Genomic DNA, 142116 nt, shown 5'->3' on the forward strand with positions numbered 1-142116 from the left:
TCCAACCCAGATGTGGCCCATGTTTAACCTCTCCTGGCCCCATCGCTGACTCTGGTGGCCATTTATATGCGGGGACCCATGGACAAAGTTTTCTGGCTCCCAGTTAGGCTGCCCATATGGGCCCATGTAGGCATGCTACAGCAGGGACACCCAAATTTGCATTGCCTGCAACATCTTGTCTTGTTCTCCTCTTCCTCTTCACCATGGGGAAGTAAAACTGCAGCATTCTCAATATGTTCTAAACGCCCAGTGGGAACCTTGTTCCAAAAAAAGAGATCACTCAGGCAGCTGTCAGCATCAGTAGCAGCTGTAACCTTACCCTTAACAAACAGAGCTGCCTTCTCGTTCAGGCAGCCGGCGTATCCAGCAGCTGCTTTGAGCATTTGCCAGTGAAAACACATGCTCCTGAAGACTGGAAACGCCACAACTATCAGGCGCCTCTTTGTCTTCGAGCTGATGGTGCTTACAGGGATGCCGAGCTCACCGAAACTCACTCCAGATCCTTGTGTCTTGTCATCAGTACAACAAGTGCAGTGTGGGACTCATACTGGCTCTTCTTCTGAAAGACCCACTCCTCATGTTCACAGAGTGCTCGGGCTTGATTCCCCTGAGGTCACAAGGTCAATTAAAATGAATGAGCCAATAATCTAATGCTATCATCTTGCTTTGAGGGAGGTACAGCAGCGAGCACTGAGAAAGTCTTGCTCTGGCCAGGACGAGATGTTTTCTTCCTGTCTCTCGAAGCTCACGGCTTCGTCGCCACCCTTGAGGGAAGTGTTTGTGTTGGCCGAGGCCAGCCAACGGTAGCCTTGCGGTCGACTGCCGAAGGGATGCACACGGAGGGGTTGGGGCAAATGGGGATTGCGAGCATTAAGAAGGCCAGGGGTGGGAAAGGGTGGGGTTTTTTTTTTCTTTTTTTAAGTGGAAAACCAGGAGCAAAGCTGAATTCCTTCGCTTCCTCTAGCCACTCCTACCGTTTGTCAGAACAAGGCTTTAGTGTTCTCTGCCTGTCTGAAGACTCTGTCTGAAGGTCCTGTTTTTAAGCATCTTTCTGTAGTTCCTTTACATCTTGGCACTCATAGGAAGAGTTTGACAAGCCTGAAGGAGATGTATCCTGCTCAGATGATCTCCAGATTGGACTGCAAACATCGTAAAGTAGGTTGTGATAAATGAGCCTAAGGTAAAGGAAGGGGAAATCTGAATCTGACACATGGAAAGATTTCTTCAGATAGACAGATGTTACCGATGACCAAATGGCTTTAGCGTGAAGCCTTGGAAGCATTAGGCATCAAACGGGACACCATGAGGTTCTGTTCAAAACAATTAAAAAAAGGCCTGTTTATCTCTTGGTGGTTTCCTCTACTTTTCTGAGTTAGACAAGCCTGAAGGAGATTTATTCTGTTCAGATGATCTCCAGATTGGAGTATAAAACATTGCAAGGTTGGGTCATGATCTATGAGTCTGAGGTAAGGGAAGGGGAAATCTAACTTTGATACCTGGAAAGATTTGTTCGAAACTGGTTAGGTGGTTGCTATGGTATTCCAAGTGGTTGCCAGGTGGTTGCTATAGTGTTTAGGTGTTGGTATGGCATTTCTAACTAGTTGCTTTGGTGTTTCTAACAGATATGCTATGGTTTCCCATGTGTTTCCTATAATGTTATAATAGGTAGTTGCTATGGCATTGATCAGTGGTTGCTATGGAATCCCAGGTGGTTCCTATAATGTTGCTAAATTGTAGTTGCTAGATGGTTGCTGTGGTATTCCAGGTGGTTGCAATGGCTTTGAAAGCACCTTGAAAGATAGGTGCTATAGTGTTGATAGGTGGTTATTACAGGATCCTAGGTGGTTGCTAGGGTGTTGCTAAGGTAAGGGAATGGGAAATATGAATCTGACGCATGGAAAGATTTGTTTAGAAACTGGTTTGGCTAGGTGGTTGCTATGGTATTCCAAGTGGTTGCCAGGTGGTTGCTATAGTGTTTAGGTGTTGGTATGGCATTGCCAACTAGTTGCTTTGGTGTTTCTAACAGATATACTGTGTGTGTCCTATAATGTTGCATAGTAGTTGCTCTGGCATTGATCCATGGTTGCTATGGAATCCCAGGTGGTTCCTATAATTTTGCTAAATAGTAGTTGCTAAATGGTTGCTGTGGGATTCCAGGTGGTTGTAATGGGTTTGCTATGTGCTTGAAAGATGTGTCAATAGGTGGTTATTATAGGATCCTAGGTGGTCGCTAGGGTGTTGCTTAGGTAAGGGAACAGGAAATATGAATCTGACGCATGGAAAGATTTGTTTAGAAACTGGTTTTGCTAGGTGGTTGCTGTGGTGTTCCAGTTGGTTGGTATTCCAATTGTTGGTATGGTGTTACTAACTAGTTGCTATGGTGTTTCTAACAGATTGTTATAGTTTCCCACGTAGTTCCTAAAATGTTGCTTAGTAGTTGCTAGATGGTTGCTGTGGTATTCTAGGTAGTTGCTATGGCATTGATCAGTGGTTGCTATGTTGTCCCAGGTAGTTCCTGTAATAATGTTGCTAAATAGTAAAAAAGTAAATACTTGTTGCTGTGGTATTCCAAGTGGTTTCTATGGTATCCCTGGTGGTTGCAATGGTTTTGCAAAGTGCTTGCAAGATATGTGCTTTAGGGTTGATGGGTGGTTATTGTAGTATCCTATGTGGTTGCTAGGGTGTTGTTCCGATGATCTCCAGATTGGAATGCAAACATCTTAAAGTGTGTAGTGATGAATGAGCCCAAGGTAAAGAATGGGCAAAGATTTGTTCAGATAGACAGATGTTCCCGATGACCCCTGTAGCCATCTGTCCTGCTGGTGCTGTGTCTATCCAGATGTGAATCGAAAGCAGCTTTGGATCCTCCTGTCCCATCAAAGGTGAAAAGGAGGCGTTGAGATGTGGAGAGCATATGGATTATAAAGACTGCACCAGAGCAAAGGCTCATGACGTGCAGCGCGAGGTTTACCCTGGTGTTTTTTTTCGGACAGGCCCTGCCCTGCAGAGTCTGCAAAAAGAAGTTCCAAAAAGAGATGGCGGGTGCAGATACATTTTGTGGTAATTCTGACCATAAGAAAGTGACATTCTGACTCAGTTCAATGGTACTCCAGCATACAAACAGGAAGAGAATAGAGAGTAAATTAATCATGCAGCTCTTACCACTTGTGGCCGCAGAATTTCACAATGACGAATGCTGTGAATTCACGTGAGAGGTTGTGGGCAGTGTGAGGCGATGTTGTGAAGTCATGCTAAGTCATTCGCGACTGCGTTTCGCATAAATTCACAGCACCTCCATAAGACCATTTACTTTCAAGAACTGGCACCAAAGTACCTCAGCAGTTGCTTACTGCACGCAAAGCCCAGCCAATGAGCAGTGTGTGTTTTTTAGCCGCGTGCCATCGACTGTTTATTTTTCCACGGACGGACTCAGATATTTTGCATAGACAAGCATCTGTGGAAAATAACACCATTGTCTCAACCTTGGTGCCAGAGAACGAGTTCCGTCATCTTGTCTGCTACAGTCAAATGACTGTAAATGAACGTTTGTTTATTGTGTGTATGATGTTATCAGCTGTGTTCGGTACCTGCCATTACGAAACCTGAATGCAGTGATTAAAGAGGCTCGCTTTCCCTGGATTTGGATGTGGATTAGATCGAGTAAGAGAGAGAGAGCGAAAGGAAGTAACCTTGGTCTCCCGCACCTACCGTTTCCAAAAGGCCAGTATAGCCGATCCAGCTGAACCCCTAGATGGACGTAACTGCAACAGAATAAAGGTGGTAGCAGCAGAAATAGTCTATTTCCTGCAGGAAGCACAGAGTGGGTGCGCAGTCTAAGTGGTCCACTTCCAGGCAGTTGCTAAGCTGTTGGTATGTGGTCACTAGGGTTACTTGGTGGTTGCTCTGGTATCCTTTGTGGGTGCTACAATATTAATCATTGGTTGATACCATAATACTTGCTAGGGGGTTAATAACGTCATACTAAGTGGTTGATGAAACATGGCTAGGTCGTTGCTATGGTTTAGCCAATTGATTTGCTAGGTAGTTGCTACGGTGTTTCTAAATGATTGCTATGATATCTCATGATTTTACTAAAGGGCTGCGAAGTAGTCGCTAAATATGTGCTATAGTCTTGATGGTTGGTCGCTCGGGCATTGCTAAGTGGTTGCTATGGTATTTCAGGTGGCTGCTATATTGTTGCTAGGTGGTTGTCATGGTTGCTATTGTAGATGGTTGCATATTATAATAAAGCCTGCTGCTATGGTGGTGCTGAGTGGTTGTTTAAGTTTTGCCAAATAATCGCTAAGTGGTTGCTGTGGTATTTCAAGTGGTTGCTATATTGTAAAAGTGGTTGTCATTGCTGCTACTGTAATGCAGCTTGCTGCTATGGTGGTGCTCAGTGGTAGCTATGGTGTTTCCAAATGATGGCTATGGTATCTCATGTTATTACTAAAGGGCTGTGAAGTACTTGCTAGATAGGTGCTATAGTGTTGATGGGTGGTTGCTAGGGTATTGCTAAGTGGTTGCTATGGCATCTCAGGTGGTTGCTATATTGTTGCTAGGTGGTTGTCATGGTTGCTATTGTAGATGGTTGCTACTGTAATGCAGCTTGCTGCTATGGTGGTGCTGAGTGGTTACTATGGTTTTGCCAAGTGGTCGCTGGGGCATTGTTAAGTGGTTGCTATGGCATCTCAGGTGGTTGCTATATTGTTGCTAGGTGGTTGTCAATGTTGCTATTGTAGATGGTTGCTACTGTAATGCAGCTTGCTGCTATGGTGGTGCTGAGTGGTTACTATGGTTTTGCCAAGAGGTCGCTGGGGCATTGTTAAGTGGTTGCTATGGTATTTCAGGTGGTTGCTAAATATGTTGCTAGATGGTTGTCATTGTTGCTACTGTAATGCAACTTGTTGCTATGGTGGTGCTGAGTGGTTGCTATGGTGTTTCTAAGTGATGGCTATGGTATCTCATTTTATTACCAAAGGGCTGCGAAGTACTTGCTGCATACAGTGCTACAGTGTTGATGGGTGGTTGGTAGGGCCAAGCCGCGCTGCCTGCAGAGCACCTGCACTTTCTGGACTACTGTTGGGGATTTTCTGAGAGCTCACAAATGCACAGTCAGCAAGGAACTGGATGCTGCTGGGCAAGAGTGAAATGTCTAGGGTCAGATAGAGTGCACTGTGATGTATTGTGGGTTTCAGAATCACTCCCACGCATACACAATCGCTCTCTCTCTCTCTCACTTTCTTACCAGCCTCCCACATAAACTCTTAATGTGAATTGTTCTTATTGTGTCCACAGATGCTTCCTCAGTCCCACCGTGCCTCAGCCTTGTTTAGAGGCTCCTTTGAAAACTTCAGACACAAGCTATGTTACAAAGCCTAGGCTGCAGCCGAGGGTAGGCAATCCCAACTGAGAACCAGAAAGTTTTGTCCACGGGTTTCACTTTGGCCCCACATATGGATGCCCACCAGGGTCAGTGATGGGACCCGCAGGGGTTAAACACAGGCCCCATCTGGGTTGTACACTGCATACTGGGCCTGGACCGGACCCATGTGGCCCAACTGGGTCCCAGTAAAATGCATGTACAACCCCCTTGGAGCCCATACCCACCTGGAACCCACCTTGGAACCCAGGTTCCACCCATCTGAGCCCCACATGGACCCATGTCGCATGTTGGCTGGGGAGGAGGGACCACAGCTGGACTCATTTTAATGGATCCAAAGCAGCCCAGGCTAAACGTGCCTTCGTTAAGCCCAACAGCTTTGGCCTACAGCCCTGCTTCCCTCTCAATTCCGGATGCAACCACCGCTATCTGTCTTCACAATGAGCGCTATTGTTTAGGCTGTGCTTTCAGAAATTAGGGTCAACGCCCAGGGGATTTGAAATCAAATATTGAAATTAAATATCTGTGCAGCGCTAAACCTGCTGCCCTCGCTCTCTCTCGCTCCCTCTCTTTCGGTGATATCTGTCTTCGCTGCATGTTCATGCTAGGAAATATCAACGAATTCTGATCTTCTAGTGTGAGTATCCATCTCATGAGGTAATTTGATCACAGCTCACAGCAAATCTAGTTGTACTCGCCTACAAGCTGGTTACTTTGGCTTTTGTTTGGTTTGACATCCTTTAACGGTGGCCATAAAGGGCCATTTCCACCAGTCTTAGGTGTGTCCAAGCTTGTATTATTGTGACAGTTGTGAAAGCTGACGTTGTGGCGTCTATTTGACTGGTTTCCAGAATACCTCAGGCTTGTTTAGACGTTCCTTTGAGAACTTCGGTGAGAGAACTGTCCATTTATCCTGGTACTGCCTCTACTCTCTACTTTTTTGCTTCAGTTTATTTGACTATTCTAATTATTGCGACCCCTGTGACCTTTTTTTATTTATTTCTTCTACAATATTGTTTTATTCTAGCTATGTATTTTTATCTTGTAAAGGTGTCGACCAGGGGAGTATGGGTTCCCCTTTTGAGACTTTGTTCCTCTCTGGGTTTCTTTCTCTCAATCTGAGGGAGTTTTCCTAGCCACTGTTGCTCTTGGCTTCCTCAAAAGAGACTCGGACCAGGATCTCAGTACAGATGCTTTGTGACAACTTTTGAAATCACTATATAAGCAAATCTGAATTGAATTGAACGAATGCACCACCCCTCCGAAAAGGGTGGAGGGTTGGGTGGTGGGGTTGAAATGTTTTTGTAGTTGGACAATATCTAAAAATGACCCTTTTTTTAGTAGTATAAGATGAGATCATGCATTTTTTTCAAATGCTACTTTTTGCATGCTTATTTATGGTTTCAACCGCTCTGTTTTTCACCACATGCTGTTAGAGTTTGAAAGCCGGCCCATTTGGCTTGGTTGTGGTTGTGAGACAGTCACTATCCAGCACCTGGGTTAACCAAAAACAGCCTAAAAGCCTCCCCAGAACTGTGAAAACAACCCAACAAAATGATTCAACAGGCTCAATCCAGCATTTTTTATGGGGGGACATTTTGGCCTATTTTCCATTCAATGTAATCACGTAGCTAACAATGTAATTAAGTATGTAATTACCTTTTTAAATGGCATTACAAAACATCACAAATACCCCAGTCATCTAAGAGCTAAAGCCCCAAACCATGGAGATGCTCATAACACCTTACTTCTCTTCCCTGTAATGGAAACTGGCTGCCGCAGGTTGAGTGACGCATCGGGCAAAGGGTCAAGCAGGCATCTCTTAAAAAGTGAAGTTGGCATAAGAGGCTTTTCTGATTCATCTCACATGTTCTGTCGCTGACTTTCGCCCCCCTTTGCCCGAGCCTAATAAAATCGGGGGCTTCTGAGATCAGATTAAAACAGAACATGAATAGGGAATAGAAACTTCGGCCTTTGAGACAGGCCCAGGTCTTTGCAGCAACAGCATATTGACCCCCCCCAAGAATTCACATAAAGCCAAATATAAAGCACACCCAGACGGCCTGAGGAGCAGATGGTGTCTAGGTTACGCAAAGCCAATGCACAAAGAACGTGTAGCGCCACTATGCTTGGGTCTATCCTTAGAGCCCAGACTGCTGTGCTTGGCAAATTGGGAAACCAAAAAAACACAAAAGAGGAAGATAGACTTTCCCTAAATTCACTTTCAGTGTGCGTCCAGTTCTCGGCCACCTATTCGGCAAGGCAAATCTGCTTCCGTCACAATAGCCTTATCAAGTGACTTTGAACATATCTCGGGACAAACCTACCAAGGTTTGGACTGACTGGACCAGCCTTCAGACTTGGAATCTACCTCGAGGTCAGAGCACATAGAGCAGGTAGGTGCATGCCAGCTGCCGGTTTGGTCATATTTTTCCAGGACAACAAGCCAAAAATGAAGAACTGAGGACGTTTCTCCTCTGGTAAAGACCAAACGCATTTAAGTAGCGTAGTAAAGTATTCAAATTAGAGGTCAAGATTTATAGGTGCAGGTCAATGACACAAATCCCGAGTCCCTTTCCTGGGAAATGCAAATTAATAAGAAAATGCAACATATTTACCGGTAATCCAGTACTTATGCATGCAAACAATGTTCTGACACGCTTTGATGGAGGTTCAAGACTGGGTTTCAATAGGATTCGGTGCTTTCTACCAACAACCCGCACTGCTGTTGTTGAGACACGGGGTATGGGGTAATCTAACCTAATCTAATCTAATGGGGTAATCTAACCTAATCTAATCTAATGGGGTAATCTAACCTAATCTAATCTAATGGGGTAATCTAACCCTGCACTGCCGAGTCTCTTCTAATTGTCTTAGCCCATTGGCTGGGTTGTTCTTGTGATACAGTCTATAACCCAGCTAATAAGTTATAATTAATAATAAGCTTTAATGTTATAGGTAATGCAGTCTATAACCCAACTACTGAGCTATAAGTAATCCATCATCTTGGTTGTTATGGGTAATACAGTCTATAACCCAGCTACTGAGCTATAATTAGCCCATCATCTTGGTTGTTATGGGTAATACAGTCTATAACCCAGCTACTGAGCTATAATTAGCCCATCATCTTGGTTGTTATGGGTAATACAGTCTATAACCCAGCTATTGGGCTATAATTAATCCATCATCTTGGTTGCTATGGGTAATACAGTCTATAACCCAGCTACATAGCTATAATTAGCCCATCATATGAGTTGCTATGGGTAATACAGTCTATAACCCAGCTACATAGCTATAATTAGCCCATCATATGAGTTGCTATGGGTAATACAGTCTATAACCCAGCTATTGGGCTATAATTAACCCATAATCTTGGTTGTTATGGGTAATACAGTCCATAACCCAGCTACGGAGCTATAATTAGCCCATCATATGAGTTTCTATGGGTATTACAGTCTATAACTTAGCTATTGGGCTAAAATTAACCCATAATCTTGGTTGTTATGGGTAATACAGTCCATAACCCAGCTACGGAGCTATAATAAGCCCATCATATGAGTTTCTATGGGTATTACAGTCTATAACTTAGCTATTGGGCTAAAATTAACCCATCATATGGGTTGTTATGGGTAATACAGTCTATAACCCAGCTACTGAGCTATAATTAATCCATCATATGGGTAAACTTGAACTGTACTTATTTGATAACACGTCTCTCCATTGGTTTCTATTTATCTAGAGCCACCATCTATCTCATGGAGCTCACAACAGCCCTGTCAGCATTCCCGGTCCACTTCACCAACCAGACCAATGGAACCAACGGATCATGTTCCCGTGACAATGTGCTGAAGACAACTGTCTTCCCTATCCTGTATTCCCTCCTCTTCCTGCTAGGACTGTCTCTCAACATCCTGGCAGTGTGGGTGTTCTTCAGCATTCCCAGTCGCTCCCACTTCATTATCTACCTGAAGAACATCGTGGTGGCAGATGTCCTCATGACCCTCACCTTCCCCTTTAAGATCCTGTCGGACTCCAACCTGGCCTCCGTCGGCATCCGCGTCTTCGTCTGCCGGGTGTCTTCTGTGCTCTTCTACCTCACCATGTACATCAGCATCCTCTTCTTCGGCCTGATCAGCGCCGACCGCTGCAGGAAGACCCTCTGGCCCTTCGTGGGCACCAGCCATAAACGGCTGACCCGCAGGAAGCTCCTCTCAGGTGCCATCTGGGCAACCCTGCTGGTGCTTTCGCTGCCCAACGTGATCCTGACCAGCAAGCCTCCAGCCTCCAAAGACTTCAAATGCAGTGACCTGAAGACTCCGCTGGGGCTGATGTGGCACGAAGTGGTCAACCATATCTGCCAGGTCATCTTCTGGGGCAACCTGATCGTAGTCATAGTGTGTTACGCTCTTATTACCAAAGAGCTTTACAGCTCTTTCACACGAACCCGAAGTGGACCAGCGCAGGGGTATGCGGCCGGAACGAGCACCTCCCAGAGAAAGAAGAAGGTACGAGTGAACGTCTTCCTCGTCCTGGCGGTGTTCTTCATATGCTTCGTGCCCTTCCACTTCGCTCGGGTGCCCTACACCATGAGCCAGACAAGGGGGCGTCTTTTCAACTGCCAGCAGCAGTTGATCTTCTTCCAAGTGAAGGAAAGCACACTGTGGCTGTCCTCCCTTAACTCGCTGCTGGATCCGCTGATCTACTTCTTCCTCTGCAAGTCGTTCAGGGATTCCCTGTTCAACATCCTGCAGCTCTCACCTGGCAGATGCAGGGCACTGCAGGAAAGCATGGACACCACCGCTGGCAGCAGCCCAATGGGAAACACTGCCTGAATGACTGGTTGTAAATAATGCAACAGTCAATAGGATGTGGGAAGGATACGGATACAATCCAGTAGAGAGTCTTGTGGCTAGCAGGAAGGTAAGTAAGCAGGTAGATAGATAGACGTACGTCATTGTTTCTGGAGGAAACTGAAGTCTACCCATTTAACTGCTTAATGAAGATGTTTCATGAAGTAAATGACATTGCATTGGTCAGAAACCCCTAAATTTAAGTAACCGTCAAATGGTACAATTGACAAGTGTAGGGACTAGCATTGTCTTGGTTGCAATTGCACCTGTCAAGGGGTGAGATATACTGTACATACAAGGCAGCAAGTGACAAGACAGTAGTGGTTCTTAACGGTGATGGACAAAATGGCTAGACGACTGGGTCAGAACATCTCCAAAACTTTAGGCCGGTCTTGTGGGGTGTTCCCGATATGCTGTGGTCAGTACCTACCAAATGTGCTCCAAGGAAGGACGACCCAAGACTCCTGGTTGGTGAGGCGACCCCACCTCACACCTCATAAGACGTGAAGAAACTGCTGCAAGTCCTCGAAAGATCAGAGCTGTTTGAATACACAATGTTAGTTGAGTGTATATACAATGCTTTTTAAAAAAATATCATATCCAATGCCCATATGTGATTTATGGTATGAATGTAGGACACCTCGAAATAAAGTGTTTCTTAATTTCTTCAAGTAAAGTGAAGTGAAATAACGAATAAACGAGATGTAGGACTATGAAGAACCCTGCAAAAGGTTAAAGGACCTCCACATAACCTTAAAGGTTCTTCACCAAGGTCTTGCCCAGAAACGTTCGCCCAAGCCAAAGCACAGGCAAATAAAGCTAATCCACCTCCACCCATGTTCAGTTGCAGCAATTCCCATTGGTTTAGCTGCTGATAGCATGCAGCTTTGAGGAAACCTCTGGAATAAGGTCATGGAAATCTACCAATAAAAGCATCACCAAGCTCCTGAAAAGCCTCACGTCCCACGAAGCTCTACTGAGACCACGACTAAGTGGAAGGCATATGGCAGGAGGCCAGTCTTCTTTCTACTCCAAGAATATTTGACTGTTCTCTACATTTGCTCTCACATAGAGCATGCCAAAGAGTCCCTTGGCGGTTCTGGAGCATGTGGAAAAGGCTTTCACGGTTTTTCGAAACCCTGTGGACCTTCAGAATTGCGGAAAATGCTCAATTTATGGGAGAATATATATTCAGCATACTCGACTAACATTAGCACTATACAGTAATGTTTGTAAACCCATGTCTGACAGTATCACTTGTATCTGATCATGGTGTTGAAATATTAATCTTGGCATAGTTGCATAATAAGAGTTTAGTGCTAGGAATGGACATACTGTGCCAGTGCCGGGTTGGGGGTGGGGGGGCGGTCTCACACTCTACAAGCAAGGAAGCTAAAGCTGGGAAAGCGATGCTAAGCTAACTTGGCTTCAGTCTTCTCAGTGTGCTCAGGGGACACTGAAAGGACATCGACAGGACATCCTTTTAGACTCGGGGAACAATTCCAAAAATATTTACAGTGTTTTGGTTACAGTGCTAAAAGCAACACAAACTATGCTACATGGCTCCTGTGTAAACCAGCCAATCAGAGCAGAGCCACTACAAAAGGAGAAGCAGCATGTTTAGTTGTGAGCCAAATAACAAGGTGGTAAATAGGATTGTAAAACTGTATCTGAGCATTTTTCACCCCAACTAAAGTCACATCCTTATAATTTATACATTAAATATCATCTTTAATGCTCAATAAATGCAAAATTTGAATGCAACTTTAATAAAAGACAGAAAAAAAGGTAATTTTGAAAAAAATCTGAGTTTTAAATTGCAATTTTACTTCAGTTCAATAGTTTAAAGAGGTTTAATAGTAAAAACAAAGGATACCACCTGAACCATCTATGTATACAGAAATGTTTAATATGCCTTATGAGAGAGTGTTAAATAAAAACACGAAGGCGCACAGCCTTGTTAACAAGAGCCTTTCAATTTCCTGAAATATGCAAAGCACTATTTTGCATTGTGCATAAAGGGCCTAAAAACAAATGTCATTCCAGAGAACCTTTGTAAATAAAAAAATAAAAATACATGACTTCTCAGACCTCTCTGAAGTTGATGTTTGGACGTTCTTCTGTTTGCACTTCTACTATTTTAGGACATCACACCCCAGCCAGCATGCTCATGGGGAATGTGAACTAGGTGGGTTCCAAGTGAACATGGGCTCTGAGTGGGTTTGTACATGTGTTGTTTCTGTGTCCCAGTTGGACTTACCGAATGGGCCCCATTGTTACAGCCCACCCTAATTTCACATGGGTTCCATCTAGGCCCCAATGTGCAGTATACACCCCAGATGGGGCCCATACCTAACCCCTCCTGATCCCATCACTGACCCGGGTGGGCATCCATATGTGGGGCCAACGTGGATCCTGAGGACAACACTTTCTGATTCTCAGGCTACTCACACAGGCCCCGCATTCATAGACTAGAGTATCTGTGAGCAGAAATTGCAAGAATGTGTTGGTAGTTAATTATATAATGAGACATAAACAATCTTACGTAGCTGAATGCACTCATTAGAAGTCCCCAGACTGGGAGGCTTGTGACAGTGGACGGCTGAAGCCCTTGCTGGGGTTTGAACTTATGATCTCTTCACATTTGAGTAAGTGTTGAGAGAGTCTGATGTAAATGGCTTCACAGCTCCAGAGTGGTGTAACTGTCTAACAGCTTGTCAAGAGACGGGATGTTTCCTAATGTAGACAGAGTTGACTGGTGTAAAAATGCCAAAAATGAACATTGTGATGCAAACCTTTTATGACATCACACATTTCCTTTAATGTTACAGGTTAACTTTCCTGGAACCTTCTAAAAACACTGCTGAGCGCCCCTCTAACGCTCTCTGCTAGCTGAGAAGACTGTGTTGAAGGAGCTTCGGCCACCCCCTACTAAACTGAAATATGAAAGGAAGCTTACATCAACACAACAATGACCCGTAGCACACAAGCCGAATCACGCAAGCGTGGTATGGCGAAAGAACAAAAAAAGACGGGTAAGCGTTTTCCAGTGGCCTTGAGAGCAGCCTAGCAACCGGCCTAGCGACCGTGCTTTCACAACTCAACAGAGCATCACTGAGGAACGGTAAACTGCGCCATCTAGTTCTGGATTCGAATGGTTTCGCTGTAAAATCCAATCCAAGCCGTTGTTTTCGGATAATAAGGGGATGTGAGATCACTTCCATTCATTCGTTTATTCATTCATTCACTCTGCCATTATTAGAAAATGACAGATATGGTTTTATGATCCTTCATGTGTAATCCCCAGTGACCTAAACCCTTCGTGTTTATACGAAACTGAGAATTGAAAATTCACTTTTCTACTACTTCTCCTTTTTCTCAGGGTTGCTTCATTCTGCTGCAGCTAGCGGAAAGGGCTGTACAACAGTGGCGTGATGCAGAGAGAGAGAGAGAGAGAGAGAGAGAAAGAAGGGGGTAGAATGACTCACACTATGTCCAAATATATAGTATATATATTTAGTCCCTGTAGAGGAGTACTGCTAATAGAATAGGACTCTCTGGAGCAGATCAACATCAACCTATTGGGACCATGCTCCATCTAATGCTTTTGGGGATTGTTGAGGTGGGTGGTGATCATCCAACATCCTGACCTCACTAACGCCCTTGTCGCTGAATACACAGTACTGCAATAGTTATTACAGTAATAATCACAGTAATAATCACAGCACTGTAACATATTGCAGTAATAATCAAAGCAATAATAGCTATTACAGTAATAATCACAGCACAAACAGCTATTACAGTAATAATCATAGCACTGTAGCCATTATTACAGCAATAATCACAGCACTATTAGCTATTATGGTAATAATCACACCACTGTAACTGTTATTACAGTAATAATTACAGCACTAATAGCTATTATGGTAATAATCAAACCACTGTAACAGCTATTACAGTAAAAATCACAGCACTGTAACGGTTCTTACAGTAATAATCACATCACTAACAGCTATTACAGTAATAATCACAGCACTGTAATGGTTCTTACAGTAATAATCACATCACTAACAGCTATTACAGTAATAATCACAGCACTGTAATGGTTCTTACAGTAATAATCACATCACTAACAGCTATTACAGTAATAATCACAGCACTAACAGCTATTACAGTAATAATCACAGCCCTGTAGCCATTATTACAGGAACTGTTTCTACATTTGTATTAAAAACATTGCTGCATTAATTTAAAGACTAAATTACAAACATTAAACACATCACAAATTCTTTATGGTATTCTGTTCAATATATTACACATTGTTTTTATATGTAGGTACTAAATAAAAAAGCAGGTGAGAAGCTTCACCAAATGGAGCTAGCTGGCTACAGACAGGGGCTCACACACACACATGTATCCAGTAATGTTACTCCTACACCAAACTGAATTCTGTCGAATGTTCATGTATAAATAGTTTATTGCTAGCAAAGGAGGGAGCGTCTCTGTAGTGCTCCTCTCTCAGCGGGCCTACAGTGAAGCTCGCCTCACGGAGCAATGCGGCACCACAGAATGGCGGCAGGGAGAGTCGAGTTCAGCTCCCTTAAGACTCTCTACTCGTACAAACACGTATCTATTAAGGAAACAGAGCTTGCAACACCACGTTTCACACCTTGGTTCACACATTTCACAAAGATACGAGCTGAAAGAGCTTGGCTAATAAAGTAAGCAAGCTTGGAAGGCGAGGTGACAGACCACTAGCCTATATGTTTATCTCCAAGACGGCGTTCAGCGACTTGCGTGACGATAAAAAAATAGCAACCGAGCTGAAAATCAGGGAAATTAACCATTCTTGTTCAAAATCCTGCTCAAAATGACCTTTCTGCGAATTCACCCACCACTGAATTTCGACCATGTGATCTACAGTATTATGCAGTATCAGGCTTCATTATATAGCCGTAATGCTGTGAAACATACAGATATTTGCTACAGTCTAGTGGAAAACCTTCTTCGTCTCTAGACAGTAGAGACAGTTACTCATTGATTTCAGAAGAAACAATCAATGAGCAGGTGTCCCAATACTTTTGTCCTGCAGATTTACTAAAAGCATAAAGGACGTTAGACCTAAACACCATGGAAAATGGAGATGTGCACTCTTATAAATAAAGGCGATGCCATAGAAGAACTTCTTGGTACCAGAAGTGGCTGTTCTATGGCATCGCTTAAAGAGCCCTGTGTAACACCTTCATTTCTAAGAGTGCACATCTCCTCCATCTGACATAAGGAGATGTTCACAGAGACGGCGATGATCCAGTATATACACTTTAAGAAATGGTAATATGACCAAGTTTGTTTGCTTCTTTCGTTTTGCTTAGTTTTCCAAAGCTAATGTAGCCAGAGGTGACAAGTATCGAAGTACAAAAACTCCTTAAATTCTTAAATTTTAAAAAACAGCCTCGTCACTCCTATTTCATTTGTTTTTATTCCGGCTCGTCATCCTTCAAAAAAAGCCCTCTTCAGATAAATCCACCATCCGGAAAGTGTGAGTCTTATTGTGATTGGACGAGAAGTATAAACAGACTCCATTCTGACTCCCTTTTGGTTTATAGGCCATCCATCACACCTGCACACGTCTCATCACTCTCCAGCGAGCTCACAGCAGACTGTGTCTGTAGTCTAGTATGAAGACTGTGTCCGTGGCAGAGACTCAAGAGACCTGCAGTGAACCGTCCCGACTGAGCCCCACATTTACACTCCAATAAAGCTGATTGATCACACGCCTCTGAAGTCTGACTTTCTGCAGCTTTACAAAACGTCTAGACAACGACTCCTCATATTCTCCTCCATGAAGCTCATGTTAATGCTCAGTAGAGCACAGAGACGCTCCTTTAATAGAGCTGATATTACTGAAATGCTTCATTTTCAATGGGCAGATCTGCAGCTGAAACAGGAGCCTAGTGCAGCCCAACATTTTTAACATCAACATTTTAATAGATCATTCTCCTCATTATAGCTTTTAGAGAAATGGGTTTTGGGGAGGAGGGGGGGGGGTAGTGCACTATAGACCCCTGTGGCGCGGCCTAAGCTTTCGGCCTTTGTTTTCCTTCCATTACTTTTACTTTTCTACTTGAAGTCATTCTGAAACCAGTACTAGTTACACTTTTACTGGAGCAAAAAGCTTCAGTTGATACTTCAGCTTCTATAGAAGTCTGTTAAACCCTAGCATCTCCACCAGCTGGCATTTTGCGAACCTCCATTTCTTTCGTTTCCACAACCCACCACTCCGCATCTCTTTCCTGTTTTTCAGCCTAGTCTCTCAGTCCTGAGAGGAAGGCCAGCCTTCTCAGCAAACAGCAGCCACCCACAACCTCAGCCCAACTCTGGTTTCTGGGTAGATAGCGGGTGTCGCATCTCATGACTAGACTTTAGCAATTCTGCCTAGCCTGCAGACTAGCCAAAGACATAGCATCTCGTACAAAGACACACATGATGGCAACATTTATGCTGACCAAGCTGAAAGACCAACTATAAAACACTGTAAGGCCAAATGTTGGTGGGATGAGTTGAGGATGAGGTGGGGTGGTGATCATCATCCAACATCCTGATCTCACTAACAGCGCTCCTGTCGCTGAATGCAATCAAATCCTCACAGCGATGCTCCTCTCAAATCTAATAGAAAGTTTCTTCTTTAGACAGTAGAGACAGTTACTCCAACAAAAGCAGGTGACAATTTTCGAATTCCCTTGATTTGGTAAGAAACAGTGAATGAATAAGCAGATGTCCCAATACTTTTGTCCATGTGTGTGTATATAAATCCTTAACTCATCAATTTTAGATATCTGAATGCAATTATTACAAGGGGTGTCCACAAATATTTAGACGCATAGTGTAGCTGTACATGTATGTGCATTTACAGAACAGATGTGTCAGATCCTATCTGACGATCTAAAGTTAGCTCTAAAGATCTAAAGTGAGCTCAGAGGGTGGATTAGACTTTATTTCTGCTGAAATATGGAATAAATCTCATAATTGATCTCATAACTAATCTCATAACTTAAATGACTGATCATCCATTTATGTTTTTAGAAAGCTGTTGAAGCTTCAAGAGTTTATTTTGAGTTTATTGTCATCTGCAGCAGAAACAAGCAGTTCCTCCACTTACCGACAATCTTATAAATATCATATAAAGAGATATAAAGAGAAAGAATAATATAACAGAGAAACAGAATGAGTATAATTAAATTATATATATTATGTATAATTTAATAATATATATTTTATGTAAAATTATGTATATATACTAAAAAAAAGCTACGAAAAAAAACAACAAAATTTCCTCGAGACAGTTTAACAACAATTTTTTTAACAATGAATAGTTTTTTAATTTATTAGTTCTCCTGCCCAAAAATTCAAGGACATGCTATTAGCATTTTGAATTGTGATCAATCAGAATAAATTGTAGGATATTGTTGTGATTAACAAGATTAAAATTGTTAATAGATTGGCATTATATACATACATTATATTATATATATATATATATGTATTATATTATTATATATATATATATATATATTATTACATATATGTTTATGTGTGTGTGTATATATATATATATATATATATATATATATATATATATATAGTACAATCATGACTAATATCAGAATAAATACCAACACCAATGGAGAAACTGCAACACAGGAGGCTTTTTTTCCTCCTCTCTGAGTGAGTATTAACCACTGAGGACTTTACAGGAAGTGAGGTTCAGATGCACTGATAAAAAAAAACATTGCAGCAGCAGTTAAAACTGCCGGAGTGTCGTGTGGTACGGGTGCATCCTCAAAGGTATGTGGAATATACATATTTCTATATAAATATATGCATATATATTAGATTTTATATATTATATGAAGTAGGTCTATTTAGCAAAATAATAAGATATAACTGATATTTGCTACATTTGGCAAATACATTGTAGTGAATTTACTGTACTTTAGACGAATCATTTTAAATATTTAAGTAAAATATTTAACACATTTTTGCCATTATGTTGACTGCATGGCATAATAGTGATATAGTAGCTGTACTGGGAACAGACCACTAAAGATGACACTGGTTCGAAGGCGGCTTGGCTGCATTTGGTCTTGCTTTTGTTAAAATAGCCACCGACCCACAAAAAGAAGGTGCTAACGTAGCACAAAGTGCCAGGCTTTCATTGACGCCTCTATTTTGATGCTTTTATTGATTCACTCTTAAGTTTTCTTTTTCTAAAAAGAGGAAATGAGAACAGGGGAAGAGAAGTGAGTTCTGTAAGAAAGGGATTGATCCTCAAAGCCGTCGGCTTCAGTTCCAATCAATGAAAGCATCAGTTTACTGTGACTTTCTGCGACTTTCAGGACACTTAATGGGGTGGTTCAGTGTCGAAATCAGATTGAGAGTTTCACACTTAACCCCAAAATAGCTGATCAGCCATGAAACGCTGGCTGTACAACTTTTGCTTCTTCAGTTTTAAACTGGAGCTGTGAGGCTAACAGTGCTAACAAACACTAGCAGTCAATATTCTCCCAAATCTTTTCAAATAGCCCGCTCAAGTTGAGTGGTCCAGCGAGCGGACTAAGGCGCTGCCAAAATGACCCAAGAATACGTGGTTCAAGTCGCTGCCATCAGCAGCCGGAGCCTGAGAGAGCACAACCGGCCTTGCTCTATCCGAATGGATAGCTGTCTCACTCTCTCCCCGCATCCCTTCAGTGTGATGCTGGCTTGGCTGATGCATCAGAGGACCTGGGGAACTCTGCATGTTGGTTTGCAGCAGTTTGAAAAAAAGGCAATAGCTGCCTTTATAGCTGGTTCTAACGAGCAGCTGGACGATTGGTTCTCTAAAATTGTGTAAAAAAATATTTCTCATAAAAATGATCAAAGTCTAGAACAGCATGGCCCCTGCGAAGCGCCAGGTAATCTGCCGGTGGCCCGAACAGGGAAGGTAAGGATCATCAGGAGATGATTGGCCACTACTAGGCGGTTCAGGTACACCATGAAGGTGTTTTTGGCCTTAAAGTGTTGAGCAATGGTGGAATAGTTGGTGTGACGCAACAGATAACACCACTACCTGCCACTGAGCTACCACACCATGTTAGAGACTGGGGTTCAATTCCTGGGCTGGTTGGCTATCATGTGCTACACTAATGGGCAAGACCGTGGGCAAGACTCCAAACACTACATTGGCCCACCTCTGTAATACGAGGAATCTTGTAAGTCGCTATGGATACGAGTGTCAGCTAAATGCCATAAATGTAAAAAAAAGTTTAAAAAAATATATAATATTAATTTCATTAGGATTTGTGGGGGGGACATATTTAGCCTAGCATGAATGCTAAACTAAAGTAGCACCATTAGAGCAGCAAACTAGGCTTGACTGATGGACTGTAATTGGGGTGGGTGGACGAGGGATGTTATTTTTTTAACATGAAGCAACTGACTCTCCCAAACTTTGTTGCAGACATGATGAATGAGTCTCGAAATGCAACATCGGCCCTTAACTGTGGCATCGATGAGAGAGCCAGGGCCACGGCCATGTCCATTCTCTACTTCCTGCTCTTCCCACCCGCCCTTCTGCTCAACGTGCTGGTGGCTTGGATCTCCATACACTTGAAGGCCAAAACCACCTTCATGGTGTACCTGAAGCACCTGGTAGCAGCCGATCTCCTGATGACCCTTACCTTCCCGGTCCGGGCCGCCAGCGAATTACCCGGCGCCTCGCAAGGGCTGCTGGCCTTCGCCTGTCGCTTCTCCCACGTCTTCTTCTACCTGGCCATGAACATGAGTATCATCCTGATGGGTCTCATCAGCCTGGATCGCTTCTTCAAGATCGTGCAGCCCGGTGGGATAGTCCTGTGCCACAAACTGTGTTTCAGCAAAGTCTTGGCGGCCTCCAGCTGGCTGCTGGTGATCGGCTTCAACACCCTGCCGGTGATCCTCACGACGAACCAGGACCCCAGAAACAGCAGCCACCGCGAGATCTGCATGGCCATGAAAAGTGAAATAGGACTCTTGTGGCATGAAGTGGTCATCATGTTTGCAAAGGTCATATTCTGGGTCGTGTGCATCGTGGTCATGCTGTGCTACATCTGCATCACCAAGAAGGTGGTGGAATCGTATCGGAGGTCACGCAGCAACAACGATCAGACCAATCGCAAGGCAAAGTTACGAGTTTTTCTTATCCTCCTGGTCTTCCTGATCTGCTACGTGCCCTACCATGTTGTACGGATACCTTACACCCTGCACCAGATTAAGAAAAACGACACCTGCGTCAGGCCCATGCTGAAGGTCGTCAAGGACGTGGCCCTGTGGCTCTCCGCGACCAACGTGTGCTTGGACCCCCTCATCTATTTTTTCCTCTGCAAGGCTTTCCGGCAAAGGTTTTTGGAGATATCGGAGCTAAAAAGGGTTTTTAAGTCCTTTGGGAAGAACGCAGAGGCATGCCAGTCCTCAGACACTTCGCTGTAACCTTATAGACTATACGGACAAAAGTATTGGGACACCTACTCATTCACTGTTTCTTCCATTATCAAGAGTATTTAAAAGAAAATAAGAGTTTATCCTGCTTTTGTCGGAGTAACTGTCTCCATACTCTCCAGCTGTCTGCTAGATTTTGGAGCAGCATTGCCATGAGCATTTGATTGCATTCAGCAACAAGGTCAGGATGTTCAGCGGATGAATCCCAAAAGTCGTGGATGGAGCACCAGCCATCATTCCAGAGAACATATGTAGTTCCACTGCTCCACAGCTCAATGCTTGAAAGCTTTGGACCCCTCTACCACCCCACGCCTGGCATTAGGCAGCATGGTGCCAATAGGTTCAGGCTTATCTGCTTATCTACCAGGGACTCCTGATCTTTTTCTCCACAGGGACTAGACAAGCTGTATGTTTGTGGGTGGAACTGCAAACCGTCAGAATAGGTGTCCACAAACATTAGAGGAACTAGGGGATCTCCAAGCTCATCTTCTCGCAAGCTTCTTAACCACATGGCAGTTGCAACAACACAAAATGGACAAGTCTGGGTTTACTGCAGAGGCAGATGACTGAAATAGTGGACTCTGCAGCTTTTGTAAATACCCGCTGTAAACATGCAATAGCTGACCGCGAAGGAGGAAGACATCTTCGAGTGGAAGCCACATAACAAAACCACATTGGCAGCTTGTGAAGCGTTTCTTCATCTTCTGCGTTTCTCGTGCCACGAAAGACAGAAAACGGCCCCGTCCGTCTCAGCGTCTCGCGAACGCCGGACATCGGGGTCGGTTTCTTAGTGGTCGTAGATTTTCAGTGTCTCTGTTAACTTAAAAAAACTGACCACTCCTGTTCTGTGAAAAGCCACAGTAGATAAATACTGTTCTCACTTTCAAGCAAAACCTTGTATCTCCATTTTTGCATTTTTTTTTTTTCAGATTTTCATTTTGACATACCATTGTAACATGTCCCTCAGGGAAGGGGCGTGGCGGCTTGGCACAGTGACAACACAGAATGACTCACGAGCGACCTTTATTTGGACACACGCCATCCACCAACACACACACACACAAGGCACTCAAAGGAACATCGCTAAAGGCCAGAGTGAAGCTCTACCAGTCTCTAATGTGACATACCTGACAAGTCCTCATGCTTGCTCACCGATGTTTAAGGGCTGAATCGGCCCTTTTAGGCACCATCTGGGGCTCCATCCTTCCCTGATCGGCCCCAGGTGAGCACCATCAGGCCTGGGTGTGTGTAGTCCCATGGTGGCTGGCCCACGGATCTCCCACCTTCTCACTGTCACAGTAGGAATCTTCTGAGTTGTCCCATTATATCGGCCCCTTAATGTCCATCTACTAATGTCAAACTACTGCCGAATGCATTGTGCAGAAAGCTGAGCCACCTTTGACATGTATTAAAATCATGTAAATTCTCTTCTGGTCGATCTTACTTGCTGCATATTTACCGTGTCTTGTTTTGTAGAAATGCACCCTTCATTTCTGAGAAATCTACTGGTGTGTCCTTCTGCATGCATCTTCACCAATAGCTTCCTCATGCAGCATAAAACTGGTGGTGGAATGTTCTGATGTGAGATGTTCTGATGTGAGATGTTCTGATGTGAGATGTTCTGGACTGGAGTTTGCAGTAAAATGTTTGGTCATTTTCATTTAAATAAACATTTTTAACAACATTTCAGAGAAAGTTGGAATAGCCTACTGAGGGTGTCTCAGATATGCATGACCCAGTACTGAAGTCCCTTCGTATACCAGTGCTAGCAAGGCCTCTCCTCCCGAAATCTTCTACATCTTCATACCTAATGGTCCTTTAGGTGTTCTCCAGACTTGCAAACACATGGATCTAAGCTGCACATCATCTGAGAACGTCTATGGGGTCATAGGGTTGTCAAGGGGGGTGGTGCAGGCTATTTGTCAGCTTCCAGAGAGTTCCTGTTTAGGATCAGGACCTCAGCGAAATTTAACGAACTTGGGTGAATATGGATCTGGGATCTGGAATGGAAGCTGAAGACCCCCATTCGTTATTCCTGTGGCCTTACAGGTGGGGCGTTTCTAGAATACGTGTTCTACTGGTGCAGTGCTAACTGATGCCTAGGCTAGCTTAACTAATGCTTTTACATCCCAGCTGGTGGACTGGTGATCCTGTGGTCCATGTTTGCTCAATGCCAGGGCCGCAAGGTTGCAAGGTTGCTTAGAAGGGCCCCCTATGCTCCCTCAATGCGGCCTTGTCTGAAGACCACATCGATACAAGCTCAGAAGCGGCAAACCAAATTTCCATGAAATTAAAAGAAGGACCAATCAGGGTGAAGAGGTGTGTCTACAGCTGTCTGACAATGGCTGAGAGCTGAGAGCAATGTCCACAGGACAAGGACCACAAAGCATGGGGCTCCATTTGGGACTAGCTGGGCTTGTTAGATAGGACGTTCCAGGCACAGCGTTTGAGTAGTGGTGGGACAGTGGTGCCCTCTGGAGGTGGAAAGTAGAACTGCATGCTTGACTTGCCAGCAGTATTAAGGTGGTACTCAAGAAAAAAGTACCAACTGGAAGGAATAAGGGAAAACCCACTACTGCCCAGTGTTGTATTTAGAAAGAAATATCCAGACGTCACCACTTTCTTTGCTCTGAATAGATATTCTTCAAATTAGGAGTGACTGATGCTGCATGAGCCACAAGAGGTTATTAATAAACTCTATAATAACACAACAGGGTCTAGCTGGCTTCAGCCGGAGCTCTATCTTCCTCAGCATGGAGATCTTTATCAGACAGTTTCACATAAACACCATCAGATGCTTCAACAGATTGTTGAGTTCACAGTCAAATTCTTTAGACAGGCAAATTACACTGCTGTTCAAAAGTTTGGAATACCTGTTTTTAATATTATTAAGGCAGTTTGTTGAAGGAACATATCAACGCTGCACAATGAAAACCACGCATCTCCATTTTTGTCCGTTTTTAGTTTTCTCCATGGTTTGAACCCTGTAGCTGCTTCTGTACACTGTGTAAATAATTCTGGATGAATGGGCCTACCACCTGCCGTTGAGCAACCGCACCATGTTGGAGACTGGGGTTAGATTCCCGGTCTGGGTGACTATGCTGCGCTACACCAATAAGAGTCCTTGGGCAAGTTAAGGATGCTTTTGCCTTCTTCTATAAAGTCACCAATTTGAAGATGCATGTTTTTCATTGGACAGTGACGATATATATACCCATATGTACAAAATGACCCTGATATGATGCTGATACTCCCCATACGGGCCCCTCACTAGGACTCCCCCTGTCGCTTGCTCCCGAGCAATGCTCCTGAGCAATGCTCCCGACAGCATGACAACCAGCCCATGCCTCCTCTGATATAGGAGAAGTCAGGCCAGGGAAGCTCCCCAGATCCCCGGCTCTGACACATCAGCCAACAGACGCCTGTGCTGGCCAGCATCACAATGGGAGTGATGAGGGGGGAGAGAGAGAGCGCCGTCTACCCACCAAAGGAGAGAGCACGGTCCATTGTGCTCACTCAGGCTCCGGCTGTCGATGGCGAATGCAGCATGAGCCGGGATTGGCACTCACTGTTCTCGGGTCATAGGGTCAGGGCCTTAGTTGGGGGTGAATCCTCGAGGTAGATTGTTAAATTTTTATAGGTGTAACAGAAGTAGCAAAACCCACATCGCTGTTACATACACTGCATCATCTCCAACACTGCTGGTCAACTGGGACCAACTGGGACATAACATGGGAGCACAAGGGGGGGGGGGTGAGCTTCAGGTCATTGGCTGCAGTGTTTCTGCCTCAGCATACCATTCAGTCTGATGAATGGCCTTATGGCCTTTTGTGGCAGTGTGTATGTGTGTGTGTATGTACATTTCTTGGCAGGGTTCCTCCAGTCACAGGAACACAAAGGTCTACTGTAGGGGAAATGTGTGTGTTTTCTCTCTACTGATCTAATCAGGCCAAGTAAAAAATATAATGCGACAGGCTCTCATACAGCAGTTTCCTGTGTCTATTAAAGCCAATGTGCAAATTCCATCATGCTGGGGCCTTTTGCTTCTAGTCTACTTTTTGCCATGGTAGCATATTTGAACTTAAATCAATAGCTGAGGCTGCTGCCCTTCCCATAATGCACCAGTAACTCAACCAAACACACTTCATTTAGGACTTGATTGCATTCAGCGACAAGAGCCGACCGAGTTAGTGCAGTCGGGATGTTGGGTGATCACCACCCCACCTCATCCCTAACTCCACCACTCATTCCAAAAGTATTGCATAAGGGTGCTGCCAGGGGATTTTGGGCCCCACAACTCTAATAATTTGGCCAATTAATAAATTTGTAGAGCCCCTGTAAGCCCCTGTAAACAATACCTCCCTCATACAGTGCCCTCCATCATTCCAGAGAACACAGTTCTTCCACTGCTCCACAGCTCAAAGCTGGGGGGCTTTATACCCCTCTAGCCCACACCTGGCATTAGGCAGCATGGTGTCAGTAGGCTTATGACGCATATCTGCTCCAGAGAGTCCTATTCTACTGGTCATACTTCTCTACAGAGCCTAGACAAGCTGTGTTTCAGCAATGGGTGCAACTTAAAGTAGCTGAATGCATTCATTAGACAGGGTGTCCATATATATTTGGACATATATAGGGTCGAATTAAATGATAATTCTATTGAATGATGATTCAGTTTTCCAGTGAAAAGATCTCCGTTCACTGGCTGACCACTTCCTCCAAGCATCACTGGCATGCAGCATGTGCAGGTAGGCAATATGTAGGCCATGCTTAGCAACGCACTGTCAAAACACAAATGGCACACGGGCACCGAGCAGCAGTGGACTTCCCTGCATTTCTATTTAATCGGATGTTAAAAACAGAGCATTTGATCAGCATATTTAGCTAAAGCTCTTGCTAGCCGGACACATGGCAGCAGCAAAGTTGCATGTGAATGTTCTGCAGCTGACCTCAAGCAATGGTGCGACTCATAGATTAAAAAATGTGATGTGAAACACATTCGTGCAACCGCACATTTAGACGCCACACCACAAACCACATGCTAGCTAGTTAGCTCGCTTTCTCTCCCTCGCTCTCGCTGTTTTTCTGTCCCTCAATCTGTATATCTCTCTGTCTATCTCCAGGTCTCTCATTAGCTGTTTCTCTGTCTATCTCGTCTTCTTGCTCCCACACGTCTGTTCAGTGGAAGTCAAGAAATAGTTAAATTAGTAAAAAATACACTATGTTGACAAAAGTATTGGGACACCTACATAACCTACTGTTCTGGCATCCTGTATTAAACCCATAGGCATTAATATGGAGCCAGCCCCCCTTTAAGGCTTTTCTGCACTATAATCTGAGCTCAGCGCTCGGCCCTGACCCCGCTCGGTAACTTTACGTGGTCTGACAGACACTCTGTGGCTGAGCTGCTCTCTGTGGTTCCTCCTAAACCCTCCCACTGTTTAATAATAATAATACCACTCACAGCTGATGGAGGAAGATATACTAGGGTTTGTATATACTTTGTTACTGGGACCCAGTCAGGCTTCCCAAATGGGCCTCATCATTACAGCCCACCCTAATCTCATATGGGTCCCATCTAGGCCTCATGTGCAGTGTACAACCCAGATAGGGGCCCATGCTTAGCCATGCATCACCCTGGACCCTGGTGATCATCCATATGTGGTGGGGCCATTGTGGAACCCATGGACAAAACTTTCTGATTCCCAGTTGGGATACCCATACAGGCCCCACATGGACATGTCATATGGGCTGCCAACCCGTAGGATCAGTGTTATGCTCAGGAACAAGGAGCAAGACTCTGAAGACAGGGTCCAGAGAAACGGCAACCCCCATGTATATATAAGTAAGTGTAAACACTGCAAGTGGGCCGAGAGCCAGTGAGCAGGTTTCTAAAATATGAACACAATAGAAACCAAAGGCATCTAAATGAGCCAAACGCAGAGTTGTGCACGGGCACAGGTTCACTCCTGCCTGCAAAATCTAGTACCAACCAGGCGCACTTGCTCCACCAAAGTCATTCCATCCAGATCTGTCTACTTCATCACGGGTGAGTCTCCGTGCAGACCTGCCCACTTTCCTGTGCTTTCCTGTACTTCTTCTGCCTAATTGAGGCTTCAGTGCAGCGGTGCCGTGTCCCAAACTACACACTTCCACACTACTACGTAGTGTTTCAACCATTGCCACCATTAAAACTGCACTCATTAGTGTAGCTGCCCCAGTAATGAGGTGTGTGGTTTGGGACGCAGCCACAGTAACGCTACATTTTACAGCTGTAACATTAACAACCTGTTCTGTGAATAAATTAGCGCATGTATGTAACCAAACATGTGGTTTAATACCGAGATCAAGACGATGTCATTTAATAAGCCAGGTTTAAGGATCCAGCGGTTCAGTTTATTGACTAGTTATTGAGTGGATCACACAGCACCCGCGGACACACACCGGCCTTATGCAGACCTCTACTTTCAGCCTTCTGTCATACGTCCATCAAACGTCACCATTTACCCTTAATTTGGGTTTGACTGCAAACATGCCAGTAGGAACACAAAGCAAACCAGGACTAACATCTAACAATGTATGATCTTCTTGCTTGGTCTGGACCAAAAGAACCGAGCTACAAGTATAAACACTCCCTTAAACCTATCCCAAAGGTACTGGATGGAGATCAATCACGGCCTGTTACAGTTAACCCCGCCTATGGGCTACATCTCATGCCTTGCTACTTACTACCGAACTGTTCACACACACTTAGGTCCTGAAAAAGATGTCTGGTGTGCTTGCATAAAAAAAGGTGTATAAATAGTGTGTGTGAAATTCATTGGGGTAAAAATGCTGAGATGCAGTTGTACAAGCCTGTTTACCACCCTGTTATTTAGCTCAGGATAAAACACACAGATTGTCCTTTAAGGTGGGTTTGAGAAAAATGATGGGCTCTGCTAGTTGGTAATTTGGTTGGTTTATGTCATGGTGACAGCCCTCAGCCGCATAGCATAGCATAGCTTAGCCTAGCCTAGCCTAGCTAAGCATTGGGTTTTAGCACTGGAAGAAGAACTGGAAGAAGTCTGGTCATGGCTAGCTGGCCGGCATGCTAGCTTCATCAGCTTCCCTGTGATGCACGACTCGCCTCCAAGTGATGCTTCACCCAGTTGGCTAGCGTTAGCCTCTTGCCTCATTTAGCCTTGCTTCCATTCAAATTCTCCTGAAGTAATCATTGTGTTTAGCCTCTAGACAGTTCGTGGGCGGGGTGTCTGTAAATGTTGATGCTGTAATTATAGCAAGTCAAGACTGTGATGTAAGAGTTTAGGGGTTTTGGAATTGGCCTGTTTTCCAGCTCTGTTTTCCAGCTCTTCTGGAGGTTCTTTTGAAGGAGGAACAGCAGTGTTTGAGGCTCACAGTTTGTCACTTCCATTTACCAAACTTACTAAACACTCTCCTCATTCTACTACAGATAAATATAAAGAGAAATGCAATTTTCCTTTTTAGTGAACCTTTATGCTCCTGAAATATGTGCATATAATTAGCCTATTTCACAAAAAAAAGAAAAAAAAAACAGAAAAGCTAGACTGTGGCTAATGTTCTCTTACGAGTCACTGTGGAAAAAAAGGCTTCCTGTTGCCCCCTGGCCTTGCTTCCAGGAGATAAAGGGACAGTTCCTGAAGAGCTGCCTTCAGCTTGTGCAGCGCAGCATCACTTTACGCGCTATTGAGACGGATGCAAATGAGTAAATAAACTTTGGCGCAAGGCAGAACGGACTCCCTCCCCAAACAAAAGGCAGGAAGCTGGACAGGACGAGAATATTCAGCCTGCCACTGGCACGGGAGACTTATTGTGACAAGAAAGGAAGTCTTTGAGAGGCCACCAGTAGTGAAAACAAGTGTGCATGTGTGTGTATGTGTGTGTTTGTTTTCATACATTTTCAAGACAAAATTTTCAAGAAATTCAGCAAAAAAAAAAAAATCAAAAACAAGGCCAAGATTAAGCACCCTCAGAATGTCTCATAGATGATAAATGTCCTAATATGGTCATTGTTTTCATCATAATTTTCATAATTTTAATTTACAGCATTTGTCAGAATACAAGCTTATTTACAAAATAAACAAAAAAATTGATGGGTAATTATTGTTGGTTATAATATTAGTAGTTTTTCCTTGTTTATAATACATAGGAGATATGTTGCATCAGCTCTGTTAACCATATAGGAGCACTTTGTAGTTCTATAATTACAGACAGACTCCTGTCCACCTGTTTCTGGACTCTGAAGAGGTGGTGCACCGTTCTACTGTGCAGCGACTCCTGCACACATATGACCTTAATGGGAGTCATCAGAAGGACACCTTTCCTGTGACCTCACCACAAAACTCAGTGTCAACGTCTCATTTTGGAAACATTTTTGGAAGTTCAGATAGCAGGTATGTTTGCAGGAAAAGGGGTCAGTGGGGGATTGCATAAAATACCAGCAAATTCTGGAAGCAAACATCAAACATCTCACCATCTGTAAAAGAATAAAAACTAAAATAAAATAAATCTGAAGGTGAAAAGAGGAGGAGCTTGCACAGCAGGTTCATGCTCCTAAACACCCCTAAACTCCTCCACAATGGACTTCCTCAAGAGATGCAAGCTGAAGATTTTGCCACGGTCCCTACAATCCCCTGACCTACACAATATCAAAAATAGATTTTCGATCTCATGTAGATTTTGTTAATGGACCACAAAAGAGCAGTGCAGGAAGACGGAAATCCACTAAACAAGAACTGAAACACTCTTCTCTTAGCTGCTGCAAAAAAAGGTGTTTGAGAGCTGTGATCCTCGCCAAACGAGGGGTTGCAAAGTTCTGGACATTCAGAGTGTCCAAACTTTTGCTTGGGACCTCATATATATCTATTGTGCTACAACTATGGCATGGCCCAGGGAAAGGGGGGTGGCGGCGCGACGGGCAAATCCTGAGCCATGCTGCTTTGCCATCAGCGGCCGGAGTCTGATAGAGCACAATTGGCCATGCTCTCTCCAGGTGGGTAGATGGTGCTCTCTCCCATCAGTCTAAAGGTGATGTTGGCTTTCCTCCAAGGCAAAAAAAGAGGCAGTGGCCTCATGGATTTCACATGGATTGGAGGAGACATGTGTTAAGTCCTTACCCTTCAAGTGTTGGGAGCGCTGCTTGTGCTAGGGGGAGCTACGAACGGGTGGGTAAACTGGCAGAACCAAATGAATTAATCATTAATAAATAAATAAATAAATAATACACAATGATGTAATACATATAATACATATACTGATGAGTCCAAGTCCTTACTTTGTAGAAAAACAAGTGTCTGTGTGTGTGTGTGTGTGTGTGTGTGTGTGTGTGTTTGTGTTTGTGTATAAGGGAGAGAGAGAGTGAAAGAAAGAGAGAGAGAGATTATGTGTGTGTGTGTGTGTGTGTGTGTGCACATTTCCAGGCCACAACCATACAGCAATAGTCATTTAACTGATGGGAGGTGTTGGGGTATTTACTGAGCCTCATGCCTCATGCGGTGGACGGCAGCTTGAGCTGAGCAGAAGCTGAAGAGGAGTTTTCACTTCTTCAAAAAGCAGCTGGTGAGTTTATGACCTCGCGGTTCAATTACTAATGCATTTGTAATATTAATCATCATATCCTACATGGGTTATATGATTTAGGGTATTATAGTGTGCAGTTATTCCTGGGATAAGCGTCATTCCCATAACTGCTTCTTGTCACCAGTGCGGACTGGAATTTCATGGGACGGAAGACTCCGTGTGTTCTCTTTAGCAGCAATGCTCCTTTGTGGGCTTGACAGTAAACTGCGATTGTCATGTTGTCCCAATATCTGTCTTTTATCTCTTTGATCTCTTTTTTCTCTGAAGATAACCTCTCTCTCTCTCTGAAGATAATTCTCTCTTTTATCTCTGAAGATAAAAGACAGCTGTGACATTTGGAGCTTTTTGTTGTGCCTAAATGTGCAATCTCTTAGATGTCAGAAGGTCATCGCTACTGTTATTACGCCTCCTTCTATGTATATATGTCCAAATGTTTGTGGACATGCATTCTAATGAGTGCACATTCAGCTACTTGCACGCAGCTGACACAGATGTGCAACCACACAGACAGCTCATTTAGTACTGCCAATAGAATAGGACTGTGGGGTACAAAGACCCCCAGCATTAAGCAGGGGAGCAGTGGAAGTGCATGTGTTATCTGGAATGATGGATGGTGGTGCTCCATTCAATACTTTTGAGAGCTGAATAGTGCTCTTGTGGCTGAATGCAATCAAATCCACCCAGCAATGCTGTAGCAAAATCTAATAGAAAGCCTTTTTCCATGGATAGTAGAGACAGTTACACAAACAAAAGCAGGATCTACTGTTTTTTTGATACTCTTGATTTCAGAAGTCAGTATGAGCAGGTGTCCCAATACTTTTTACTTTTGTCCATATGGTATATGGTCATATTTAACTAAGCATGTGCCTTTTGGACCATAAAAGTCATTGAAGTGCTCATCTATGCCACCTTTTACATATTAAAAAGGCCTGCTGTTCAAAGTCTGAGGTTTACTGTCGTCGTTAAAGCTCCTGACCCACTTTTACTGACGTCTCCTTTCAGTTTTCTAGTCGCACTTCCAGTACGGGCTGCCTTTACACCTGTGAATGAAACCAGCAGCTGCGTTTTGCACTGCAGAGTGCGGAGGCCCGATGCACACGGCAGACTATCTGGTGCATTGCATAAGAGCGATCCTTAAAGTATGATAAGACTGGAGTTAGACGGCAGTGCCTGAATCCAGAGTAGAACCTTTTCTGGAAGTGCTGTTGGAGTAACTGTCTCTACTGTCCAGGGAAGAAGGCTTTCTACTAGATTTTGAAGGAGCATTGCTGTGAGGATTTGATTGCATTCAGCCACAAGAGCATAAGGGCACCACCCATCATTGCAGAGATCACAGTTCTTCCACTGCTCCACAGCTCAATGCTGGGGTGATTTATACCCCTCTACTAGCCCATAGTGGCAATAGGCTCATGATATTTATCTGCTCCAGAGAGTCCTATTCTATTGGCAGTACTTCTCTACAGAACTAGACACTCTTCAGTGGCCTAATGCGCTACCCCAAAGGCCCAAGGCTTGAGAGTTTGAACCCCGAGCCATGCTGCTTTGCCATTAGCAGCCAGAGTCCTAGAGAGCACAACCAGCCACCATCCCAGAGAACACAGTTCTCCCACTGCTCTACAGCTCAATAGTATTGGGGGGGTTTATCCCCCTATAGCCCACACCTGGCATTAGGACTTGGACTTTTGGACTTGTGGGAAATGTGAGGGGTGGGGTTAGTTCTGCATTCCCCTCAGCGTATTTCCCCACTGTAGCTCAGCACAACTGCTTATGCTTATGATCAAGCGTAATCCACCACTTCCCTAATTCTGAAGCCGATTTCACAGCTGTTTTCATATTCCGCAGCCAAAGCCGGGCGCCAGGATGAATGCGAGTCAGCAGAACGCCTCCCTGAGCTGTCAGTCGAACACCAGTGTCACTTCCGTCCTCTTCCCCTGCCTCTACACTGTCCTCTTCCTGGCCGCCATCGTGCTCAACTGCCTGGCCGCCTGGATCTTCTTCCAGATCCGCAGCAGCTCCACCTTCGTGGTGTACCTGAAGAATGTGGTGGTGGCTGACCTGCTGATGACCCTGACCGTGCCGGTGAAGGTGCTGGTGGACCTTTTGGATTCATACTTGACCATCTTTTAGATGTTTTCCCTATTTAGAGATGCTACCATGGTTGTAGTCGAATGTATTTAATGAGCATGGGTAATTAACTGCGTAGGTCCGGATGTATGTATCCGGAGGTTTGTGCAGCCCAGGTCAAATTAGAGTATATATTTTGAGCATTAAACAGTATATATTTATATATTCTGCAGCAAGCTCTATGAATTTTACCCTATTTGATGCTAATATCGCCCCTCTGTGGAGGATCTTTAGCCTACTACTCGTGCTTCAGAAATGAGTTGTAAATTAGAAAGTAGTGAATGACTATGCTTTTCTTGGCTGTTCTTGACTGCTATTACAGTAAAATCCCACTCTTTAGACGCCGTGCCGTTAATAACTGTGTAATTACGTGTAATAACACATGCTATGACACTGTAACAGTGTCTTCTACTGTACTAGTGACCTATTCCTTAGTACAAATGGGTTGCAGTGGTTAGTAAAACAATGTAGTAATACTAATCCCCAGTTCATGCCTAAAATTACCCTAACTGGGCGAGTCAACCGGCTGGGTGACCTGCGTATTGGCCTTAGAATGGATCTTCTGAAAAACGGTAACAGTGCTACATGAGGACAAATAACTGCGTAATTACATGTAATAACACATGCTACGACACTGTAGCAGTGTCCTCTACTATGCTAGTGACCTATTTATTAGTAAAAATGGGTTGCATTGGTTAGTATACAGATGTAGCAACTTTAGCTTGACTAAAGTGTATCTCAATAGCTGTAACAGCTACGTTTGTGGTTGTGCAAGAGTCAAAACTGCAGCTGTTACAGATGTGTAATTGCAGCAGCTGTACTACTGTATTGTTTATGTACCCGTTGAAAAAAATAGCTGTAGTTACATTGTAATTACTTAGATATTAATATGTAACTGCACGGTTATTATGGTCACTTAATCTAAAGTGGCCCAAATCTTATAGTGTTTATATAAAAACCATGCTAAATATTGTCCCACAACTGTGAGAAGAATTTTCACACCCACTTACTGGAAGATAAAGATAAAGAAGTAAAAATATACCAACTGTGAGTTCAACGCTAAGTTGCTGCCTTTTAGTTCCTCATTTAAAGCAACACTATGTAGCATTTTTACTTTAAAATAGCAGCTTCGCAATCATGTCGAAGCTCCACTGACTGTACCAGGAAGAGTGGCGCTGCTGCCATGCTACGCTGGGTTTGGCATGCCACGGACTGCGGAATGTAACGGTGGAGAAATGTTGGGCAGGACAACGCTCACGAGGACTGCGTAATGCTGCCTAACCCGAGTCATTTTAGTGTCGTCTCAGTCCACATGCTTCTTTACCTTCTTCATTTTTGATGACGGTTCTGAATTTCTCAGCTCGTCCAGAAAAACATGTCCTTTCAGTGGTGGCTCAAAGCAGGATTGTCACTTCTGGACTGTAGGGGGAGCCCAGGAGCAAGAAAAGTCTATTTTCCATACTGTTGCTTTAAAGCATTATTGTCTGGTTGACTATGTCACATTAGAAGCTGTGGCTATTGGCCCAAACCCAGCTTAAAACCTGATATTCATTATATGAGATACACAGTTTATTAGACATCTAGATCTCAACAATAATAATATATACTAAATTAAACAAATAGTAAATATTTAATTAATTAATTAATTAATAATATAAATACATAAATAATTCTGTCCCCTGGTGGATTATCTGTGCACTGCATGCACCAGAAAAATACATCCTAAAATTTTAAATCATATATATTAATTGCTTAAATAAGTCACATTATTTAATGCACCGGGCTTCATGAAAGGGTTCGTTTGAGCATTTTTTTCCCCTGTGAAGGTGCTGGGGGATGCAGGCGTCGGCTCGACCACCCTTCGTGTCTTCTACTGCCGCTACTCCGGCGTGCTCTTCTACACCACCATGTACATCAGCATCCTGCTGCTGGGCCTCATCAGCCTGGACCGCTACCTGAAGATTGTGCGGCCTTTCGGCAAGTGCGGCCTGCAGCGAGTGGGCGTGGGTCAGGTCGTGTGCGCTGTGGTCTGGGCCGTCATGGTGTCCCTGGCCCTGCCTAACGTGATCCTGAGCAGCAAGGAGCCGTCGGCATCCCGCAGCGGGAGGCTGAAGTGCAGCAGCTTGAAGAGCGAGCTGGGCCTGCGCTGGCATGAGGGCTTCAACTACTTCTGTCAGGTGGTGTTCTGGGGCACACTGGGCCTTATGGTGGTCTGCTACACCTTCATCAGCCAGAGGGTGTACAAGTCATACCGCGCCTCAAAGAGCAGCTCCGGCACGGCCAGCAAACGCACCAAGTCCAAGGTACTGTCAAGCTATGCAGAAAGTTGACGCAAGCAAGCAAAAATGGTTGAATTTCATGTTCCACAAATAACAGAAATGTGACAAAAGTGTATGTCTATATGTCGAGAAGCGTACGTGACCACCCGGTGTGAGTTGCCCAGTTAGGGTTAACAGAACTGGACACTAACATTAGTTCAACATGAGATCACCAGTTTCCTTGCTACACTGAATTGTATGTGTTTAACCTTTCGATTGGCAGCTATAGCTAACCTCTAAGTTGGCAGCTATGGCTAGCTATAGCTAAAGCTATTTAGATATGTAAATAGCTAAAAACATACTTTAACATGCATATCAGGCTGTAATTCAAGAGATGGACATGCGGACATGTGTGCATGTTTTATTTATTACTGCATTACCATGACTAATCCCCAGTTCATGCCTAGAATTACCCTAACTGGGCAAGTCAACCGGCTGGTTGACCTGCATATTGGCCTTTTAGAACGGATCTTCTGAAAAAAACAAACAAAAAAACGAAAATGGTGCTACATGAGGACAATTTTATTTGCAAAGGAGCTCAGTGCAGATTGGAGTTGGATGATTGTAGATTAACACAAGTCAGGAATGTCTCTTGGAGCCCCTTCTAAACAACTGCTGATTCCAGAATTGTCAGTTCAAATAACTGTAGACAAGTAATAGTTATTGGGAGGTGGAGCCACTTTGCAATGCTCTGGAAAAAGACCCAAACTGTCATCCTTAGCTGAGAGGAAATTGATTTGGAGAGTCAGGGACAACTCAAGAACCACCAAAGCAAGGCTTGCCATGAACTGGAAGCTGCTGGTACACCATTGTCCCTATCTAGCTTCGCCATGGACTGCCATTCAAGAAGGAACCCACTGTTCCTTCAAGCTTCACTGAATTCTGCTGAATTCGCTAGACCTTTAATGAAAGGTTTCAATCTTGCAGTATCTTTAAACTGGAAAGCTCTTCCTCACACAAAGCTTTATTTTAATAAAGCTAAGATTCGTGGGAGGAGATTGTGTTACATTCTGCAAAGGAGGCTGCTGGACTGTTTCCTAATCAGGAGGGCCAGAGATGGTGATCTCGCACCCAGAAAGGAAGCTTTTTCCCATTCAACAATTAATGTCCTCAAGGAATTCCAGAAAGGTTCTTGAACAGAGGTTTCAACGGAAGGTGCAGCTGTGTGCCATTAGCTTAACAATGGTAGGAAAAGCTATGTTTATTTTAAGAAACCAAATACAATCATACCCTGGAGAAAAAGAAGGGTACATACGACTAAGATTGCCTCCCAGTATGTCCATAGGTCCTCCACTGGCCTTGGTGACGGCCTCACGCATTCTTCACTGCTGTCCACAGACCTCCTATGGTGGTTGAATTGTTTTGTTTAGTGTCTCCACACAATTCCCAGCAGTCCCATGAAACATTCACCATGGTGTTTAAATCTGGTGATTGTGCCATCCATGACCTCTATTGAACTTCCTCACTCTTCAGCCCATCCCAGCACTTGATGAACGATGTGGCATCTTCTATTGTTTTTTGATGTGAAGGTTTCTTCTGGTTATCCACCAAAACAGGAGAGTTAGGGCTGCCAGTGTCTATAAATACTGCATTCATGATAAAATGGGAACTGGGGAGGAACAACTATGACGACTATGTTGTGATTCACACAAGGGATGGACATGTGGACATGTGTCCATGTTTTATTTATTACTGTAATAAAATGACTAGTTCTGTAATACTAACCCCAGTTCATGCCTAGAATTACCCTAACTGGGCGAGTCAACCGGCTGGTTGACTTGAGGATTGGCTTCCAGAATGGGTCTTCTGGGGGGGAAAAAATGAAATGGTGCTAATAATTGTACTAATTATTATTATTATTATTATTGTTGTTGTTGTTGTTTACTACTAATTGTATTAAAGTAATAGTTATTGGGAGGTGGAGGGACTTTGCAATGCTCTGGAAAAAAAAACCCGAACAGCCATCCTTAGCTGAGAGAAAATTGGCCTGGTATGTGGGCCCAATCCTTAACTTCTCAACCCCAAATGACATTAGACACATCTTAGTTTAATAGAAATACTGAATAAATCATAGTGGATACTGAATAAATCATAGTAGACCTGAATAGTTACAAGTGGATACATAATAATTCATAACAGTTACTAAATAATTAATATTGGATACTGAGTAATGTACTGTAAGTACAGGATAATTGACAATATTTAATGATAGTTAATTATTAGTTCATAAATTGTTGATGAATCACAAAAGTAAGTCTAGGGTAAACAGAACCCAGAGGCGACGGGGTCGAAGAAACCAAGCATTTCACCTTACGAAACAAACCACAAGGTTCTATAATTTCATTATTACGTGAATTTTCATGTTCATAATTGACAAAGTTGAGTGTATCTACAAACCTGCTTGAGATCTCTGTGCAGATTGCGGATTCAAACGCTGCCCTTCTCTTCTTCTCAGGTGTTTGTGGTGGTCGGGGTCTTTTTTGTGTGCTTTGCGCCCTTCCACTTGGCCAGAGTGCCCTACACCCTCACTCAGACGCGAGGCTCATCCGCCCACTGTTGGGCTCAGAACCAGCTCTACTTTGCCAAGGAGATCACACTCTGGCTGTCGGCCACCAACATTTGCCTGGACCCTCTCATCTACGTCTTCCTGTGCCGCGTCTTCCGCAGGAAGCTCACTGCCACCCTCACCCGCAAGCCCTTGGCTAATGGAGGGCTGGATTCAGCCACGGAGACGTCTACCAAGCCCGAGATGTCTCAAGTGGTCCATTTTAACAAATCCATCGAGCTCAGCTGCCATTAGAGTCACTTTCAACTGGAGCTGCATTAGAATAATCAGCCTGGTTCATCTTCTCTGACATTGTGGTTACTGGGAACCTTTATTATGCTGATTCAAATACAAGAGAAGGAGTCGAACCTCGCCTGAACTTCAAGGGCCAGGCTACTAAAGCTTGAGGTTGCTCAGGGGCTTGTGGACAGATGCTACATTTCGGCAGTACTGATGTGTTTTCTGTAAGGATTATAATAAGACATGTGTATGAGCAACTGAAATAGGGCCTACAACGGAGCCTTGAGGAACCCCAGAGGTGCTCAGAGAAGGTTTGATTAGTTGGGTAGGAGCTGTTGTAAAGTTCGTACTGTGTTTTGTTTTTCAGCATTTTTTCCTACTGGCATAAAAACGTTAACATAAAATGTTTATAGAATAATAATTCTATAAATAATATTTTTAGAAATATTTCTACTGCTGTGAGAAGACTGCAAGGAAAAGCTAATCATTTTTGTGCTCAGCACAATCACATTCAATTAACTATCTAAATATAAATGTCTAATATTGACAAATGAGCGTCAAGTCAGCGTACTGTTATCTTTGGATTTCCATGTTGTATATTTATTAAATTATGAACAATATGTCTTATAATGAACTTAATTCTGAAACATTTCAAAGAACTTTTCTTGTATATTTAGCGCTCAAATTAAAAAGGGTAGAAAAGGGAGGGAACGTGCAAATTGTATTTATTCTTTCTGTTTTATATATATATATATATATATATATATATATATATATATATATATATATATATATATGGCCATACATACACACATATATGACAACAGAGCTGTCATTACAGGCATATGTTTAAAAATATACATATGTATCATTATACATATCATCTTTTGTCTCTACTGTAAGGATTTCCCAACTTCCCAATTCATCAAAGTACTAGATGAAGCATCACCATCCATCATTCCAGAGAACACAGTTCTTCTTCCACTGCTCCACAGCTCAATGCTGGGGGGCTTTATACCCCTCTACTAGCCCACGCCTGGCATTAGGCAGCATGGTGCCAATAGGTTATTTTTTATTTATCTGCTCCAAAGAGTCCTATTCTATTGGCAGTACTTCTCTACAGGGACTAGACAAGCTGTGTGTATGTGTGTATTTGCCAATCTGAGTCGGCAATGGGTGCAAGTAAAATATGCTGAATGCATTTATTAGATAGGGTGTCCACAAACATTTCGTAAACATTTTGTAAACATAGTGTATCTGATCTATACGAAAGCCGTATATCAGATTTCCATATTACTAAGCAGTGAGGAAGCAGTGATAGAAATATTGAAACTGCGAGCTTAAGAGCTAGCCTAGCTAGCTTCTTTTCTTGGTATGTACATCCAAGCCAAGAGCCGGGGGGAAAGGTAGTGGGCCCTAAAGACCGCCACCCAGATCACATAAACCATGAAGTGCCTTTCGCAAGAAAAACAGTAGTCGTAATACGTTTGCTGGGCAGACACCATTAGTGGTAACAGATATTGAACTCCTTTGTTAATGCCTGCCATCCCGCTAGCTCTCATTTTACTTTCAGTGTCCATTTCCCCATCTGAGCTGTCCTCATCCTTCCACTCCCAGTTTTCGCTTTTATTCATGGCCATTTTCGCCTCTGTCAGACTCTCGCTCCCCCTAATCTTGATGGCTTCCTTGTGGTCACAGCAGTTTGAAGTGGAAGCTACTGGTTGACTCAGAGGAAAACAAATTTAGTGTTGAGGCAGCCTGGTTTCCTCAACATACAGCTGTGTGTTCTGCAGACAAGCCACAGATGGTGGCTCACAGGAGCTGTATAACATAGCATAGCTTAGCTTAGCACTGTAACAAGAGCGTAGCAATTACTGTCCCATTGACTCATAGCGATGTGTAGTGTTGTTGCTGTCCTCTCTGGGTCCTCTCAGCATGGTGTGCAGTTAGCTAGCTGAAGAGACTGCAGCCAGACGGCCGGGTACGCTTTTAGCCTAGCACCCGCTCGCTTTACCAGCTTCCCGGCAAAGCTCACTATGGCATTTCCACAGCTCCACCACTTCCACAGCTTTCCATCACGAACGGGAGCTGAACACACATCAGAAAGGAACGCACTGGCTTATTCTTTGACCTGTAGGCCAAACACGAGGAAGCCAGACAAGCTAACCGGCTGCAGTCTCTTCAGCATGCTAACAGTGAGAGGACAGCAGCACTATCTGAAAGAATGGAATATCTGGAATAAGTACAAAGTGGTCAGGTGGTCAGACTCTGATTTGGCACAGGAGGTCTTCTGAGGACTCCTTGTTTGACCTATAGACCCCACGGGCCACATCCTCAAATGCCCTTCGTGCTAACACAGCCCTGCCTACGTCAGGGATTCTAGATCAGGATCCTCCACCTGATTTCACTGCCGTTGTCGTTGACTTCTCTGCGATAAACTGTCATAAATGGCCCTAAATAAAATAGGGCCTACAATTGAGCCTTGAGGAACCCCAGAGGTGCTCAGAGAAGGTTTGATTAGTTGGGTAGGAGCTGTTGTAAAGGTCGTACTGTGTTTTGTTTTTCTGCATTTTCCTACTTGCATAAAACTTTAACATAAAATGTTTATAGAATAATAATTCTATAAATAGTTATTAGTATATTTATTCAATTATGAACGGCACATCGTGTTAACACAGCCCTACCTACGTCAGGGATTCTATATCAGGATCCTCCACCTGATTTCACTGCCGTTGTCGTTGACTTCTCTGCTATTTTTTATTTTATTTTAATAATACAGGCATGCACCTGGGCAGGTACTACCCTACAAATGTATGCAACATGCCCCAGAGGAAGAATTGACAAGTTCCAACTGTTGCAACAGAGAAATGTGATGCTTAGTGTGATGTAACTCAGGCAGGGTTTCGTCAACAAAAGGATTGCAAAAGCCTCTGAGTGGGCGACTTGCTGGCATGCATGTAAACTTTCCATTCATATAGAAATGTGGGGCAGTGTGGCTTTGTCTTGTTTGTGGTGACGAATACACATGACAGGAAAACACCGAACGCTTCAGATCAGGACTAAAATAGCCTGTTATGTATTTCCCGACTTTCCATAACCCGCTGCTGCACAGGCAAATTTGTTGAAAGAGGTTGAGTCATAATAAAACAGCCCCATTATTAATTATTTTTTTATGATGAGAAAATGTCATAATTACCTCCACTTACCTAACTTCATCTGACTTGTTGCTAGGGTCATATTTCAGGGACTTTTTTTTTCTGACCAAAGTGCACTATATGTCCAAATGTTTGTGGACACCCCTTCTAATGCAAGTGCACACCGACACACACACAGCTTATCTAGTACATTGCCATTGGTGAGGGTAAGGGTAACGTGCCATAGTCTTGTGTATTAATGGACATAATCTGCTATGGAGACTCCTGGCAGCATATGCTACAGTATCCACCATGGCTTGGCTATGTCAGTGTTCTGTAGCTGGGTTATTATAGGCCTCTAGGCCCTTGTCAAAAAAAATGGCCTCCATGTATGCCCTCTGTCTTAGTAATGGGCCAGCAGTGGATCCTGTCAGTTGTTCTTCGCATGCCAGCCAGTATCTCGCCACCAAAATGTTGACGCCTGCAGGAAAGTGAATGCTCACGTCTGCACAGTCATGCTGTTTTCATTTCCCTTCTCCTAATCTTGCCCTAGCTTGTGTTTTTTCCATGCCTGACTCCGGACTTTTTTTGTGTGCGTGTTGTAGTTTTGGTAGTTCTATGGATGTAAATGTGCGAGCAGACTGCTGGGAACTGCTTAACCTGTCAGGAACCGATGCTCCAAAAGCAGAAGATATCTGCAGATGAAGGGTTTCGCTTGTTGCTTGTTGGTTTTCGACCAAGTTTACATTCTCCATACGAATAAATACATTACATGAGTTGCTGGAATTTTTTTTTCAGTCAGAAGGACACTCTGTACACATGCCTTTCTGGACAAGCTGGGAGATGCATGTGGACTGAGGCGGTAGAGTCATATTTCAGTGACTTTATTTATTCTGACCAAAGTACACCATGTGTCCAAATGTTTGTGGACACCCCTTCTAATGAATACATTCTGCTACTTTAAGTTGCACACACACACACACACACAGCTTGTCTAGTCCCTGTAAAGAAGCACTGCCAATAGAATAGGACTCTCTGGAGATGACCATAAACCTATTGGCATCATGTTAATTCCAGGCGTGGGCTAATAGAGAGGTATAAAGCCCCCCCAGCACTGAGCTGTGGAGCAGTGGAAGAACTGTGTTCTCTGATATGATGGTGATGGAGCTCCATCCAGTACTTACATTGGGAAAAGTTGGGGAGTTGGGGATGATGAGGTGAGGTGGTGATCATCATCATCCAACATCCAGGGCTCACTAACAATGCTCCTGTCTGCTGAATGCAGTCAAATCCTCACAGCAATGTGCAGTGCCTCTTCAAAATCTAGTAGAAAGCCTTCTTCCCTGGACAGTAGAGAAAGTTACTCCAACAAAAGCAGGAATTTAATACCCTTGCTTTTGGGAAACAGTGAAACAATAAATGAGCAGGCGTCCCAATACTTTTGTCATTTCGTCTATCCACACAATTTGGCGAAATATGGTGTGTGAGATGATAGCAGTTAGTTGTGTGTGTTATTTCTAGGTATGACTACAATATGAGAGTCTACTCCTGCCCTGACCTGCCTCAGATGTGAACAACCTTTTTGTTTTTTTTATGATCCTGTGATGTCAGAGACGGATTCAATGGAAGTGGCATTTAATTCCCAGCGTTCTGTAAGTGGCCGAGGTGGTGAAGCGTACATTCCCCTCAGCCAGCAACACCACCAACACAAGACCCTGCTTGACATGTTTCACCACCACACTGATGCCAAATGTGTGTAGGTGTTTGTGACGTAGAAAGAGGGTTTTGTGGTTTGTCTGCCAGACTGAAACTTATCGCCATTATCACATAACTTCTGAACCTGCATGTATTTCCACTCCTGGTTCCCCTCATTCCCAGATACCTGGAACTGCTGGTGGAGACCTGTTTGACTTACAGATCATTTGTTTTTGGGGGGGCAATTTATTGGAAACACCGCCCTTGTAGCTCCACCTTGCTTGTAACTTCCATCAGCGGTCAGTTTCAGACCCCAGAGCCACCTCTGGTGGTGCTATTAATATATCAGTGATACTGATAGGCTGATGTATTGAAACACTGTGTGCTTGCACACACACACACACACACACACACACAGTACTATGCGCTGCCATATCAGTGTAATTGCAGGGCCGCCTTTGGGCCTTCCAAAAATAAAGTCTTTGGGCAAATCCCAGCGCAAAGCTCAAGACAAGCCAAGGTAATGCTTGTAAGGCAGCTTTATGCAAGAATTGGCATTTCTTGCAGCTGAGCTCCCCCTACAGTCAGGAGGTGGAATTCACGCTTTGAGACACCCCTAAAGGACACTCTGTACACATGCATTTCTGGACAATCTGAGAGATATACAACCGTCACTGATAGGTAAAGAAGCATGGGGACTGAGGTAGATCTTAGGCAGTATAGAGGACTCATTCCTATATGTCCAAATGTTTGTGGACACCTTTTCTAAGGAACGCATTCAGCTACTCTAAGTTGCACTGATTGTTGACACAGATGTACAAATGCACACACACACACACACACACACACACACACACACACACAGCTTGTCTAGTCGTTGTAGAGAATACTAACAATAGAATAGGACTCTCTGGAGCAGATTAACCGAATGAATCTATGCTGCTTAATGCCAGATGTGGGCCAGAGGGGTATAAAGCCCCCCAGCATTGAGCTGTGGAGCTGTGGAAGTACTGTGTTCTCTGTAATGATGGTGGAGGAGTGCCATCCAGTACTTTTGGGATAAGTTGGGGCATTGGGGATGATGAGGTGGGGTGGTGATCAACATCCAACATCCTGACTTCGCTAATTCATTCTTGTCACTGAATGCAATCAAATCCTCACAGCAATGCTCTTTCAAAATCTAGTAGAAAGTCTTCTTCTCTGGACAGTAGAGTCAGTTACTCCAACAAAAGCAGGATCAACTCTTTTTAATAGCATTGATTTCAGAAGAAGCAATGAACGAGCAGGCGTCCAGATACTTTTGTCATATTACACTTGCTGTCATAACGCGAAGCTGGCCGTTGTTCACTACATTATATCCTAATTTCATGATGTACGGACCAATAGAAATGCTCCAGAAATTCCACGGCCTACTCTTCATCATAACGGTGCATTGATGAGGCTCCTTTTGGGTGGACGGGACGGCCTTCTATTGCGATGCTGGGGCTAGCCAAATGCTCCAAGCACATTCAGCCATCCAATAGCATTAGTTAGCAGCCTAGGTAATTGGTAGGACTAGGAAATGATTACATTCCTAAAAAAAGTGGAAGAAGGAAGTCCAAGTACAAAGCAAGGGTTTCCAATAAAGTGGCCAGTGGATGTATATTTCCTGTATGTGTGTTGCTGAATGTGTTCTGCGTATGTACTCTGCTTTTGAGACTGGCAAAGAACCATAATATGAAAATAAGCGAGATGTTAACCACCACACCCTGATTGGAATTTGAACAGATCCTGTTGGCTGTGTGTTTAGGAGCTCATAGTCTGATAAGAAAGTTGACAAATGTGGCACGCCTCCAAACACTGTCACGTTCACAGATTGCAGTCCAGACCTTTTCTGACTTTACTGCTATTTACGTCTCTGTGGTCTGAGAGCTGAACCTAGAAGAGCTCCAAAATAAGGTGAGTGAATCACGTGATGCTTCTAATACAGAGAGCTGAGCTTCTTGACAGGCCAGGGTATGTGTATGGCGTGTTGGTCGTCTATGAGGGTATATGGCTTGTTGGTCGTCTGTGAGGGTATATGACTTGTTGGTCGTCTGTGAGGGTATATGACATGTTGGTCATCTGTGAGGGTATATGACTTGTTGGTCATCTGTGAGGGTATATGACATATACACGTCATATACCTGTGTTGGTCGTCTATGAGGGTATATGGCGTGTTGGTCATCTATGAAGGTATATGGCGTGTTGGTCGTCTGTAAGGGTGTATGACTTGTTGGTCGTCTGTGAGGGTATATGACTTGTTGGTCATCTGTGAGGGTATATGACATACACGTCATATACCTGTGTTGGTCGTCTGTGAGTGTATATATTGTGTTGGTCGTCTATGAGGGTATATGGCGTGTTGGTCGTCTATGAAGGTATATGGCGTGTTGGTCGTCTGTAAGGGTGTATGACTTGGTCATCTGTGAGGGTATATGACATATACACGTCATATACCTGTGTTGGTCGTCTATGAGGGTATATAATGTGTTGGTCATCTATGAGGGTATATGACATGACATGGTTGAGAAGTATAAACACACACCATTCTGACTCCCTATTGGTTTATGAGCCATCCATCACACCTGCACACGTCCCGTCACTCTCCAGCGCTGATATTACTGAAATGCTTCATTTTCAATGGGCAGATCTGCAGCTGAAACAGGAGCCTAGTGCAGCCCAACATTTTTAACATCAACATTTTAATAGATCATTCTCCTCATTATGGCTTTTAGAGAAATGGGTTTTTGGGGAGGGGGGGGGTAGTGCACTATAGACCCCTGTGGCGCGGCCTAAGCTTTCAGTCTTTGTTTTCCTTCCATTACTTTTACTTTTCTGCTTGAAGTCGTTCTGAAACCAGTACTTTTACACTTTTACTGGAGTAAAAAGCTTCAGTTGATACTTCAGCTTCTATAGAAGTGTTATAAACCCTCGTATCTCCACTTCTACTGAATGAATGTCAATACTTTAAGGACGAACGTGAAGCTGGTAAATGCTTAAATCTTATGATTCCACGAGTACCGCCTAATGGGCCGTCCGAGGCTGTAAGCAGATCCGTTTGGCTCGACAGTGGGCCTGTCTTCCACTACAAAACATTTACTAGGAAATCCAGGACCTGTCTGCACAAGCTCGCACACTCACACACACACACACACGCTCAGCTGCGGCCAATATAAAATTCGTCATAAGCTTCACAAACTTCTTTGGAAAAGCAAGCAGCTCAGGTTTCCACTCACACTCGTACTTCCACCCAGACCACAGAACACGCATGCCAGCAGTTCTACACAGAGATCCAGGTGAGCCAGCTTCAGTCTCTCTAATGCTGTTATTATAGACTGCTGTCATCAAGATCAGGACATTGTTTCCTTGTAACCTGGTGTGCATTTTTAATTTCTCTTAGGACCTGACAAGTAGAAAACCTAAACTTAGTCTTCGGAAGCCGTTTTTGCACAAAACAATGTTCTCATATGAGGTCAAAGGGTCAAAGTCATGGTGCAGAGAAGCAGAAATGGAATGTCCCCATATGAGGACGCTGGGTCTCAAGAGGTTTAATAACCGTGTCTGTATTTAGCAGCTCGTTGAGGGTGAGGAGTGTTTAGCAGCCCAGTCTTGAATCTAATGCTCTTCTTCTTCACCGACACCGATTTTGCCTTTAAATTCCGTAATTAATCGACAAAAGGAGAGAAACACATCTTCGCTGTTTCACGGTTCTAGGTTTCTAGGCGTATTTTGGGAAGAACCGCCAGGCCAGTCGAGTACAGTCTAGTTAAAAGGCAAATAGCGATGTTAGGGACTTTTTGACAGCGGTTATAGAAGCTGTAGGTCGAGCTCGCTCGTAGAAAAGCGAGCATGCTGAGACAGGCTGTCGTTTGGTTGCAGCCTGAGAGATTCTGTCAAAAGCAATCTTTTACTCATGACAGCGTAACCACACGCGGTACACTGTGTATCGAGCTATGCTCTCTTCACAGTTCTGTAGGAAATCTAGTTTAGCGGCAGGTTTCAACCTAAACAGATTTTATTCTTCATTCTTTGTCAGTTTTTATTTAGATTTTATTTTAGATTTTACTTTATTTAAGTCATTTTGGAGCATTTCTATTGGTCCGTTCCTCATGAACTTCTACCGCAAGGTAAAAAGAGCAACTGCCAAAAAAAACCCTGAAACATAATAATATAAAATAATAATTTAATATAGAAAATATTGAATATAATAAATAATATAAACTAATATAATAATACTTTTATTTTCTGCTTTGCTAGTGAATCTCAAAAAAAGAACAGCACATTCCTTGAGGGTACAAACAAATTTCTAGATATTTTCTTTTTTCATTATATATATATATATATATATATATATATATATATATATATATATATATATATATATATTTGTACTACTTACATCATTACCTCATTATTAAATGAATGACTAGTAATTTACATCCTCCCTCTGTACAATAACCACAGTTGATAAAAGAAATGTAATTAACCAATTAATCTTTGTTTACTAGTAATAAAGGTCCCTTGATCCTTCCACGAGGGATGGATGGCTGATGGCAGACAAAACAAAAAAAATTAGCAATCGTGAAACTTTCAGAATTTTATATCAACATTTCATTGTTGTAATTTCAGCTGAAATCCAGAATCTTCAATTGAATATTTCATTTGGACAGTTTACCTTTTTGAATGATATTATGAACGGCCAAGTTTTTTTTATGATATTCTAATTTTATGAGATGCACTAGTATACACTGAAAAATGTACCATGAATATATGTGTTCTTATATACGTGTAAATATTTTAAATATTTTGAAATTGTCTCAATTTTTGGCATTTTTAAAAATTCTTTGACTTAACATGAATCTGATCCAGTTGTTCTTTACATAGTAAATGTTCCTAAATGATGTTTAACTCAACTTAGTTTAGACAAAAATGTAAAATTCTAACTCCTAACACTGTCTTTACTTCTGAATATCTTCTGTTTGCAGGTAAAATGACTTGTAAATATACATATAAATATACAATATAAAATGGCTCAAAGTTATAAGTTCTTCCAACAAACTGAAGCAGAGAAGAAGGCAGATATCTTAGACACGGAGTCTAGACTTTAGAAAAGTCTCCTGCTAAGACCATGATATCTGCAGTGTGACTGACTGTATAACAAAAGCGTGTTTACATAGAAATGCTGGAGTGCTTCCACTGTACTGCACATGATCCTTACAGTGACCTTCACTGAACGCTGTTCCTGCGAACAGAGGCATATCCCGAGCTACAAAACACGTCTGTTTGAGAAATGCTGAAATTCTGTAAACATAACCATCTGGAATCCAGTCTGGATCTTTGAACACATTCCCTAAAATGGCTCAAATCTGAATTCATGTAAACAAGCAAGCCTGCAAAACAGCAGCGATGAGACATTCAGGACCAGGCCGATTTCAAAATGAGGCAAGAAAAAAAAGGAGTAACTAACAAAACATTACAATAATAAACAGAAACTCTGAGATATCCAACATAAAATGCCACCAAAACACAAAAATGCACAAGCATTTTGACCAGAAGACCCAGCGTACGGCTCAAATGTAGCAATACAGCAAACATCTAACATCAAGATGCTTTCCTGAAACTGATGAGAACCAGTAGCACCGCATTTTACATCACAGGCTCAGTGACCTTTATTACCTACAAAGAAAACAACCGACGTGGTTCAGCTGTTCTCATAAGTCTCATACATTCTCCTAATAATAAAGATGCTTCAGATGTAGGGTGGCTATTGTTTGGTTTTCAAAAAAGAGCAATCAGGGACACGCGGGCGTCCGGTGTGGTTAGGATGTTGTGGCTGGAGGGCTTCAAGCAGGCCTTTGCTGTAGGACCATTGCAGTGTGTGTGTGTGTGTGAATTAGGGCAGGTAGGAGTTATGCAAGATGCAAGTACATGTAGACCAATAGTGGTGATGAGAAGGTGGGACTTAAGCAGTTTGACCAATGGTTGATGTAGATGTAGGTACATGTGGACCAATAGTGGTGATGAGAAGGTGGGACTTAAGCAGTTTGACCAATGGTTGATGTAGATGTAGGTACATGTGGACCAATAGTGGTGATGAGAAGGTGGGACTTAAGCAGTTTGACCAATGGTTGATGTAGATGTAGGTACATGTGGACCAATAGTGGTAATGAGAAGGCGGGACTTAAGCAGTTTGACCAATGGTTGATGTAGATACAGGTACATGTAGACCAATAGTGGTGATGAGAAGGTGGGACTCAAGCAGTTTGACCAATGGTTGATGTAGATGTAGGTACATGAAGACCAATAGTGATGGTAAGAAGGCGAGACTCAAGCAGTTTGACCAATGGTTGGCGGCTGTAGAAGCAAACGCTGACATGAAATCAAAGAAAATCCTGGACTTCTCTACAATGACTAGACAAGCTGTGTATGCTGTGCATTTTCACATCTGTGTCAGCAATGGGTGATTACTTAAAGTAGATGAATGCATTCATTAGAAGAGGTGTCTACAAACATTTGGACATATGGTGTATGTTAGTAGAATTGGTGACAGTTTATGCTACAGGATAATTCACAGTCATGATGATAAACTTTTTCTAGCAGCTGATGGTAACACTGACACTGTATGTGATAGTATTGGACATCTGTAGTGTGAGTGATACCACATAGGATAGGAGATTTCTACACGCTGTGTGATAATGCTAGCCTTGCTAAATTACTTACAGTTGACTAGGGCAGCTCTATCAGGGCTGAAATTTCATCAACTGACTCGTTTCAAAGGTGGCATCTTAAAGAACTACAGAATGACTCACTCTACTGCCAGTGTTTGTCTATGGAGCTTACATGGCTATGAACAAGCTATAACTCAATAATTAGGAGGGGTGCACACATACTTTTGGCCACTTAGTGTATTGCTAATTGTGTTTACATCATTTACAAATCCATTGGTATTTGTGGGCTACCGCCTCCCGACATAGGTCCAGCCACCCCACCCTAAGCTACCTTGTCAGATCAAATTTGTACCAGTACAGAAATGTGTCAAACCAGTTGTACCACAGCTCATGCACTGGTTTCAACCTTAAGTAATTGTATGAACTTTTGTTTTCCAGTCATGGCTCCTAACTGCTCGAACGTGTCGTCTCCTCCCGTGCCCTCCTTGGTCTTCGCCTCGCTTTACTCATTGGTCTTCGTGGCTGGCCTGCTACTGAACTCCATGGCGGCATGGGTGTTCTTCCAGATCTGTTCCAAGAGAAGGACCTTTGTGCTGTACCTGAGGAACATGGTGGCAGCTGACCTGCTTATGACCCTCACCCTGCCGGTCACCATCCTCAGCGAGGCCGGTGTGGGACCGTGGTGGCTTCCGGTGTTGTCTTGCCGCTACACAGCCGTGCTCTTCTACTGCTGCATGTACACCAACGTCCTCTTCCTGGGCCTGGTGGCCCTGGATCGCTACCTGAAGATCGTGCGGCCATTCGGGGGCAGGTGCGGGGATTGCCTCTACAGCTACTCCTTCACTTTAGCCATGGCCGCTATGGTGTGGCTGGCCATGCTAACCCTGTCGCTCCCCAACACCATACTGACCAACAAAGTAGCAACGGTGGAGACAGCACATTCCTGTAAATGTCTGAAAGGTGACCTGGGGATAAGGTGGCATGGAGCGGTGGTCTACATCAACATTGGGATTTTCTTCACAGTGTTGATCATCCTCGTAACGTGCTACATGTCAATCTTCAGGCACATTCGGCGCTCCTCGGCCCAGTTTGTGAAAGGGGGACCAGGAGGCCAGAGGGATGCCAAGTCTGGACACAATATTCTGGTGCTTCTGGTGGTGTTTTTCGTGTGCTTTGTGCCTTATCACCTGTGGAGGATCCCCTTTACTCGCAGCCAAACTCAAAGTTCCTTCTCCCCGGAAGTGGAGAGCATACTGTTGAATGGGAAGAAGGCTACGCTCTTTCTGTCCTCCTGCAATGTGTGCTTGGACCCCATTATTTACTTCCTTATGTGCAAGTCTTTTAGAGGCAAGCTAGCTAAAACTCTAGGGCTTAAATCACTCATACAGAAATCCATCTACTCTCCCATGTCTGAGAGGAAACAGATTGTGTTGCGTTTCAAGGAGAACTCATCGTCGTCATCATCATAGCAGAAAAGCTCATCCTCCTGCATGAGGACAGTCTCCGTACATGAGAGAATATTTGTGTGGACAGAAATTTGATGTTTTAGGATGACCTGGCAGCTGTGTAATATATGTAAATACTTTATTTATGCTATGAACCTTATATCATTTATATCACTGTTGTTTTTTATGACAATTTTAATTGGGACTCCTGCTCATTCATTGTTTCTCCCGCAATCGGGGGTATTAAAAAAGATTTGATGTCTCTACTGTTAAGAAAAGGCGTTCAGCCATAAGAGCATTAGTTAGATCAAGGTGTTGATCTCATCCCAAAAGTACTGGATGGCGCACCATCCATCATTCCAGAGAACACAGTTCTTCCACTGCTCCACAGCTCAGTGCTGGGGGGCTTTATACCCCTCTACTAGCCCACACCTGGCATTAGCCATGGTTCCAACAGGTTTATTATGTTTATCTGCTCTGGAGGGTCCTATTCTATTGGCAGCACTTCTCTACAGGGCCTAGACAAGCAGTTCGCTAACATGGGAAATGTGTTTTATGTGTGAAATGTGTGAGTCTCAATTGTGTACTAATTAGTAATACTAACTAGTTCTTGAGAATACAGTATGTAATATAGATAAAAGAGGCAAAAGCTTTTATTTTGACACATGTATACTTAGAACCGGTTGTTGTTTGAGCATGGTTTTGATTGACACCATTATCCCACAATGCAATGCAATGGGAAAGGAAACGAGAGGAGCTACTCACATTTACATGCTACATAACATAGCATCACTTCCTGTTAGTACAATACATTAAAATTGTGTGTACCAACCTTCGGAACCCTATTAAGATATTGTTTATAGTATACAGTCCATAGTATTTACCCATTAGTATTAGTGTGTAGTTCACAATTGGGACGCAGCCTTTGTTTGTTATGAAAGACGTGCACAAGTGTGTCGCCTATTTAGTAAATGTGCACTTAGATATTTGACTTTTTGTTAAATGTAGGCTCTATACTGTGTGAAAAGTGATGATTTATAACACTGAGAGATAAACTGTTGATTTCCTTATTTGCTTATTTTGGTATTTTCATAATACAGCAGAGAGAATTTGAACTAAAGGTACTTACTTAACATAGACTCCTTTTCTGGAGTATTATTGGGTATTTCAGAGCTAAAATGGACAAATCAGAGACTTCAGGCTTATTATGTGTTCAGGCTTGTGTATTTAAAAGCAGGCACATGATCAACGAGTAAAGCTGCATTCTCAGCGACATTTCTGTGGTAATGGTGTGACTTGGTCTGTACCATTTTATACCATGTGCATTTGAGGAACAGTGGTGGCTGAGCATTTAGAGCTCCAGGCTATTGATGACAGGGTCTTGGGTTTGACATCTGGGCTCTTAAGCTGTCGGGCCTTTGAGCAAGGCACTAGCGTGTATGTGTGTATGGTTAAAGACCAGAGGCCAAATTGTAATAATGGTGAATATGGTTCTCTGGTCTTGTCATTGGCTTATGTGATTGCAGTACGTCTCTAAAAATAATTAAATATGTATTTGATTACCCTCTACAGTGTCCCCCTTTGCTTTTGTGTTCATTATAATATCTCAAATAACAGTTAAATACGTATATTAAAAACTCATACACAGCATGTATGGGACTGAATATGCTCAGGCCTACTTTCACATGTTACAGTGCTGCAAGAGAGCTACTCTGTAAAAAGCTTACATCACTTTCCATAATTTTAGACGCCCATGATATTCCACGCTTTCACATAGTATTAACACACTCTGCAGAGCTCGCACATTCCTCTCCTCGTCTTCCTCCTCCTCATGTCTTTCGCCCCTGAGGCCACAACACCCCTAAGGTGTGGTCTGTTGCGAGGAATGTTATCAATGAGCTCAAACAAGGTGAAAATGCAGAAGGAGATCTCGTCATAAGCCGTCCTGGTGCCGTTCTCAAACAGGCACGCGAATGCAGTGAATGGCGGAGCCCCATCAGACTGGAGCTCCAGGTAGGCCAGGTCCGAGTAGGCGCTTGGGCCTTCGAAGATCACCCATGGCCCTCTCCAGCAGTCCGGGTCCCGGGGCTGGATGTTAAGGTACAGGCCCAGGTCATGCCGACCAGGACCGGTTGGGTGTCCATATACCACCCATGTGGGTGTCAGAAAGTTCTGGGATGGGCCAACAACCGACGATACACGGCGTAGAAGGTTGGGGGAGTTCTGGAGAAGGTTCAGGGGGGCCGGGAAGCCAACCACGCTGCCATGGCAGCCGTTCCTGGGCTCGGCGAGCTTCTGGACCAGCTGGCCTCTCTGGAACACAGCTCCATCGTCAAAGCTCAAGGCCTGAACACGGTGTCCTAGGGTACTGCGGGCATTACAGTACAGCACGTTGGTCCCGTCCTCCTCGTCCACGGACACCATCTGACACTCCACACACTCGGGCCCTGGCACCGCCTCACCGAAGCGCCACGCTCTCCCATGCGTGTCGCTGTGGAAACAGAAGGAGTGGGGAGTGGTCATGCACACCTTGCCGAAGCACTCCTTGCAGTCTATGTGGTAGGCGTAGGCTGGGATCAACAGGCGGCCAGACTTCAACTGGATCCCGTGGCCTGGGCCAAGGGCAAAGGTGGCCCACTCTGTTGGCAAGAAGAATCAGAAAGTCGATGATCTGATATTCAGTATAAGGGCTGCAAACACTAATCAATCAAACTGATTGGTCATTAAACCGGATACCCAGGAAAACTGGCTATCAGAACAGCCCCAGGAACTTCTTGATACCTTTGATGGTGTCTCCTATGACTTTCTTAGTGAGGTCCACAGCAGGACTCCAGGTCTTTCCGTAATCATTACTGGATACATAGCAGAGCCTGGTGACGTTCTTGCCCGTCACCAGCTGGTACGCCTCGGTGGTGTGACCCAGGACGGCGATGAAGAAGAGGAAGAGTGTTCCTGTGAAGGCATCATAGACGGGGCAAGGGTTCATCGAGCGATGGCCTTTCAGACAGGCGGTGCTCAGCACTTGCATGTCTTCCCACTAGACTCGAGATGGGAGGGAAGTGGGAACGGTGAAAAACTGCACACATACACTAAGGTAGGACATGCAATTTTGCAGCATTGCTGTGAGGATTTGATTGTATTCAGTAACAAGAGCTTTAGTGAGGTCAGAATGTTGGATGATGATCACCTCCCCACCTCATCCTCCCTACCCCATCCTCCCTACCTCATCCTCCCCAACACATCCCAAAAGTACTGGATGAAGCACCAACATTATTCCAGAGATTCCACAGCTCAGTTCTGGGGGGGCTTTATGCCCACACCTGGCATTAGGCAGCATGGTGCCAATAGGTTCATGTTTATTTATCTGCTCCAGAGAGTCCTAATCTATTGGCAGTACTTCTCTACATCTCTGACCGCAATGGGTGCAACTTAAAGTAGCTGAATGCATTCTTTAGAGGGGTGTCCACAAACATTTGGACATGTAGTCAAATATAATAGTATGTCAACTCTCTCAAATCAAGCAAGCAACTGACCTCCACATAGTTCCTGTAAAAGGTGCCCTTGCGCATGACGAGGAGATGGGCCTGGGAGTCTGCAGGGCTCAGCCTCTCCTCACAGAAGGCCAGAAAGCAGGAGGAACGCGGCAGGAAGATCAAAGCCGGGATGCGGTACGTCACTCCATTCGCTTCCTTCCGGAACAGCACGGAGCGGGCAGGGAAGTAGGACTGGGATCCCATGGTCCAGCGCTGGTCATCCGTGACAACACTGAAAAACATACGAGCCTGTTTAATGCTTTAGTGATCTGACCTGAGGCATTGGAAGTAGAGATACTACTGCCAATACCAACCTACTGCAGTAACAGCCTCTGCTCTTCTGTGAAGACTTTACACCATGGGCCCTATCTTACACCCTGCTACAGGCGCGTTGCGATGCTCGTGGCTATCTCACACCCCCCTGCCCCCCTTCCTCCTGCGTCGTTAAACAGTGACGCTGCTTACGAAGATATCTACACCGATGGGTGCGGTGGTCTCAAAATGAGGGGTGTTCAGGTCAATTTCTGCTACGTATCTTGGCAACGGAACACACAGGAGGAGCCCCACTGACTGAAAACAGCCTAGACAGACGTTCGTCAACAGTCAGACGTTCGTTGCTATCTTGGTAGTGAATTGTCAACACAGGCACATGCAGCCCAACGCTCGTAGCCCCACCCCCCCACATGCATTACGCCATTAAAATAGCAATTAGCCAGAGACAGACCGCACCTGGCTCTTAAAGGCCCAAAAAAACCACAGCCGTGATTCATTAAGAGACTCAGTACGTGACTTTTGTGAGTTTATGTCCAAATGTTTGTGGACAAACCTTCTAATGAATGCATTCAGCTACTTTACATTGCACCCATTGCTGACACAGATGTGCAAATGTACACTAAAAAAGCTAGTCTAGTTCTGTAGAGCAGCACTGCCAATAGAATAGGACTCTCTGGAGCAGATAAATAAACATCATGAACCCATTGGCTCCATGCTGCCAGGCGTGGGCTAGTAGAGGGGTGTATAGCCCCCCAGCATTAAGGAGCTGTGGAGCAATGAAACTACATGTGTTCTCTGGAATGATGGTGGTGGTGCTCCATCTAATACTTTTGTGATGAGTTAAGGAGTTAGGGTTGGATGAGATGGGGTACTGATCCTCCAACATCCCAACATGACCTCACTAACGCTCTTGTCGCTGAATGCAATCAGATCCTTACAGCAATTCTCCCCTCAATATCCAGCAGAAAGCCTTCTTCCCTGGACAGTAGAGGCAGTTACTCCAACTAAAGCACCCTTGATTTCAGAAGACGCACTGAATGAGCAGGTGTCCCAATACTTTTAGTATGTATATACATATCTCGATCCAAATCTCACACTGCCATCAATCTCCTCCATCAGTCTCCTCCATCAGTCTCCTCCATCAGTCTCCTCCATCAGTCTCCTCCATCGTCCATCTTAACTGTGAAAAGTGCTGCACTTGCAGAAGTTCTTTTGGAAAATTACGTTGCGTCTTTCCCTGAATGACCTGTCCTGTGCACACAGCCTGAGCGTGAGGACCAGTGTGTCATGGGTCTAGAACAGTCAGAGAGGGCATGACCCAGCAAAAAGAGAGCTGCTTTCAACACACAGTCAGCATTCTCTTTAAAAGCAGGAGGCTGGCAGTGAATGGCACAGAGAACTGACCAGTCAGTAGGATACCATGACGAGACTGCGGGATCCAAGGATGCAAGATAGACAGATATATATATATATATATATATATATATATATATATATATATATAGATAGATAGATAGATAGAGATAGATATATAGATATATAGATATAGATAGATATATATAATTAGATATGTAGATATATAGATATAGATAGATAGATAGATAGATATATAGATATATAGATGTAGATAGATAGATATATAGATATATAGAGATAGATAGATAGATAGATATATAGATATATAGATATATAGATGTAGATAGATAGATATATAGATATAGATAGATAGATATATAGATATATAGATAGATAGATAGATAGATATGTTATTGCACATAGTAAGATTATTGCGTGTTGTTTACAGTGGTACCAGGAATGGGAAATCAAAAGTACATTACTCAGTACCTACTATTAATAATTCAGTTAATTATAATAATAATTACAATAATTCAGTGCTTATTATAAATAATTTGTTAACTACTATAAAGTATTTAGGCACTATTATATACGTTTTATTAAGAAATCACCATAAATGATTTAGTACCTACCATACATGAACTGCAATTAATATTGAAAATATGTTATAGTATAAATTACTCAATTTCTACTATAAATGATTCTGGACATAATTAATTCAGTAGCTACAGTAACATTATTCAATACTCCTTGTTAAATATTCAGAAAATACTATCAATTATCTAGTACCTACTACTCAAAATGCAGAAATTACTATCAATTATTCATTAACTGCTCTAAATTATTCAATATCTACAAATTAGAAACTATAGTCAGTGAGCTTTATAAATATTCCGTAAATACTAATTAGAATATAGAACTTAACCGAATTTACTGGCAGCTAAAGATTACAAATGCTTTACAAATGCAGTATGTCGTACGGCGCGTTTCTCAGACAGAAGGAAAGGCAGAGTACTTACAGCACGGCGGTAAGATGCCACTCTTGACACACTCCCGGTCAGTTTGACAAATGTTTGAGGGTGAGAAACTGAGAGCGCAAGAAAATGTGTGAGTGTGATGTGTCAGGTTGGGGGTGGACGTGAAGCGGGTGGGGGGGGTTGCACATGCACAATAAAGGCATGGTCTGGATGACCTTGTCTATTAGGTAGTGGCCCATTCAGTGTCACGCTCGCATATTTGTGCAGTGACCCAGAAATGAGCTCGACTCATCAGAACTACTGCGTCCAGTGAATCAGCTATGAGCAGCCATTGTGTGTACACCAATTATCTCTTCACAAACACACTGAGTGTGTGTGTGAGTGTGTGTGTGTGATAGATAAAGAGAGATGGAGTGAGAGATATAGAATGGTACAGTAAACAACCCCGGCAATGCACAGGACCTCCTCAATGCTTTGTTGGTTCTTTGCACAGTGAACAGTTTGAATTGCATTTTTTATTCAATCAAATGGTTCTAGATTGCTCCAAGAAGGCCACTGCCTTCATTAAAGAACCCTTGAGGAACTATTTTTAGGCCGAATGTACATACACAGAATATAGAAAGGCCCATTTTCTCCTCCGGCATAGTCCTACTCCTTGGACTCTGGAAAATGCATCAGGCTTGTTCAGACGTTTCTTTGAAAACACCTGGTGCTGGATTTTGGGATGAGGACCCAGGAAAGGTCTTAAAGGTCAAATCTGTGCAGGTGTCCTGAACAGTGCACCACCGCTCTGGAGCCTGCTATATCTGTCTGAAGGTCTTTTGCAGGGGTATATCCGTCCTATCAGCAGTTCTCTCGTACAGTCGAGTTCTTGGGCCGTTCCTCAAGCACCGCTCCACTCAAAAGCTCACATCTAGCCGAGCACAGTCCGAACGCCCGGATGTGTTCTTGTTCTGCATCAGGACCGGACTTGTCTGGACTTTAGCAGTCCTACCAAGTCAGTCCTACCAAGTACAGCAGTCCCAACTTGGCGTACATTGTATTGAGAACCCCCCCCCACCCCTCCTTATCCTGACCCCCCTGAATGATCATTTTTCTCTTCCAGCTGATCCAATTACATATTAGCTTACTATTATATTTAATTACTACAAGTATTACACATGATTATTTAAATAATGCTAAGAAATACAATTTAAAACAAAACTAAATGAACTAGCTAATATTAATTATAAAATAAACAAATACGATTTAAGCTGATTTATCAAATTTTACAAATTAAATCTATAAAGTTTATTTAAATATATAAAAAAATATCAAATATATCTTAGTTAATGTACAAATCTGAGTTTATCGTTTAACTGCTCAAAAAAACACCGATATTAAAACTTAGCTAGTGTTTTTAACGTTGTGCGCCTGTCGCGCGTCTCTGGCGTCATCAGGGCGCGACGGCGCGGTAGGGTGTACACACGTGGGTAAACTGCAGTGGACAGAAGAGCTGATCGTATTCAGACACTTTATTTTAGTACCAATCTTCTGGTTCCCCAGCACGAGGAACACGCCACACCCCTGACTGACCACTGGTCATATCAGGTAAATGAGGAGTGATGCTGTTATTTAGCTAGGTTGCTAACGCTAGCTGGATCAGTGTGTGTGTGTTTTGCAGTCAGAGCAGAAGAAAAGTGAGGTAAATATGCTGAAATTCACAGAACTTAGAACTTAAACGTACTAATTTAAGCAGTTCCGTCCATTATAAACCGTAATTCCTCAGAAAAGTAGCAAAACTGGGGGGTTTAGTGAGTTAGAAGTGGTCTCAGCTCCTCAGCTTCGCTCTGGAAAGCTAACGGCTAATAACAGAAGTTAGTGCTAACCACCTGCGACAGCTGTGTGGGAAATGTCGCAGGAACGTTGTGAGGCGAGCTATTCTTACGTCCCACGTTTTTAGAGTTTAATGGCCTTATAATTATTATTTTTTATTATTATTATTATTATTATTTCTATCACATTTCAAGCTAACCTTCCTGCAAACGTTTAAAAACGTCGCTAAACGTCCCTGTAGCATTCTCTCTGTGACAACAAGGAGCGCGCGGTAACGTTGCCACAACGTTGTGGCAGCTTATTGCTTCGGTGCCGAAACGTTTTCTGCTTAGTGCTCTCAACGTTGTCACAACGTTAAAATGTAATTGCATAGAAAGTTGGGACAACCCCAGCCAACGGATGACGTTAGACGAACGTTTAGCAACGTTTAAAAAAAAAAAAAAAAAAAAAGGTTGCAGGAAGGTTAACTTGTAACGCAACAGAAATAACATTTACCAGGAACGTTCTGAAAACGTACAGCAGAGAAAATGTTAATATGGTGGGATTAAACGGTGAGAATAAACAAATTAACGTTTTAGGAACGTCTGGGAAATTGAAAGTTGTTAGCAACAGGTGAGGATCATGTCTATTAATGGCACCTAGAGGGCGCCAGGTTGTCACAGATGGGGATGTCCCACACCGATCCAGTGACCCTCAGAATATAGTTGGCGCTTTTGGGCTACGGCTCCGTCCCAATTGCGTACCTTACACTAATGCTATAAGGTAGATACTATATGCTAATTGGATTGGATCTGGATTGGATCGGGACGTCCATTTGTGTTGACACTGATTTTACGGCAATGTAAAGAGCACCAACTTTTGGGAATTTACCATCATCATCATCATCATCATCTTCCCTCTAGTAGCCGTGGTTCACACCTTCACCCTGACACCTGCAGGTGAGAGCCCTGGTCAGCAGCAGCAGCAGCAGTAGCAGCATGGCCCAGAGGTGGAGCGGAGTCCATGGTTCCCCTGTGCTGTGTGTTGGGGCTGCGGGGGGACCCGACGGTTTGTTGGCCTCTGGTGCCGAAGGAGGTGAAGTGACTGTTTGGACCCAGGAAGGGCAGCCTCTGGCCCAGCTGCGCCTCAGCGGAGAGGAGGACGTCACCTGCGCAGCCTTCTCCCCGACGGCCCCAGGGTTGCTGTACGTGTCTCACGGGGGGTCGATCAGCACGCTGGACCCTCGCAACCTCGCCGGGCCCGTGGATGAGCTGCGGGACGTCGGGGAGGATGAGATTAATTCGCTGTCGGTGAACGAGACGGGCACCTCGCTGGCTCTGGGGGACGATTCGGGTGCCGTGAGGGTGCTGGACCTGCAGACGGGCAAGGTCAGCCGGACTCTGCGCAAACACACCAACATCTGCTCGTCGGTAGCCTTCCGGCCACAGAGGCCGCAGAGCCTCGTGTCTGCAGGACTGGACATGCAGGTGAGGGTGCTGCGATATGAGTCCGTAAAGTTAGGGCACCCCAAGAGATTTGAGCGCTTAGATAAATGGCCAAAAGTATTGGGACACCTACACGTTACGCATACAGTCGCTTTTTTGACATGCTGTTCTATAAACCCATAGGCTGTGTTAATATGGAGCTGGTCCTCCTTTGCTCTAAGCTCTACCAGCAGCAGCAGGTCTGGAGCTCTGCTGCAGTTACTGAGTCAGTTGGAGGCTTTTCTGCACTCTGCTCTGAGCTCAGCACTCGGCCCTGACCCCGCTCTGTAACTTTACGTGGTCTGACAGACACTCGGTAGCTGAGCTGCTCTCTGTGAGCTGTTCCTCCTAAACTCTTCCACTGTTCAATAATAACACCACTCACAGCTGATGGAGGAAGATCTAGGAGGGAAGGTCTAAATTTCACCAGCTGACTTGTTGTTGTTGGTGCAGCAGTGTCTCCTATTACATACAGAACCACGCTGGAGTTCAGTGAACTCTTCAGAACCTCCCGTTCTTTCACTAATGTGTGTAAGAAAGGCAGACTGCAGGACTAGAGGCTTGGATTTATACCCTGGTTGCATCAGGAAAGAAAAACACCTGATTTTAATGATTAAGAGGTGTCCAAAGATTTTTGTCCATATAATGTACCTTAATAAGGCCTCAAACCTTAATTAGCTTATTAGGGCTGTGGCTTTTTCATAGCCTTTGTTAGGAAAGACAAGATATTGCAAAATTTTAAAGCTTCACGAAAATGCTGACCGCGTCCACTAACTTTTGGACCAAGCCAAGATGTTGCAGTGTTGCCCTCTAGTGGATATTAAGTAGTAAAGGCTCTGTCTTCTGTTAGGGACTTGTTGCCTTATTTGTTCCTGTTTGACCATTTATGCCTTACATAATATCAAAATCTAGACTCAAAAATCAGACACTGACAACAAGTTGTTAGTGCTGGTATTTACTAATATTTCAGGGTATAGTTAGCATCAACACGCAGATGTACTTTATTTATACATTATTATTATTATTATTGCAGTTTTATTTTATCTGTTAAACTGCAGGTAATTAAATAGCTGGTAAACATCAGAAACTAAAGTTAAATTAATGATAAGAGTCTCAACAATTATCTGAATCTATGTTCTCATACACAAAGTGGACATCCACTTTAGTAGTTTTTATTCTTAATATAATTGTTGATATTAAAAAATGTAAATGTTATACGTTTTATAACTTCTGCTCTCAAAGATCGTACAAATACACCAGTCATTTTTATTATAAAATAATAATTAAGTCAAATCTCAAAGGGATTCACATAATTAGATGAATAACATTTAAATCAACATTTATTGTAAACAAAACTAAAATAAATAAAACATCAAAGATCAACATAAGAGACCTAATTAGGCAATTGGAATATTAAAATCAAAGAGATTTAAAAACAAAAAAGAAAGATATTATATGTCCAAATATTTGTGGACATCCCTTCTAATGAATGCACTCAGCTTCTTTAAGTTGCACCCATTGGTGACACAGATGCAAGAAGTACTGCCAATAGAATAGGACTCTCTGGAGCAGATAAACATCATGAACCTATCATCACCATGCTGCCTAATAATGCCAGGTGTGGGCTAGTAGAGGGGTGTAAAGCCCCCCAGTATTGAGCTGTAGAGCAGTAGAAGAACCGTGTTCTCTGGAATGATGGTGGTGGAGCTCCATCCAGTACTTTTAGGATGAGTTGGGGATGATGAGGTGGGGTGGTGAACGTCATTCAACATCCCGACCTCACTAATGCTCTTGTGGCTGAATGCAATCAAATCCTTCAACAATGCTCTTCCTCCCATATCTAGTAAAAAGTCCTCTTCCCTGGACAGTTGAAACAGTTACTCCAACAAAAGCAGGATCAACTCTTGATTTAGGAAGGAACAAAAATGTTCCCACAAGTGTCTCAATACTTTTGTCAATTTAGAACAAAACATAGTTTTATCTAACTAAGTTTACAGCAGCCGTTTGTTGTGGTCAAGAAAAGAAGCCTAAGCCTAAATGTCTCTTTGGTCTTCAGGTGATGCTGTGGAACCTTCAGAAAGCTCGGCCGGTGTGGACCTACAGCCTGCAGGAGGCAGTCGAGGAGGAGGATGGGCACCAGCAGAGAGCAGGCCAGCTCTTTAACCCTCCGCTGGCCCACTGCATCAGCGCGGCTTCCTGCGGGAACGTGCTGGCGTGCGCCGCCGAGGACGGCCGCGTTCACCTCACCCGCGTGGGCTCAGGGTCCAGGCACGAGCAGCAGGGGGCGATAAAGGCCCACAGCCAGGGTGCGTCTCAGGCTCACTTCATCGGCTTCCTGTCCCATCCTTACTGGCTGGCCACTGGAGGTAACGATGGAGTGGTGGCACTGTGGGATCTGAGCGAGCACCCCCTGGTGGCCGGGGAAGGGAAGAGTCAGGGGCCCAAGGTCAAAGCAACGGCCCACCGCCGGAAGCCCAAAAGCAAAGCCAAGGCTAAGCTTCAGAACCACGGAGATGCCAAGGTCGACGAGGAAAAGACAGAAAAGCAGAGTGAGGAGGAGCTTTCAGGCGAGGCCAGCGGCGTAGATCCACACCAGGAGAGAAGCACAAAGACTGGACCCAGGCTCAAATTCAGTCACGAGGACAAGGTGAACTGGGTGTGTCCAGCTATGCTAAAGGGCCAGCCTAGCCTGCTGGTAGCAGATCAAAGCTCTAGCTTATCTGTGTACTCTCTGGCTGGGCTATAGCACCAATCACCACATCGGTCTGTGGACCTTCAGGACTTGATTTAGCTTTATTTATATATGTCCCTGGCGGGGCAGCCGAGGGTGCTGGGAGGATCTGTGAAATGTGCGACTGCAAAGGACTGAATTGGGACCCTAAAAGTAGGGGTGGGCAATACGGCATCTGTTAATGAAAGTCTGTCACAGTGGTCAGTGGTCTTCTCCTCAACCCCTCTCCTGGAGAGCTGCCCTGTTCCACCCTGGCAGTGATGCAGAATTTTTAGTGCACTAGAACAATCCAACAATGCACCACAACAGGTAGTGTACAAGAGATGTACCCTATCTGACTTTAAATACCCATAATTTGAGCAGTGAGCTCCCACACAGGTCTCCAAAATCGTGAGACACAACCTTGTGGAATTCTGTTCTCTATGACCGTGCCCTATATAGTAAGCTGGAATTTTTTTTCACATGTAGGGGACAGAGAATAGGGCACAGTAGTAATTAGTTAGATCAGATGAAGTGAATTGGGGCCGGATCCAGAGCCTGAGTAAAGGTAGCTCTGCAGAAGATGGGTTGAACTGCTGAACCTGCAAAGTGGCAAGCAGCTGATTGATGGCCAATGCAGATGTGCAATATTTTTGCATATCAATCATTTTTTATATATATATATATATATATATATATATATATATATATATATATATATATATATATATAACCTTATAGTAAACTAGGAGACTAGTTGTAACTGGTGATTAAAAGCTGTGGTACATTTCTGCAAGCTCAGTTACTTCATCATAGAGCTGAAGCCGAAGAGTTCACCGTGGTATGTGGATTGGACAAGAATGAAAAAGCCTTCTTGATGGAATTTCACTGGAAGTCAATGTAAAAAGTTATTTTTGGAGCATTTCTATTGATCCATCATGAAATTCTGACAGAATGTAGAAATTCTAAGTGTCAAATAAGGGAAAATAATGTTACATGACCTGTATTATGAGGTTTTGTCATTGTCCTGCATTAACTAACTGGGTTTTTAAGCTTTGGATTTAGGGACAGTAAAGACTAACTGGTAGAACTTCACACTAAATCAGTTTTGTTTTCAGTGCACCCTAACAATCCCACAATGCACTGCAATATATGGAGTTATATAATTACTAAAAGTTTGGGAGACTCAAGGACAAACGCCTCCTCCTCTTTACTACACATTATAAAGTCACTCCTCCTGATGGTCCAATTATGCTCAACCTCTGCCTGGCAAAGGAGGTATCTGGCTTCAGGTCCCAGCAGCCCTGGAACTCCGGCCCACGTTTCGTCTACCTTGCCTCAGCCAAGCGAGCGTGGTCTGCACTTCGCTAAATAACGTACACTAAACGCATACTGAAATACCCATAATGCACAGTGGTCACACATAACGAGGTGTCTGAAATCGCATGTTCCTTTGTGGTGAACAGAGCTGTTTTGGGAATAACTGGCCGCTTGTATGAACACACGGTAACAGTCCGCCTATTGGTGGCGCTACTTTATGCTTTATACATCAACAGTGACTGATACAAATGGCTAGAAAACCAGGTGAGCTCTATCTAATAAAACCCACCTCCCAGATGAAAAAAATATATATATAAATTAATAAAATAAAAGCCTGAAAACAAACCACAGAAAACGTTATTCATTTATTTACAGTTCAATCTGCTGCAGAACCAAAACTACCCTGTCAGCTGGATCTCAGCTCTAAGGCACGAAGCAGACATGGACTAATAAACGACAGAGTAACAAATGACCTGTACCTTGACCAGTCTCAGCATCTGCCTACAAAAATAAATAATATTTTATAATCTGAAAACAACCATCTAAAGAGATGGACTCCTGGATCTCAATCTCGCACTTTATGCAAATTAGCAACAATCCATTTAAATTTGGTCAGCTGGGAGAATTCAAATAAGCTATAGTTTTATAAAGACAATACTGACTAAAGTTAATAAAGGAAAAAAATACATATGCAAATACATGCATTAAGAGGGAGTTTCTGAAAGGGACACATAGCCACGACGACAGCGCTGAGGAATACGGCAGATCAGTCCATCACAGCTTGGCCAGACTCCTCTCTAAAGCCTCGATGTCGGCGTCCTCGTCGCCACCCTTGTTGCCACGGGCACTGCACTCCACAAACTCCACCTTCATGGGCAGCTGAGAGAACTCGAAGTCCTTCCCCCTTTTCCCCAGGTACAGCACCGCTGTCCCATCCGAGCCATCCTGAGAGGTGAGGGCCGCAGAGCGAGTCATCCTCAGAGTGTTCCTGCAGGGACAGGCAGCTTCTTGAATAGTGGTTCACTGTACTATAATAATCAAGGCAACATCATCATCATCATCATCATCATCGGTTGTTGGTCATTTTTCACAACGGGGTAAAAATGGGCAAATCACACCAGGTTAATGGAAGAGAAAAAGACCAGCCAGAAAACGTGAGGTCAAATTTAAGTGGTTTAACAGACCACTGGTGACGGTTGGCTGTGGCATCACCTGCAACAAGCAATCAGCAATCTCCCGATGTTAGGACCGATGCTCAGACTGCTGTGTTTATTAGGCTCTGGCAACCCATGCCACTCCACAGTATGATGTGATGCAGTACTTCTGATTAAGTTCACTGAATAATTATGTAGTTCTTCATCGGCTGGATCAGAGGTGCTCAGTCAAGCAATACTGGAAAACAATGTTTTTGTGATATTATGCTGCAAGCAAACGGGCAGTTTTTCAGGACAAGCTAATTAAAATAAATTGACAAATAAATAATTAAAATAAATAAATTGGTCCAAAAAAAATAAATAAATTATATATATATAATCCATGAAGGACATTTAATTCATTCATTAATGAATGGAGGTTAAAGTTAGACCTGAATAGGAACATTTCAGGCTTCCAAATGCACGACTGTCTGGCTAAAGGACATGGAAGTAAAATTGTATGTGAAAGCTCAGACACCCCTGCTCAGATCAAGTGAATATTAGATCTATTATATCTAAATCAGATTTTTTTTTTATTATATTTATTATTATTTTATATGTTTTAATTGTGTATTATTCTATTACTTTATTTAATTATTATAACACTAAATGTAACATTTTTAATACATATAAAACAAACTGTGACATCCTATTGTTCCCTAATGGGTTAAATTAAGCAAATAATCAGTAACTCTGACCAGGGGTGCACAAACTTTAGTAAGTGACCATATCATTTACAATTGTCAGGCATCCTCATTCGCTTGCCAGCTTACTTCTGCAAATTCTGTTATTTAACATAAACAATAAACTCTAATATGAACAGTCTGATTGTGCAGTTTATTACTAACGAAAGTCAAATTTGGGAAAGTGGACACTCACAGCTCCTTCTCCAGCTGCTGCTGGATCAGTTTGGCGGACTTTGCCATGGTGACATCTACAAGAAACGGGAGAAAAAGAGTATTCAGCTCTTGTTCAGAATCACCTTCTGAACACTTTCAGAAAGTGCAAGCTGCAGTTTGTGGGTTCTTGCAGAGCCCACGCCACCATGCTAATGGCTTCGCAACATCTAAATAACCACAGAACGTTAAAAATGTCAAGACGCAGAACACAAACCACTTCGGGTAAACGTGTGAGTGTGTGGGGGGTTTTGTTGAGCGCAACAGCTCTGCAACACTGTGCTCAGACCTTGCTTGTTGCACGCAATCAGCAGAGCTGGGGCATTCCTGGTCACCACGCTGTCCGTCAGCAGGGAGTACAGCAACTCAGCCACGTCCTTTACCTCCTTCTGGAAGACTGCGCTGTCCACAACGAATACGATCGCTCTAGAGTCCGAACAAGAACAACAGTCAGCCATGCGTACTGAACCATAAGAACTGGGTATATAGCATATTCTGGCTTTCTGGATCAGTGTTTTAGGTCTACACTGACTTCAGTACAGTATGACTTGATATGCAGGCAACTACATCTTGGCCATTTTATCAGAAACACCTCGTATAATGTAGATGGAATTTGTAGATGTGGAATTACAGACACCCGCTAACAAGCCAATACCACCTCCGAGCTGTTTTTAGAACTTTCCACCATCCAGTTAACACCTGCATCTCCTGCATCTTCAGCGGATCTACCTGGCAGAGGCCTTGAACTTCTCCAGGAACTGAGGCCTCAGACTTTCATGACCAGGAAGGTCAACAAGAGTCCAGGTGGTACCCTGCACACAAAGAGACATAAAGACTGTGTGACATATCATACACTGACCATAACATAACATTAAGACCTGATTATCTGGATCCAGTGGTCACTCTCAAAGGGTTGAATAGATTAGGCAGCGAGTGAACAGTCAGTTCTTGAAGGTGATGAAGGTGTTGAAGTTGGAAAACTGGACAAGCAGAAGAATTTGAGTCAATTTGGCAAGACTGACCAAACTGTGACGTTGTAGACAGGCAGGTCTTGTGGGGTGTTCCTGCTATGCAGTGGTCAGTACCCACCAAAAGTGACCCAAGGCAGGACAAGCAGTCAACCAGCAAAAGAGCCAAGGGCGCGAAGGGTTCACTGATGCTCAGGGAGGCCCCAGGCCGTAAAGGATTTGCTGCTAAAGCCTTGGTGCCAGATACCACTGGACACCTTCAGAGGTCTTGAGGGGTCAGAGCTTACACAATATTAGGCTGGTGATTTTAAATGTTAGGGATATCCATGGGTATGGAGACATCGTCTATGGGGGGGGAGGTCACCAGTATGACCAGCTTGACCAAACGTGTCCACCAGGATGATCAAGTGGGTCGATCGTAATGACCATGTTTGCTGACAAGCATGTTTGTCACCAAGCTGGTCAACCACTATGATCAGCTTTGCCCAAACTGGTCAAGCTGTTCAAACTGGTAGACCAGCCAAGCAGCCCCCCCACCCCCCCACACCATAGACGTAGTCTCTATACCCATGGACATCCCCAACATTAAGACCACCCGCCAAATATTGTGTAGGCCACCAAAACAGCTCTGACCCCTCAAGCAGCAAATCCTTAATGGCCTGGGGCCTCCCTGGATGCAAAGGTGCGTTTTTTTTTTAACCTCTGGATGACCAGCTGCTTTTTAACCACCTTGTCCATCAATGACCAGCTTGGACCATCTGAAACCAACTCCCAGAAAGTCCAGATCACCTTTACCACTGTCTTACCCTCTCATTCTTGGTCCTGTAGGACGCACTGTTCTCAGAGATGGAGGTCTGAGTGCTTGTGAACCTTCCTGCCAGAAGCTGCAGAGACAGAAATGACCAGTTAAAACCCGCCAAAAATAATCAATAATTCGGACGATGAGTTTATTAAAATAACAAAACGTGGGGAAATCTCTCCCTCACCCGACTGAAGAGAAGAGTCTTCCCTGCATCGCATAAACCCACCAACAGCACGTTGCTTCTCTTCGTCTGGGTACCGAAGACAAACTTCAACAACACTGCAAAGTAGACATACAGCTTATTATTTTTAAATAATATTTTTTCATTTTAAATTTTAATTTTTTTTAACTGAAAAGTAAAAAAAAATAAGTCAAATAAAATGTTTTCATCGTAAAAATTTAGCTTGCTAAGCTAACGCACTTCATTTCCTGTGAAGCTGTTTTTGCCCGATCTACCAGTCATACGGATCCACCTGTTAGTCACTCCCGGCACTACGTGTCAAAGGCTATGCGTTACCGATCAGGTAAATCAAACGTCGCACGCAGACAGGAGTGGAAAAATGGTGCACCAGCCTAACGTAAACCGTGCCGTTAGCTTAGCATACTTACCTATTGTTATTATAACCACAGCTAAAGCGACGAAGACCCCGATCAGAAACTTGGGGTCCTGCTCTACTATTTCTTTGACCAGTGAGTCCAGAAAGGGCTCGGAAGAGAAATCTTCCAAATCTAAATTAATCTTCTCGTCCATGGCGGGGCTGCTGTCACTGAGGGACGGAACACACACGTGTACTTCCAGCCCCAGCAGACATGCGCAGTAGACACACCACAGCACACAACTGCATCCCAAATGAGTCGCTGCTCCCTTATGAAGTGCACTAATGCCTAGTGCAAAACAACCCCAACCTAGGTTCTGTCGCCTCCGTATTTAATATGTTTAAGTACAGAGCGTTAAAGAGGTCCCTAATAGTATTTATCACTCAGATCTCCCTCGATAAAGAGGCATCCTGTATCAAATAAAGCTTAAAGAAGCGCCTACCATGTGCCCTATATAGGGAGCAGAGATCCATTTGAGATGGAACCGTCCTCGGTTTAGGGATTTCAGCAGAAATCGTAGAAAACAGAAAATATTGTGTTTGTTTCTTAAATAAATTTTATATTAAGGCAGATTTTGCGTCAAAATATAACTTTTATTCATATATTTCCACATTGATTACTGAAAATTATTGCACGTAAAAAAAAAAAATCGGAACAAACTTAAATATAATACTGCTTTAAATAAGTAAATACTGCTAGCACGTAAAACCCTTGTATCTCCAAATTGGCAACTTTACAGAATAAGGATAAAAAAAAAAAAAAACTTCTTAACTTTCAATGGAAGTCAATGTAAAAAGATTTTATTTCACGTTATTTTAGAGCATTTCCATTGGTTCGTTCCTCGGGAAATTGTGTGTAAATGACTTAAAAACAGCAAAAATGAAAAACTGTAAAAATGGAGATACAGGAGATACAGTTTGCAACTGATCAGATGAAATAGAATGTACAATTAAATTAAATTAAATTAAATCGTAACTAAAAGTATACTTAATAGTATTGTATTTATTAAAATATTTATAATATTATATTTTTAAAGTGTGATCAAATTTACTTCATTAGATAAGGGCATAATACTTGTGTTTCCTTTATTATTATTATTATTATTATTATTATTATTGTACATTCTTTGTCCATTTATCACTTAGGTACTGCCAATTAACCGTAATTACTTAATTGGCACTGCCAGGGTCTCAACATCAACGTCTCAGCATCGCTTTGACAATGATGAGGGGAGAGAGCGCCATCTACCCACTCGTCGTGGCAGCACAGCTGAACCACTCAGAGCGCCAAATTATTATTATTATTATTATTATTATTATTATTACTATTATATTTACAAGTACGACCTAAATTTGCGAAAACGTAGTATGTTAAATACATGTAATTACAATTAAGGGCATTTTTTTAAAGAGGGGCGCGTGCTTCATTCTAAGGTAGCTAGCTAGCTAAAATAACAGGTTGGTAAATAAGCATAAAAGACACACTTTGACTATTTTTACATACAATAACAGCCTAAATTCTCAATATATGGTACCTTTAAGAGACATTTTTAACCAACTTTTATTAAATACAGGCTGATATTCGGAGGTAAATATCATGCTACAGATTTATTAGCATCATACTTTAGCATTATCGCCCAACTCTAAAACACCCCACTAAGGCAGGAGACAGGAATGCAAACTCGGGTGTGTGTTTATATATGTGCATTTGCGCGCGTGCGCGTGTGTGTGTGCGTGCGCGTGTGTGTGTGCGTGCGTGTGTGTGTGCGCGCGCGCGCACGAGAGCTTTTTTTTTCGCCATAGTTTCAGACACATCTCATTTGCAGGTTTGCGGGCTCTGCCGGCGCGCTCTCACAGCCTCGCTGCTTTGGTTCCCTCCACCCGAGAACCTCCACCGGAGCGGAGAACCCAGACCTCGCGCCCTGCTGCGTGAAGCTCACGGGAGCGCGCGGAGGAGACCCGGACGGCGTGCTTGACTACTTGTGGAGCGATGTTACGGCGCGCGCTATGGCTCTGCTTGTGCATCCTCGTGTGTTGGACTGGATCTGCTCTCGGGACCGGCTTCATCTACCAGTTCCCGGGACTGACGGTGCAGCACGTGAGCTCCGAGCAAAGTGCGGGACCACCAGCTGCGGGCATTAAGTCTCAGCGCAGGTATGGACACGCGCGCGCGCGCGCGCACACACACACACACACACACACACACACACACACACACACACACACACACACACGTTGTCATGTTGTTGGAACCATATTAGAGTCGACAACAGCGTGGTGGTGGTAGTGGTGGTAGTGGTGGTGGTGGCCAAAAGTATCCAGACACCCCCTCTGATTAGTGCGCTCTGCAGTTGCAGGAGCTTCACGTGAGCCTAAGGTCACCATGAGGAATAATGAGGAACTCTCTGGAATGATGGAGATCCATCCAGTACCTCTGGAGGGATGTTTGTGATCCGGACCTAATCATACAACATCCAAACCCGACCTTAGTAGAGTTCTTGTGGCTGAACGCAATCAAATCCTTACAGCAATGTTCCAGTATCCAGTGTACAGCCTGCCCCGAGGAGCAGAGGCTATTACTGCAGCAGAAGGACAGACAAGCTTCTTGTTGATAGCTTTGATTTCCAAAGAAACGCTGGATGAATAGGTGTCTGCAAACTTTTGGACACATGGCGTGCTTGAGGAGTTAGGAAGTCAGCTTTGAGCAATGGGACGGTCACCAGCCATCAGGGGCATTTAATATCCAGTCTCCAGCACCGGCAATCATCTTCAAAATCTGGACAAATACATTTTTTTGGGGGGGCTAAACTGTATGGACAAAAGTATTGGGACACCTGCTCATTCATTGCTTCTTCTGAAATCAAGGGTATTAAAAAGAGCTGCTTAGATTGTGGAGCAGGAGCATTGCTGTGATAGTGAGGTCAGGATGTTGGATGACCCTCACCTCACCTTATCCCCAACTCCCCAGCTATTCCAGAAGTACTGGATGGAGCACCATCATCCATCACTCCAGAGAACACAGTTCTCCTGTTTCTCAGCTCGGTCCTGGGGGGCTTTATACCCCTCTACCAGCCCATGCTTGATTAGAGCTGGCGGTTCCTGCTAGGACAAGTAGCTGAATGAATTCAGTAGAAGGGGTGTCCACAAACATTTGGACATGTCGCATGTTTTTGTTATGCCTTACCATGTCCCGTATGCCCCTCGCTACTCTGAATGAGCTTAAAAATGCACGGTTTAGGCGAAGTTTTTAGCCTTTTGTTAGGGGGCGGGGCGTATGTAAATTTTGGGTGTATAAGACTGTGATGTAACAGTTTTGGGGTTTTGGAATTGGCCTGTTTCCCAGCTCTGTTTTGGAGGTTCTTTTAAAGAAGGAACGACTGTGTTCGTCACGTCCATGTACTGAACTCTGCTTTTTCAGCTATGCTAAAATAAACAGTTTTCCATTCTAGGGCTCCTTCAATGTTTGTTGCTGTCCACGTTATAGTGCCCTCTTGTGTCCTTCTCCAGGAACTGGTGTCAGTACACGATATCAAAGACGGTCACCTGCCAGGTGCACAACGGCACGGAGACGACGGTCCAGAGAGTGTTCCAAGGCTGCCGGTGGCCGGGGCCCTGCGCAAAACTCATCAGGTAACTTCAGTGGCCTGGGCTTGACTCTGCACCTCAGCTGAAGGCATTTCTTTGTCAAGGAACACAAGTCAAATTTACACGAATTAATGGAAAAATATTTTTCCAGGCCGTTTATTTTCTCTCGTAAAGTGAACTGCACCCTTTATATTTTTTCACACCATATCAGCGAGGCTTTGGCCAGGGGACGCGCTGTGTGTTTGCTATCAGAAGGAACGCCAGTACTCTGGACAGTTCCAGCGAGATGGATGAGATATCCGCCTATAAGGGGACCATTTATTTTTTTGTCATTTATTAGATTATTTAAATGAGATCAAGTTTTCAAACTAATAACCACCCTTCAGTCTCAAAACCAACAAACCCACCCGCCACAGAAGCCTCCCTGCCCTTGTTTTTGTTCAATTACAAGAATTGTGAAGCCAGCATAGCCAAAATGCGCTGGAAAAGCAAGCCGCAGGACGGATAACGCAGCCATCCCAACGTGATCCTGAACACCTTTCCTCATCAGTTACAGGGCACTGGTCAGACCTGCCTACAAGGTGGCCTACCGGCAAGTGACCGCACTGGAGTGGAGGTGCTGCCCTGGCTTCCTGGGTAGCGACTGCAGTGAAGGTGGGTGAACTTGATGCTACTCCATAAATACCAGTTCAGCAGCACTGGATTTCTAACCTGTTGATTTAGGCCTGGGATTTTTCACAGGCCATAAACGTTCTAGGTTCTGAGGCTCTCTTGAAGGTTCTTTAAAAAGGCTTTAGCAATCAGTGCCCCCCTATATTCCACTATACATAAGAACACACAGTACTTCACCACCCCCTCCACACACTATCCATCTGACCCTCCTTAACCCTAACCTTAACCCTCTTTCTCTCGCTTTTGCCCCCTTCCCTTGTTCTCGTGTCATCGCTGCTCCAGGCTCCATCCTTGGGGTTGCTCTCCTGCCACACCCTTCTACCCTCACAAACCTTTGAGTGTTTCATATTGCATCCCACTCGCCCCACACAACCCCCCCCCCCACCCCCCCAGCCCTCGGCCCAGAGGCCGTCATGCTTGAGCCCAGGCCAGCCGTCTGCGGCCACGTCTGGCTGCATCGCCGAACATCTGGAAGCGCTGTGGGCCTTTTCAGGGCTTGGTGGAGCGAGCCAGCTCGGGAGAGCGCGTCACTCACACACAGGCAGCTTTTCATCCTGGGAACAGCTAGAGCAGGGGAGTGTATTAAAGAGCACATGAATGATAACAAGGGCACAGTGGAGCCCGTAAAACCTTTCCTCCCACTTCGGTGGGAAAGCAGCCACAGTGCCTTCGCATTGTCCCCACAAACCGCAGAGACAGTGGAGACATCGATTGCACTGTTACACACCATATGGACAAAAGTACTGGGACACCTGCCCATGCATACATGGACATGCACACACAAAGAGCACCAGAAGTACCACCAATAGAATAAGACTATACATGAACCTGTTGGCACCATGCTACCTAATGCCAGGGGTAGGCCAGAGGGGTATAAAGCCCCCCCAGTATTGAGCTGAGGAGCGGTGGAACTGACTGTGTTCTCTGGAATGATGGATGGTGCTTCATCCAGGACTTTTTAGGGTGAGGAGGGTGTGTAGTTAGGGATGATGAGGTGGGGTGGAGATTCAATCAGATCAGAACAGCAATGCTTCTCCAAAATCTAGTAGAAAGAAAGAAATCTAGGCAGTTACTCTAACAGAAGCAGAATAAGAAGACGCAGTGAATGAACTGGTGTCCCAATACTTTTGTCTACTTAGTGCATTTCAAGGAATGTAAGGAAAATTTGGATTTACGTGGCTTGAGGTAGGTGTGCATAGCTTAAAACGTGAGCTAACTGTAAGCTTTCATTGTTGGCTACCTCAGCCTGGGAATTCTGTCGCCAAACTTTTCTTTTAGTCTGAGTTTCTCATGCGGCGGACAGTATTCCGTATGCTATGTTCTCATGGCCCTTTGACGACCTCTTGCACAGTAGGAATCAAATGCCAGCAGTTGAACTTTGCATGGAGGCGCCGCAGCGTTCGCCACTTCGGCGTCACAGCGAGAGACACATCCCCTTCCAGCGTTTACATTGTCGGAATACGCTAGTAGCTAACGGTTCGGTCTTTCAGTGCTGTTCAGCCTTTCTTCTTCCTCTTAATGGAGCATGAGAAGCTCCTTCCCTCCTTCCAGGGAATTACACACAAACACATTAGTGATTGTTTCCACAAACTTCCACAAACTGCTGCCTGAAACGTTCCTTATGGAATTCTTTTGTGCCACTTGGCTTCTAAGACGGGGTTATGCACAATATGTCAGAATTGCCGTATCTCGCCATACATGCGTATGTCCACATGTGGTCTTGTGTGGGAACACGTGTGTGAAGGAATTATGGGGTCAGCAGAGAGTTTTCTCAATAAGAAGGAGGAAAGCTTTGAGATGTTTTGCAGGGATGCATACACTAGCCCCCCAACCCCCCCTGTTTTTGTTCCCGTATTTACATAGACTGATCCCCATTGGGAATTGTCATGGCCTTGTTTCTAAGTGGTACTCCCAAAACCACATATACACACATACACACACACAAACACCCCTCCCTGCCCTTCTTTCTTTTCTCCTTTCCGCCCTCTCTTATTTAGGGAAAGACCACAGAGGTGCTGGATGTATCTGTGTACATTCACCACCGCACTCTGTTTTCTTTCATATCACTTCATTTCCTCCCTCAAGGGCCAGCATGTGGGGAAACAGGAGGTTCCCAGGGAGTTGGCGGTCGTGTGAAGAGAGCTGCACAGGTTCCTCAAGCTGAACTCGGAGCACGTTCTTTTCAGTTTTCAACTGTAACAAAGTTAGATATGTCATTTTTTTTACATAATTGGTTCTGGTCTGTTGTGTTGCCATTATCCCCCAGGGGTCGTGACGCAAAATCCCTAGGGAGTCCGAGAGAACACAATTGGCCGTTGGCACAATTGGCAGTGCCACATCAGCGGCAGATCAAAAAGAGGTGACGGCTGGCTTTGCGTGTATCAGAGGAGACATGTTTAGGTACTTACCCTCTTAGTGTCGGAAGCATTGCTAGTTCTAGGGGGAGTTACAAGTAGTGGCAGCACCAGATTGGGGGGAAAAGAGACAAATTCTGGGTTTCCAGCCTTTTTCCACAATTAACATCTCAAGGACGCAAAGAGACTTTTTAGATGTACTGTAACTTCATGTCTTTCTCGTCACAGACTAGGCTTCGATTCCCCAGCCAGTCAAGTGTACCATGTTCTAACAAGAAGAGTCCTGGGCAAGAACCCCCCCCCCCCCCCGCATTGAGCCATGGAGCAGTGAAATTAGGTTGGGAAGATGGGGATAAGGTGGGGTGGTGATCACCTAACATCCCGACCGCACTTATGCTCCAACAAAAGCAGGTGTCCCATTACTTTTGTCCATATAGAGTATATGTTCAACAGTGTAACAAATGGAAGCCACTCTAGATAAGATCGATCCATACATCTATCTTCATACTGGTCAGGGTCGCGGTGGGTCCGGATCCCACCCAGAATCATTGGGCATAAATATCCACATTTGGCTGAAGCTCTTATCCAGAGCATTTGCCCAACCTGGGAACAGAGCCCTAGTTTGGCTGATGGTGTGCTACCGCTATGCTACAGCATCCACTACTATCCCAGCTAACATGTCCACGTGGGGCCTGTATGAGTACCCCAACCACAATTTTTTGTCCTCGGATTCCATGCTGCCTCCACATGGATGCAGAGCCCACTGGATGGATGCTCACTAAGGTCAGTGATGGGACCAGGAAGGGTTAAGCATGGGTGACATCTGGGTTGTACACTGAACAAGGGGTCTAGATTGGACCCATGTGAGATTAAGGTGGGCTGTAACAATGAGAAGTCCCTGGACAGAGAATATACAAACCCACTTAGAGCCTATGCCCACCTGGAACCCACTTAGCTCACGTTCCATATAGGCCCTTTAGGTAAATATTCATATTCAACGGTGACTGCAGATTCTGTTCTGTTTACCAAAGTATATTCCTTTATTTCTACGGTTAATATACTTCACTGTCACAAAAGGGAAGCCACATACAGTTTAAGACAAGTTGCTGACATGCTGCGTATTTGTTCATTGTACGTGGATGAGGTTGCGAGAAAGGAATGGCGGAGTTTCAATGTTTACTTTACCTTCAGCAAAATGTATGTGCACATTAATGGCATAAGTACCGAGAAAATCACATCCATATGGAAGGAACAGCCTGAGCACTCCACGGCGAGAACTAAACCTGCCAGACGACCACCTCTCAAAGCAAGGTCTTAGCCTCTCTCTAATAGTGGGAAAAACAAGAAAGCCAAAAGATAAGAAAAGATGGAGGGGCAGAATGTAATGAGGCAGAGAAAGTGGGTTAATGGGGTCCAGTGCCATGTTTTTACTGTTTCGTGTTCCAACAGTCAATACTCTGTTGAGCACTTTGTTCAAAGAGTGATTGAGAACATAGACAAGGAACAGAAGGCTCACAAGTCAAAGGCAGGCCAAAAGCAAGATTCAACCCACCGTCTAATCAGACTAGGTTCTCAAGCAGATGTGCAACGCCGAAAGAGACTCCGTAGTATTCTCTGAGCCTGAGCAATGATGTCATTGCAGCAGCTTGAACGACTTTACGCGTCGTCCTGCTCCGGTCCGCTACACGCCATCAAGCCAAAAACCACCTCTGTTGCGCTTGAACCGATTCAATTGTCCCTGGCCCCCACATCTTAGATCCCTGCTGGTGCCACAACTGGAGCATGCTAGCTCACGGTCCCTCTGGATCAATCCGGAGGCACCTCGGTTTCAGGATATTTGGGTGGGTGGGGGGGGGGGCGGCATTTGACGCTGACAAGGGCCAGGCTGGCTGCTTTTACCCCATGCACAGCAGAAACTGTTTTCCATGGGAGCAGAGTGTTTCCAGAGGGCAAAACCTTGAGCTTGATGAGACCCAGCGTCGTTTGTTTCAGCCTGGCGGATGGATGGCATGCGGAGGAGAGCGCTAACGTTCTGCAAAGCTGTAAATCTGCAGCTTGAAAGAAGCGACTGACTTTACAGGGGCCACATTTGGAAGCCCTCCAGGAGTGATAGCTGGAACTCCATGCAGAGCCGAGGAGAGCTTTCGAGTGCCCTGATTGAACCCTGCTTTTCCTTTGAGGGACAAATTGATGCCTTTCTTCTAGTCCTCTAGCGAAAACTAAGGGTGACCTGGCAGAATGGTGGTAGTAGTAGAGGCTTAGGTTCTGCTAATCTAATGCCGCGCTCCATTTTTACTGGGGTGTCGGACTTTCTGAATAGGAAATTTCAACTGGAACGGCCTCGCATGTCAGATTTTCTACTCAGACAGTCGGGAGAGCCTCACCAATCCCGAGTTCAAAATCCAAGATGGCCGCACTGCACATCAACAGTAGTAAGGGCAGTAGTAGTATCCAACTTCTATCTGTGGATGTTTTTCTGTGATGTTTGGATGTGCAAATGCGTTGTTGTCAGCTGGTATTACTAGCAATGCAACAATGCTAACTTGTGACATAAAGAGTGGGCCATATTTTGGGTAGATTCGTCATTTACATTTACATTTACATTTATGGCATTTAGCCGACGCTCTTATCCAGAGCGACTTACAAGGTCACACGTATTACAGATGTGGGCCAATGTAGTGTTAGGAGTCTTGCCCAAGGACTCTTATTGGTGTAGCGCAGCATAGCCACCCAGACTGGGAATCGAACCCCAGCCTCCCACATGGTGTGGTAATTCACTGACAGCTAGTGGTGTTATCTGTTGCGCCACACCAAGTCATAAAATGCTTAACTCGTGTGTCCTCATTCCCAGCTCTGACATTCAGGCAATTTTGAAATGGAGAGCCTCAATCGAACATCCTTGCAGACCTGGTGTCCTGGAATCTTGTGCCTCGCTTTCTGATCATGTAAAGAGAGGTGGGATCATCCTCTAAGAAGCCGGTCATCTTAAGTTCAAGTCAGGCACCAAAGAATCATCTCATTCTACTCCTCTCCTTCCATTCCCTCCTCCCTTCCCCAGCTTGTGCATCTTTTTTCGCCGTGTCATTGTGACCACTTCCATTTCTGGACAACATCCCTCCACAAGCGTGTTGAGAAGAACCCGTGCCAAAGCAAACGAAAAAAGATTCAAAGCCATGGGATTCCTCCAAGAGTAGACGGACCCCATCCTCCACCGCGTCTTCTCCCACCCATCTCAAGAGGAGGACCACTCAACCCCCAACCACAAAGCAACATGACTCATCTCTCCTGTTCCTCTGCAGTCCAACTTCGGGCAGGATCATCAGTTAGGCAATGAAAGGACCACTTTGAAGCCTCTAGGAATCTGGTGACAGCATCTTAAACTAACATCTAGGCAAATTCATCTGCAACATATGTTGTTTAATGAGTACAGGGACATGAAGAGTGGAAATGGAGATACAAAGCGAGTGGGGTTTTCATATCAAAAGCTTTTTTAAAGTCCTTTTCTCATGGTTTCAGGGGCCTTTGCAATGTCCTAGTCTGTGACAGGTTGTTTAAACATGAGCTGCATTTCAGTCAAGGAGTAGATCTCGCCGCCGCTGCTCATATTTCACAAAATCTCACCTCAAGTTGTGCTGAAGCAGATCAAGAGTTTGTGTACTTATGACGGCATGGAACACGTCAGTAGAAAATCTGGTAGCAATTTCCCTGCCATTGCTCCTTCCCCCCACACCCTTCACACTGGCCTGCTGATGGATATCTTAGTACATAGTCCCGTAGTCCCAGGGCCAGTAGGTAATGGACAAATAGTGCAACGTTTTTGGGGTGGCAATGACAGGATATTGGCGGGGCCAAGAGTTCAGCAACCTCTGCCCTGCCTGCTGTTATGAGCTGGAATTAGATTAGTGGGAGGACTTACTGAAGGTTCAAGGCCAATGCTCGGGTCTGTGGGATGGTGTTTCCTGAGTTTTCCAAACTAGTTCTCGAGGACCCCCAATCGGTCCTCATTTTTGCGCTATCCACGCTGTCAGCACTCGTGTTACTGGTATTCAGCTCTTGATTGGTTGGTTCAGGTGTGTTGGCAGCTGGGACAGAGCACAAATATGGCCTGTCTTGGGGTGCCCAGTGACTGGGCTGGGAAACACTGGCCAATTGGGGTAATGTAGGGATGTCCAGATTAGGTTATTTTGCCCCCTCATCCAATCCGAGTATCTTAATGCTGGGCATCAGTGTCCGCATACTGATCCGATCTGATCTTTGAGTGTGTATAAATAATAATCCAGCCCCACAGTTGAGATCAGACGAGCTGCTGAGTAATGGGTTCAGTAAAATCCTTTATTTTCAGGATCAGATTCTATAATCAGACTTTCTGGACTGACTGATTTAGTTTAGTCGAGACTTTTATTAAAATCACTCACTTCGTTTTATAGTGTTTAATATCTTATAATCCAGTCCTGGACCAATCAGCTCCCAGTTCCTTTACAACACTGCAGTCTAATCACTTTCTTTGTGTGTGTGTCAGTGTGTGAGTAGTGGTATGGACTCTGGACATATCTGTGGTTGTTGGTGTAATAACTGGTTTATAGTAGGTGAATGTGCTGTGTGTTATTTGGGTTTCTATAGTGTGTGTGTGTGTGTGTGTGTGTGTGTGTGTGTATATATATATATATATGTATATATTAGCATTAGCGTTAGCCTCCACTTAGCTCTGAATGGGTTCTTCAGCGCTGGTTTTACCCGTCGGTAAAACAGAGTATTTCAGTGAGAGTTTTATAAAGGGTCAGATATATATATCGGAACTGGATTGGGATTAAAATAGCCAATACCAGATCCATTCAAATATAATAATATTGCATTCAACTAGAACTCTATTAACATGGCTGCTCCCACCTTCAGCAGTAGTATCCTACAATTGATCTTAAACAGTATAATACATGTAATCACAGTAGTCTTTGAACATTCAGAGGTTAAAAAAGGCATCATTGTAGAGCTACAATATGTTCCATACCTAGTTATTTCTTTTTGTGGCCAGGGACTAGTGTGAAAAATGCACTGACCGCCACAGTTTAGTATTAATACAAGCAATTTTCCAGTGTGGGGCACATTAGATAAATACATGTGGGCAAAAGTTTTGGGACACCTGCTCATTCACGTTTTTCTTTCATAAACAAGGGTACTAAAAAAGAGTAACTGTCACTTCTGTCCAGGGGAAAAGGCTTTCTACAAAACTGTGGAGCAGTATTGCTGTGATGACTTCTTTCAGGATTGCATTAAGTGACAAAAACATCATTGAGCACCATCCATCATTCCAGAGAACACTGAGTTCCACTTTTTACCCCTCTAGCCCACACCTGGCATTAGGCATGGTGCCAATAGGTTCATGTCTATCTGCTCCAGAGAGTCCTACTCAATATTAGCGATAATTCTCTACAGGTACTAGACACGCTAGACATATCTGTGTCAGCAATGGAGTGTCCACAAACATTTGGACAGTCATATGTGTCATATTTTTTGCATCTTGCACTTGGCTTAAGATACCCTCACTTAGGATTCTAAAACATTTTTGTTTTTGGTTTGCTGGTGTAACCAGGTGTTGCTGTAGCTTGGGAAGCTTTATGTCCTCATTTGGTAGAACCTTGACACAGATTATACTGTCACTGTTCTCAATAAAGCCAATCTTGATGAAGTCATCATTGAACATTTAAATACAGTCGTTTGGCACTTTGCTCCCCTCATTAATGAGACGGTCATTCAGCCAATTCAAATATAGGTCCATGGCTGCTGTCTAGAACGTCAAAGTTTATAGCAACTCAAAAAACTCTAAAACCAAGGATGCAGTGGCTATAAATCATAGACCCCATTTCAGGAACCTCATGGCTTACATCTTCTCCAGAGCGACTTTCAAAAGTGCTTCACTGTGTATTCAGAAAATACCCTTCGCTAGTTTGTATAGATTAGGATCCAAACATACCTCTTAAGCCTGCATACTACTAAGCACAAAAGTCAACATGGAGACCATAAATACTTGACACTACACTTCACCCAAGAACTCTCGGAAGAGGAGGGTCTTCAGAAGTTCGTTCCACCATGTCGGTGCCAGGACAGAAAAAAGCATGGATGCTTGTCTTCCATGGACCCTGAGGGATGACTGGTCAACCGGGCCATACTTGAGGCTCGAAGGGCTCTTGGTACTTTTGACCATTGCCATAGAGTATGGATGGGTTGGTCCATTCTTGGCTTTGTAAGCCAACATCAGGGGTTGGAACCTGAAGAGTCTGTTTTGGGGGAACAAGAAAACCAAAAGACTAAACTGCATAAATCTGTTGGAGAACAGACATCTGCTGAATCTACTGTTGGTCAGATACCAAGTTGACGTGTGGTGCCGGATCCATTCTTGGCACCAATAGGGCTGCTAAGCTTTGTGTGAGGCCGTCACGACAGGAAGCAGTAAAAGGGTCGACCGCTGGCTCTGTATGCACCACCCTGAGACTTAGCGTGCCATTGAAAGTCTAGCCCTGATGAGCAGGAAGCTCGCTGTCTGGTAGCAGCACAAACGTTCTCCTCAGCCATGGTGTTGATGGAAGCAGGAGGTGTAAACAAGAAGGCTGGGATGGCTTTGCCACGGACCAGGGTGGGGTCTTTGCAACGTCCAGCGATGATATCATGGTCCAATTTGCTGTGGAGTATCGGTGCTTCTCAGACACTGAACGTGGGAAGGGTTGATGGGGGTATAAAAAAGGTTGAGGAACCACATATGCAGTAATGATTCTATACAAAAGGACAAAAATATTTGGACACTTGCTCATTTGTTGTTTCTTTTGGAATCAAGAGTGTTAACGAAGAGTTGATCCTGCTTTTGCTGGAGTAACTTTTTCTACTGTCCAGGAAAGAAGGCTTTCAACTAGATTGTGGAGCACTGGTGTGAAGATTTGATTGCATTACTTTAGAGAACACCGTTCCACTGCTTCAAAGCTCAATGCCGGGGGGGCTTTAGACCCCTCTAGCCCAATTTAAAACCATTAATAAAGAATTTTACTTATCTACAGTAGTCGTATATATATATATATATATATATATATATATATATATATATATATATATATATATATATATATTGTACTATAAGTGTCACAACAGGGAGACATGTAGCTCACTGAATGAGGATCGCCTTGCTTTTCCACACCTTAGCATGTACCAAATTTGGTAAAATAGGTTCTACAGCTTTTCATGGGTGTTCTTCAGGGGTGGATTATCAAGTACTGGTCACCATACCATTGTGTCAGAAGTGTAGTTTTGTGACCACAGCATGCGCATGACTTCACCTCTGTGTCAGCAGTACTGGTCGTCTCATCAAACACCATGGAAAGCCAAGCTCAGAGGTTATCTTGGCTTTTGCATACGTGCTACGTGACGAATTGTTGCATTCCAGTGAAATGAGACAATGACAGGAGCTCTAAAGCAGAGGCATTCCGACAGCTATAATCAAACTGAGTGTATGTAATGACTGTCTTTGCTGAATTCGATTGATGCTAGAAGTTAAGGACGTGCCCAGAGGCATCACTAGAGGTTAATGGATAGGGAGGCTAAGCCTTTCCTACGAAAGGTCTGAGGGAATTTCCCCCAAGATGAATAAAAAAGGCCCCGAAATGCTTGTTTATTATATGTTTGTATAATGTATTGCAAGACTGAGGCAGAGATAGCAGTGAGATCTGAATTTATTGATTGCGTAGCTCTAGCTAGCGTATCTGTTAGCTGTTTGGCGTGTTTTGGTCGTTTGACTGAGGTAAAAATACCAGTTAGAGCTGGATTTAGTGATACGTAGCTCTAGCTAGCGTATCTGTTAGCTGTTTGACGTGTTTTGGTCGTTTGACTGAGGTAAAAATACCAGTTAGAGCTGGATTTAGTCATACGTAGCTCTAGCTAGCGTATCTGTTAGCTGTTTGACGTGTTTTGGTCGTTTGACTGAGGTAAAAAATACCAGTTAGAGCTGGATTTAGTCATACGTAGCTCTAGCTAGCGTATCTGTTAGCTGTTTGACGTGTTTTGGTCGTTTGACTGAGGTAAAAAATACCAGTTAGAGCTGGATTTAGTCATACGTAGCTCTAGCTAGCGTATCTGTTAGCTGTTTGACGTGTTTTGGTCGTTTGACTGAGGTAAAAAATACCAGTTAGAGCTGGTTTAGTCATACGTAGCTCTAGCTAGCGTATCTGTTAGCTGTTTGATGTGTTTTGGTCGTTTGACTGAGGTAAAAAATACCAGTTAGAGCTGGATTTAGTCATACGTAGCTCTAGCTAGCGTATTTGTTAGCTGTTTGGCGTGTTTTGGTCGTGTGACTGAGGTAAAAAATACCAGTTAGAGCTGGTTTAGTCATACGTAGCTCTAGCTAGCGTATCTGTTAGCTGTTTGACGTGTTTTGGTCGTTTGACTGAGGTAAAAAATACCAGTTAGAGCTGGATTTAGTCATACGTAGCTCTAGCTAGCGTATCTGTTAGCTGTTTAAATGTGTTTTGGTCGTTTGACTGAGGTAAAAATACCAGTTAGAGCTGGATTTAGTCATACGTAGCTCTAGCTAGTGTATCTGTTAGCTGTTTGACGTGTTTTGGTCGTTTGACTGAGGTAAAAATACCAGTTAGAGCTGGTTTAGTCATACGTAGCTCTTGCTAGTGTATCTGTTAGCTGTTTGATGTGTTTTGGTCGTTTGACTGAGGTAAAAAATACCAGTTAGAGCTGGTTTAGTCATACGTAGCTCTAGCTAGCGTATCTGTTAGCTGTTTGACGTGTTTTGGTCGTTTGACTGAGGTAAAAAATACCAGTTAGAGCTGGATTTAGTCATACGTAGCTCTAGCTAGCGTATCTGTTAGCTGTTTGACGTGTTTTGGTCGTTTGACTGAGGTAAAAAATACCAGTTAGAGCTGGATTTAGTTATACGTAGCTCTAGCTAGCGTATCTGTTAGCTGTTTGATGTGTTTTGGTCGTTTGACTGAGGTAAAAAATACCAGTTAGAGCTGGTTTAGTCATACGTAGCTCTAGCTAGCGTATCTGTTAGCTGTTTGACGTGTTTTGGTCGTTTGACTGAGGTAAAAATACCAGTTAGAGCTGGATTTAGTTATACGTAGCTCTAGCTAGCGCGTCCGTTAGCTGTTTGACGTGTTTTGGTCGTTTGACTGAGGTAAAAAATACCAGTTAGAGCTGGATTTAGTTATATGTAGCTCTAGCTAGCGTATCTATTTGCTACCTGGCGTCTTAACGCCTTTATTTGTACATTTTGAATTTGTAGACTCTACAACACAGCTGAATGATAAATATTTTTTATTTATTATTCTTCATTTATCTAGGGGTGCTAAAAACGTTGAGGTGACAAAGACCCATGAAGACTGGCCTTGCAACGCTCCTGGACTTTTCAGAAGTACTTCTTAGCCGTGCAGACTTGCTTTTTATAGATGAGTCTTCCAAATGCTAGGGGGGTTTTAAATGAAATAACTAGCCATACTCTAGTACAAAAATACAAGAATATAAGAAAATGCACTTTAATGTATGTATTAATGTATTTTTTATATCTGTATAAGTCTCTCATGTTCATACAGATCTACCCAGACTCCAGTTTCTCCAGTTAACCAGACTTGCATCGCTCACACTACATACTTTTGTCTGACATGCTGTACTGTATTTGGTGTTAGAGGTATGTCGCACCGTATCGCGTTTCAGCAGATGATTATTTGAGCAGATTTACTGTGCTGTGGTTCCTCGGCTGGCAGAGCGGCTGCTCTCTCACCACTCAGACATGGCGAGACATTGGTCATGATGGCAGATCTATGGAGGAAATGCAGGGGGCACTTTCCCGTGAGTCACTGATTTAAGATCTGTCCTCGTTCAGCAGAGGGGCTCCTGTGAGGTTCCTGAGCTTGACGGAGAAACCAGCTGAGCCCGAGTCAACTGCTGAAGCAGATTTACCACTTGGACACCTGGAAGATGAGATGTCTATGAGATGAGCCGCCTAACAATGTCCCTTAGCAAGTTGCACCTTGACCAGACTCTTTTGGTAGTTCTGGGTGGACATTTGACCATTCCTCCTGGTAGAACACCCTTTTTAGGTTATTTCATAGGGAAGAGATCAGGACTTGCTGACTTTGAATCCCAAGCCATGCTGCTTTGCCATCAGTCAGGTTTAGCCATCGCTTCAGACATTGGGATTTCCTTCACAAAGGCCGAGATATAGGGTGACAAAAAGGAGCGACTTGAGCGTAGGAGCTGGGACTCGAGCGCCAGTTCCTTACTGAAACATCTGCGCCAAGCTGATGCATTAGCGCTACGTTTAATAACGCTGTAATAACTTGCTGACGTGCTGTCAAGTTCGTTGCAAGTTCGAATCCCGGGCCATGCCGCTTTGCCATCAGCAGCCGGAGTCCAGGAGAGCACAATTGGCCATACTGTCGTTGGCCGGCACAGGCATGTGTTAAGTCCTTACCCTCCTGGTGTCAGGAGCATTGCTAGTGTTAGAGGGGCTACGAATGGGTGAATCAGTTGGAAGTACCAAATTTGCTGTGTCCTGCGTTGCATTGTGGATATTTGTGTAATACCTAATAGCACCCAATTAGGACACACCTTTAAACTTGGCTTGGGACATCCATAGTGCTAATTTAGGCATGCCAATTAGTCTACATACACTTCCATTATCAGCTATATTAGCCTTGAAGCTCCAGTGCAAAACCGCTGGACGCCAATACGGCTTTGCTTTCTCCAAATTATTGCTTAAACCAGCTAGTCCATATCCAGTGTCCAGCTCTGTCCAGTTTCAGTGGTGGAGGCTCAGTCAGAATGGCCTGTTCAGCTCAGAGAAACAGCTGCTTGGTTATGCTGGCATGTCTGCCTGTCAACCAGTCACGTCCGGCCGCACACCGCCCCAGACGGCAGACTGACTGGGAGCGTCCCGGCAGCTGGAGGCATTCCGTGGGTCACGGCTGGCCACATGTCCCCCACCTCCTCCGTCCTCCGCCCCCTGGCTATGTGTGTATCTTGGGGAGAATTCAGAACTCCTCTTCTTCGAAGTGTCCAACGGGCCGAACGCCCAAACCAGAGGATCGCCTGTCTACCCCCACTTTTCCCCGGCTCTTTCTCGCTCTTGTCCTCCCACCCTCCATCTCTTTTCTTCTCTGTTTTCATTCCCAAAACATATGTTGACCTCTTGACTGGGAGATATAAATAACCCGGCCGTCGCGGGATAAATGGGCAGAATTGCTACTCGCCGTGAGATCTTGCTGTTATTACAGCGATATTTATGAATAAGCCGATCCGCTGTTAGTACGTGCCCTAAGGAAGACATCGCACATTAAACGTAGCGCTAATGCATCAGCTTACGCAGATGTTTTAGTAAGGAATTGGCGCTCGAGTCCCAGCTCCCACGCTCACGTCGCTCCTTTGCGTTACCCTATATCTCGGCCTTTTGTAAAAGAAATCCCAGTGTCTGAAGCGATGGCTAAACCGAAGAGTGGCCTCTGACCCTGCAAGATATGAGCCTTATGTTGGCTAGAACAGCTGTTCCTTGAAAACGTTGGCATACCAGAAGACAGCTGCTAGTGTCTGATGGTGCCAGGCTCTGACTTATGGCGAGGATATATTTGACAGGTGATTGAAACTGGACAGTTGTATTGCATTCAGCCACTATGTGTAGTACACTGAACAGTAGCCTGACATGTGTTCTCCAACCTGTTGGAAGAGGTTGGAAGCGAAGCATGAGAAGAATGACAAAAATCGAATATCTAGAATATCTAATTCAAACTACCTGCACTACGTGTCCAAATGTTTGTGGACACCCCTTCTAACGAATGCGTTCAGCTACTTTACGCTGCGCCCCATGCTGACACAGATGTGCGAATGCACACAGACACACGCAGCTTGTCTTGTTCCTGTAGAGAAGTACTGCCAATAGAATAGGACTCTCTGGAGCAGATCAACATCATGAAACTATTGGCACCATGCTGCCTAATAATGCCAGGTGTGGGCTAGTAGAGGGGTATAAAGCCCCTCAACAATGAGCTGTGGAGCAGTGGAACTAGTGTTCTCTGGAATGATGGTGGTGCTCCATCTAATACTTTTTTAGTTGGGGAGTTGGGGGTGATGAGGTGGGGCGGTGAGCATCCATCATCCTGAGCTCACTAACAACGCTCTTGTCGCTGAATGCAATAAAAAAATCCTTACAGCAATGCTCCTCTAAAATCAAGTTGAAAACCTTCTTCCCTGGACAGTAGCGACACATTAACTCATTACTAGTAACTAACATAACTTATTTAATACCCTAATATTCAAGAGACACTCTAAATGAGCAGGTGTCCCAATACTTATGCCCTGTGCTGGTAATCAAGCTGTTTATCTTAACCAGTTTAGTTTGATTGATTAGCTGGTCTGTCTCTCAGCATGGGCGTCATGCTGATGGACCAGCGTGGTCATGCTGGTCATGCTAGTCAACTAACATAGCTACAGTGGTCGTTCTGCTTAACTATTTTGGCCAGGTTGGTCATTTCGGAAAACCAGCTAAACCATCCAACTGAAACAACAACATGCCTTATGCTGGTCAAGAGCTGGACTCAACGAAACCTCAGAAGGTGTCCTGTGGTATCTGGCACCAAGACTAAAGTTGGCAGCAGATCTATGAAGTTCTGTAAGGTGTGCGGTGGGGCCTGGTAATCGGTTGTTCTTCCTTGGAGCACTTTTGGTAGGTACTGACCACTGCATACTGGGAACACCCCACAAGACCTGTCTGATGTTTTAGAGATGTTCTGACCCTGTCGTCTAGAACATCACTGATTGGATTTTTACATCCGCCCATTTTCCCTGCTTCAAGAACTGACTGTTGACACTTGTGTACTGCCTAATGTATCCATCTCTTGACAGATGCCATTGGAACCATGTCACCAATGCTATTTACTTGACCTCTCAGTGGTTTTAATGTTTAATGTTATGGCTGATTGCTTCCAAATAGGAGACAAGTATTGCGTTCAGGTCTTATCATCTGAACTGCAATAATACTAAACAGTACTGTCAAATATCGGTGAAATACTCTCATTACTCGTTCCAGAGTAGCCTCTGTGATATCTGGACTGGTTTTAGCAGGAGCTTTAATGATATCATCATAAAAATGTTTTAAGCCCCTGGGAAGAAGAGTAAATTAAAATGTATTTTAAGTCTATTCCTCCTCCTCCATGGAGATGCTCTCAGAGGTGCAATTATCCGATGTAATAGCAATGTGCTTAAAATGGTTCCAGCGATGATGCTAGACAGGAATGTTTTTGGCATCCAGAGGGAGAAAGAGCTTGTGGAGGTCTGTCCACAACTATATGAGAGAAAGCCTGATCTGTGTGAGCTTTAACAGGGCAGTAACAAACTCAACTGTGCATAGCAGCAAGCCGAAGGACTCAAATTCATGCAGTTATCTGATCAGCCAATCGTGTGGCAGCAGTCCAGCGGCTTTGATTAATGTTCACATCAACCATCGGACTGCAAAGGTTCAGAAAGGTCCTGCTGCCTGCCATCAGCAGCCAGAGTCAGAGAGAGCACAATTGACCTTGCTTTTGGCTGGTTGGCATGGGCGTCTGCTAGCCGATAAATCTGTGCCGGGTACCTGCCACTTTCCTCCAGCCGTGTTGGTTGCCCGTTGACGTTGCATTGGCAGCAGTGCAAAAAAAAGGGGGTGGCTGGTTGGGCATATGTCGGAGGAGGCTTGTGTTAGTCCTCACCCTCCCAATGGTCAGACTGGTTGGAGCTGACAGAAAGGCTACAGGAACTCCGATAACCACTCTGTACAGTTGTGGAGAGCAGAGATGCCTCTCAGAATGTGCACTGCATGTCCAACCTTTAGGAGGATGAGCTACAACAGCAGAAGATCTACGCCAGGTCCCACATTTTTCAGCCAAGACCAGAAAGCTGAGGCTGCAGTGGCTAAGTTGATTGAAGGCTAGAGAAACGTAGATTGCTCTGATGAGTCTGGAGTTCTGTTGAGGAGCACAGCTGGTAGAATGGTCAGAATTTGGTGCCAACAGCATCAATCCATTACCAGTCCAGTCCAGACTGGTGGAGGTGGTGGTGTAATGGTGTGGTGAATGTTTTCTTGGCACACCTCGGACCTATTAATACCCGTCATTGTTTAAAACCAGTCTAAGGTTCACAGGGTTGAGAGGTTAATGGTAACCATGGGAAGAATCCAGGGCTGCCAATGATTTGGCTCCATGTTTTCTCTAAACATGGCTATAACTTGGTCCGGATATATATTTTTGGATATATAAGGCTGGCCAGCTCAAGGTCACCAGCATAGGGTTTTGTTTTTGAAGGTTTAGCTGGACTACAAGCTAAATGATCAACCTGACCAAGCTGGACGACCAGCATGACCAAACTTGACCCAAATTAAGTGCAACATACACTATACTGGTCAAAAGAGTTGGTTAACCCGTTATATAGGGTATGTTTTTGTCTGGACGAGCAGCTTTACCAAAGATCAAAGATCAAAGTTACCAGCAAAAGCTGGCCATGAGCTGGCCTCCTCAGCAGGGAAGTCTTCTAAACAATATGTTGTCTTTAAGGTCAGGTTAGTAGGCAGAGAGCCAGCAACGAGAGCCCTCCATTTTTTATACACGCCCCAAGGAAGTTTGTTCTCTAGACCCATGTAATTAAACCCTCCCAAGCGGAAATCCTGTCTCCTCCGAGGGTTTTTGGTTCTTGCGACTGGTTTCTTCACCAGTCTCAGGCCAGTCATTTGCACAGGCTATGCGGCTACACACCAAACCAATACACACCAAAGATTAGCTCTCTAGAAAATAAATAAATAAATTAAAAAATGGGGCGGGCAGGATGCCAGAACGTCGTTCAGCCTCGCCCCTTCCTCCGTTTGATTATTGTTGTAGGACTTTTATAGGACTGTTTGAAAGCTTCTGCTTTTGTTGCACGCCAGGCCACAAAAACAGCCCTGTCTGAGCTAAGCTGGTTAATGACTTTATGGCCTACATTGAACAACAATGAACAGCATTCAGAGTATGATTTAATATGATGAGATTTTCTAAACAGCAAATATATGAAACAAAGACCCAATCTCAAATGCTAACCACAAGCTGTGTTAGCCCTACGCTAACACACCAACCACAAGCTAACATGGACATGATGCAATACGATACACTGTATTGATACATCCCTTCTCCATAGAACAAAGGACAGTTACTGCTTGTAAGGATATCCCATTTTTTCCCATTATACAGTTATTTTGATCCATTTTCATCACATGCAAAGCTCCCGACACTATAAGGGTGACGGCCGACACAATCCTCCTACAACAATCCTCCTACGACGCCGGCGGCTCTCTTTCCGAAACTTCAGCCGATGCATCGCAACCGGGCAACCAACACAATCGGAGGAGAGCTTTGTGTACTCAGCTCTGACTCAACGCCCAGCAGACGCCAGTGCTGGCCAGCATTACACTGGAGTGATGTTGGGGAAAGAGCGCCATCCACCCACCCAAATAGAGAGAGCAAGGTCAATTGTGCTCTCTCTCTCTGGGCCCAGGCTGCTGATGGGGAGTAGTTTACTAACCTATTTACATCCATTTAAAAGCCCACCCAAGAGTAACATACACAACTAAAGGGGGCCTGCCACAGAGCCCTGAGGTACGCCATGATGAACATATGGGTTTTTAAGGCACACACTTACAAATGAAGGTGCCACAAAGGATTCTTTGAGCCATGATACCATAGATGAACCATTTTTGGTACCATTAAACCCATTTTTAAGATGCAAGATATGTGAATGTTAAAAATTGTTACACTCCATTACATATAATATCAAATGCACTTCTTTTTTTATGTAAATGGTTATTACTCAAATGACCCTTTAGACTTTAACCCAAATCTCACACTTCTACTTATAAATAGTTATAATCTGGACAGTAAACAGCAGTAATGAAAGTGATGATATAATATTTATATACATGAACATTGATTTTATTATTTTTAGTGCATTTAATAAAACTGTTTATTATAGGCCTAGCTTATGTAAGTGACCTGGTCAGTTCTGGCTGGAACCTTGGCATCTACCCAATGCCAGCTCGCCAGAAATTGGCCTGAGGGATGAAGAACACATGGGGTTTGTGATGGCGAGGTTGGCACTGCGAGCAATGTGTGTGTTGCCGCAGTCTAGGTCCACAAGAAGAAGACAGACAGACGGAAAACAAGCACTAGGAAAGTACGCTTAGGGATGGAGCAGTAAATAAAGGCAGTGGCAGAGGAGGAAGTGAAGGAGGAGAGAGAGCCTGTCCACATCTGTAGGCGTGTCAGACCACGAGCTCCTGACGAGTGGGCTGATTTAGTGCTGGAATAATACAATAACGAGCTGTAATTTGTTGTTTCAGTACAATGTTAGCTCAGGGGACCCGAATAAGTCATTCATCTGCTGGCACCGTGGTCGGCTTTCACTCACCGCTGCCGGAGAACATTCCTCAGAACACTCTGGCCCATCCAGCTTGTGTGTGTGTATGTATGGGCCTGCTTGTGTGAGTTAGCGGGTACTACATGGTGGCTAGCTGTATATCTGTGGCTTACCAAATAGCTAACTGGTATTTATTCTTCAAGACAGAAGAACACTTATTCTCTAGAGTTGTGATGAAGCCATGCACGGATCATCATCACAGGCATGCTATGCTAATCGTTCCTCTGTGGGAATCTATTTGGCGAAATTCCTTCGAGGATCATTTCAGTGTTTTGAGTCATTAAAAAAACCTCTCTCGCCCTCCCTCTTTCTCTCTCTCTTCTGTAGAATGCATGAACTGCACCGGATACACTGACTTGAGCAGTCGTCTGAACACCATTGAGTCTAAGGTAAGAACAGGGCCTTTTCATGATGCCACTTTTTGATGTACAGCACTTTATGAGGCATGAGTGTTACAGAAAAATAGACGCTGCATATAAAATTTTAAATAGTCCTAAAAGGGCCTAAGAATGTCATATTGAATTTTCTTTGGCACGGTTAAATAACAGTAAATGGAACTGGCATACCTCAGGACTGGACACAGGGCTGGAAAACGGGTCAATTTCAAAAACCCCAACAGTCTTGACTGTTGATATATATATAATAATTACCCCCATAATTTACATAAAGCCCACCCGCTAACATAATCAAACTACTCAAAGCTGTTGAAACGGTAAATGTGATGGCAATTAGGAGAATATGGTGTTCTTGATATTGGAGAGCAGCTCATCACCTCCAGACTTTGCTAGTTATGGGAATACGGGTTGCTGGGAACCAGGCTTGAGCTTACCTTGACCACGGCTTGTCTAAGGAAAAATATCACACTGTAAAATGACTTTTACATCTTGTGGAATAGAACAACAAGCTTGTAAAACAAATTGTATTTCACTCCTAGCCAAAGTCGCATAATCACTGTTTATGCATCAAATAACAAATTCAAATATTACAAATAATAAATGCATTCTGGCACCTCTAATGAATCAAAAGTGAATATTGAAATAGAAAATAAACTCAAACTTGGATAGTAGGCAAAAGTAAAACCAGAAATCTACAAATTGCCGAGGACCTAGCACAAAGCCCTGAGGTACACCATAATAAATATCATGTCTTTTTTAATTGCATAAATGCAGCTCTTAAAGCAGATTCATGTAAGGCTTGGTATTCTTCTAAGCTCCTGGGTTCCCGCAGCAGTTAGAAACTGTCATTTGTGCTTTGTGCTAAAGGACACACTTTCCACATGCATTTCTTGACAAGCTGAGAGATATACAACCGTTGCTGAAAGGGAAAGAAGCATGTGGACTGAGGCGGTAGAGTAATATTACAGAGTTACACAGGGCTATCCTGCCCGCTTCACCAAAGTTACATAGCGCAGCTAGCTGCATACAAAACCTAGAGTAGCAGTAATAAAGAGGCTAGCTACTCTTCCTGTTACAGTCAATGGAGCATCACAATGATTCTGAAGCGGCTATTTTTTAAAGTAAAAATGCCACATAATGTTGCTTTAAATCAAGAAGAACAAGATCTGAAACATCAGTATTGCATTTAAGGGCCGTATCACAGATCAGAATCAGCGAAGTTTGGGTGTGTTTGTGTTGTTGTCTAGATCAAGCTGTTAGAAGTGGCCAGACCTCGACTCCCACCCATTAATAATTTACCAGAGGGATCAACGGACAACGAGGTGGATGCTCCAAACCCCACCCCTATTGGACCCCCGCCCTTCTGGCAACCAGGTAAGACAATTGAAACTTATCACCTGTCATCATTTCTCATTAAGGATCAAGCCCATTTTTCTAACACCGAGCAGCGTTTCACCTCGGGATGTGAGCTCCCTGAGATTTGTGGCCACATCCGAGGAGAAAGTAAATTGCCACAGAAGCGGAGGAGTAATGATAAGCTGAGTCTCTGAAATGCTGTTGCCTGGAGACATTAATAAAATATATTCATATTTCTTTAGCAGCCAAAAGTCTTCACTTGGCTTTTGATAGAATAAAAGCAAAAACTCCACTGTGTGCGGTTCTAGGCCGGCCAGGTTAGGAGTGCAGTTCCAGCTATCCGGGTGCAGTGGTAGGAAGCGAGATAACTACTTTTCCATGACACTTCCAAGCAAACGTTCCATATTTTTACCTTTTCTCTGCTGTATAGAGCTATATTTCAGGTGGGAAATGATGTACATTTGGAAATTGGGTTCAGTTCTTTCAACTGAAAGTGGTGCTTAAGGTAAGGTAACAATAAACTGAAACACACTCTTAAAAAATCATGGTCCTTCTAAGGATTCTTTAAGTTGAACCACTTTTCCTCCCTAATTACCCAACTAGCCAATTACCCAACCCACACACTAGTACTCTCCCCATCACATCTAATGCTCCAGATAATGGGAGGGTGAGGACTGACACATATACAATTAGCCACAACCGACTCGCTCAGGAGGAAACACCGGGTACTCAGCTCTGATGCATCGACTAGCAGACGCCTGTGCTGGCCAGCATCACACCGAAGTGATATGGGGGAGAAAGAGCCAGCTACCCACCCAGAGAGAGCAAAGTCTATTGTGCTCTATCAGACTCTGGCTGCTGATGGTAGGCAACGTGACCCAGGATTCGAACCAGCAGTTCTTGTGTCATAATGGCAGTGCCTTAGTCCACTAGACCAACTCCGAGCCCACTCTCTTAACTTTAACCCCTACAGTCTGGTGTGAGGTTATCATAAGGTTAGGAACATATAGGAGAATATAGTGTTCTTGATATTGGAGAGCAGATCATCACCTCCAGACTTTGCTAGTTGAGCTAACCTTGACTACGGCTTGTCTAAGGAAAAATATCACTGTAAAATGACATCTTGTGGAATAAAACAACAAGCTTGTAAAAAAAATGTTTCACTCCTATGCATCAAAGAACAAATTCAAATATGAAAAAAAAAAAAAAAACGTAGATAGTAGGCAAAAGTAAAATCAAAAATCTACAAATTGCAGGGGACCTAGCACAAAGCCCTGAGGTACAACATAATGAATATCATGTTTTTAAGAAATAAGTTGATTAATTGCATAAATGCAGCTCTTAAAGCAGAGTCAGCAGATTAGTCCACTAGACCAACTCCGAGCCCACTCTTAACTTATCAAATATATATATATATATATATATATATATATATATATATATATATATATATATATATATATATATACACTTTTTTATTATTATTATTTAAGAATACTGATTGCTTTGGGGATTTATAAAGAGAAGAACAATTTTTTTTGAAGATTACATTTTTACATTCTTTAGGAAACAAGTACATCTAATATGAGTTTCTTTAACACAATTTTGTAAATCTGGCTTCAAATATCATAAATTCAGTGTTTACAGCTATTCTTTCCTTCCCCCTGCCCTTTATTTTCCACAGATCTTTATTCTTTTTTCGAGATGAAATTTAATTTCCAATAAAAGCTTGTTATCCTTCGAAACCCTTCTTCATCATATTGCATATTTACATCTTTAATGGCCTGTCAAGTGTTTAATCTGGCAACCCATGCGGGGACCTGGCTTAACTATGTCGAATCTGCTTAATAGATTCGAGGTAAACTCCCGCGATGAGGCAATATAATAGCTGTTCCATATGATAATACTAAAGACCCAGAGTCTATGAGGATGAAGTAGATGCTGGATAGGATTTCACTCTATGAGAATATTTTGATGTTCCACCATAACAGTATCCAGCAGGTCCAACATGCGAATTTATCTCAGCGCCTGGCAGCAAATTCTCTGCCTTTGAAGTTCCAGCAGATACAGACAGACTGAAGTGATGCTAAATTTCAGAGTGTTTGGTTTTTACATTGTGTTTTTAATAATAACAAGAACACAAGATTTGACCATTAACACTTGTAAACTCTAGCAGCTAAGAGTCTTTCAGTTCTACTTTGAGGGTGTTGCCCAATGTCACCGGCTGCCACACAAGCCCAATGCATGATCAATCCACCCCATGCTTAACAGTTGGAAAGGTGTTCTTTGCATATTAATTCTTAAATTAATCATGTTTTATCAGCCTGTAGTACCTATTTTCAGAGCGCTCTGCAGCTGCTACAAGAACCCATGGCTGCTGAATGTTGTGGTTTGAGGTGTAAGGAGAAATCTGCATCACCTGGTCTTTCCTAACGATGGCTCAGAACAAGCCATAGGCCTAGCAAGCTAACTGAGGTCTAAAACCTTGGTGAAATGTATCTGAGAGCTCAAATGGTCAATGGTCATCTAAATGCATGCTCAAGACAACCATGTGTATTCAATTTTGTGTACAATTGTCTACAGGTACAAGGGGTCCCCCAGGGCCTGTTGGACCTCCTGGAATCCCTGGCTCATCAGGCCCTCCCGGAGCTGCAGGAGAGAAGGGTGCTCCTGGACGACCAGGACCCTCAGGTAATAATCATTATCCAAATCCTTTTACTCTGATTAACACATATGTGTGTTTGAACAAGGATGGCTTGTTCTTCTGATCAGCTTTCTAAGGTGGCACAAAGGGGACCTACACAATATTAGGAAGGTGGGACACTGTACAGTGTCACTTCTGAGAATTGAACTGCCAGAAAGAACAGACTGTCTAGCTTCTATCTTTTAGTGGTTTGAATAATGACAATTCAGTGTTTAAAAGGTATGTCCAAATACTTTTGTCAATATCATGTATTTAAAAATGATTTAAATGTTCAGTGTTGTAGTAAATCTTCTTCACTCGCAGGCCCGAAGGGGGAGACCGGCTTTCCAGGTGAAATTGGTCTTCCAGGGCTTCCAGGACCCCCAGGGCCTCCAGGACAACCTGGCCTGCCCAACTCCATCCCACTAAGAGGAGATGTATTTCAGGTTATCAGTCAGGACGAAACTGGTGAGTGGGACATTGGATGGGAAGTGATGTTCAGTGTTCATATTCAAGTTTGAGTGACTGGGTTCATTGGTTCTACTCAAACGTCAGCCACAACATTAAAACCACTGATAGTTGATGTGAATAACATTGATTATCTGGTTCCAGTGGCTCCTCTCAAGGCGTGGATATATTAGGCAGCAAGTGAACAGTCAGTTCTTGAAGGTGATGGAAGTGCAGGAAGCTGGAAAAATGGGCAAGCATAAGAATCTGAGATGCTGTGATGTTCTAGACAACTGGGTTCACTCATTATGGAACTCAGCAACAGGTTCCTTACTTCATGTACGCCCTCATGGATGCGTACGCAATTTCTTACAGATGTTGTTAAGGATCGATGCACACAATTTAGCTTGTTGAACATGATGGCCAAGAACAACTGCATTGCTTTAGCTAGAGTTTCTCCATGCCTTCGACCTATGCTACAGTAATTACCATTTCCATATTTAGAGGAATACCTTTCTGCCATTGTATTACATTAGAGCAGTCTTCTGTGTTCCACAATGAATTGAGCTTTTTAGAACGCCGCATGGAAACCTTGCTCTCTGGCAGATGAAGGCTTGCACCTACAGCTTTAGATCTATAGCTCCAGAAGTCCTGTAAATGTCTGACGACAGCAATTCCCTAGTCTTCTGGAGATTAGCCTGCATTCCAGGCTACTCTAAAGTAAGTCAGTGTTTCTGGCCACCAATCGATGGACGAACAGTCATTTCTTAAGAATGTACACTGTATGTTCAAAGCTATAAAAAAAAACACTGAGGAACAGGACACTCTGGAGCAGCCTACGGTCATCATGGCCAGAACTAGTCGAAGTGTCGGGTAGAGAAGCATAAAGTCCCTTAGTATTGGGTCGTGGAGCAGGGGAACTGCATTCCCCCGAAGTGATGGGGCTCCATCTGATGCCTTTGGGATGAGTTGGAGTGAACTAGGCTAATCCTCCAACATGCTAGTGACCTTGCTAATGTTCTCAGGGCTGAATGCAATCAAATCCACACAGCAGTGTTCAAATATCCCAGTGGTTCAGCGCTCCCTTGTCTAATGCACCACCGCAATGGCCCGGGGGTCTCGAGTTTGAATCTTGAGCCAGGCCGCTTTGCCATCAGCGGCAGAAGTCCAATAGAGCACAATTGGCAATGCTGCATCGGCAGCAGTTGGAAAAGAGCCGGTGGCTGCTTTCGGATGTATCGGTGCAGACGTGTGTTAAGCCCTTACCTTCCTAGGGTCTGGAGCATTGCTAGCGCTTGGGGGGAGCTAGGGGGAGTGAGTTAGTTGGCCAAATTGGGAGAATAGGGGAAACATTTTGAAATGAATGTATAAAACAAAATTTCTGAGGTTCTGTGAGAAGAAACATGAAATCACTGAATATGAAGTCATGAAACTAGGAGAACAAAGTAACATTGAAAAAAGCAACAAAGCTAAACACAAAAACAACAGAAAAGGGGGATAAATACACCGAACCTTAACAAGAAACATCTGGAATTAATAATGTGGGGGCGGGGCTACAGATGGCACAACACAACTGCAAGCAGAGCAGAAAAACAAAACAAACAAAGGAGCACATAGCACCTTTGATCACTACACAAATTAACACTACATGTCCCAATGTTTGTGGACACCCCTTCTAACTAATGCGCTCAGCTGCTTTAAGGTGCATATATTTCAGGGCCTTGACATCTGTCCTTATGTCTGGTCTTCAGGAAACTCTGTGTACCTTGTTTTCTCACGTTCTGTGCTCTATTAAAAGGGCAATGAGGCCAGGTGTTGTTTTTTCACTGGTTTGTTTCCTACGCTAGGCTGTAATTTCCTCACGTCACCCAGGGTGCTCTATTATGACCCCACTTGAAGGACTTCCACAACATTCCTTTTTTTTTTTTACATGGAAAAGCAATTATGGGACACGCTGACCTCTGATGAGTGTTATTTGTTTTCTTCTAAATTTATAATAAATTAAATAATTATTCTAACTACATAATTATACTGACATGATTAGTAGCAGTGTGCATTTTGCGTGTTTTATAAATATCCAGTAATATCCTGTGGGAAAGAAATCAAGGAAGCATTTACTTGTGGCCTGAATGAAGCCAATAGTATTGCCCTAGAGTGCGCGAGAAACACTTAAATCCCAGAGATGCCCAAAAGGAATTGTCAGAGAGGTGACTAGGGGTGTAAGGAAGTGTCAAAATGTCGAAGTATTGTGATATTATGCTCCGCAATACTGTATCAGTTCTCAAAAACACAGTATTGATTATTAATAAATAGGTTAAATGTAAAGATTGGCGCCAGACAGTTGTTCATTTAGTGTTGTGTTTAAACCCCGACCACTAGAGAGCAGTGTTGTACTCTTCAGATCTTCAGATCCCGCTGCTCAGAGTTTATGCACTTGATGGTGTGTGGACTACAAATGGATCATGCCACCTCCATTATGGCCAGGGGGTCGTGAGTTCGAATCCCAAGCCATGCCTCTTTGCCATCAGCAGCCGGAGTCTGAGAGAGCACAATTAGCCGTGCTCTCCTCTTTCTGGGGAGGTGGATGGCGCTCTTTCCCCTCATCAATGTGATGTTAGCCGGCACAGGCTTCTGTTAGCTGGTGCGCTGGAGCTGGGGACCCGCCGTTTTCCTCAGATTGTGTCGGCTGCCCAGCAATGTCGCATCAGCGGCAGTTCGAAAAGAGGCCGTGGCTGACTTAGCCTGCTGGTATTGGGAGCGTTGGTAGTGCTAAGAGGAGTTACGAATGGGTGGGTTAATTATTAGTATTTTTTTCCTTCCAATTGTATATTTAAATATATGCATATTTACCAAAAAATTGAATGCACAATACCTGTATCGTGATATGCATCATATCGTTAGGGTCTTTCTAATAGACAGATACTGTTTATGATACATACAGTAGCTTCAGTTTAGCTTCTCTGTGCAGATCTGTAGTAAATATTGTCCTAATGTCCTGTGGCCTCAGTACTCAGTACGGTATTCGCCGCTCCTGATCCCGTCTATTTTTGCCACACTTAATTATTTAAGATGTTTCCGACTTGAAATTTAATGTTAAACAAAGACCAACCAACAGCAGCTGGCCCTAATCGCCCCCTTTAGTTACCCAATCAGCAGATTAACTTAATGTAGTTAGCAGACAAAGGCAGGGTTGATTACTGCCAGCCCTGCTGAACCTAAACAGAAAATCAAAAGAAAATTCCAGAAGGGATTAGAGAGAAAGTTGTTAAATATATCTGGAAAGGGTTACAGAGCCATTTCTAAGGCTCTGGGACTCGGTGGGAGCCATTATCTCCAAATGAAGAAAACATGGAACATACCTAGAACTAGCCGCCTGACCAGAATTCCTCAAAGAGCACAGCCTAGACTCGTCCATGCAGTCACAAAAGAAATCAGACCAGTATCTAAGGAAGTGTAGGTCTCTCTGGCCTCAGGTTAGGTCAGATTCCACCATTAGAAAGAGGCACAGCCGGTTAAGTTTATGGGGCAGATTCTATTATGGTTGGGTGTGTAACTGTTTTGTGTTTCCTTATGTTAAATCATATCTTATATTTTAGCAAATATGGAACAGTACTCTTTGACAGCTCTTAAACATCCCCTCTAAAGGACATGACGGCTGGCATCCAGACTGCTCCAGTGTTTCCCTACTAGACAATTGCTCACTCAAAAGGAACTTGGCAGAAATGTTATCCGTGGAGGAGCTGCAAGGCTTACCAAAACCACTTTCAACAATAAGCGCATCATACCAACTGTCAAACATGGTGGTGGTACTGTGGGGATGTTGTGGGGATATATTTCTTCTTCAGGGCCTTTTTTTTTTTTCAGAAGGTCCTGTAAGAACATCCTGAAGGAGACTGACTGGTCATCGGTTTTGGGTGGATTATACAGCAAGACTAGGATTGAGGTTCTGTTACAGGGCCTTAAGCAGCCAGTCAATGCTTGGAAGCCCTCCAAGGCCTCTTAAGATGTGGAAAGTACCGGACTGTGTTGTTTTTTCTCTGTTTATTCCTACTGTAATGTGTAAGGACTTAATTGCTGGCATTCAGATTCCAGATTCAGACAGATCCCATTTTCCTACTACAGAATATTTTCAATGAAGAAACCCCGTTCGCCATGTCTTTTAATCCTCTGTAATCCAATCTGTGTTAAAAAGCCCAGTCTAAGAACGTCTTCTTCATAACCGAAGCATCATTCGGCATAGAGCTGCACAAAACATGGCTCCAAACAGCCAGCAGGGGGCGGCAGAGGCCCACGCTTGGGCCGGCCCGGAGCGGAGCTGCTTTTGATTAGGCCCCTGGCTCATTGCTGGCCTGGGCGCAGACTCCCGTCAGCTGGCTGTAAATCAGCTCTAATTTGTAAGCTGTCAGCGCCGCAGTCTGCTTTCGGAACCTCCGTGCCAAAGAGCAGCCGCTGTGTGAAAGGCGAGGGCGAGACGCTGGGCCCCCCTTGGGGGAGGGGGGGGGGGCTGGAGAGGCGGAGCGCAGCAGCTCCAGAAATTGGTTCCAGAGGGACGCTGCCAGGCCGGCCGGGCTCCTTCCACAGCTTCACAGAGCAAGAGGAGGATGAGATGGAAGAGGAGGAGGAGGAGGAGGTGTGCGTGGCTTCGTCTCCCCTCAGGCAGAACGAAGAGAGTGCTGATGCACCGGCTGAGGGTTGGAGTAGACCCCAGACAATACCCTGAGACCCCCTGCTGTGCCCAGTCTCCAGAGGTTTCCGGGAGGTGTGCCTGTGTGAACGCGATTGCATGTGAATTCTCTTGCGCCCTTTCATTCTCGCATCGCCTTAGAAGGTCTGGGGACTCGTTATATTGTGTGTGTGTGTGTGTGTGTGTGTGTATATATAGATAGATGATGACTCTACAGCATATGACCACTCTACGACATCGGGCCGCAAGCTAGGCCGTCGACAGACGAAGTGAACGGGAGATGCTGTTGCAGGCCTCTTTTTTTAAAGATGTGGAAAGTTTTGGGAAATGCATTTCCTAATTTTTCCCTGTTTATTATGTTTGGATTTGCTGTCCGCATATTAATTTAGCCTTGTATTAATCTTAATGCTTCCATTCATTAATAAAGTACTCTACTTGAAGGAAAAGCTGTCTTTTAGCCCCTTAGAACCTGTATGTAAGCCTAAACTTGCCCATCACTCTCATAACTACATCAGTGACACAATTAACGTCAATTTTATAGGCCCCAAAATAGAACCTTGTGGGACTCCAAGACAGTTACCAGATCATTTACAACTATTTCTAGCTGAATAATAAACCTATGGTTTAGGGGGTTAAAGCAGCATTATGCAAAATTGGTATTTCTTGCTCCTGGGCTCCCCCTACAGTCTAATACAGTGTAATTCATGCTTTGATTGTAAGTTCCTTGCTAACGGTGCACTCATGTGGAGAAGGGGCGTTAACGAGACCACATATCATCTCCCCAGCAAACTCGTTCATGTGACTGGGAGTTGTTGACAGCCATGTTGGAGCATGTGGGCCTTCTTCCAGCCAAGCCTGAAAGACAGAGAGAGACAGAGCGAGAGAGAGACGCAGAGAGTGGCTCAGGCCCATTTTGGACAGCTGTTCCTGTCCTAGTCTCCTACTCATCATGGCTAAATGGAGTTCCAGCACTGTGGCTGAAAGGGTCCGACTGTATCCCTCTTGCGTGATAAGGCAGATTCCTTGGCAGGTCGTTGGGGTTGGGACTCAATCGTTGGCTTTGTCTGCATTGACATCTCCCATCGACTGGGTTAATGGGTTCTGGGAGAGAAAGGGGCAGTGGTGTCATGTACTGGATAAGGAAGGGGTGTAACAGAGAATAACTGGATCCTTCCAGTTTGGATAAGTACTTGTCCACTGGGCAGTGCGACATGACGCAGTAGAGTCCAGACCCAGAGCTGGTTTTCCATCACACAACAGTCCCCTTGAAAGCATTTTTCTTAATGATAATGACTAGCAACGTCACACAACAACGGCTATGAAATTTATGTCGGAATTGGGAATTCTTCCTCTAAGCGCTGCAATTTGTCCTGTGGGGTGCCTCAAGGTTCAATCTTGGGACCAACACTATTCAGTCTCTATATGCTCTCTATATGCTCTCATCCAGAAGGATAGCCTCATATAGTTTGAATAGACTAAAAATCCTCTAATCTAACACTACTAAACACAAGTCAATATGGAGACCATAGTACTCTCAGAAGAAGAGGGTCTTCAGTCTGGGTTTAAAGACAGCGAGCGTTGGACTCTGCTGTTCGGACACCCAGGGGAAAAAAGCCTGGACGCTCGTCTTCCATGCTTGTCTACTCTCTCCTTGGCCAGAGTAATCAATAAATACAGCATTTCCGTTCATCAGTATGCTGATGACACATTGTTCACTATACAGGACCAGTCAAAAGAAGACACAAGGGTATCCACCATAGTCTTTCAACACTCTGATCTGTACTGCATCACCCAGTGGGGAAACAAGCACCATTACACACCTGTGGAAAACACACCTGGTTCTGTCTTCACCATTGATTTTGTTATATAAGGTTTAAGCCGAGCTGTCAGGACTGTTACTAACTGTACCTGTGTTGTGCTTGAGCAGACGAGGCACCTGCAGGACCTCCAGGGCTGCCTGGTCCTTCTGGTATGACTTTAATACTACACACACATTCACATTTTCATACTGCAGTATTATCTATTATATATTATATATATTATATTATATTTCTCCTTGACTTTAAAGGTCCCCAAGGGCCTCCTGGACTCCCGGGTGTACCTGGACTAGATGTAAGTACGAGCTCACACTAGGCACACTTGCTTTTGACGTAGTATTACTGTCAAATGGATCCAGGACATTTAATTGGCTCTTTCTGTGTGTTTCAGGGCATCAATGGCCTCCCGGGCAAAGCTGGAGCTCAGGGGCCTAAAGGAGACCCAGGTGACAGGGTGAGGTCACATCATAGTACGGGCGCTCAGTCCTGAACAGTCGCCTGTCAAATGTTTTGCATGTGCGAAGAAAAACTACTCAATTAGCATCTCACCGTCAAAAAATGCACTATATGGACAAAAGTATTGGGACACCTCATTTATCGTTCTTTGCTAAATCAAGGGAATTTAGGAGATTTCATATGAAGTGTTATAAAGGGTATTTAAGGCTTTCTGCTAGACTTTGCTAGACTGGAGGAACATTGCTGTAAGGAGTTGATTACATCTGCATTGAGAGTTAGTGAGGTCAGAAGGTCAGATGATCACCTCCAAACCTCCCTCCCAGTCCCTCCCAGTCATTACTCCCCAACTCGTTCCAAAAGTATTGGATGGCGCCCCATCCATTACTCCGGAGAACATAAATCTACTACTCCACAGCTCAATACTGGGGGGGCTTTATAGACTATATATAGGCCTCTAGCTCAGGCCTGGCATTAGACAGCATGGTACCAGTAGGTTCACGATAGGTTATCTGCTCTGGATAGTCCTATTCTATTGGCAGTGCTTCTCTACAGGGACTAGACAAGCTGTGTGTGTATTTGCACGACTTTATCAGCACTAGCTAAGTGTCCACAAACATTTGAACATGTAGGGGACAACACCACCCTCCTAGGGGCCCTCGTCCCAGAGGGGGGTTACTTTTCCAGTCTCAGTGTATGCATTTCAGGTCTTGGTCCTCTAAGGTCCCCTATTGGCGGACAGTCGTCATTCAGGGATAATGGGGTCTAATATATCAGTACCAGCGTGTCTGTGTGTCTGTGTGTCGTCTCCTCTTTAACGGCTGGAGGATCAGGCAGTGCTTTGATTCTCAGACACTGTCTGTACTGTCCCAGCCAGTGTAGGTGGACCACCATGCATTAACGTGAATGGGTGGGCCGTCCTGCATGCTGAAAGAGCTGGAAACAAGATAGGCTGACACAGAGTTGGCCTCTGCCTGTGTGAGAGGTCTGGAGTGGAAGGGGAGTGGACAGGTGATTTATGTGCAGGGGGACTTTCTCATTGCTCAGTGACCAGCAGGGGTCAGGGTGCACAGATGAGACCTCAAAATCCAATTTCTTTCAAAGTTAGAGCCACCAGACATAATACAGACGACAGATATTTCTACGACACCCATTTCCATAGTTACAATATACTCGTTTCCATGGTTACCATGCCATGCTTTTTGGATTATGAGCTGTTACCACAGTTATACTATTACTATACCATGGTTACACTACACCCACTGCCACGGTTGCACTACACACATTCACACAGGTGTGCTATATCCATCTCCATGGTTACTTCCCATGGTTTTTAAGGTCCCGCCTATTTCAACATTTAGAATTAAACCTATTGAAATTGTCACACTACACTATTTCCATGGTTACGCTACACACATTACCAAGCATATGCTACACCCATTCCCACAGTTACACTATACCCATTTCCATGGTTACGCTACACCTATATCCTGTGTTACGCTGCACTCATTTCCGTGGTTACGCCACACTTTTTCTCACACATACGCTACATCCGTTTTCATGGTTACCCCCAGGGTAATTAAGGCATTCGCTATTTATATTGTCATACTACACCCATTTCTATGGTTACACCCATTGTGCCTCTACATCTTTTTCCACAGTTGTTGCAACCACTTCCTTGGTTACGCTAAATACATTTCTACTGTTATGCTACACCCATTTCCAAAGTTATGCTACACCCAATTCCAACAGTTATGCTACACCCATTTCCAAAGTTATGCTACACCCAATTCCAACAGTTATGCTACACTTATTTACACGGTTGTGCTACACCCAATTCCAACAGTTATACTACTTCCACTTCCACAGTTATACTACACCAATTCCTTGGTAATGCTGCAGTGTCTGGATGATTCTTACTTTTTGAATATCTGTCTTCTCAGGGACCTCCAGGATTCATTGGGGAGCAAGGACAGCCTGTAGGTGCACCTTATTACCATAGACACCACATCCACACATACCTCACATTTCACGCCGTCTGAGAATCTGATGTGGGTTTTTGTGCTCCTTTAATTGTTTGTTGGCAGGGTCTGATGGGTGCGAAGGGGCAGAAGGGAGAGCCAGGAGAGAGCCTACCTGAGGTGAGCTGCTCTCCTCAGCATACTGCCTACTTTACCTACCAGCATAACTCTCTCATTCAAAATGCTAAGAATAGCACTAATAATGAATGAAAGCTGGTGGGTCAGTTAGCATTTGGTAAATTATGCAAAATTCTAGCGAGATTGTTTGGAGCAGATTGTTTGGAACAGATATTAAACATGGGTATTATTATAAAACGTGGGTATTATTTTTTATATGCAAGTGCCTTATAGATATGCAAATAAATTACACACATATATATATATATATAATATAATATAAAAAGGCCCCAAAGATTTACATAAGTTTTATAAATGATGCTAAATCATACCAAAAAGGATTCCACTGATGTTATGTGTGCCAAGTGATTCCAGGTAGGCTCTGGACCCACCATGACCCTGGTCTGGAAGATGTGGATAAGAAGATGAATAAATGAATTAATGTTAAAGAGGTCAAAAGGGTGTTTTTGCCTGGAGTGTAGTACATAAATAGGCCTCGGGCTGATCTGTGTTTGTAGCACAACGTATGACTGGACTGAATTTAACAGAACTGAACTGACTGCAGGGTGAAGGGACTCAGCAGCTGAGAGAGGCTCTGAAGATTCTGGCCGAGAGAGTGCTCATTCTGGAACACATGATTGGCATCCATGGTAATGTGGACGACTTGCTAAGTTGTCTGTCTGTCTGTCTGTCTGTCTGTCTTTAAATGGGACGTCTTCATCTGTTCATTTATGGAAGGACCACTTTATATATAAAGGTGGGGGGTGCATGATTTTTGGCCCTTTGAGGAGTACACTATGTGTCCAAATGTTTGTGGACACATAGTGTACTCCTCAAAGGGCCAAAGATCAAGCAAACCTTTGAGGAGTACACTATGTGTCCACAAACATTTGGACACATAGTGTACTGTGTCATGCAGGCCGAATCCAGCATGATCTTTGGCCCTTTGAGGAGTACACTATGTGTCCAAATGTTTGTGGACACCCCTTCTAATGAATGCTGGATTCGACCTGCTGACACAGACGTGCAAATGCTTACACACAGGCTGAACACACAGCTTGTTTAGTACCTGTAGAGAGGTACTGCCAATAGAATAGGACTCTCTGGAGCAGATAAACATGAACCTAATGGTACCGTGCTGCCTAATGCCAGGCCAAGCGTGGGTTACCGGAGGGGTATAAAGCCTGAGCTGTGGAGCAGTGAGACTCTGGTGCTCCATCCAGTACTTTTGAGATGAGTTGGTGTTGGTGAATGCAATCAAATCCTCGCAGCAGTGCTCCTCCAAAATCTAGCGGGAGGTCTTCTTCCCTGGACAGTTGAGACATTTACTCCAACAAAAGCAGGATCAACTTGGTTTCAGAAGAAACAGTAAATGAGCAGGTGTCCCAATACTTTTGTCCGAATAATGTATTTACTCGTATTTGTGTTTGTTTACAGAGTCGCCAGCTGAGGGCGGATCTGGTTTGGAAGGTCTGCAAGATCCTCTTCCTCTGCCTGCGGTGAAGATCAAAAGGGCCCAGTCCGCCGCTCTCCGTGCCGGCCAACAGAAGAGGAGTGTCTGACATTTCCACCAAAGCTCCAGCCTAGCTGTCACTCATTCCTGTCCCGAATGATCCTAGACCACAGTGCTCTTCTAGAAACCACCCTCTCCACTTTCCATTTATAGGTTGTGTTGTGCTGTACAATGTTTGACAAGGAAACATTGTGTGTATTCTTTTTTTATTGTTGTTGTAATTATAATTGTGTTATTGTGGTATATACAGTACTGCACAGAGGATTAGGCCCCTAACCCCATTATTCTAATCCCTGTCTCTCAGCAGTGAGAGGGTTTCTACTGCAGAAGCTCCAGATCAGATCAGAACAGATAAAGCAGGTGAACATAAATCCAGTAAAAAGGAGAAACAAGAGCTTCTCATTCTGAAGAAAGAAAGTAGTGAGATCTTGTCGGTGAGCTAGTCTGAAGAACAGAGCTCGGTTCCTCCAGGTTTCTCCTGGACGCCCCCCAGTCCAGCCAGCACAGCGTGGAGGATGTGTTCAATTCCATCAGCAGCAGCAGCAGCTCACCTGATTTACCATCATTAAGCCCTGAGAGAGGAGAACTTTGGAGATGTTCTAATGATGAACACAGTGATGGAGAACCACCACCACCACTTTCTGCACTGTTGAGCAGCTCTTCATTGTAGTTTTCCCGAGTGCCTAAAACTTTTGTTCAGTACTGTATGTGTTTGTCTATGTGTGTGTGTATGTGTATGTGTGTGTGTGTGTTTAAATAGCAGGAGTTGACCTGCCAGTTCGGAAGGCTGCAGACTAAGCACAACAGATGCTACAACTGTGTCAGTTCGTCTTGCAGTCTCTGCAGTTCGTCTCACCTGTATCCGCCAGGCAGCGCAACTTTAGCACGCCGCTAGCCTGTCAGCATCTCGCAGCCTGTTCTCGGCTCCCCAGCTTGTTAAAACCGCAGCGAGACAGGATGGAACAAATGAGCCCCCTGCCCACCCGGCAGCTCCAAATAAAACGCTGTCAAACCAGAAACATCTGGATCATCCGCCACAAAAAGCAGCACCAGCCAGCAATTGTTTTGGCTCTCCAGCCCTAAAATACCGCCTTCTGGGTTTTGGTAGGAGTACGTTTTTTTGTTTGTTTTTTTATCAGCAAAAATGCCGCCGCGGGTTGTTTTCCCCGCGGTTAGGTCAACCCAACAGATTGGAGGAACAATCTGAGGTTTCGCCAATACTTTAAGAGCCACAATAACGGTCACATCACTCCAACTCTGCACCAGGGCTCTATTTTAGCGATCTTTTTAGGCGGGCCGTCAACCGTGCACCGCGCAGCTTGATTTAGGGGGCATGTCGGTGTGTCTTTGCTATGGTAACGACGGGAAAAGTTCACCCTGCACAGCTCAAAACTTGCAAAAGGCATGTATTAAGTCTCTTAATGAATCATGGGTGTGTTTTTTTTTTTTTTTTTTTGTTGGCGTAACGCGCAACAATAAACCAATCAGCGTGACGCTCGACTTTCCCTTTAAGAGCCGGGTGCGGTCATTCTGACTTTGGCAGGTTGATATTTCAGTGGTGTAAAGCTTGGGGGAGGGGAGGTACGAGCGTCGGCCTGCACGTGCCTGTGTTGACAATTCACTTCCAAGATAGCAACGAACGAGCGTCTGACTGTTGACGAACATCTGTCTAGGCTGTTTTCAGTCAGTGGAGCTCCTCCTGTGTTTTTCATTGCCAAGATACGTAGCAATACGCCAGAAATTGACCTGACCACCCCTCATTTCGAGACCACCGCGCCCATCGGTGTAGATACATTCGTAAGTAGAGTTTCTGTTTAACGACGCAGGAGGAAGGCGTGAACATAGAGTGCTGGCGGGGGGTAAGATAGCAGTGATCATCGTGCAGGATGTAAGATAGTATCCAGTTCGTGATTTTAACGTTAATACGTATTTTGCTGGACGTTTTTTTTATATATATATAGTTGATTCCCAGTGGTACTCTTTTTACAGTGCCTGAATGTTGGTACACATACGAAGGTAAAAGTCGTAAATGAAATCGTTAATGTAATTTAGTACGCTAGGAAGTTTCCCTGATTCTGGGTCTTGGTTCTGAACTGTAATGGTAACGGAATGGTTTCTCGGCTGCAGGCCTGTGCCATGTATCGAGCTTACTGTGCCTCCTATTCAGCTGTTGATTGTTGATTGAATACGTACTATTGTTTGCACTCTGATTTCAGGTTGTTAACGCGCTGGTATATAAAAAGTGTTAACGTGTGTGTGTGTGTGTGGGTGAATGCACCTGAAGGTTGACTTTCAGGTCTTTTTGTAATTTCAATAAAAGATTCCAGATCCGGTGTGACGGGGTTGACTCCGGTAGGTTGTTGTTAATCTTTTATTTTATATAACGTTATTATTCTTTAACGATGGCGATAAACGCTCGTGAGTAGGCGCTGAGTAGAAGTAGACAGTCAGTGTATCTACGAGCCCTGCTAAAAATGACCCAAGGTCTTTAGCTTTTGATAAGCCCAGGGTTTTAGAGTTTGATGGTTTAGCTCAAATAAGCTTATGTACCCTGATAAACAGCACAACCAGCTTGACCCACCTGCAGAACCAAGCCGGTTGACCAGCACAACCAAGTTAGGTCACCCTATGGCCTATGACTAGTACAGGGTAGGACGTCCCCGGGAGGAACTTTTTGACCATCTTCCCCATTATCTGAAACCATCCACCAGTAAAAGCTAGTCTCGGTCTGGCTGAATCTTAGCTGTCTAATCGCTTTATTGCTAATTGTTTGGTCTAATCGCTCCAGATGTTGCCAGATTGTTGTTAGTAAGACCTCAAAAAGTTAGAACATCTGGCATTTGGTTTCCTGAACGTTCAAATTGATTCAACTTGATGTTTCTGCAACGTTTTCTTTGTAGCGTTTACGAAAACCCTAACATAATTTTAACATAACACTTAGGCCCCGCCCACACACAAATTTAGCTTTTTTCGGACACTGAAAATTGAGTTTTTCTAAAACGCTGACGTAAGAACGCATGCGGGTTTCCAGTGGAATCTCAAATGCCTCCTTACTCGCTAAATAGTGAACTACGTAAGTTGTGAACTACGAGAAGTGAGGGAAATCTCTGTAACTGAAAATATCCGGATCCGTGTGGGCGAGGCCTCAGACAGCTCACCAACCACAACCTCGAGCTCGATTAAAGATTGGCATGGGCTTCAGGACCACAGAAATGAGAAACCAGAGTCTGCTTCACTTTCAAAAACCACTTTATCCATCCTCAGAGTTTCTACATCCTCAGAGTCCTGAACGTCATGTGCAAAGGGCCTCAGCTTTCAGTGTCAGCGTATGGGATGACGATGGGGTTCACACTGATGACGGAAACTATTTACAGGTTGGAGGTTTCTCCCCGGCTCCTCACTCCTGCTCCTTGTCTTCTCCATGTGTGATGACGTAGCAGAGGTTCTTGTAGTCGAGGTTTCCAGAGACGTCCAGAGGGAAGTTAGTAAACATCTGGTTGACCTGTGTAGAGAAGCCAAGGAAAGCTCATGAAACCCTGAGGATCAGACTGTCTGAGGAACATCAGAAAAGAGGGTGGAGGTCCCCGCTCCATGATTTCACCCTAACAGTGGCGCTATAAGGAAGGGTTTCTTATAAAGTGGCCAGTGAGTGGAAGTACAGTAGAGGTGTTTCTAATAAAATGGCCAATGAGTGGACATACAAGGAAGATGTTTCTGATAAAGTGGCCAGTAAGGGGACATCTGCGTTAGGTGTTGCTAATAAAGTGGCCAGTAAGTGGACCTATGTGGTAGGTGTTTCCAATAAAGTGGCCTGTGAGTGAACATACAAGGAAGGTGTTTTGAATAGTGGCCACTGAGTGGACATCTACGGTAGGTGTTTCTAATAAAGTGGACATACTGTGAAGGTGTTTCTAATAAAGTGGCCAGTTAGTGGACCTCTGTGGTAGGTGTTTCTAAAAAAGTGGCCAGTAAGTAGAAGTAAAATGGAGGTGTTTCTATTGAAATGGCCAGTTAGGGGACATATAAGAGAGGTGTTTCTAATAAAGTGGCCAGTGAATAGATGTAAAAAGTTGTTATTTCTATTGGACACTGTGTGTGTGTGTGTGTGTGTGTGTGTGTGTCTCTACAATATACCACCTGATGGGGAGGGCCTCAAAGAATAGGATGCCCTAGAGTGGTGTGAAGGCCTACATCCTAATTTAAATGTCTCTCTCTCTCTCTCTCTCCCTTTCCCTCCCACCACTTTCCCCAGTGTATTTGTGTGTGTGTGTGTGTGTGTGTGTGTGTGTGTGTGTGTGTGTGTGTGTGTTTCTTGCTCCCGTCAGCTGAAACTGATGTTGGTATAAACCCAGCGGGGGCCGAGTGTGCCACAGTGTTTGATCAGCAGCATGTGCACATGTCTCCTGTGTGTACCCCCATGGTTGATCAAGAGCGCTGCCCAGCGGCCCCCGTGGACCCCCAGAGAGCACGTTGCCGTGCCAACGCAGCGTGGCCGCTCATCTGCTGGACACATGGGAGCCACAGTGAGCCTACACAGTTTTTCTTAGTGGGTTCTCTCCCCCCCCCAACTGCTCTGGGTGGGTTTTTTGGTGTGTGACAGCAAGATGGATGATTGTAATCACAGGAGCCATCAGCCAGGCAGGACGCTGCCACGAGAAGCCAGCCAGCAGATTACTGCACACTGCTGCCATGGGAACAGAGGGCTTGTTTGTTTTCCTCTGTGCGTGAGTGTGTGTGTGTGTGTGTGTGTGTGTGTGTGTGTGTGTATCATCAGCATTTATTTCCAAGGCTTTGATGCATGCTGTATGATAGCTGCTACACAAAAGTTTTGGAGTGTAAGGGAGTGAGAGAGAGAGAGAAAGCCAGACAGATGGACGGAGACAGAGAAACAGAGACAATGAGAGAGAGAGACTGAGAGAGGCAGATAGAGACAGACAGGGAGATAGAGAGATAGAAAGACAAAAGGAGACAATAAGAGAGACATAGATGGATAGAGACAGACAGGCAGACAGAGTTAGACAGACAGAAAGACCCAGAAAGGGAAGGGATGAGAGAGACAAGGAGAGAGCAAGAGGGACAGAATGAAACAGAGAGGGACAGACAGGGAGAAAAATAGTGATGGACAGAGACAGACTGAAAGAGAAGGGGTGAGAGACATAGAGACACAAAGAGAGAGACAAGGAGAGAGCAAGAGGGACAGAATGAAAGAGAGAGGGACAGAGACAGACAGAAAGAAAGACAGACTGAAAGAGAAGGGGTGAGAGACATAGAGACACAAAGAGAGAGACAAGGAGAGAGCAAGAGGGACAGAATGAAAGAGAGAGGGACAGAGACAGACAGAAAGAAAGACAGACTGAAAGAGAAGGGGTGAGAGACATAGAGACACAAGGAGAGAGCAAGAGGGACAGAAATTCAGAGAGAGGGACAGAGACAGACAGACTGAAAGAAAGGCTGATAGAAACAGATAGAGACAAAGACATGCATTTATTTGTGTGTGTGTGTGTGTGTGTGTGTGTGTGGCACTCACCTCAGCTTCAGAAAACTTGTCCGCTTGAGACATCAGGTAATATTTGATTCTGTTAATTAGCAGAAAATACAGACAGCTGTTAGCCAGCGGCACTGTCCCTGTCCCCGTCCCCGTCCCCATTCCCATCCCTGTTCCTGAGGAACTTTGCTCATTTGCTAACGTTGCAAATCTGTTAGCCCAAAGCTAAAAACACTAGCCAGAAGCTAACGTGCTAGTCACAACAATACAAAGCATGAGTCAAAATACTGCCACTGGCACTTACTCATCCCCCTTTAGAAAGCCTGTTCCCTCCGGGTCAAACATCTTGAAGGCGTTCAGTATGGTCTCCTCCGGGTCGGTGCCTGGAAAGTTAGCAACAGTCAGTCTAAGCAAGGATCAAAGCCACCAGGTTCAGTAGATGTAGTGTCTAAGAAGCAACATCACCAAAATGTGACGAGCTAATTTGGGCTAACTGTGCAAATGCACACACACAGCCTGTAGAGACGTACTGCCAAAAGATGCCAGGCATGGGCTAGAGGGGTATAAAGCCCCCCAGCATTGAGCATGTTGAGCAGTGGAACCACCAGCCAACATCCTCATGTGGGGCTCACATGGATGGAACGTGGGCTAGGTGAGTTCCAATGGGCATGGGCTCTGAGTGGGCTCCCCAAATGGGCCCCATCATTACAGCCCACCTAAATGTCACATGGGTCCCATCTAGGTCCCATATGCAGTGTATAACCCAAATGGGGCCCATGTTTAACCCCTATCTGGTCCCATCACTGACCCTGGGGGGCATCGCCTGGATATGTTAGCTGGGGGGTTCTCTGGAATAATTGATGATGCTCCACCCAATACTTTTGGAATGAGCTGGGGAGCTGAGGGGATGAGGTGGGTGGTGATCATCCAACATTGTAACCTCACAACGTTTTAACGTTCAGGCACTGGTCACTTTGGCCTGGTCAGTGTTAGATCCATGAGCTGGGGTCAGGTCTGTGAGTGTGTAAATGATGACGACTGTAGCTGGAGCACACCTTTGAGCTTCTCTCCGAACATGCTGAGGAACACTGTGAAGTTGATGGCGCCAGGAGCTTCTTTCAGCATGTCCTCCAGCTCGTCGTTGCCTACGTTCAGCCGGCCTAGAAGCGTAGATGGACACCGACACTCACAATCAAGATCCTTAACTGAACATCAACAGAGCGTCCCACCATCTACCGTCCACTAGGAAAGGTCTGTTACCGTCCACGTCCACTACCGTCCACACTTTTTATTGGCCATTGCTGTGGTGCCCAGAGAGCAGAGAGAGTTGCCCTTGCTCAAGGGCCCAACAGTGGTGGCTTGTTGAGCCTGGGTATTGAACCCACAACCCTGGCAACAATTGCCTGGAGCTCTAGCCGCTGAGCCACCACTGCCCCAACCCCACCTATGATAAAAAAAGTGCTCCTTAAGAGGTTAAAAAGGGTGTAGATTTTAACCCCTCTTCAGTCACCCTGAAGAACGTGGCCAAAAGCACATGCACATTCTGCTCGCACCCCATTAACTACGTCAAAAACGGTTGTAGCGTTTTACCCCGTCTGCCAGAAACAGAGGAAAGAAACGGCAGGCCCATTTTATTCTCCTCTACCTGAAACCTGGAAGTGTTGGGAGAAAAATCAAGAGCATTTACCCACGGCAGCGAACGTGTCTCTGAGGTCGTTCTTGTCGATGAAGCCGTCTCTGTTCTGGTCCATGATGGTGAAGGCCTGCAGGCGGTCATAACGCGTTAACTCGGGACACATCGTCTGCTCTCTATATATCAAAGAAATGCGCTGCGCTAATGTCTTAAGAGCCCATCCATCCTGTAGACTGTAAATTACAGTGATTATGGTCTAGGTCTGGTCCAGCCAAGGAGCTGGCTGTTAAAGTTATAGCTCCTGTGAGTTATGGTTTGTGTGGTTTGAGAGTACAGCACATGGCTGAGGCGTGGGGATAAATGGTGCAAATGGCTCTTGCCTCCTTGAACTCCTGAATCTGAGACTGCTCGAACATGGTGAACACGTTGGAGCTGCCCGACTCCTTCTTCTTGGCCTTCTTGGGCGACTGCACACATAGAGAAAGAAACGTTATTGGAAGCATAGAGGCAATCAAATCATCGACATTTTAAACGTACTACGGCTTACTGCGGGAATGGAGAGGAGACCTCTGAGAACACTAGAACTCTGGACGGTTAGGTAGCTCAGCTGATTCCCAAAAGCATTCCTAATATTAATAGATCTGTTGGGGTCTATGAATTGCACAGCTTGTTTAATTGCCATAGAAAAGCATAGAATGGGACGCTCTGGAGCAGCTGCACGTAAGCCTTAGGTCAGCAATGTTCAGAATGCTATCAAATCCTCACAACAATGTTCCAGAATCCAGTGTAAAGCCTTCCCAGAAGAGTAGAGAATGGGATGCTCTGGAGCAGCTGCACATGAGCCCAATGTCACCATGGCCACCAAGTGTCTGCTAGCTTTAGAGCTCGGACCAGTGCTTTAAGGATGAGCTGGAGTTTACTAATGCTCTGAATGCAATCACATCCTCACTGCAATGTTCCAACCCCAAGTGTTAAGCCTTCCCGGAAGAGTAGAGCATGAGGTACTCTGAAGCTGCTGCTCATGAGCCTAGTATTGGGCTATGGAGAAGTCCTTTGAGCTGGAGGGCCAGAACTAGCCATCCAACATCAGTACCTGACCTCCCTAATGCTCTGTATGCAATCAAATCCTCACAACAATGTTCCAATATCTAGTGTAAAGCCTAGCCTTGTTCCCGTAAGAGTTAAGAATGGGATGCTCTGGAGCTGCTGCACATGAGCCCAAGGTCACCACGCCCAAGTGTCTGCTAGAAGGGTATGAAGCCCCATAGTATTTGGCTGAATGCAATCAAATCCTCATAGTATTGGACTGTGGAGAAGTGGAACTCCATCCAGTACCTGGCCGCTCCAAATGCAATCAAATCCTCACAGCAATGTTCCCTCATCTAGTGTAGTGTAAGCACATCTCAGCACCTCGTCCCGCACGCCGGACGCTAAAGGTCATCGGTGTTAATATTTAGTATAGTCAGCAAGTCCAGCTAGCGTCCTCCAAACGTTCCCCTGAGCCTTTTTTACGGGTTATTGACGGACACGTAATCGACCCCCATGACCTCCATGGCCATCACGCATGCATGTCCGTCAACTCTGCGACAGATTTTTGTGGTTACCATAAAAAACGTTAGTGACAACGGGGCGATTTGGGTGATGTTCCTACCATTGTGAGAGTGGAGGAGGTCCTGCAGATGGTCAGTCAAAGTCTGGGCAGACAATAGAGCCACTGCTACCGTTTTATATGCCGGTCAGGCCGAGCATACCTGCTCTAAGTTTAGACAATAGAGCCTGGCTGGAAAAATGCAGCAACTAGCCCCCCTTGCGAGGTATGTGGATCACGCTGGGTGCATCGCCCTCATAAAAGGCACAGCTATGTCTGTAATGCCCGGCCCGCCACACCCCTTTCACAGGTGCTGCTATTTTGAGGTCAGTGGGGACCAGGGCGTGAAAAAAAAATGACCTCTTATGAGATATGGACAAAAGTATTGGGACACCATCTCATTCGTGCTGAGTTTATCCTGCTACCGTCCAGGGAAGAAGGCTTTCTACTAGATTTTGGAGATTGGCTTTTGCATTGCTGTGAGGATATGATTGCATTCAGCGACAGGAGCGTTAGTGAGGTCAGAATGTCTGATGTTGGATGGAGGGGTGTAAAGATTCTCCTAAATTAGGCATGCCCCCTATAGGTTTACATTTATTTATCTGCTCCAGAGAGTTCTATTCAATTGGTCTAGCATCTGAATGCATTCATTATTAGAGGTGTCCACAAACATTTGGACATTATAGTGTAAGTGCAGAGTATAGCACTCGTACAGTCTTTGCCAAGTTGGATGTGATTTGAAAAGCCATTAGGGTCAATGTCAAGTGCCCAGTTTCACCCCTCAGCCACGGCCCATGCTGGGATTTGGAGGCAGCGTTTTCAGCAGCTGGGCAGCCGGCAGAGATCGTAATTCTCAAAGACATAAGAGACATAACAGGCGGATTCGCTGGGCTCAGGTCAGGGTATGTCTGACCTTAAAAGGCAGCCGCCACGACCTTTCACACCTGCCAAATCGTCGCCTGCATTAGCTTGCTGTTGTCGCTCGCCAGCTAGCACTGGACAAGGTTATTGCTCTGAAAGGCTCTTAGCTTTGCACTTTAGCCTCTTTCAAATCCACGGTATGGAAAGGATAGATAAACCAAACAAGCACAGAGCGGCTAACTATCTGTTAATCAGGACGTGGGCAATACCAGTTAGCATGAAAGGCTCCTAGCTTTGCACTTTAGCTGCTTCTTAGCCACCAGAGTTTAAACCAACAACCTCATGAGAGCTAGCAGTAAGCATGGAACTCGTGCTACAATGCTAACTGGCTTTCTCTGGCGTTTGTTCGTGGTCAGTCACATTAGCTCCGTTTGGATAAATGATCTGCCCAGTGTTTACAACCAGCTCCACGTTTTTTTCCAGGTCGTGACAAGTCATATTAGTGGACGCATTCCAAATCTGCAAGCCAAGCGTTATTTTCATCACCACGTGGGGTCATTTGTCCTACACTGACACTGAATCTGTCCAGTGGTTTGCCACATTGTCATGGGAGTGCCACAGGGGTCTATTTTGGGGCCTCTGCTGATGTGCTGATATGCTCTTAAATACACGGATCAGCCATAACATTAGTACCGGTGAAGGTCTATCAGTTCTATCAGGCTGGGTCAGAACAATTCCCAGACATCACCCAGATCTTGTGGAGTGTTTCTGGGATTCAGTGGTCAGAACCAACAGTTACATTTATGGCGACGTACAAGGTTACTCATAGTACAGAGTCGGGCCAATGCAGTGTTAGGAGTCTTGCCCAAGGACTCTTATTGGTCTAGTGCAGCATAGACATCGAACCCTGGTCTCCCACATGGTGAATTAGCTCACTAGAAGGTAGTGGTGTTAGCGGCGCCACATCAACCACTGCAACCATCAGCCATACCTGCCACAGGATCATGGGCACCTAAAAGCCTCACTGATGCGATCCATGAAGGCCCACACCTTACAACTCTGCTGCTAAGGCCGGTGCTTGGTGCTGGATACCACAGGATGGTCAGGTCTGTTGTGGTGGCACAAGGAGGACCTACTCAATATTAAAAGGTGGTCTTAATGTTATGGCTGATCGGTGTACTGTTCTGTTGGTAGGTTATGGATCACATTAAATCAGTAGCTGAGGAGCTGCTTGGACTGGGTCCGAACATCTCCAAAACATCAGGCAGGTCTTGTGGGGTGGTCCCATCAGTGTGCAGTTACTTACAGTACCTAGCAGTACTTACAGGACTTCTTGAAGGATCTGCTGTTAACTGCGGTTAGTCTTGGTGCCAGATACCACAGGACACCTCCAGAGGTCCTACGGGTCCAGAACATGTTCTGTTGCATCGGTATTGATCAGTCGTGACCCCGAGCTCGCAGTCGAACTCTTTCCACGTACTGAGGACTGAAATAGATCGGGAGTCATGTGCCTGCGTCCTCACAGGACAGGACAGTCCTTGCTGATCCAGGAGCAGCCAGGATGCTCGCTAACGGGGACAAGCGGACAATAGAACCGATTCCAGACCGACCTGCTCTGAGTCTGCCGTGGCCAGACCGACATCATTATAATGTCATCAGCACGGCTGCGTCCAGAGCGGGAGGGAAATGATTGATTAATATGAACTCCGCTGCATTTATTCTCAGACGCCAATCTGTCTCACACACAAAGGCCGGGAGACAGACCCCCGCCCCGCCGCCCGCCACCTGGCAGAGAAGACTATAGCATGTATTCAGACAACAGCGCAACCTGGACAAGTAAGGCCAGGCCGGAGTCATGGTGCAAATATAGACTCGGCCATTGTTGGCATTATTTACTGGGGCGCTTATGCAGGGCTGGCAGCAGGTTTGAGCATGTGTGTGCAGTTGCGTGTGCCAGACGACACAGCTAATCAACCACAGGGCATGTGATGAGTGTGTTTGAGTCCATATAAGAGCTGATATATATATATATATATATATATATATATATATATATATATATAGTACCAGTCAAAAGTTTAGAGACACCTGGCTGAAAGTGTGCTGATCATCACCTTGATCCCATTTGACCCAAACACTAGAGTGGCCAAAAATAAAAGAGGATGCTAGGGACAGTTCGGATGGAGGGGGTGGGGGTGGGGGTTCAAGTAGGCCTCAAGTTGTAGGCTGAACTGAAAGGAGGTGATTGGGTCATTATATACGCTATTAGGCTGTTGAGCGGTTTTGCGAAATGAGTAAGTGTGTGTGTAGGTGTAGGTATTTCCACCCTCACACACACACTGCCACGGTCCTACAAATTAGGCCTCATTGAACTTGTACTCACTACAATGGTTACCCATGTCCTCTTTTTTAAAAACAGTAATATGGTCACCCCAGCATTTGGATATTTTGAAGGTGGTAATCAGCACACGTTCAACCAGGGTGTCCAAACTTTTGATTGGTACTATATATTGGTTGGTATATATATATATATATATATATATATAGAACATGGGGTCTTGAGACAATTAAGAGTTCTTCCAGGCACTGTCAGCACTCTGTTAATAGCGAGAGAAGGGGGGGGGGGGGGGGGTCCTTTACAGGGAGCTGGTCAAGTTGGATCTCAGTGGGCAGGAACTTGTGATAACAGAAGGACACATGCTTCAGGGACAGCGCTGGACTGTGTGTGCAGCAGGTGTGCTACCCGGACGGGGTAGTCATACTTATTTTGGTGCTGTTTTTGTGGGAAGCTTATAAATAGCACCTTATATATGTATATATATATATACACTATATGTCCAAATGTTTGTGGACACCCCTTCTAATGAGTGCATTTAGCTACTCTAACTTGCACCCATCGCTGGCACAATTGTGCAAATGCACACACACACACACACACACACACACACAGCTAGTCCCTGTAGAGAGGTACTGCCAATAGAATAGAACTGTCTGGAGCAGATTAACATCATGACCCTAGGTGTGGGCTAGTAGAGGGGTATAAAGCCCCCCAGCAGCATTGAGGAGCTGTGGAGCAGTAGAACTACTGTGTTCTCTGGAATGATGGTGGTGGAGCTCCATCCAGTCCTTCTGGGATGAGTTGTGGAGTTGTGTGGGATGATGAGGTGGGGTGGTGATCATCATCCAACATCCTGACCTCACTGACTAACTCACTCTTGTCGCCTGAATGCAATCAAATCCTCACAGCAATGCTCCTCCTCCAAAATGTAGTATAAAGTCTTCTTCCCTGGACAGTAGAGACAGTTACTCCAACACTTTTCTTTTAATGTCCTTCATTTTGGAAGAAACAATAAATGAGCAGGCGTCCCAATACTTTTGTCCGTTTAGTGCATATGCACAAAACAAGTGCGTAATCATGTCTGCCCCCTTCTGTGTGATGAAAAAAAAGAAAACCTGCCTGCCCCAACTGTTTCTCATGTCCAAGGGAATCAGAGTCGCCCCCTTGTGGCTGAGGAGTAAACTACATGCTTCAAAAATCCTCAAAAATCCTCAAAAATCTATTACTTTTAAATTGTAGCTGCATGTTTAAACTGTAATCAAGACTTGATCCGTTGTCTTCAGGGCTTTTGCTTCTCCAGAGACAAAAGGAAAACAGTGGTTCTTATATTTAATTAGGCCTTAATGGTACTTAAAATCTTTACACATAAAATTAGACTAAACAGTCACATGTGAAGCCCGTCACCGCCCTTTTTTCAAATGGCCGCTAGTGCAGCATCGCTAGGTAGCCAGCGAGCCCGGGAGGGGGTGGGGGGGGTGGGTTAAGCCCGGCTCCCCATCTCCAATACAACAGCTAACAGACGCCTGTGCTGACCAGCATCACACTAGGACTGATGTGGGGAGAAAGTGCCATCAACCCGCCCCTGAAAGAGCAAGGCCAGCTGTGTAATTGTGCTCCCTCTGACTCCGGCTGCTGATGGCAAGCAGCATGCCCCGGGATTCGATCCAGCGACCCTCTGATCTTTAAAAATGCACATTACAGTCAGACAGTAATGTAAGGAAAGTAGTTAATCAGTTAATTTAGTATAAACTTTTATTATCAAGTATTCACTGTAGATTAAACTCTGGGAAAGTTTAAAGGGAAAATCTGTGTTTATTTATTTATTTTATTTCTGTATAATTCAATTAAATTCATTTTTAGGATCTATTCAAATTTTAAACTCATTCAAACTCAATTCAAATGGTTCATAATAGAGAAGTTTACCAATACTGATTAATTTACAGTAGGTGTAAACAGAACCAGAGGTCGCCATGGCAACATACAAATGTATGTTGTATTTTATTTACCAGCCAAACCCACCATCCTATGAGATCCTAAGTGTGTCTTCTTGAGTTTTATGTGTGATGTTGACGACAGTAAAATAAACATAAGCTGGGAAGAAAGGGACTATTTTGCTTCATAACGCCCTGCTTGTATCCCTCCACCATGTATGCAGTGGAAAAATACATTTTAGGCCATAAGATGATCTCAGAGCTAATGTATAGTATAATAGTGACCCAGGCATCAGACAGTGTACATATACTAAATTTGCATTTAGCATGTAGAAGCTTTTTGATCTGTTCAAGACGACTTCAGACGTCTGGTTCCATTCACCACCACTGTAAACAAAAATGATTCGGTTCACTTATCTATAACGAATCATTTCACAGCTATCCGGACTGAATGACTTTGCTTACCTTACAAATGTTTATTTTTTCAGGTTTTTTAAAAGCTCATTGAAGTTCCCCTTTAAGTGAAGCCTACATGCAGTCTGTATATCATTTTTAATCCATACACAGCTTTAATATCTAATAACACACTCCTGTAGGACAGCTGTCCTGAACTCCAGGAGAGAGTGGACCTGCTGTAATGACACACAGTCACCACTGAGTGGCAGCCAAGTCTCACACACACACACACACACACACACACACACACACACACACACACACACACACACAGTTTTATCTATCCATCTTCCCTTTCCTTCATTTTACACACACACACACACACACACACAGTCACACAAGAACACAGTTGTTTTATCTGTCCATCTTTGCTTGTCTCACACACGTACACACACACACACACACACACACACACACACACACACTAACACGCTGAACCCAGAGCACTCTGCCTGGCCTGTGCTGCTTCATCTGCTGATTGGCTGAGAGAGGGTCAAAATCCCTCATAATTAAAATTTCATCCTGAGCGCAGCGGCCTTTAAATCAGGCCTGGCCTCCTGGGGAGTGTGTGTGTGTGTGTGTGTTTTGGGGGGGTGGAGGAGTGTGAGGGGTGTTCATCTGTTTTGGGGAGGGAGGGAGGGCGGCTGGACAGTGAAGTAGCAGTGAGTGTTTAAGAAGAGAAGATGTGCTGAGCAGAACATCCAAATCATCAGGACGAGTTACATTCGCCAGCAGCAGGGAAAGAGAGAGAGAGACCCCCTACCCCCCGGAGGTGTCCTGCAGTGTCTGGCACCATGACGTTCCAGCAGATCCTGTGGGTTGAGAAGTGGAGCCACTGCAGATCGGACATGATGTTCCTTCGCATCCCACAGATGATTGATCAGATTAAGATCTGAGGAATCCGGAGGCCAGGGCAACACCTCGAACTCTTCGCAGATGAGAAGATGAGAAGAAGAAGGCCACTAACATCACTTCCAATGAAATGTGGGGGTGGGGGGGTGTACCTGGTCCTCGACAATGTTTAGGTTGGTGGAAGGTGTCGGACTGACCTCTTTGTGAATGCCGGAACCCAGCAGAACACACGGCTTGTCTAGTCCCTGCACTGCCAATTGAATAAGACTCATGCCTTAATGCCAGCCGTGGGCTAGTAGAGGGGCGTAAAGCCCCCCAGCATTGAGCTGTGGAGCAGTGGAACTCCAGTGTTCTCTGGAATGATGGCTAAGATAGGGTGGTGATCATTAACACTCTCAGCTCTCATCGCTGATGGCAATCAAATCCTCACAGCAATGTTCCTCCTCCAAAATCTAGTAGAAAGCCTTCCTCCCTGGACGGTAGAGACAGTTACTCCAACAAAAGCAGGATCGGCTCTTTTTAATGTCGTTAATTGCAGAAGAAACATTGAAAAAAAAACAGCCGTCCCAATACTTTTGTCCCTATAGTGTATGCATGTATGTCTCTCCTACCCCACCCTTAATGAACACAGGCACACAGGAACTGAACACTTCCTCATACATCGCAGCGGCGGACTCATCCATGAAGCGGCGCTTCTCGGCCCGGCACCGGGCAGCCTCCAGTGATCAATACTACGCCCTTCCCTCCTCAGCTCACGCCACGCCGAGCTGCCAGTCTGTCCCCACAAACCATATAGAGCAGAAAGGCATGATGGAGAGGAGGGGGAGAGATGGGAAATGCAGTAAAAGCCTACAGATCATCGCTAATGCTAGTTCCAGTTAGCATCTCTATGCTATTCAAAGGTGTGAAAAGTACTGACACTCATTGCACAGGTAGAAGTGAGTGGAGATACGAGGGTTTATAACACTTCTATAGAAGCTGAAGTATCAACTGAAGCTTTTTACTCCAGTAAAAGTGTAACTAGTACTGGTTTCAGAACGACTTCAAGCAGAAAAGTAAAAGTAATGGAAGGAAAACAAAGGCCGAAAGCTTAGGCCGCGCCACAGGGGTCTATAGTGCACTACCCCCCCCTCCCCAAAACCCATTTCTCTAAAAGTCATAATGAGGAGAATGATCTATTAAAATGTTGATGTTAAAAATGTTGGGCTGCACTAGGCTCCTGTTTCAGCTGCAGATCTGCCCATTGAAAATGAAGCATTTCAGTAATATCAGCTCTATTAAAGGAGCGTCTCTGTGCTCTACTGAGCATCAACATGAGCTTTTGGAAGGTGCAGAGAGAGAGAGAGAGAGAGAGAGAGACATCAGCTGTCTGTTTGAGATTACAAGGAGGGTGTACATATTTAAGGAGCAGTTCAGTAAGAGAAGAGCTAACCTGGCTAATGCTAACTGCTCAACGAGACGTTGGATCAGACTTGCGGTTGCGAAACCGTCCTCATCTGATCTCCGACCAGGCATGACATTTAAGAACCTGTTCCTTTTTTCAGCTGCAACCGGATCGAGAGGTTTAAAGGTGTGGCCAAGCGCAAACAGCGTTAGCATGACACACAGTACCACAGTGTCAAAGAGGGCATCTGCAACATCGCCAGCAGCCCCGGATTCCCGGATTGCGTCTGTCGGCCAAGACATGGTTGAAATCTGATTTGTGCTTCTTTTGGTTTACAATGGGACATGCTAGGCTAATGATGCTAAAATACACTGGATTTAGACTGTCACCAATTTCATCTCATCAGCCCTTTATTTTTTAGCTCAACCACCCCTTTTCCTCAGAATGCACTGAAGTACACAGCTGTGTACACAGCAATGGGGGCAACTTACGGCAGCTGAGCCCACACATTTATTAGAAGGGGTGTCCACAAACTTTTGGACATGTAGTGGACCATCGTCCAGATGAATCGTCGATGTTGCCTTTTTTATTTTTTTTGGATGTTTACAAGTCTTCGATCCCACAGACAAAGATTTCAAAACCCAGCTTAAGTGGGCCATTTGTCCGGCAGCCGGCCCGGTCAGAGCCGAAGCCTTCACCGAAGCCTTCCCGGGCTCCCCCACCATTCCCCTGCACTTTACTCATCTCTCCTATTGATTTTTCCCCTTTGCTTTTCTTCTCCCCTCCTTTTCCTCCTCCTCCTTCTCCTCCTCCTCCTGTCTGGAGGGATAAAACGTCTCAATTCTTTCTGGTCAAGCTCCAAAGAATGGGAGAGAGAAAGAGAAAAAAATAGGGGGGGGGGGCAGTGGGGAGACGAGCGGGGGGTTGGTCGGTGAGAACGACGTGATTAGTGAGGACTCCGGTCCCGGCTCACCCCTGACCTTGACCTTGAGCCCCGGCGTGACCTGGGAGGTCAGAGGCTGTGTGAACATGTCAGAGGGTCAGTTCGCTGCGGCTGGGTGAGGAGGAGGCTTGCGCTAGCCGAAGCACATGGCCTGGGTGAGGGGCTCGGGCCGGCGCCCCGGTCTGTCGGGCCTCAGCGAGCTGAACTCTATGTGGAAGGACTGCGCCTGTGTAACCTGCGGCCTCCGGGCTGCGTTACAGAACTCTGCGGGTTGGCTTCGGTTTCAAACCGCCCTCGGGTGCGATCACACGGAAATTGGGTAAAGGTCAGAGAGAATTATGTTGGAGACGTAGGTAAGGCTCGCTTCTGTAGTTTTCTCAAAGTCTCACGTCAAAGCAAGTCTAGACAAGACCAGAGTTCAGAGGGAATCTATAAATCTACTCATTTATAATAATAATTATTAGTAGTAGTATTATTATTATAAAGGACGCTGCAGTTGCTTTGGTATTCACGTGTAGTGTGTCCCAGTTCAGGGGCTGCATCCTTCTGCATCCATCCTATTTAATTTTATTATTTTATTTTATTATATAAATTATTATTATTATTATTATTATTAATATGTTGTGATGGTGGAGTGTATTAGAGGTTGTCTCCGAAGCTGTGCCCCATTCACTGTTTCCCCTCCATGCAAAACTCCCAATCCTTGTATAGAGTAGCACTATTATGTAGGGGGGCCATATTTTGTGTGGGGACACAACACAAGCGTTGTGGCTAAGGGGCTTCAAGTAGGCCTCAGCTGTAGGACCGCTGCAGTGTGTCTGAATTCAGTCAGACAGTTGAATGTCTCTAAAGTCATGTGCGACTATGTTTAACCCCTTAAACAGCCCATGGACCACCGACAGGCCCAAAGTGTTAGTACACACTTCTATTGCTAAAGAATGGCCCCGTCAGTTCGTACAGACATCCCTGTAGTTACTGAGTAATACAGCTTAGTGTGTGATCAGGCTTGCTGTGTTTAAGGGGTTAACCCACAAATGTAGTCACATAGCAAAACTAAAAATTGCCTTAATTGCTTATATGGCCAATATAATTTTCTTTTATCGTCACAAATAAAAATATGATCAAATAAATAAAAATATAAAAAAGGTATTTTTCCTTTACATTACATTATTTTTTTATGCCAGTTACAAAAAATATTAACAAATACATATATAAATAAAATAAAATAAAATCTCATAGAAGCCATCACCCCCCCCCCCACACACACACACACACACACACACACTATGGCGTCCCTGTGTGCACCATTTACCCTGGGGGATGTGCTGGAACAACAAGGCCAGTCCACTTTGCAACTAACAGGATCTTCTGGAACGTCTTGGTGCCACAGAGAACCTTCAGAGGTCTTCGTAGGCCTTGGCAGGTCAGAAGTGTTGTGGCAGGACCAACACACTGGGCCACTGGTGTATGCGTTTGGGGGTAGGGATCTCTTGTAGCCTCTGTTTACTGATCACATTGGCTTAATATGAGCTACCGCCCAGCCGCCTGCCGACGATATCCAACGTCCAGCAGTCAGAAGCCAATGAAGCCCATTAAGGCCTCCTGTGAACTCCTGTGGCCTCCTGGTTCAGCCCAGTTCTGACGCTACGTCCTCTAGATGCTGTACGTTCGCCGGCAGATTCTCTATATGGGGTTGAATCAGCGTTTATCTCTAGTGTGGAATGAGGGGGAGCTCCGAGTTCTGGAGGAAAGATCAAAGGGCTGCAGATTTATGGAATGGATAAGGCGGCGGGTGGGGGTGGTGTGCGTCTGCCTGGAGAGCGAGACGGCCTGCTCGTCACCAGCAGCCTGCAGTAAATGTCAACAACCCGGTCAGACAAGATAGATCTGCTTCTTTTATTCCTCCGTTCCCGTTCTCACAGGGCATGCTTTCATTCTCCACCGCCGTGGAGGACGCTCCAGTCCTTTCAGATGGAGGAGTGTGTGTGTGTGTGTGTGAAAATCAGTGAAAAGTTCTTTGAAGTGCTTCACTGCATCCTGAGTGCGGCCAGTGTTGTGCATAGGCCTTGATATCATTGGGAGTTTTGGGCCAAAGTAGGGATAGTTATCAACAGCAAAAATTCAATTTCTGTTCAAAATAAAGCACAAAAGACATAAAACAAACCCTAAAATCTGTGTAAGCACATCCCTGCCACATTGAGGACAAAATAATTTCATAAATTCATTTTTTAAACTAATTAATTTGACATTTAATATGACATAAGCCATTAAATAAGCCATTGTTTCTATATATTCAGTCAAAATCTCAATAATATACCATGATTTCCATGTATTCAGACAAATAAAAGTTAAAGATTAAAGAAAAATAAGCAATCATATGGATATATTTTGTGAAATGATATAGCAGCTAAAATCTATTATTTCAATATTATTTCAATATCTTCAGTCAAAATCCTAAGAAAAGCACTGGAACCTAAAAAACACTGGATAAAGTCAAAACACAAGTTATATAGCAGCAGTGAGTAAAGGTATATTCTAAAAAATAATAGAGGCAGAATTTCATGAAGAGAACACCTTTCCAACTGTTAAGCATGGGGGCGGATCAGTCATGCTGTGGGTTTGTGTTGCAGCATTAGCATTAGCGTTAGCCTCCACCCGGTTCTGAACGGGTTCTTCAGGTCTGGTTTATAAACAGAGCAAGGCGAGCGAGCGGTTCTCCAGTTCTCCCGCCGGTCCAAAAACTCCTTTAACTAACTCCAACTCCTTTATTTACCTCCTGAGAGCGTCCGCACTGCTGCTGCAGCCGGCTGGGGATAGCATCCGTTAATGCCGCCCTGAGGACACTAGATGGCGCTCTGAACACCGCGGTTAAAACAAAGACTCGGAGCAGGATTGGGATTAAAGTAGCCAGTACCCGATCCATTAGAATAAGCCTGGATCGCTTAGTCTGGGGGCGTAAAGGGGTGGGTTCTAACCTGTATGTGGGAATTAGCCAGGCTTCAGTAAGTGTACTGACTCCTGCATGTATGGCTCTTGTGTTTCTTGTATTCTAATGTTAGATGGTTAGATAAGCAGTGTGTGTAGTACTGTGTGTACCTGTGTGTGTGTTTCTGTAGGTGTGTATCTGATGCATCAGCAGAGCGAGGCCACCCAGTAGCGCCGCACGTCCAGGCCGTCAGTGGCTTGATGCTGTTGACGCTGAGGATTGAGCTGTTCTGACAGGAACACACACACACATACACACACTCGCAGTTAAGATCTGGACAACATGCAAATAGAAGTGTGTCTGTGGAGATAACGCTGGCAGGCTTTTGGCTCATACTTGTTTTTCTGGTACCATTCAGAGGTCCTCCCTTCCACAGAACGAGCTCAGGAGCACAGGCAGACAATTAGAGTTAATGACAGTAATTATGCCAGTAAGTACATTATTACTGATCCTCTACTATTTGTTGTCCTTCACAGGCATTCTGGTGTCAGTCAAAACAACAAAACAGCAGCAGGAGAAAGGGCCGCCTGTCCCTGACCTTATCAAACTTACCGTCTGGCTCCTTCACTCCTTTAAAGGGCAACTTCACCTTCTTTTCAGACTCGCTGCGAAATACGGCCGTCAAGACGTAAACAAAGCCACGCAGAAACATTTGGTGTGAAATGGTTCATTGAGGAGAAATTCGTTAACTCAGATTTCAGATTACAGTGGTGGTGAATGGAACCGGGCGACGGTCCCCCGAGACCGCAACGCGAAATACATTCATTTTATTTACTATCCGAACCCACCAGTGATCCTACACGTGTCTTCAGAGCTCGTCTAGTCCTTGTAGAGAAGTCGGACTCTTGGGAGTGGATAAACATCATGAACCTATTGGCACCATGCCCAATTAAATGATGGTGGTGCTCCATTCAGTACCTTTGGGATGAGTCAGGGAGTTGGGGTGGGGTGGGTGGTGGTGATTATCCAACATCATGATCTCACTAACAATGCTCTTGTCTCTGAATGCAATCAAATCCTCACAGCAGCGCTTTATCAAATCTAAGCGCCGGCTTTTCATTTTGACTGTTGCTCCGGTACTGCAGGTGGCGCTGTGACCTTTTATGGTCATTTCCATGACTACTGGAAACAGATTGCGTACATAAAGGACCGCCTCTTAGCACCGACCAATCACATACCATAAAACGGGGTTCTTCAAGGTTCATGATTCACAGTTGAAGAACCATGATGACTCAAAGAATCATTTGGATGTTTAAATGATTCACTGGTGGCTTAAATGAATCTTTTTACCTTATTATTATTTTACCCCATTTTTATTTACAGATGGTTCTACAGTACATGTAGGACCTTCAAAAAACAGGGTTCTAGTATCATGAAGAGCTGAAGAACCTACTTTGCTTAAGGTAGTGTTTCCAGGACATACCGAAACAGAGTCGTTTTTATCACATGTAGCATTTAGCACGCTGGGGTACAGGTATTAAGCTCTTCAGTGAATGAATTATGCAGGAATTTCGTGAAATTCTCTTTTTAAGGCTTGGGATGGATGTTGGAGGGCTGTCACTGCTCTTATTTCCCTGCACGGGACTTCAGGAGCACGCTTCCACGAAGGGAAATCTTAAGATAAGACGTGCTGTTGAAATAATGAATGTGCTATCTGGGCTTTTCAGGCCTCACAAGGCCCGAGCGTGTTCGACGAAGCCAAACCGACTCTCCCAGGAGCTTTGGACAAGCCGGTTTGATGCATTCGTGAGTCGCGCATGTCTGCAGTGTATCTGGCTCATTAACTAACAATGGAGGGACGTCCAGAAATAGGCCATGAAGTAGAAAAAGGCCTTCATCTCTGGTTTATTTTTACACCACGCTTCACTGTTGACGCCATAAAGGATAAATACTGGCTATTAGAACATACACAATCTCTAAAAGGAGCGAAATCTAATTTTGGGTCGTAAAAAGCTTGGCACCGACCCCCCGCCCCTCCCCATCCGCACCCATTAGTCAGGATTTAACTGAGCCAGAGTGTTTCCACTGAATCAACTGGAAAATGTCATAAGCACCAGTTGACAATGTTCCTGCAAATGTGAACAGGGCTTCATTTGAAGTTAAACGGGGAGATTTAAAGGACTCTGTGTCTGTAAAAGTCGTACGATGGACCCTTGTAGGCTGTGTGACTTGATGGATGTGTATGGAGGTCCGTATTTAGCTCTGAGGGCGGCATTTGTGAAAACACTGCTTGTAAAGGCCCTTGAAAACAGAACAACCTGCAATACACAAGGCACAGCTGCTTATACACTCCACTGGCCTCTTTATTGGAAACACCGACCTTGCATGTCTTGCTGGTGTGCGGTTAAGAGCCGTGGCCTATGTATGTATATATATACTGGTGCTGGTGTATGAATCCAGATGGCCTAAAGCCTATAATTGTACACCTATAGAGTGGGCCTATCAGCTAGGCTGGCCTTATATAGGGGCCTGTGAGATTTTTAGAGTTACCGTGGAATTTTTCTTTCTTTACAGTGGTGCAAACGTAGCAATTTTCTTTACTAGCCATAATAACCAGCACACCTACACAAGTATTTTGAGTTTCAGGTCGTGCCAATGGTGAAATAGTGGTTCATCCGACAGTAAATGTGCTTCGCTTGGGAACTCAGCCATGAAAGATTTTCCAAAAGGCCAAAACCTAATCCCAACACTATCAAAAAACAATGTCTGAGGTTGATGTTTGTCAACCATGTTGAGTAACAGCTTTCTGTGAGGTCGCTTTCAAGGGCAATAAATGCTTCAGACATCTGGTTCCCATTACCACCACTGTGAATAATTCTGTGATGGTAAATTTCTCCAGAACCGAGCATTTCACACAAACCCCTCCACAAGACTTGGTTTTACAACTTTACGGATTAAGTATATTGAACTTTTGAAAAGTCAGTGACACTCTCCTTTAAATACATGACCCTTTGGTCAATATGCAAGCATGCACGTGGATTGAGGCGCAAAATAAAATCAATAATTAATCAAATAAGTTTCACAAGAATTAAAAACAGGCTGACTTTCACTTTATTTGCATTTATCAACATCACAACATCTCTACTTTTTAATAAGATTAATGAATTCAGGTCGAGCCTAAAAACCGGCGTGCCTGCAGTTCTCCTCTCCGCCTGTGGGGGCGCCATTGGCTCGCTTTGGCGGCCAGCATTGAGATCAAACTATCTGATTAAAAATCCTCAAATCTTAAAAATCATCTGTTTTTAATGATCAGAAACTGCAGAAAATTCTTAAATAAAATACGAGTAAAATAAAAAACGCCATAAAACATCTTACAGTACTTTAGAAGTCGAATTAATAAAAAATATGAATAAACAACTGAAAGAAATGTGCAGCGAGGAAAATGTATTATATTCATAAAAGAAATTGATAGTGGCAGTCGCAAATTACAAACAAAAAAAATACAAAAAATTAATTCCTAAAACAATAATAAGTGTAGTCTATGAACGGCAGAAGGACAGCGTAAATCAATACTATTATCTACAAAAATACGTCGATATTGATTTGCCACATAGAAGTAAAATAAATAAATAGATAAATAAATAAATAAAATAGCTGGTAAATATAGTCAGGATTTAGATTAGACTGTACACAGGCGATGGTAATATGTAGAGATATTGGCTAAAATAAAAGCATAATAAAGCAAAAACACGACGATCGATACTCTATCAGAACTACCCCCCTCTCTGGGTTGTATTTTCTGCCGTTAAAAAACACAAAAACACGGTTTACCTGCTCTCCTGGGAGCCAAAACACGAAATAATAAAAGTCCAGTCCGCATTTTACCCGTTAAACTGATCGCCGGCCGCGTTCAATAAACTCCGCTTCGATACAGTATATAAGCAGCCCGGCGTTCAATAACTCCAGTCCGCGCCGCTGTTCAATAAGCGGAGGCGGTGGTCAATAACTCCGCTCCGTGTTTTCGCCGCTTCCCTCCCGAACTCCAGCCCCTCTCTCTCTCCCTCTCTCTCTCTCCGTCTCTCTCCCCTCTCTCTCTCTCTCTCTCTCTCTCTCTCAGCCTCTCACTCCGTCTCAATATGTCTCAAGATGGCGGCCAATGCGGGATCGATGTTTCAATATTGGAAGCGCTTTGATTTGCAGCAGCTGCAGGTTAGCCTTTCTCCTCTCGCCGTGCCTGGGAGCTCCGCGGCGCCTCGGTCGCGGGGCTCGCTCCGTGCTATTCTGCCGGGCTTTTCGGCTCTGTTTTCGGGGGGGAGGGAGAGAGAGAGGGAGGAGGAGGAGGAGGGATCCCCGGCTTTCGGCGACCTCTTCTCGCATCGATTAAAGCGGCTCTCCCTCTCCCTCTCCCTCTCGCTCGCTCTCTCCGCTGATCGGAAATTGATCCTCTTTGTTCAATTCCCATCGATCAGCGGAGCGCGGCGGCGGCTGCGGCGGCCGGAGGGGGACAAGCGGACACTTGGGGCGTTTTTCTGGCGTGTTTGAGCGGGTTGAGCGCTGCTGGCCGGGCGGCCGGAGACGTTCACCTGCCGAGATGTTAGTTAACTTTGTCGGCCGTAATGGATGATGTTTATGATCGGTGTTGTGGCTGAATTGTCCCTCCGAGGGGGGGCGATGAAGTGCGCTCGCTTCCACGCTGGTGGCGCTGTGGTGACGGCTGTTAGCGCCCGGTGAAGCCGGCGCTATTTGGCCAGTTGGCCGGTTCCTACGTGCTTTGTGTGTGGCTGGGGCTTCGTGAAAGTTGCGTTAACATCTTCACCGTGTTTTAGGCGGTTTGTCAGGCCGGGCTGCGGGGCCGCTCTGGGCGCTTGGGGTTGCCTGGTTGCTTAGTTAGCTTAGCGAGCTAAAAGTGGCTAGCTAACGTTAACCAGCTCGTTTGTTTCAGGTCACTTGGCTAAACAGCCGAATTAGTTAGTAAGCGAGCAATAATGTCAGATTTAGGACAAAGTGTCTGCTGTGTTTATGAGTTATGAGCGGCCAGAAGTGAGGGTTTAACGGGGGCTGAGGGAACGGTGGTACAGGCGGCGGAGCTATCTAGAGCGCTAGCCAAGATAGCTAACAGCTAACGGCTAATGGCTAACGGCTAATGGCTAGCTACCCTAGATAACTCTACCCTATTGTCTTCATCAGAACTCGAGCTGTGAGGGGGGTAGTTTATTTTTTATGGCTTTAATTGAGGTTATATTCTTAATATTAGCGTCTGAGGATGTTTTATAGCTGATATTCGCAGTAAAGTTTAAAATTGAACTTGGCTAGCCGGCTAACTCGCAGTGTTGTGCCCGGTGGTGAACTCGGCTGGTCGGCTGGTCGCTCGCTCGCTCGCTCGCTGGCTGGGAGGAAAGCTCGTAGCTGTCAAAACAAACGGGCTTTTTGACTGATACGGATTAATAAATCACATTAAATCATATTTCAGTGCGGTTTTGGGTCTAAATGAGTTTAGCTGTGTAGATATTTTAACAGCTGGAAGCTCGGTTGGATCAGACGGTCCGTCTCTCAGAGCTGTTTACATGAACTTTTCAGCTCCGGCGGTTAAATCGGTTTGGCTTTGTTGCCATATATCATATCATATATCATATCATATATCATATATATCAGAGCAGATTGTGTGGATGATGTGTTGAGATGATTAGGAACGTGGTTAAAGGTTAAAGCAGTGAGTGCTGCTCCTACACAGGGCGTAAAGTCGTGGTAAACAGGGACGTCAGCAAGGCTCCGTTCAGTATTGCTGGTCTCCGTCTTTTCTGACCCTCTTTAATACAGAAAATCCAGCTTTCCTCAGCAGTTTCTCCTCTCTTCTACTCTTAAACATGTTTAAACAGTGAGACAACACCTGCTTTTGCTGCTTTATGCCCCAAAAAGTTGTTCTCTGATGGTGTCCGTTCCTAAAAACTCTGCCCAGAGCCAAATTAGCCCTGATAAAGTGGATTTGTGAGGTGTTAAATATCACCTTTTCAGTTATTCTTGCTGTTTTTGTGCTTTTTGTGTGTTCGCAGTTTAATAATTAGGTGTTTGAGAGGTCGGAGCGATGGTAATAATAACCGGCTCCACTGTTTATTATGTGTGGAGTGGGTAAACTCGGACGCGGACAGTTCTGTGTCTTATGTCTTTTTCTGTCTTTTCTGACCCTTTTTAAGGCTCAAAACCGAGCTTTTTTCAACCAGATCTCGTCTCTGAACCATGTCCGCTATTAAATATCACTTTTCTCAGCCATTTTTGTGCTTTTTGACTGTTCCGACTTCTCAAACACTTAAAATCCATAATAACTAATGCATTTATTAGTGTTTAGACTTGGATACTTTCAGTTTCGTGTCTTATCGGTTGTCTTTCCGTCTTTTCCGACCCTTTTTAAGGCTTAAAACCAAGCTTTTCCAGCCAGATCCACTGTCGAGTACGTTAAAGCAGTGAAATTTGACCTCCTGATCTTCGTCACCACTAAGTATCCTTCTCTGAGGGTGTTGTTTAGTAGTGTCAATTCCTAAAAACTCTGACCCGAGCAAAATTAGCGCTGTTAACCTGGACTGAACCATGTCCGGTATTAAATATCACTTTTCTCAGCCATTTTTGTGCTTTTTGACTGTTCCAACTTCTCAAACGCTTAAAATTTATAATAAGCAGTGTATTTTTTTAATTTTTAGACTTGGATATGTCCCAGTTTCGTGTCTCATCGGTTGTCTTCCTGTCTTTTCCGATGGTGTCAATTCCTAAAAACTCTGACCCGAGCAAAATTGGCCCTGTTAAACTAGACTGAACCATGTCAGCTATTAAATATCACTTTTTTAAAATCATTGTTGCATTTCTGTGCTTTTTTTCTGTTCCCACTTCTCAATTACTTCTCAAAAATCATAACTAGTGCCTTTATTACTATGTAGGCTTGGACACATGCCAGTTTCATGTCTTATCGGTTGTCTTTCCGTCTTTTCTGACCCTTTTTAAGGCTTAAAACCAAGCTTTTTAAGCCAGATCTCATCTCATCTTGTTCTGTCGAGTACGTTAAAGCAGTGAAACGTGATCTCCTAATGTTCGTCACCATTAAGTGTTCTTCTCTGAGGGAGTTGTGGATAGTGTCAATATCTAAACACTGTTAAACTGGACTGAACCGTGTCCGGTATTAAATATCACTTTTCTCAGTCAAAACTAGTGCATTTATTAGTGTGTAGACTTGGATACTTTCAGTTTCGTGTCTTATCGGTTGTCTTTTCCGACCCTTTTTAAGAACCAAGCTTTTCCAGCCAGATCTCATCTCATCTTGTACTGTCAAGCACCTAAAAACCCTGAAATGTGGAGGTTATTTAGGTGTAAGCTGAAAGTGTGCGCTGATGTGGTGGAGCTGAGTTTTATTTACAGTATTTAAAAAGCTTAAGGGAATTAAAATCTATATATTAAATACATATTAGAAATGGCACTTTTACAAGGGGGGCTCATTTGTCCCCTTTCTCGTGACTGGTGACTGGTGGCATGCCCTTGAGTCAAGCTCCAGGCCTCGTGACGTCTGTGCGCCAGGTTTCTGCCCCTGTATCAGTTAAATAAACCCACGGCGAGTGTGTGCTTTCATACGAGAGGCTAATAATCAGAGATTAGAGATGCTTTCTCCTCGGTACGGCTGCAAGTCTCTTTGCGAGAAGTTGATGTGTTAATATTTGCCCAGCGTGTTTGTTGACGTTGCTTCATGAAGCCGTTTCTGACGGACAAAGCCGGCGCTGTCGAGTGCTGATGGGCTGTACAGGAACGAGACGGTGCTTGTTTTTAAGTGAGGGGAAATCCGACCGTGCAGACCAAGCATGTTCTCTGAGGTTCTGTGTGGCAGCGTGTAGGTGGTGTTGTAGTTATTATTATTAATATTTTTATTTGTTTATTGAGCTGCTCGGTCGCTTGTATTGATCCACCAGCAGTGGCTGAACTGCTGGGATGCTGCTGTTGATGCTTTGTTGTTGCTGTTGTCGTAAATCTGTCGTAAATTCTTCTCTGAGGGTGGTGTAGAGGCCGTCAGTACTCAACAGTGCTGACTGACAGCCTATGTAATTCAATAATAATAATAATTACAGCTGTTTAACTGGGCTTGGCGCTTGGTACTTTACTCCGATGTCGGTGGCATGTCTGTTCTTCTTAACTTCTCGAACCTCAGTAAAGCAGTCTGCTGTGCTGTGAGTCGTGGAAGCGCCGTCGTCGTGTCGCGGGACGTCCTCTCTAAGAACCTCTCTAGAGTGTCCCGTGGTTTTATTTATTAGCCTAATATCCGCCCAAGGCCCTTTTATAATGCTTGTGTGGGTTTATGAATCAAAAACAGTCATCGTTTGTTGGTCTGTAATCATTTTCCTACGTTTAGTTTTTTATATCTTTTAAAATGAACTCTTTGTTCTGATTGGCTGCTCTGTGTTATCGTGGCCCTTTCCAAAAGCACCCTGCTTCGGTTGCAGAGGTCATAAACTGAGCCTAAAGCGCACTGTTGTTGCATTTCGATGTTAGTTGTAGCGTTTGGATTGTTTTAATAATATTTGTGACGTCACAAAAACTCTGAATTAAAAATTCCTTAAATTCAATTCATTTGCCATCATAAAATCCCCAAAAATAAATAAATAAGTGGAAAGAATGAATACAATGGGCCAAGTTTTTGAGGCCAAGTTTCCCTACACAGACCGTTTATGACATCACAAAAACACAGACCTTTTATGACATCACAACCTTTTATGACATCACAAAAACTGTGACTTCAGAACACTGTTAGTAATGAAAGCTGCAGTTGATTAATTTTATTAATTAAAGTTCATTAAGCACTAACAGTCTCCTCCATACACTTCAAAAAGCTTGTTGTTGTCACCATAACGAAATGTATCACAATACGATACAATATCGTCATACTACGCAGCTCTAGTTTCCACTCGTGGACTATATTCAATTATATTTTTGTTTATATACTTTTCGTGTATCGATTGAGTGAAACGTAACTTTTGTGACCTCACAAAAGCAGCAAATTTAAAATGGGCTGTTTTTACGTTTTTATTTCGTCAGAGACGTCGTAAACGAGGACGCCGGGCTCTGGTTGAAATATGAATGGGAGTTGTCGTAATGGTCAGATTTCAACAAAATGAGCCAATCAGCTTGTTGGTTGAACCGCGAGATCTGATGGAGAGCAGTAGCCAGAAGCCAGTTGTCTTTTTTTTTTTTTTGTGCGTTACCGAGCCGAACGCTACGAACTATTCTCTCTTAGTCAGAGATGGCCGTCGAGTGAACAACAGTCTTGCCTATGAGGCCTCCCAAAAACCTGGTTGACTTGAAAAGCGTCTGTTTATCCAGCTTAATTTCTGCGATGGACTGTTTAACATTAATTTTAGACCCCTCACTTAGGGCCAACTTACAAAATTTGCCAATTCTGAGCTTAGTTTACAGCAAACTCTTTAATTCATGCCAAAAGATAATCTCCTGTGAAGTTACCGCACTGGAGACGTGAGGTTTTCATTCAGGCCGTGGCGTTTTCAGCGTCTTGAGTACCTGACGGATCTCTTCACGCTCTTTACTGTAGTTCAGGGGTGCTTGGCTACCAGTACCAGTAGTGGTTGGTGTGGCGTAACAGATAACACCACTACCTGCCACTGAGCTACCACACCATGTGGGAGACCAGGGTTCGATTCCCGGTCTGGGTGACTGTGGGTGCTGCTCTACACCAATAAGAGTCCTTGGGCCAGACTCCTAACACCACACTGACCCTCCTCTGTAAAACGAGTCACCTTGTAAGTCGCTCTGGATAAGAGCGTCTGCTAAATGCCGTAAATGTAAATGTAAATGTCCCGTGACGCCTGCCTGGATGCTCCGCTGCTCTGTGCTGCCGTTGTTGTTGTTGATTGGCTTTGTCGGGACATAAAGGAACGGCGTTGGCTTTAAACGAACCGCCTTCATGCTTTTTCTCATTGCCTTATTTATTTATTTCCCCCTTTTTTTATAGTAAAGTAGTTTCAGGGCGGTCACTTCTCTCCAGAATCTCGGCGTGAAGATGTGGAGCTGTGATCCTGTGGAGTCTCTGCTGGAAGACCGTTGGCTGTTGAAGCTGGCGGATCTTTTCTGGCTGTCGTCTTCGATTTAGAGTAGTTTAAGGAATTTGGTGACGTGATTGCGTTTTGCTACCCCCCCCCCCCACACACACACTTTCCTTTGCCCTTTTTTTTTTTATTTGTAACTGGGGCAAAATTGCTTCCAATCATGCTTTCAGAGATTGACTGCCAACGCGCAGCCATGACATGAAATATGCATCGCATAAGTTAGCGATAAGGGCCCCTCGGTAATTATTGCAAAGGCCTATCAAAAGCTATTAGTCAAGACAGTGAATCTGCGCCCGCGGAGGCCGCCGAGTATGTCTGGAGGATAGGAGCCAGCCGGAGCTGAACACTCGCTGTCTATTATTGATGACAACTTATTTACTTTGCCTCCCACAGAACGGTTCTTGGAGAATTGCCATTTGAACAGAATCTTAAACCGCAATCTAGAGTACTCAGTCTTGTCAGGTCGCCTTACAGTCTTGTTACCTCTCATATCGAAAGGCAGCCTGCTTCACCATCGATCTTTAAAACAGATGGCACTCCGCGCCGCTGCGCTTTTGTCGAGGAACTCTCACAACCTGATTTACATGACGCTTCCTGAATGCTGGCTCTCACGAGCAGAGCGGTGGAGGTGGGTTCTTTGTAAAGGGCCCGTATGCTGCGTTGTTCTCGTACAGCTCTAAGATTCGAAAGTTTGTGGACACCCCTTCTAATGAATGCTGCTTTACGTTGCACCCGGTGGCGACCCTGTTGAACCCACTGGCTACCCAATGCCAATGCCAGGCGTGGGCTCGTGGAGGGGTGGCCAGTCATGCTGCCTATTGCCATGCCCTCAGGAATGGGCTTCATCGGATACTTTTGGGATGCTTTGGGGGGGGGTGGGGGGGGTTGGGGATGATGGTGAAGGTGAAGGTGGAGTGGTGATCAACATCATCCAACATCCTGAGCTCATTATATAGAGACAAAAGTATTTGGACACATGGTAAGTCACCATTTCTTCTGAACTCAAATATACATATAAAAAGAGGCGGCTTGCTTTTATGCTGTCGACTAGTTTTTGGAGAACTGCTAGCTCTCGCCGCTGAATGCAATCAAACCCTCACAGCAATGCGCAGTACTCCTAAAACTAGTCGACAGCATAAAAGCAAGCCGCCTCTTTTTATATGTATATTTGAGTTCAGAAGAAATGGTGACTGACCATGTGTCCAAATACTTTTGTCTCTATAGTGTGTATGTTAATGAGCTGTGTTTTGATAGGCTACCCTGGTGCCTTTTTTTAAAAAAATTTTAATGAAGCAAGTAAACAAACTAATTTTGCATCAACTCAGGACTCAGGCTGTGCTCCAGGGGTGCTCCAGGGGTGCTCCAGGGGTTCTCCAGGGGTTCTCCAGGGGTTCTCCAGGAACACGATCGGACCACTTTAAGACATGCAGGACTGGTGATGTTGTTATTTGATGTCATTTGAACAGGGTGTCCAAACTTTTGCATACAACTATGAGAGATAAGCTCATGGCATGCTTCGAACGCCACCCAACGCTCCCCTCCCTCCTTCATCACACATTGCACAAGGGATGCCCTGTTCTGGCGCGGCCCGCCTGCCGTACGGTTGCGAGGCAGCATTGCCTCTGATATGATCGGGTGTTGTGCAATTGGAGGCTGTCATGCGTGCGTACTGTACGTTTTTCAAGCCCGGCGCTGCAGCAACGTGCCGGAATTGAGATAATCGTTTTTAGATGGAAATCTCCAGCTGGCGTGGAGAGCCGCCGAGGGCCGCGGAGTCGCGTTCGTGTACAGTGCGGTGAATCTGATGAATATTAAAGGGCTCGTAGCATGAAGACCGGCATCGTCCTCACTTTGCGTTAAAATAAGGGTTGTAAAAGCTTCGAAAAATTAGCATTTTTGCATCTCACTAAACATTCTGCTCCATATTTAAAAAATAAGCTGCAAGATCTGCAGTTTTTCAATTCTGTGTTTGTGATGTCACAAAAACCTGCGCCTCTATTTAAGCGCCCGCCGGTTCCCAGTGGTGTTATGAGGAGTGTTGCAGCCCAGACTGCTCTCTAAATATAGCTCCGGTCAGGACGGCTGAGCCGCTCCCCCCTAATTTGCACATTTACTCTGCTAATTTACATATTTACATACGTCTTAAAGGTACAGTACCCAGAACAGCCCTTGTTAAGATCAACGTTTTTGTGATGTCACAAAATCCAACGCGCGTGAGTTTGAGCCGGGGCTGCCTTTTACATGAGGCACGTTGCAGGATGAGCCTAATTTGCATGCTTACCATGCTGATTTACATCAATCTTAAAGGTACAGTAATTAGAAGTGTTTTTGTGACATCACCAGCTAAAGGTATAAGGTGTTTTGCAGCCAAACGCAGCCCTTATTTGCATAATCACCCTGCTAATTTACATATTCACACACACAGAAAACAGGGTGTATTGGCTAAAATGATGAGGAATGTTGCAGCCTGGACTGCCTTTTGAACGAGGCACAAAGCTGGGTGGCCAATCAGGATGGCACAAATTTACATATTTATTTGGCTAATTTACATATAGGTTATAGGCACGGTACATAGAACAGCAGTTTTTAAAGTCCTTGCTTTTGTCACCAACCCAACACATTTCCATATATCATCTAAAGGTATGAGGCACAATGCAGAGCGGCCACTCAGGGTGGCACAAATTTACATATTTATTTGGCTAATTTACATATTTGCATATGTGTTATAGGCACGGTATCTGGAACAGTAGTTTTTAAAGTCCTTGTTTTTTCATATCAGCTAAAGGTATGAGGCACAATGCAGCGCGGCCAATCGGAGACCTGGTTTTCTTACTTTCCCAGCTAATTTACATATATGTAAATATGTTATATAGGTACAGTACCTAGAACGGTAGTTTTTAAAGTCCTTGTTTTTGTGACCAGCCCCTTTCACATTTCCATATATCAGCAGAGCAGCCAATCGGAGCCCTGATTTACTTATTTTCCCAGCTAATTTGCATATTTACATACGTCTTAAAGGCGCAGTAACTAAAACGGCTGGTTGGGTGAAGTCGGGGTCTTTGTAAAGCCGCACTGATGTCGCGAGTGGACCTCGCGGAGGAAAGGGAATGCAGGGAACTGTAAGACATGGGCCCTTTAAGGCGGTACATCTGTTCAGCACTGAAAGACATGGCTGGAACGTAGTCGCCGGTTCCAGCGGCGCCACTGAAACCGTGCCAGTCTACTTACCAAGGGCAGCCGAGGAGCAGTTTCCTAAAACCTCTTATATCCAGCCGTAAACAACTCCTCGCTGAAAGGCTTTCAGCTCACGTCTAGATGTTCTGCGCTGTTGGGAAGAAGGGAGGCGGGGGGGCTGCGCTACGTCACGAGAGGTCGCGGGGGCTTCCAGAGTCTCTCAGATGTGGCAACTTCATTTCGGCTCCCTTCATCTCAGCCCAGCCGGGGGCTCCGGCGGCTCCGGCGGCTCCGGCGGCTCTGCACTCCACCGCACTTTGATGGAGCTGCAAATAACGTCCTGCTCTCTTTGTTTGGCTGTTATTACGTGTGTTATTACATATGAATGCATCATACATGGCTGTGTTCATGGATTGGGTTGTAATAGGGTCCTCAAATGCAGGCGGCCTTCCCAGGGCCAGCGAATATATTGGTAGTGAATAACATTGATGGCCTGGTTCTGATGGGTTCTACATATTAGGCTGGACGTGAACGGTCAGTTATTGGGGGTGATGCAAGTTCTGGAAGCAGGAGAATTGGGCGGGCGAACCTGAGACACTTTGTCAAGCACGAAAATGACGTGACGTTCTAGACGACCGGGTCAGAACATCTCCAGAACATAAGGCAGGAATCATGAGCACTCATGGGGGCCCCACCTCCCAGCTTACAGGACGTCTTCAAGGATCTGCTGCTGTTGTTGGTGATCTTGGTGCCGCAGGACAGCAGGACGTCCGTGCCTCGATGGATTAGCGCTGTCTTGGCGGTACGAAGGGTTCTTTGAGGGATGCTGTAGAAGAACCACTTTTGGATCCATGAAGAAGTGGATGGGTCCGCCAAAGGTGGTTTTAGTGTCATGGCTGATTGGTGGCATGGCGCTAAAGTGGCACAGGAGGCCCTGGGACGGGAGGGGGAAGCTTCTGTACGGTAGGTTTTCCGACCGTCAGTCTAAACAGCATTCCGTTGTAGGATTTCGAATGGGATTTGTACACGGAGACAAATACTCAGACACTTCCATCAGGGATTGTCTGTTCCAGCTTCCAAAAGGCCGAGGTTTATGAGCCGTGCTTAAATGCTTTATAATCCGCGAGCCATTGATTGTGCACAGATGGGCTTGATTTGCGGGATTTATGGGATATTTTCTTTCCCCGTTTAGCGTTTTTGCAATAACTTGAGATATTTGCAAAGAACACAAAGTTTCCATGTGAAAATGTCACCAGATTTATCTGCCTGGGATCACTGCGAAAGAGCATTTGGCAGCTGGCTCCATTTGAGCTAAGTCCCCATTGAAGTAATCCTGCGACACCCGTCTGCACGCTCCGTTTAAGCAGCTGGTACCACGCTGCCGTGAAGGCCTCTGTAGTCTCATCCTATGGACCTGATGAGCTCTGCTAGCCTGAATTTCAGTAAAAGGCTAAAGTGGGCGTCGCTT

General features: G+C 44.5%; 10 protein-coding genes across 14 annotated transcripts in view; 7 read left to right on the forward strand and 3 right to left on the reverse strand.

Moving 5' to 3' along the window:
* The first annotated feature begins 5961 nt into the window (after positions 1 to 5961).
* On the forward strand, positions 5962 to 10899 carry p2ry12 (purinergic receptor P2Y12). 2 transcript variants are annotated; one of them, XM_072668683.1, is made up of 2 exons: positions 5962 to 6020; positions 9123 to 10899. In XM_072668683.1, exon 2 carries the CDS (start codon positions 9139 to 9141, stop codon positions 10213 to 10215), a length of 1077 nt encoding a protein of 358 aa, XP_072524784.1. In that variant the 5' UTR covers positions 5962 to 6020; positions 9123 to 9138; the 3' UTR covers positions 10216 to 10899. The 2 variants fall into 2 exon arrangements, with proteins under 2 accessions (XP_072524784.1, XP_072524783.1); XM_072668682.1 differs by lacking the exon at positions 5962 to 6020 and adding an exon at positions 7481 to 7779.
* Positions 10900 to 18039: 7140 nt separating this feature from the next.
* LOC140545901 (P2Y purinoceptor 13-like) lies at positions 18040 to 22429 on the forward strand. Its single transcript, XM_072668939.1, has 2 exons — positions 18040 to 18078; positions 19730 to 22429. Exon 2 carries the CDS (start codon positions 19732 to 19734, stop codon positions 20734 to 20736), a length of 1005 nt encoding a protein of 334 aa, XP_072525040.1. The 5' UTR covers positions 18040 to 18078; positions 19730 to 19731; the 3' UTR covers positions 20737 to 22429.
* A 7792-nt stretch (positions 22430 to 30221) lies between these two features.
* LOC140546046 (P2Y purinoceptor 13-like) lies at positions 30222 to 38189 on the forward strand. The gene is made up of 4 exons (XM_072669166.1): positions 30222 to 30321; positions 32185 to 32427; positions 34293 to 34769; positions 37240 to 38189. The coding sequence occupies exons 2-4, from the start codon at positions 32203 to 32205 to the stop codon at positions 37582 to 37584; spliced, it is 1047 nt and encodes a 348-aa protein (XP_072525267.1). The 5' UTR covers positions 30222 to 30321; positions 32185 to 32202; the 3' UTR covers positions 37585 to 38189.
* A 6072-nt stretch (positions 38190 to 44261) lies between these two features.
* Positions 44262 to 50982, forward strand: LOC140546060 (G-protein coupled receptor 87-like). 2 transcript variants are annotated; one of them, XM_072669185.1, is made up of 2 exons: positions 44262 to 44336; positions 49526 to 50982. In XM_072669185.1, exon 2 carries the CDS (start codon positions 49528 to 49530, stop codon positions 50554 to 50556), a length of 1029 nt encoding a protein of 342 aa, XP_072525286.1. In that variant the 5' UTR covers positions 44262 to 44336; positions 49526 to 49527; the 3' UTR covers positions 50557 to 50982. The 2 variants fall into 2 exon arrangements, with proteins under 2 accessions (XP_072525286.1, XP_072525285.1); XM_072669184.1 differs by lacking the exon at positions 44262 to 44336 and adding an exon at positions 45590 to 45715.
* A 773-nt stretch (positions 50983 to 51755) lies between these two features.
* neu4 (sialidase 4) lies at positions 51756 to 56736 on the reverse strand. Its single transcript, XM_072669183.1, has 4 exons — positions 56714 to 56736; positions 54066 to 54297; positions 53314 to 53569; positions 51756 to 53171 (listed from the first exon to the last, which is right to left on the reverse strand). Exons 2-4 carry the CDS (start codon positions 54267 to 54269, stop codon positions 52312 to 52314), a joined length of 1320 nt encoding a protein of 439 aa, XP_072525284.1. The 5' UTR covers positions 54270 to 54297; positions 56714 to 56736; the 3' UTR covers positions 51756 to 52311.
* Positions 56737 to 58133: 1397 nt separating this feature from the next.
* Positions 58134 to 63749, forward strand: wdr53 (WD repeat domain 53). 3 transcript variants are annotated; one of them, XM_072668920.1, is made up of 3 exons: positions 58134 to 58261; positions 59389 to 59952; positions 62006 to 63749. In XM_072668920.1, exons 2-3 carry the CDS (start codon positions 59464 to 59466, stop codon positions 62693 to 62695), a joined length of 1179 nt encoding a protein of 392 aa, XP_072525021.1. In that variant the 5' UTR covers positions 58134 to 58261; positions 59389 to 59463; the 3' UTR covers positions 62696 to 63749. The 3 variants fall into 3 exon arrangements, with proteins under 3 accessions (XP_072525021.1, XP_072525020.1, XP_072525022.1); XM_072668919.1 differs by having other exon boundaries at positions 59392 to 59952; XM_072668921.1 differs by having other exon boundaries at positions 59425 to 59952.
* A 576-nt stretch (positions 63750 to 64325) lies between these two features.
* Positions 64326 to 68630, reverse strand: srprb (SRP receptor subunit beta). The gene is made up of 7 exons (XM_072668922.1): positions 68448 to 68630; positions 68023 to 68117; positions 67843 to 67920; positions 66798 to 66880; positions 66358 to 66494; positions 66052 to 66106; positions 64326 to 64967 (listed from the first exon to the last, which is right to left on the reverse strand). Exons 1-7 carry the CDS (start codon positions 68587 to 68589, stop codon positions 64754 to 64756), a joined length of 804 nt encoding a protein of 267 aa, XP_072525023.1. The 5' UTR covers positions 68590 to 68630; the 3' UTR covers positions 64326 to 64753.
* Positions 68631 to 70271: 1641 nt separating this feature from the next.
* LOC140545834 (uncharacterized) lies at positions 70272 to 109311 on the forward strand. Its single transcript, XM_072668830.1, has 14 exons — positions 70272 to 70588; positions 71942 to 72064; positions 72570 to 72673; positions 91831 to 91892; positions 93146 to 93272; positions 95838 to 95945; positions 96262 to 96405; positions 102996 to 103037; positions 103137 to 103180; positions 103277 to 103339; positions 105282 to 105317; positions 105426 to 105479; positions 106042 to 106126; positions 106914 to 109311. Exons 1-14 carry the CDS (start codon positions 70425 to 70427, stop codon positions 107036 to 107038), a joined length of 1281 nt encoding a protein of 426 aa, XP_072524931.1. The 5' UTR covers positions 70272 to 70424; the 3' UTR covers positions 107039 to 109311.
* Positions 109312 to 110386: 1075 nt separating this feature from the next.
* LOC140545570 (myosin regulatory light chain 2B, cardiac muscle isoform-like) lies at positions 110387 to 114789 on the reverse strand. Its single transcript, XM_072668404.1, has 7 exons — positions 114772 to 114789; positions 114488 to 114574; positions 114162 to 114237; positions 113530 to 113634; positions 112779 to 112857; positions 112517 to 112565; positions 110387 to 110491 (listed from the first exon to the last, which is right to left on the reverse strand). Exons 1-7 carry the CDS (start codon positions 114787 to 114789, stop codon positions 110387 to 110389), a joined length of 519 nt encoding a protein of 172 aa, XP_072524505.1.
* Positions 114790 to 131403: 16614 nt separating this feature from the next.
* cux1b (cut-like homeobox 1b) overlaps positions 131404 to 142116 on the forward strand; it is a 171508-nt gene continuing 160795 nt past the window's right edge. Inside the window, exon 1 of the mRNA XM_072668403.1 lies at positions 131404 to 131595. Within this exon, the coding sequence (XP_072524504.1) occupies positions 131533 to 131595 (63 nt within the window). The 5' untranslated portion in view covers positions 131404 to 131532. The remainder of the gene's footprint in view (positions 131596 to 142116) is intronic.

The sequence above is a fragment of the Salminus brasiliensis genome, chromosome 23, assembly GCF_030463535.1.
Source record: "Salminus brasiliensis chromosome 23, fSalBra1.hap2, whole genome shotgun sequence".
Classification (NCBI taxonomy): domain Eukaryota; kingdom Metazoa; phylum Chordata; class Actinopteri; order Characiformes; family Bryconidae; genus Salminus; species Salminus brasiliensis.

Coding starts and splice junctions, on each gene's coding strand:
- p2ry12 (XM_072668683.1), top strand. CDS start 9,139: ATGGAGCTCACAACAGCCCTGTCAGCATTCCCGGTCCACTTCACCAAC.
- LOC140545901 (XM_072668939.1), top strand. CDS start 19,732: ATGATGAATGAGTCTCGAAATGCAACATCGGCCCTTAACTGTGGCATC.
- LOC140546046 (XM_072669166.1), top strand. CDS start 32,203: ATGAATGCGAGTCAGCAGAACGCCTCCCTGAGCTGTCAGTCGAACACC. Junction 32,428..34,292: donor CCCTGACCGTGCCGGTGAAG/GTGCTGGTGGAC, acceptor TCCCCTGTGAAG/GTGCTGGGGGATGCAGGCGT. Junction 34,770..37,239: donor GCAAACGCACCAAGTCCAAG/GTACTGTCAAGC, acceptor TCTTCTTCTCAG/GTGTTTGTGGTGGTCGGGGT.
- LOC140546060 (XM_072669184.1), top strand. CDS start 45,688: ATGCCAGCAGTTCTACACAGAGATCCAG. Junction 45,716..49,525: donor AGTTCTACACAGAGATCCAG/GTGAGCCAGCTT, acceptor TTTGTTTTCCAG/TCATGGCTCCTAACTGCTCG.
- neu4 (XM_072669183.1), bottom strand. CDS start 54,269: ATGGGATCCCAGTCCTACTTCCCTGCCCGCTCCGTGCTGTTCCGGAAG. Junction 53,570..54,065: donor TTTACAGGAACTATGTGGAG/GTCAGTTGCTTG, acceptor TCTCGAGTCTAG/TGGGAAGACATGCAAGTGCT. Junction 53,172..53,313: donor CATAGGAGACACCATCAAAG/GTATCAAGAAGT, acceptor TCTTGCCAACAG/AGTGGGCCACCTTTGCCCTT.
- wdr53 (XM_072668920.1), top strand. CDS start 59,464: ATGGCCCAGAGGTGGAGCGGAGTCCATGGTTCCCCTGTGCTGTGTGTT. Junction 59,953..62,005: donor CTGCAGGACTGGACATGCAG/GTGAGGGTGCTG, acceptor TTTGGTCTTCAG/GTGATGCTGTGGAACCTTCA.
- srprb (XM_072668922.1), bottom strand. CDS start 68,589: ATGGACGAGAAGATTAATTTAGATTTGGAAGATTTCTCTTCCGAGCCC. Junction 66,495..66,797: donor AAGTTCAAGGCCTCTGCCAG/GTAGATCCGCTG, acceptor TTCGGACTCTAG/AGCGATCGTATTCGTTGTGG. Junction 66,107..66,357: donor GATTGCGTGCAACAAGCAAG/GTCTGAGCACAG, acceptor CGTTTCTTGTAG/ATGTCACCATGGCAAAGTCC.
- LOC140545834 (XM_072668830.1), top strand. CDS start 70,425: ATGTTACGGCGCGCGCTATGGCTCTGCTTGTGCATCCTCGTGTGTTGG. Junction 70,589..71,941: donor GGCATTAAGTCTCAGCGCAG/GTATGGACACGC, acceptor GTCCTTCTCCAG/GAACTGGTGTCAGTACACGA. Junction 95,946..96,261: donor TGGACGACCAGGACCCTCAG/GTAATAATCATT, acceptor CTTCACTCGCAG/GCCCGAAGGGGGAGACCGGC.
- LOC140545570 (XM_072668404.1), bottom strand. Junction 112,858..113,529: donor GTTCGGAGAGAAGCTCAAAG/GTGTGCTCCAGC, acceptor CTAACTTTCCAG/GCACCGACCCGGAGGAGACC. Junction 112,566..112,778: donor GGCTTTCTAAAGGGGGATGA/GTAAGTGCCAGT, acceptor GCTAATTAACAG/AATCAAATATTACCTGATGT.